The 119,095-nt window shown below is 42.1% G+C and overlaps 3 protein-coding genes across 8 annotated transcripts in view; 2 read left to right on the top strand and 1 right to left on the bottom strand.

The window, feature by feature from the left end:
- The first annotated feature begins 393 nt into the window (after positions 1 to 393).
- LOC115138237 (ena/VASP-like protein) lies at positions 394 to 69,832 on the top strand. Of its 5 annotated transcripts, none has more exons than XM_029674892.2 (14): positions 394 to 805; positions 30,787 to 30,955; positions 31,301 to 31,478; positions 40,175 to 40,232; positions 46,536 to 46,612; positions 47,227 to 48,135; positions 48,473 to 48,735; positions 49,005 to 49,123; positions 49,370 to 49,397; positions 55,695 to 55,725; positions 55,848 to 55,908; positions 68,039 to 68,096; positions 68,223 to 68,280; positions 68,614 to 69,832. In XM_029674892.2, the coding sequence occupies exons 1-14, from the start codon at positions 801 to 803 to the stop codon at positions 68,649 to 68,651; spliced, it is 2,052 nt and encodes a 683-aa protein (XP_029530752.2). In that variant the 5' UTR covers positions 394 to 800; the 3' UTR covers positions 68,652 to 69,832. The 5 variants fall into 5 exon arrangements, with proteins under 5 accessions (XP_029530752.2, XP_029530751.2, XP_064881672.1 ...); XM_029674891.2 differs by lacking the exon at positions 394 to 805 and adding an exon at positions 6,053 to 6,393; XM_029674893.2 differs by lacking the exon at positions 394 to 805 and adding an exon at positions 30,587 to 30,697.
- Positions 69,833 to 90,048: 20,216 nt separating this feature from the next.
- LOC115138236 (transcriptional repressor protein YY1-like) lies at positions 90,049 to 96,180 on the top strand. The gene is made up of 5 exons (XM_029674890.2): positions 90,049 to 90,647; positions 91,659 to 91,821; positions 92,240 to 92,300; positions 94,250 to 94,408; positions 95,271 to 96,180. The coding sequence occupies exons 1-5, from the start codon at positions 90,146 to 90,148 to the stop codon at positions 95,451 to 95,453; spliced, it is 1,068 nt and encodes a 355-aa protein (XP_029530750.1). The 5' UTR covers positions 90,049 to 90,145; the 3' UTR covers positions 95,454 to 96,180.
- A 20,367-nt stretch (positions 96,181 to 116,547) lies between these two features.
- tpp1 (tripeptidyl peptidase I) overlaps positions 116,548 to 119,095 on the bottom strand; it is a 9,437-nt gene continuing 6,889 nt past the window's right edge. For both annotated transcript variants that reach the window (XM_029674887.2, XM_029674888.2), the window contains 3 exons: positions 118,858 to 119,016; positions 118,382 to 118,507; positions 116,548 to 117,521 (listed from right to left, as the gene is read on the bottom strand). In XM_029674887.2, coding sequence (XP_029530747.1) covers positions 117,378 to 117,521; positions 118,382 to 118,507; positions 118,858 to 119,016 — 429 coding nt within the window. In that variant the 3' untranslated portion in view covers positions 116,548 to 117,377. The remainder of the gene's footprint in view (positions 117,522 to 118,381; positions 118,508 to 118,857; positions 119,017 to 119,095) is intronic.

Here is a 119,095-nt window from a genome sequence, read left to right as displayed (position 1 = left end):
TCGTTGTTTGGGTGTATGGAAACGGATGCAGAACACTCCCATTCAGAGTGAATGTAAAATGGTTTATGAATACACGTATGAATACAGTAAACACAGTGTTTGACAGTAAACACAATTTTTTTGGGACTGATTTTTGGTCCTCTTCTTGATTTACATTTTGAAATTCCAAAGTTTATTTTAGGTGTGTTGAAATGATGAAATGATTGGGAAAGGAAAGGTCTGATATTTACAATTGATGCAGGGTATAATATTTAGAATGAGTGATTATATTATAATCGAATTATGTTGTTCTGAGAGAGAGCGTGTGTGAGAGAGAGAGAAAGATGAGGGGGAGGAGGAGGAAGATGAATAGGATGCTTTTCTCGGTGGTCGTCGCAAGTGGGCAGCAATGGACCGGTCGCATGCTGATGTCGGCTATTTTATGAAATCTCCACTTTCCAAAATACCAGAAATACGGGGAAAATATGGCAACTCAGAGGCGCAGTCAACCACAATCCCCCCGTCTTCTAATTGAGACAACAGCGACCATCTTTTGAAAATGGAATTAAGGATACAAGAGAATAAGCGGAGTGCAAAGCTTTTGAGAGAGAAAGAGAACGTTCGTATCTTCATATTGCATTTCTCGCAACAGACTGACATTGCATTGCCAACAGGCATACATAATTGGTGTAGCCTACATTGGTGAAGGATCTTTTAGTTATAGTGAATTAGAACGTTCTGCTTTACAAACGGTCTGACAGGTAAACATCCACATACGTCCATTTTTTTCATGTCATCGTCTCATTGAATAGGAGAGAAAAATGAGGTAAGCAATTGCGCATGTTTTGGGTTTGCATTGTGGCATCATTTGTCAGAACGCGACATGTTCCTTTATAGTAATGTTTATGTGAACGTTTCCACTATATATTGTATATCAGTCATCACAACATGGTAGGCTACATTTTCAAAGTAGCCAATTCATACATTAGATAATTTAAACAATAGACAAATCCATTATTTGTGAAGGATCACTGGTAAAATGAACTACAAAAACCCCTTTCTGCGTTTGCAAACATTGCTGCACGAGGGCGATGCGCGCAAATTGGTGGCAGAACAAGGGTGCTGTTCTTCTAGAACTATATTTACATGTTGCTTAGGTGTGCATTTCACATTACTTTTGAGGCTCGTAAGAATGTCCTGCTTAATATGTTTGTTTTTTAAGTATAATGGCTCTTTGGCCATTTTACTGGTCTAGCTAACAATTGATGCATCCAAAATAGTCATTTTGTAAAGATCCCAAACAAATAGTCTTAGCAATTGTTCAAGCAAGAAGCAAAACATCACTGTAAGCATAACCCCAAAACGTTTTTGTTTCGAAGTAATAACTTAAATCTAGCCTATGGCCACAGATGGTGATGGCTTTCTTACTGCCGCCAATAGTCGCGCGTGAAGTCAGTGTGTCCTGTACAGGAAAGGGGTTTATAGAGTAGCCTACAGAACTATGGAATCAACCTTTTTTCCTTCTCTAGTCCATAGCATACTATTCCATTCATCTTTCTTCTGTACACACCTATCCATTTCCTTTATTGGATTGTCTGCATGAAATAGCAATGTTGTCATTGAAAGGAGACCACACAAACTATTTTATTGACTGGTTTAGCTGCATTTATTTATTTTTCTTTGGGGGGTAGATCAGCTTTAATAATGCAGATAGACTGGCTTCCATCAATGTAACTGTCTGCATCATTTCCAATCCCCCATATTTTTTGTAAATGTATAAAATGCAGTGCCTACGGAAAGTATTCAAACCCCTTGACGTTCCACATTTCGATACATTACAGCTTTGTTCTAAAATGAATTAAATAGTTTGTCCCTCATTCTACACACAATACCCCATTAATGGAAAGCAATAACAGGTTTTTAGAAATGATTGCAAATTTATTTTAAAAAAGTACAAAAAACAGATCACATTTACATATGTATTCAGACCCTTAACTCAGTATTTTGTTAACACCTTTGGTAGGGATTACAACCTCGAGTCTTCTTGGGTATGGCGCTACAAGCTTGGCACATCTGTATTTGGGGAGTTTCTCCCATTCTTCTCTGCAGATCCTCTCAAGCTCTGTCAGGTTAGATTGGGAGTGTCGCTGCACAGCGATTTTCAAGTCTCTCCAGAGATGTTAGATCGGATTCAATTCCGGGCTCTGGCGAGGCCACTTGGCTGTGTGCTTAGGGTTGTTTTCCAGTTGGAAGGTGTACATTCTCCCCAGTCTGAGGTCCTGATTGCTATGGAGCATGTTTTCATGAAGGATCTCTCTGTACTTTGCTCCGTTCATCTTTCTCTCGATCCTGACTAGTCTCCCAATCCCTGCCGCTGAAAAACATCCCCACAGCATGATGCTACCACCACCATGCTTCACCATAGAGATGGTGTCAGGTTTCCTCCAGACGTGACATTTGGCATTCAGTTCAATCTTGGTTTCATCAGACCAGATAATCTTGTTTCTCATGGTCTGGGTCCTTTAGGGGCCTTTTGGCAAATTTCAAGTGGGTAGTCATGTGCCTTTTACCGAGAAGTGGCTTCCGTCTGGCCACTCTACCATAAAGGCCTGATTAGTGGTGTACTGAGATGGTTGCCCTTCTGGAAGGTTCTCCCATCTCCACAGAAGAGCTCTGGAGCGCTGTCAGAGTGACAATCGGGTTCTTGGTCACCTCCCTGAGGCCCTTCTCCCCTTATTGCTCAGTTTTGCCGGGCGGCAAGCGTCTTGGTGGTTCCAAACATCTTCCATTTAAGAATGACGGAGGTCACTGTGTTCTTGGGGACCTTCAATGTTGCATAAATGTTTTTGTACCCTTTCCCTTTCTCAGAGCTCTACGGACAATTCATTCGACCTCATGGCTTGGTTTTTTCTCTGACATGCACTGTCAACTGTGGGACCTTATATAGACAGTTGTGTGCCTTTCCAAATCATGTCTAATCAATTGAATTTACCACAGGTGGACTCCAATCAAGTTGTAGAAATGATCAATGGAAACATGATGCACCTGAGCTCAATTTTGAGTCTCATAGCAAAAGGTCTGAATACTTATGGAAATAAGGTATTTCAATTTTTAATAAGTTTGCAAAAAATTCTAAAACCTGTTTTTGTTTTGTCATTATAGGTTGTGAGTAGATTGATGAGGAAAACATGTAATTTAATCAATTTTAGAATAAGGCTGTAACTTAAACTTAAAAATGTGGAAGATCTAGCAAGATCGTATCTATTTTTGCCAACTGTCTATTAAAATGTATTGTAGTAAGATCATTTATTTATTTTGGGATATAAATATCGAGTATGTCCACTTCACCGTCACACTATTTATTGGTAAACTACACAGTAAATGTAAAAGTTGTATTTTTTAGTGATCCAATATCTAGCTGCATCATTATGGTAGATCAGCTCAGTCAACAAACAACAACACACCTAAAGATTAGTAGAGACAATAGAATGATTGAGAGCTTTGACACAAATTACAGTTCTCAGCTCTCTGGGTGGAGAAAGAATATTGAAAGGCTACTGCCTTAAAGTGTCAAATAAATCCTGTGCCCTGTGGGTCAATTGTATTTTGGGACCTTCGGTTATGTTGGTATGCAGCAGCCTATACAGTCACCAAGACCTGAATAGCCTACCTGAATACTCTACGGAAAAATACAGTAGGGAGTCTGTAAATCTATCTGTGCAATCTCTATCTGCTTGTGAAAACCAAAGCAATAATTCAAGAATTTTTGAAAAATGTAACTAGGCATGTCAGTTAAGAACACATTCTTATTTACAATGATGCCTTACCAGGCAACAGTGGGTTAACTGCCTTGTTCAGGGGTAGAACAAAATATTTTTACCTTGTCAGCTCTGGGAATCGATCCACCAATGCTCTAACCACTAGGCTACCTGCTGCTCCAGATTTGAAGCTTTGGATATTCTCTGACAGATGGACACAGGTGTAGTTCCTTGTCCTATACTCTTTGTTTTTAGATGTTTGCTCATCAGCATGTGCAGGGCACTCTTTTGTGTGTGAACTATTTGTGGTTGCACATGTGATTGTCTTCATGGTGACAGTGATGGCATGTATGGCTGTATATGCGCTCATGGAGCTGTATAGAGCGAAGAGTTATGGCTTTATATTAACACAGTCGAATGCGCTACAGCGGTCAAATGTTATATTCCCACGAAGTACATCAGACTAATATTAAACACGGGTAGCTATCAGACTAACCCTAGTGTACACACACACACACACATACCACGTGTGGTCATGCTTTCTTTGTAGCCATTTGGCACCACTGTGACGTTGTTATAGACCTAAGGCACAGCTTTCCATTTACCCCAAATGATGAAAGATAGATAAGGTACATCCTGATAAACACTGCACAGAAAAATGTCACATTGTTCTAAGGATACATCCCCATGCCTCCAAATCTGCTGGAGTGTAACATCACTGAAACGCAGTTGATACATGTTTGACAAGTTGATGCATCTCATTTAACACCATAGCATACATGTATTATATGATTCATATATTGTCTCATTGTATAGAGGGATGAATGTGTGTAAGTGTCTTATATCATGCTTTTTGAAGCTCTCCATGTGTCCTGTAACCTATGTCTCACCAGAAGCTGTTCTTTCAGTCAGGAAGCCAAAGGGAAGTCTTACATCTTCAGAAGGACACAAGGTGACTGGAAAGATTTAATTAAATGATTTATTCAACCTCAGTGCTTCCATTGCAGCCACTGCACTCCACTGCTGTCCTATGCACGACTATTTATAGCTTTAGCATTAGTGTTTTATCATGCTATGATGACTTTGTATTCTCCCTGCCAGCCATACTCAGTCATTGCATATGGAGAAAATCTCCTGGGAAACGTTAATGCAGAATGATTTTTGAGCGCGGTTACCACGGTGACTCATCTGCCGGAAAAAAAGGTAGCTGGCGATGTGAAAACGCTGAGTTATAGGTTTTCCTGTAGGCTTTTCAGATTAGTGGCTTCTCGTGTGATCCAGCTCGACGAGCCCTAACCTTATCATATGCATCGTATTCTACTAAAGATGATGTCCTCTGCAGTTTATTGATGAAGATCCAGATTCCGCTTCTTGTATTCCCACTCCATGTAGAAACCAACCATACATGTAGAAGAGTCCTTATTTTGCATGTTGTTTTCAGTTTGTGTGTGTGTGTGTCAGGATCATCATCAGAACACCCAAAACACCCTGGTTCGACTGTCTGTTGGACTATAGATTCCCACTAGCATATTGTTTCATTGTAGTAGCAATTAACCCTATATATGGCTCCTTGAAGGCTCCTTGAAGCAATGAACCTAAACCCTCCTTTGCAGGGCTGAGAGAATGCTTTTTGTTTTCCACACTTTGCTTTGTTGCATAGCAGTTTATTGATCTATGCTTGCATCAGACTGATGGAATCTCATTGAGGAAGAATCCCCCTAATTAACGATGCCATAAATAACTGCAGTAACACTAAGTGTAGAAGCTGTGCAGTGGCAAATAGGTCAAGTGAAAGTCATGAAAAACCTGCTTATCCATATTAGGCATATTAGGATCTGTCAGAAATTAGGCTAAATGACCAGAGTTTTAATTTATTTGGCAACAGAATGAAATTAATCAAATGTTAATGTGAAATTGTGTAGGTATTTCAGCAAAAATACTAAATCTAAGATAGGTGCATGTGTGACAGTGTTGCCAGGAGACATTTTTACAAGTTCCTATCATGCCGTTGGACTGGTCCCTGATCTGCTGTTTGGCATTGACAAAGACTATAGTCGTTGGCTATAGAGCACAAACAGATCTGGGACCAGGCCAGCATGCCGTGCTTATACACTGGTTACAGGGATCATGTGGCTCTTTCAGTGCTTTCAATGGGCGAGACTCCTCAGAAGCAGATAGGCTATACAGACCTCCAATCCTTTGAGTGGACGTGGGTATAGGCAAGGTGACTGGGCTGGCGTGATCACATGTTCTCTGTTCTCTCTCTCATTCTCTCTCTCTGACTCTCTCTTACTGACTTTCTCGCACGCACTTGCTATCGCCTTCTCTCTCTCTCTTTCCCTTCCTCTCTCACTCTCAGACAAACACACTGTCACGCTCACTCCTTCCATTTCTCTTCACTCACTCTCTAAGCCAGCTGCTCTCTTTTTCCTTCACATCAGTTTAATGAGGATCCTTGTGCTTCTAGAATGATTATTTATTTTTACCTGTCTGAAGAAGATAGAAGATGAGGTGTGCGTTCCACATACTCTCCAGTCTCACTAATGCTTTCCTTTCCATGTAATCTCCGCCACTTTTCATTTTATGCAAAAGGATTTCACTTCTACCTCCTCCATTGACACCACCTGCCAACCATGTATTCCTTTGATGACTTCGGGTAAGGATAATTGCCTTTCTCACTGTGTTGCTTTTGCCTTGTCCATCTGCCTCAGAATTTTCTGTTTATAGTATATGTTCAGGAATAGGCTTGACTTTCTCATCCAAGATGAGAAATGGTTTTGGTAGCTAGTTATTAAAAATAAAACTGAAGTTGCTCTCTGCCACAGGGTGGCAGGTAGCCTAGTGGTTAGAGTGTTGGGCCAATAACCAAAAGGTTGCTAGATCAAATCCCTGAGCTGACAAGGTAAAAATTCTCCTTCTGCCCCTGAAGTAGTCAGTTAACCCACTGTCATTGTACATTTGTTCTTAACTGACTTGCCTAGTTAAATAATAAATAAATAGTTCAATATTTTACTATTCAGGTGTGAAGTGTATTGATCAGAGATGTGATTGGACAACAATGTAAATACAATAATATCAAATGCTTATGGCCTAGAAGAAAATGGTTTTGGTAGGTAGTTCCTATACAACACGGAATCTCTGTTTTCAGCTCGGTAAGAAACCATTGGCTGTTTGTGTCAGTAAAAACACTGAACAGTTCCAAGGAGTGTTTCCTTCAATCCACTGAGCTGAGACTGCAGCCAGCTGTTCAGAGGAATGAGTTTGATAAATCTCTCCATTCTTCCCAGAGGAAAAGGAGATGAGTTTCAATCAGTGTGTCAGCTTTGCCTCAGAGAGGATTGATCCCATCTTACGCTTGTATACAGACTGTCCATGCTCAGGAATGCTAAGCTAATGCTAATTTGTGTAGTATGGTGGGATTCCCACCACAAGCTAGCTGGGTCTCAAAAACAAAGGAGATTAGAAAGACTGGCACCAGGGTTGGGGTCAATTCCATTTCAATTCAGTCAATTCAGGAAGTAAACTGAAATATAGGGGAATAGGAATACTTCTTGAATTGAAATGGAATTGGCCCTGACTAGGACATGGTGATTTGTGAGGATTGGATTTTTAGGGTTGTGTTCATTAAGTGCCAAACGGAAGGGAAAAAAACAGAGTTAAACAGGGAAGGACATCCTGCTACAGTGCCCTATTGAACACAACCCAGGTGATGTCGTCAGTATGCGGGAAGAATAACCTAGGGATGCTTTATATGACATCACTGGGATTTTACAACCTTGTTGTGTTTGTGCATTGTTTGTTGATTTGGAGTAGGGGAATGTAGCTGTTTTATGACTTTCTTGATAAGGTCCAATGCCATGTTTCACACATTTAATTTAATTTTTTTATTTTACTAGGCAAGTCAGTTAAGAACATATTCTTATTTTCAATGACGGCCTAGGAACAGTGGGTTAACTGCCTGTTCGGGGCAGAACGACAGATTTGTACCTTGTCAGCTCGGGGATTCGAACTTGTAACCTTTCGGTTACTAGTCCAACGCTCTAACCACTAGGCTACCCTGCCGCCCCTTAGGACTGTGGACAAATCTTACAACTGACTGTAAGCACAATGATGCCAGGAGTAACAGTTTTAGGAACCTTGTCACTTGACAAACTGAATGCATTTACTGCCAAAGTGAACTCAGTTGGAGACCGCTTAACATTTTAATGGTATAATAACAAGCTTATAATATATATTATCCTTATGAGCTTGTGAAAATTGCATTTGGTCGAAAATAACAGTTCATATAGAATGACAAGCATATTGATTTCACTCTGGTCAGGGATCTGCATTCAGGAGGCACAACAGGGCCTGACAACCCTGGGGAGCTTTGCTGTTGCTGAACCTACAGTTATTGGCTTTTAAACTACCTCAGCCTCTCTCTCCCCCCTCTCTAACCCTAACTACCCCTGCTCTCGTTCTCTCTCTCTGGCATTCTCTCCCCCTCTGCTATCTTCCTTACCTTTCAGTTGACAACAGACCCATAACATCAAACAGATAAGTTGTGTTAGCTGCTAGCCTAACTCCCTAGTGGTAGTGCTTCCTCAGGCCCTTAACTAGCTAGTCACTACAGTACCAAATTAGCTGAATTTCCCTTTAAGGATAATGATTAGTGACAGATAGGGACCTGCAGTTACAGAGGGCTTGGGGTGGGGGAAGGGCTGGATCCAGTAGCCATGTGTCTACTACTTACTTACCCCTTTCTTATCCTTGGTGATCACACACCATGTCATTACTGCAATTCCTTAAAGTTTGGAAGACTTGAGATGACCTACCCATCTCTGATGTGTCTCTATCCAATGTTTGATACCAACAATATCTTTGCCACAGGCTATATGTTAGCATCACTGATCACTGAGTTTTTTTTTTATTCTTGGAGCGACAGAGTCACTTATAGTAATTCAGCTTGACAATGGCCTATGTTCAGCCTAGTTCGTCCCAATACTCTGCCCACCAATCCTAACTGAGGAGGACTAATTTAACCAATCCAAAACAGTGGTTCAACCCATAGTGGTGCTCTCACCCTCAGCGACTCCATGTCAACTAGTCAGAGTATAGCGTAGCTATCATAATAACATTTGAGATTGTTCCGCTTTTTTTCTGACACAACAAGAAATTGTGTTATTGAGGGTGTAGAGGGTTGGAGGACGAAGCATGGGACGGCTCATCCACACAGTGCAGTTTAGAGACGGCCCCCTGGCTCATATGTCAACCACCCACCATTACTCAAATCACAACATTCCATTTCCAATTAAGTTGTATGTGTCATGGTACTTTATGTCTACTGAGATGTGTGTATGTGTGTGTGCTTGCGTGTACAGTGCATTCAAAACGTTTTCAGACCCCTTGACTTTTTCCACATTTTGTTACGTTAAAATGGATTAAACCGTGTTTTTTACTCATCAATCTACACACAATACCCAATAATGACAAAGCAAAAACAGGTTTTTAGAAATGTTTGCAAATGTATTAAACATAAAAAGCTTAAAGATCACATTTACATAAGTATTCAGACCCTTTACTCAGTACTTTGTTGAAGCACCTTTGGCAGCGATTACAGCCTTGAGTCTTCTTGGGTATGACGCTACATGCTTGGCAAACCTGTATTTGGGGAGTTTCTCCCATTCTTTCTGCAGTTCCTCTCAAGCTCTGTCAGGTTGGATGGAGCATGTCGCTGCACAGCTATTTTCAGGTCTCTCTAGAGATGTTAGATCGGGCTCAAGTCTGGGCTCTGTCTGGGCCCCTGAAGGACATTCAGACTTGTCCTGAAGCCACTCCTGCGTTGTTTTGGCTATATGCTTAGGATCGTTTTCCTGTTGGAAGAACCCCCCAGTCTCAGGTTCTGAGCGCTCTTGAGGAGGTTTTCATCAATGATTTCTCTATACTTTGCTTTGTTCATTTTCCCCTCAATCCTGACTAGTCTCCCAATCCCTGCCGCTGAAAAACATCCCCACAGCATGATGCTACCACCACCATGCTTCACCGTAGGGATGGTGCCAGGTTTCCTCCAGACGTGACACTTGGCAGTCAGGACAAAGAGTTTCATCTTGGTTTCATCAGACCAGAGAATTTTGTTTTGCATGGTCTGAGTTCTTCAGGTACCTTTTTGCAAACTCCAAGCGGGCTGTCAAGTGGCTTTCGTTTGGCCACTTGACCATAAAGACCTGATTGGTGGAGTGATGCCGTGATGTCCTTCTGGAAGGTTGTTCTGTCAGAATGGCCATCGGGTTCTTGGTCACCCGATGGCCCTTCTCCTCCGATTGCTCAGTTTTGGCTGGGTGGTCAGCTCTAGGAAGAGTCTTGGTAGTTCCAAACTCCTTCCATTTAAGAATGATGGTCCAATGTGTTCTTGGGGACCTTCAATGCTGCAGAAATGTTTTTGTACCCTTCCCCAGATCTGTGCCTCAACACAATCCTGTCTCAGAGCTTCGACGTCATGGCTTGCTCAGACATGCGCTGTCAACTGTGGGACCTGTATATAGACAGGTGTGGGCCTTTCCAAATCAAGTCCAATCAATTGAATTTACCACAGGTGGACCCCAATAAGGTTGTAGAGACATCTCAAGGATGATCAAAGGATACATGATGCACCTGAGCTCAATTTTGAGTCTCATAGCAAAAGGTCTGAATACTTGTAAATACGTTTTTTTCTTTCTTTTTTTTTGTAAGAAAATGTGCTAACGTTTCTCAAAACCTTTTTTTGTTTTGGCATTATGGGGTATTGTGTGTAGATTGATGAGGATGTGTATTTATTTCATCGATTTTTGATGAAGGCTGATACATAACAAAAATGTGGAAAAAGTCAAGGGGTCCGAATACTTTCCGAATGCAATGTATATGATTGTCTGTATGTAGACTAATTGACTTGCGTGCCAGACAGATCAACTATATGTATTTGACCTTATTCAGAGTGCAAACACTCATCACTCCATCATTGTCCTATTGTCTTCATTGTAAATCCAGTGCTGGATGGCACAGCAAGGGGCATCCCAATTAAAACAGACTACGAACAGGCCCTGCATGCTGGGTGGCCATGGCGACATGCGCGCACACACACACACAATCTGTAAATTCTCAGTGTGTGTATGTTTGGTCTACACCCTGTCACAGCTGGGTGGGGGGTTGGGGTAGGATATAGGCTAATATCCCAGAGGCAAACAGAAGAACAACAGGAGGACAACAGCACTCAGGGGGTGATGCCTACAGGAGCAGCACCACTAGGAGCATCAGCCATCTGTAATATGATCACAAGCCGTCTGCAGCAGGCCCTACAACAGGCCTTTCAGTGACCTCATCGTCGCTAATCTCTTTGTTGCTGGATTTGTGTTTACTCTGCACTCAGACTAGAAAAAAAGGGGCATATTTGGGGGGGTTTGTGAGAGTCCCCTCTTAATGAAAAAAAAAACAGTTTTATGACTACTGTCAAGTTGTTCCCTGATGGGTTTGAATAATCTTTTGAGGATAATAAAACAACTGATCTGTAGAGTTACATTTTAAAGTGTGGTATGGCATTCTGGAAGCAAGCCCAGTAATGTGACAGTTTTGCAACAAATACAAAGAAGGTGTTTTTCAAAAAGAAGTGTTTTTTTTTGTAATCAATATGGATAGCCACCAGCTCCAAGCACTACGGTTCTACATGCCTCAGAGTGTCAGTGATTCTGGACTCTTCTACAGCAACTACTCAGCCAGGTTGGTTGTGCATTCATTTGGCAACACTTCATGATCATTAAGGAATAAGCATTAATACATGTTTTTTTTAACAGTTTGCAAGTTGTTAAAAAGTATTAATAAGCATTTATACATACCGGTATGTAATTAATGTTTTTAAGAAGAATAACCAACACATTTTACTATGGCCAATTGGCAACTGTTAGGGAGTTAATGAGAGTGACTTAGTTATTCTAAACAAAAAACTAAAACATTGTAAACTTCTAATGCTAATGTCACTATAGATTATAATTCATACAGCAGCAAATCCCCTGGTGTTAAAATGTTAAATGGACCTTAAATATGCTGAATTCATCTCTGAGTATTCTACCATTTAAAAACAGTATTTTATTATTGATTGAAAGGCATTTATTTCACTGGAATTGTAATGCAAACACAAATGTTTTGCAGATGTAAGTGATTGACAGAACTTTTGAACATTTCTATTTTGACCTACTGAGTACTAACAAAGGTAGCTTCTTCATCCAGGGAATGACAGATGGACTTGACTGAAATGACATGGAAAATTACTGAAATGACCTTGTGACTGAAATGACTGCCTGACTAAAATGACCATGTGGCTGAAATGACACATCCAAAGGAATCTAATATAGTCTCTAATCATTCTAATGTATTAACCCCCTGGTGTTAACATTATATGTTAAAGCAACCAACATCCACCCACTGATCATGATGAGAATAGAACAGCATGTGAATGCTACACTGAACAATCTTTTTTCAGGGTGCACTATATTCTCTGAATCTCTGAAAAGACACTGTATAAGGAACCATTTTTAATTTACACTCGTATTGAAGCACGGCTTCAGGCTAAACTCAACTCCAATGCCCTTCTTATGTTCCTCCTGAAAAGATGGATGGAATGTTTTGTTGCTGTTCCAGATGGAGATGGCTGTATACAGTGAAGACTACTGTTCACCTGGTTTCAGATCTGTTTGTGCTGTCTATAATAGGAGTTGGCTATACAGCACAACTGATCATGAATACAGTACAACTGATTTGGGACCAGGCTTACAGTAGCCTTCACTTTCCTTTAAGCATGCATTGTGCATATGACATCATGCTGGTTGCTTAGTGAGTACTGCTTCCTCCTGATTTGGCTCGCACCAAGGCTCAAACCCAGGACTGCCTTGCTAGCACACATAACCACCCTCCCAAAGCATCTTACCAGTCAGCAACACTTGAAAAGCTAGCTATTTGCTGGTGCAAGTTGGGACTCTTCAAGCTGAGGAGTAAGTTTCACACATCCCCATGTGCTACACATACATTAGAGACTGGTAATTAAACCTGATTAAGTCGAGAATATGTTTTTGTAGTGTCAAATGGAAATTTGCTCACCTAACTGTTACCTCGACTTTTGTCTAGTTTGCGTGACACTAGTTTGGACTAGAGGTCGACCGATTAATCGGAATGGCCGATTAATTAGGGCCGATTTCAAGTTTTCGTAACAATCAGAAATCGGTATTTTTGGACACCGATTTGGCAATTTTTTAAATTATTTTTTTTACACCTTTATTCAACAAGGCAAGTCAGTTAAGAACACTTTCTTATTTTCAATGACGGCCTAGGAACGGTGGGTTAACTGCCTTGTTCAGGGGCAGAACGACAGATTTTTACCTTGTCAGCTATGGGATTCAATCTTGCAACCTTACGGTTACTAGTCCAATGCTCTAACCACCTGATTACATTGCACTCCATGAGGAACCTGCCTGTTACGCGAATGCAGTAGCTCTAACCACCTGATTACATTGCACTCCATGAGGAGCCTGCCTGTTACGCGAATGCAGTAAGAAGCCATGGTAAGTTGCTAGCTAGCATTTAACTTATCTTATAAAAAACAATCAATCAATCATAATCACTCGTTAACTACACATGGTTGATGATATTACTAGTTTATCTAGCGTGTCCTGCGTTGCATATAATGGATATAATGGTGCACATTTGCAAAAAAGGACTGTCGTTGCTCCAACGTGTACCTAACCATAAACATCAATGCCTTTCTTAAAATCAATACACAGAAGTATATATTTTTTAACCTGCATATTTAGCTAAAAGAAATCCAGGTTAGCAGGCAATATTAACCAGTTGAAATTGTGTTACTTCTCTTGCGTTCATTGCACGCAGAGTCAGGGTATATGCAACAGTTTGGGCCGCCTGGCTCGTTGCGAACTAATTTGCCAGAATGTTACGTAATTATGACATAACATTGAAGGTTGTGCAATGTAACAGGAATATTTAGACTTATGGATGCCACCCGTTAGATAAAATACGTAACAATTCCGTATTTCACTGAAAGAATAAACGTTTTGTTTTCGAGATGATAGTTTCCGGATTCGACCATATTAATGACCTACGGCTCGTATTTCCGTGTGTTATTATGTTATAATTAAGTCTATGATTTGATAGAGCAGTCTGACTGAGCGGTGGTAGTGTCACGCCCTGGTTGAAGTATATTGTGTTTGTCTTTATTTATTTGGTCAGGCCGGGGTGTGACATGGGTTTATTGTGGTGTGTTTTGTCTTGAGGTTTTGTTAGGTATTGGGTGTGTGGCTTAGTGGGGGTATCTAGCCAAGTCTATGGCTGTCTGGAGTGGTTCTCAATCAGAGGCAGGTGTTTATCGTTGTCTCTGATTGGGAACCATATTTAGGCAGCCATATTCTTTGAGTGTTTTGTGGGTGATTGTTCCTGTCTTTGTGTTTGCACCAGATAGGGCTGTTTCGGTTTTTCACATTTCATTATATTTGAGTTATTTCATGTATAGTTTATTTTTCATTAAAGAACATGAGTAACCACCACGCTGCATTTTGGTCTGCTTCTCCTTCACCACAAGAGAGCCGTTACAGAATCACCCACCACAACTGGACCAAGCGGCGTGTCAACAGGCAGGAGCAGCAGGTGAAAATACAGCGGCAGCAGGAGATACGTAATAAGGAATTCTGGACATGGGAGGAAATCCTCGACGGGAGAGGACCCTGGGCTAAACCAAGGGAGTGTAGCCGCCCCAAGGTGCAGCAGGAGAAGAGGCAACAGGAGCAGCCCAAAGAGAGTACGGTTTGGACTACAAGAGTATGGACTATACTTCTTGGGAGGAGATAGACAGGTGGGCGGTCGACCCAGGGAGAGTGCCGGAGCCCGCCTGGGATTCGATGGAGCAGTGCGCGGAAGGTTATCGGAAAATGGAGTTGGCGAAGCAAGCACGGCGGCGCGGACGGAAGCCTGAGAGTCAGCCCCAAACATTTCTTGGGGGGTGGCTCACAGGGAGTAGGGCTACGCCAGGTAGGAGACCTGCGCAAACTCCCTGTGCTTACCGGGGGGCTAGTGAGACCGGGCAGGCACCGTGTTATGCTTTGGAGCGCACGGTGTCCCCAGTGTGGGTGCATAGCCCGGGGCGGTACATTCCAGCTCCTCGTATCGGCCGGGCTAGAGTGGGCATCGAGCCAGGTAAGGTTGGGCAGGCTCGGTGCTCAAGAGCTCCAGTGCGCCTTCACGGTCCGGTCTATCCAGTACCACCTTCACGCACCAGCCCTCCGGTGGCAGCTCCCCGCACCAGGCTTCCTGTGCGTGTTCTCGGCCCAGTCCCACCAGTGCCAGCACCACGCATCAGGCCTACAGTGCGCCTCGCCTCTCCAGCGCTGCCGGTGTCTCCCACCTGTTCAGCGCAGCCAGAGCCTTCCTCCTCTACAGCGCTGCCGGAGTCTCCCGCCTATCTAGCGCTGCCAGAGCCTTCCTCATCTCCAGCGCTGCCGGAGTCTCCTGCCTGTTCAGCGCAGCCAGAGCTGCCAGCCTGCATGGAGCAGCCAGAGCTGCCAGTCTGCATGGAGCAGCCAGAGCTGCCAGTCTGCATGAAGCAGCCAGAGCTGCCAGTCTGCATGGAGCAGCCAGAGCTGCCAGTCTGCATGGAGCAGCCAGAGCTGCCAGTCTGCATGGAGCAGCCAGAGCTGCCAGTCTGCATGGAGCAGCCAGAGCTGCCAGTCTGCATGGAGCAGCCAGAGCTGCCAGTCTGCATGGAGCTGCCAGTCTGCAAGGAGCTGCCAGTCTGCAAGGAGCTGCCAGTCTGCACGGAGCCGCCAGAGCTGCCAGTCTGTAAGAAGCCGCCAGAGCTGTCAGCCTACATGGAGCAGCCAGAGCCGCCAGTCAGCGTGGAGCAGCCAGAGCCGCCAGTCAGCATGGAGCAGCCAGATCCGTCAGTCTGCCAGGATCCGCCAGTCAGCCAGACTCTTCCAGATCCGCCAGTCATCCAGACTCTTCCAGATCCGCCAGTCATCCAGACTCTTCCAGATCCGCCAGTCAGCCAGACTCTTCCAGATCCGCCAGTCAGCCAGACTCTTCCAGATCCGCCAGTTAGCCAGGATCTGCCAGAACCGCCAGCCAGCCAGGATCTGCCAGATCCAACTACCTGCCTGAGCTTCTTCTCAGTCCCGAGCTTCCCCTCAGTCCCGAGCTTCCCGTCAGTCCCGAGCTTCCCCTCAGTGCCGAGCTTCCCCTCAGTCCCGAGCTGCTTCAGTCCCGAGCTGCCCCTCAGTCCCGAGCTGCCCCTCAGTCCAGTGGGGTTCTGGGTGAGGACTACTAGGCCATGGTCGGCGGCGAGGGTGGACTATCCTAGGACGCGAGGAGGAGGGACTAAGAAATTGATTGAGTGGAGTCCCCGTCCCGCGCCGGAGCCGCCACCATGGACAGACGCCCACCCGGACCCTCCCTATTGTTTTGATGTGCGTCCGGGAGTCCGCACCTTAGGGGGGGGGGGGGTTCTGTCACGCCCTGGTCGAAGTATATTGTGTTTGTCTTTATTTATTTGGTCAGGCCGGGGTGTGACATGGGTTTATTGTGGTGTGTTTTGTCTTGGGGTTTTGTTAGGTATTGGGTGTGTGGCTTAGTGGGGTTATCTAGCAAAGTCTATGGCTGTCTGGAGTGGTTCTCAATCAGAGGCAGGTGTTTATCGTTGTCTCTGATTGGGAACCATATTTAGGCAGCCATATTCTTTGAGTGTTTTGTGGGTGATTGTTCCTGTCTTTGTGTTTGCACCAGATAGGGCTGTTTCGGTTTTTTCACATTTCATTATATTTGAGTTATTTCATGTATAGTTCATTTTTCATTAAAGAACATGAGTAACCACCACACTGCATTTTGGTCCGCTTCTCCTTCACCACAAGAGAGCCGTTACAGGTAGGCACCAGGAGGCTCGTAAGCATTCATTCAAACAGCACCTTCGTGTGTTTGCCAGCAGCTCTTCACAAAGCTTCAAGCATTGAGCTGTTTATGACTTCAAGCCTATCAACTCCCGAGATTAGGCTGGTGTAACCGATGTGAAATGGCTAGCTAGTTAGCGGGGTGCACGCTAATAGCGTTTCAAACGGCACTCGCTCTGAGACTTGGAATGGTTGTTCCCCTTGCTCTGCGTCTTTTGTGGAGAGATGGGCAACGCTGCTTCGAGGGTGGCTGTTGTCAATGTGTTTCTGGTTCGAGCCCAGGTAGGGGCGAGGAGAGGGACGGAAGCTATACCGTTACACTGGCAATACTAAAGTGCCTATAAGAACTAGAGGTCAACCGATTATGATTTTTCAACGCCGATACCGATTATTGGAGGACAAAAAAAGCCGATACCGATGAATCGACCAAATTTTTTTTTTATTATTATTTTTTTTTACATGTATTTGTAATAATGACAATTACAACAATACTGAATGAACTCTTATTTTAACTTCATATAATACATGAATTTAGCCTCAAATAAATAATGAAACATGTTCAATTTGGTTTAAATAATGCAAAAAAAAGTGTTGGAAAAGAAGGTAAAAGTGCAATATGTGCCATGTAAGAAAGCTAATGTTGAAGTCCCTTGCTCAGAACATGAGAACATATGAAAGCTGGTGGTCCCTTTTAACATGAGTCTTCAATATTCCCAGGTAAGAAGTTTTAGGTTGTAGTTATTATAGGAATTATAGGACTATTTCACTCTATACCATTTGTATTTCATATTCCTATACTATTGGATGTTCTTATAGGCACTTTAGTATTGCCAGTGTAACAGTATAGCCTCCGTACCTCTCCTCGCTCCTACTTGGGATCGAACCAGGAACACAATGACAACAGCCACCCTCGAAGTAGCGTTACCCATGCAGAGCAAGGGGAACAACTACTCCAAGTCTCAGAGCGAGTGACGTTTGAAACGCTGTTAGCGCGCACCCCGCTAACTAGCTAGCCATTTCACATCACATCAGTTACACCAGCCTAATCTCGGGAGTTGATAGGCTTGAAGTTATAAACAGCAGAGCTGCTGGCAAAACGCAAAATTTCCGATTTCTGATCGTTATGAAAACTTGAAATGGCCCTAATTAATCGGCCATTTCGATTAATCTGTCAACCTCTAATAAGAACATCCAATAGTCAAAGGTATATGAAATACAAATCGTATAGTGAGAAAAAGTCCTATAATTCCTATAATAACTACAACCTAAAACGTATTACCTGGGAATATTGAAGCTCATGTTAAAAGGAACCACCAGCTTTCAAGGAACTTAAATGTTAGCTTTCTTACATGGCACATACTGTATTGCACTTTTACTTTCTTCTACAACACTTTGTTTTTGCATTATTTAAACCAAATTGAACATGTTTCATTATTTATTAGAGGCAAAATTGATTTTATTGATGTATTATATTAAGTTGAAATAAGTGTTTATTCAGTATTGTTGTAATTGTCATTATTACAAATACATTTAAAAGATCTGCCGATTTAATCGGTATCTGCTTTTTTTGGTCCTCCAATAATCGGTATTGTTATCGGCATTGAAAAATCATAATCGGTCGACCTATAGTTTGGACACCATTACAATGTTAATTTAAAGTTCTTTCTGAATAGCATGCATGTATACCTTCATCATTTGTTTCCGAAAATCATCCCAGCAATATGGTGACTCTGTTTCACTTCAGCTGAAGTCAGTGTCACTCATGCCAAACACGAATGTGCCAGCCATTGACCTACATACAAAGTGGTCCAAGTCAGCTTTAGCTGTTTCTGTTCGTTTGAGTGGGAGTTATAGTTGACAAAACATGATATCACAGTATCTGATTGTTATTGAACATCATTGGCTTTAGACACTGCAATTTGGGTGGTACATTGGCTGGTGGGTTGTGGTGGAGGAGGCTTAGAACTGTGTGTGTGTGTGTGTGTGCCGTTTTTTCACAAGCAGGGACATTTAGCTAAGAAGATAAGCACATTAATGGAGCAGGAGGAAAAGACCATTAAGGACCACATCCCTCTCTCCTATATATGGCTTATTTCTCATCCATTCAACGTGCTATACTTTCATATGTTAGAGTGGTGGGGGCAGGGTAAAACATTGAGCTTGTCTATCATGTGGTGTCCATCAAAGTGATTCCTAGGGATTGAAGTTGGAGTTTGGTGACAGAGTATTCTGTATTGTTTGCTGAAAAAAATGCAGTGCATTAATGAGCACAAAGGTTTATTTTTTATTTATCTTTTATTTCAATGCTCAGTTTACAGCTATGTAAATCCTCATACTTTATGGCATTATTGTGCAATATTTGAAAAAGTCTCAAAGAAGTTTACCATTGTCCGAAAATGGTCTTGGCAGTCTGTTCTGTCCCTTATATAACCACACTTGCCACCAGGTCTTCCAACAGAGTAGAGTTCAATAGGTTACATTGTAACAAAACATTTTGTAATGGAAAACAAGTGTTTATTTTTGGACAAAATCATGTAGTCCCTCCCTGTTTCTGTCCATTTTCTACTGTTTGGTGCCTAATGAATACCACCCAGGCCTTCTGGGAAGTTGCCCTCCCTTCCAGTGGGACTTTCTCTGTGCTGAGATTACAGCCTGGTGCCTAAATGAGAGATAAACCCTAGTTAATTTAGCCTTATCACAGGAGTGAGGTAACGATCTCCTCGGAAGTCGCCTGTAATCCCGCCACTGAGTTGCTCTCTGTCAGCTGGTGCGTGTGTGTGTGTTGGAGCTGCCCAAAAATAATTATACTGCACTCTGGGAAAAACACTAGTGTATAATCCACTCGGAAGTCGCCTGTAATCCCGCCACTGAGTTGCTCTCTGTCAGCTGGTGCGTGTGTGTGTGTTGGAGCTGCCCAAAAATAATTATACTGCACTGCACTCTGGGAAAAACACTAGTGTATAATCCACTCGGAAGTCGCCTGTAATCCCGCCACTGAGTTGCTCTCTGTCAGCTGGTGCGTGTGTGTGTGGTGGAGCTGCCCAAAAATTATTATACTGCACTGCACTCTGGGAAAAACACTAGTGTATAATCCACTCTATCCCCTCCCTGCTGGCCTCTTTTTAATAACAGGGAAGGAACTCCACTTCTCCTTTTTTAACTCATTCACCAAAATGTGCATGCTGCTGTTTTCCTTCATCGTCGGTGTGTGGAGCAAGGAGTCAGGGAGGGTACAGAATACAGACTGAATGGGAGAGGAAACTTTAATTAAGTCTGCTGTTCTAATGGGAGTCCCCCTCTACTGCTGATGGGACTGGCAGCTCTGGTTTCATTCTCACTGGTCTCTCTACTACACCTGAGGATGAGTACCTGTCTGTGTAAGACAAGAGACAGTGCTGTACTCCACAGCATGCATGTGTGGGACCTGTATTGAGAGACTCTTATTTTGACAGCGTAGACTCTGGCTCTGAAGTATAGAGCAGGGGTTGCTGGGAGATCTCCATCTTAGATTTTGGTGCCACTGCAGGTGCACGATCTCTGCTTTTATTCTTTGTATTTTATTAGTCCCCTTTAGGCTCGATAGTCTCTAATTAATCCTTGAAGTCTAATAATGAAGTCATTGTCCCTGGATCTTCATTTTTTATCATCAGCATTACATTTGGAGGCAGCTGTGGAATTTCTTAATCTGCCTTACACATTTTTCATTACAGGTCTCATACTTTATTTTTGGCTTTGCACTTGATGTGACTGAAATGTGAACTACAATTAGCAGAATAGCAGACATATCATTGTTACCCAGTAAACGGAGTGAGCGAGAAAGGCCTTACAAATCAATCACATGATGCAGCAGACAGAGAGAGTGATGCTGTGTTGTGTTCTATTATTTGGGTCTGTTCGGGTACGTTCCACTGAACCAGCAGCATTAAACAAATACCCTGCCTGTCAACAAAGGGTTTGCCCCCTGGCTGGCTGGTCATCACCTAGGGTTGTTGTCCTCTCACCGCTTGATGCCCGCTCTGCCTCCAGGGTTCCCATGGAAACCCTGAATTGGTCCCAGGCAAAATGTTATTTATTTGTCATGATGGGGAAATTAGGCCAACAACTTCTGTGCCAAACCGGCATCCTGCTTTTAGAAAAAACGCTGCTCAAATTTAACGCTGCTTACTATTAATTTAACCCATCCCCAATTTGAGTGTCCAACTAAAAACATTTTGCAACAAAAAATAGCGTATCTTATTGGACAAGTTCAGGTTAGTACATCCCTGTATCTGCCGTTTGCTTCCGTTTGGTTCCTAGTGAATACACCACAGAACTGTACTACCAGAAAGTACTCAGCTAACGGATGGGGTACATACAGTACATTACACCGAAACCCAACATCCATGTTACATGAAAGACCCTGTGTATGTGGGTGTGCGTATGTACAGCAGAGGCTTTGTTTGTGTGTGTGTGTGTGTGTGTAGGGGCAGAGCTTGCTTAATTCAAAAGGCTAGAAACATGGTGACCTCCTTTATCCAGTTCACCCATGAGGCTTATTTGACATGGTTAAGCACTCAATGTAGCAGAAGCCTCCATCCAGCATCTCACTCCCACTCTTCTAGCTAGAACATGTCTGGAGGCTAGCATTATCACAACTTCTGCCTCAAGATCCTTATAAGCCATCATAATGGATGTTGTACTACCTCTGTGTAATAGCTATTTCAAGGTATCCCCAAAGAAAACGCAAATACCGTATTATAATAGTGATGTGTCTGAGCACTCCTGTCCAATCCCAGTAAGCAAAGCTGGTTGTAAAGATGTCATTTCAACTTCAAAACTGGTTGAAAGTACATATTTTCAACTGGTTTTGCTCAGTGGGATAGGCCTATACACTTACACAGGTAATTTTAATTGTATTTAACTACATTGTTATTGACTGGCTATATTGTTTTGAGTGTTTATATTGAATGGATGTTCCTTAAAATGAAATAAGTCACACAAAAGACTCCAATAGATATTACACACACATAGCCTGTCAATGGTCATTTAATTATTCAGGGATGTTTAGAAACAAAGACCCCATATTATTGTCTGTTTTGTTCCTGTCACGTTCTGACCTTAGTTCCTTTGTTTTAGTATGGTCAGGGCGTGAGTTGGGGTGGGCAGTCTATGTTCCTTTTTCTATAATTTGGGATTTCTGTGTTTGGCCTGGTATGGTTCTCAATCAGAGGCAGCTGTCAATCGTTGTCCCTGATTGAGAACCATACTTAGGTAGCCTGGTTTCACTTTTAGGTTGTGGGTGATTATTTTCTGTTTAGTGTGTGTTGCACCTGACGGAGATGTTTCGTTTGATCTCTTTTGTTACTTTGTATTTCAGTTCAGTTTATTAAAAGGATGAACACTTACCACGCTGCGCATTGGTCCGATCCTTGCTACTCCTCAGAAGAGGAAGAGGAAAGCCGTTACAGTTCCCCTGATAATTCTGTTCATTTGTGTTTTTTATCAATATTTTGACTAGTATTCATGACTTGGACATGAAAAGTGCTTATCTATTTTTTAAAGGTCTTGAGTATAAGGAAGACTGACAGGGTTTAAGCCCATAGTGACTGACAAGGAGAGCCACAGTCGCCACTTACGTCCTCACTTAACTTCTACATTAATGTGGATGCAACCATGATATTTGTGCGTCAGTAACTTTCTCACTCATCATTATTCACGATTCATTCAGGATTATCCGTAATCATGGTAGCATCCACATTAATGAAGAAGTGTTTAGAAACATATTTTATTTTCTATTTACAATAAAAGTGACTCCAAAATGACACAATACATTATTTGTTATTCATTTCTATTGGGCACAAAATAATCTGAAACACAACCAAAACAAACAGCAAATGCATCCAACACACAAGCTTGATGTCGTCGGTGTGTGCCATGAATGTGGGACCAAATACTTCACTTTTTACTTCTTTAATACACAAGTGAATTTGTCCCAATACTTTTGGTCCCCTAGAATGGGAGAACTATATACAAAAAGTGCTGTAAATTCTAAACGGTTCACCCGATATGGAAGAAACTACCCTCAGCTGACAGTCTGCACCTTAACCTCATAGCCATTGTATCATTTCAAATCCGAAGTGCTGGAGTACAGAGCCAAAACAAAACAAAAAACATTTGTCACTGTCCCAATACTTTGAGCTCATTGTATACTGTTTATGATTTGTAGGTGCAGTGCAGTATGCGACCTACGAGAATCGGTCTTGGATCAGGAAGATGTTGGTGGTAGTGGGTGTGTGTATACAAACATCAAGTGCTAATATTAGCATTCTCTAACCACAAACCAGTCAGTGGAGGCTAACCCAATATAGAATGTGTTAAAAATGTGCTGCAGTTGTATGACTAGGCCTTTGTATTAGTTCCAGTGCAAATACCGTTACCATCGTGCTAAAGTGTGATGCTCATAGTTCGTCAGGGGCAGTGCAGGAGTTTGCAGTCTGTATGATTTGACCATTCCCATTGTGTCATGTAGACATTGCCCACTCTGTCACCCTAACTTGCAGTGCTGTAGCTCCCTTTAGCTTAGTTGTATTTGTCAGGCTGCCCTTTTCTCTAAGTTATTTTTACGTCCCCAGCGACTGCAAAGTATTTGAGTTCTTTAAAAATGGCTTTGGAGACAGCCGCTAGTGTCAGATGACTATTAATAAGAGATCTGTGTCTCTTTTAAAGCTTTTTATCAGGAAGCAAGGTAAGACCCAAGTGCAGATTGTGTGAAGTAACAATGTTTATTGTAACAAGGGCAGACAAACGACAGGTCAAGGCAGGCAGGGGTCAATAATCCAGAATAGGAGCAAAGGTACAGGACGGCAGGCAGGCTCAGGGTCAGGCAGAGTGGTCGGGCGGGCGGGTACAGGGTCAGGACAGGAAAGGGTCAAAAACCAAGAGGACGAGAAAAGGTGAGGCTGGCGAAAGACATGAGCTGACAGGAACAAGCATTGGTAAGCTTGAAAAACAAGACGAACTTGCACAGACAGACAGAAAACAGGCATAAATAACCAGAGGATAAGTGGGGGAAGATGGGCGACACCTGGAGGGGGTGGAAACGGGCACAAGTACAGGTGAAACAGATCAGGGCGTGACACATGTGGTTGTTTTACAGCAAGTATCCTCATTAAGAGTGGTCATAACCCAAATGATATTCATAGCTCGAATGTGGTTACAATAGCACTATCTTCTGTAGTGGTGGAAGTCTGGTAGAAGACAGGAATCTGAATTGAGAGTGACAAGCCTACATCAAATAAAACATTTAAAAAGTATGAAAAATTGTGAACATTTGCACCCCAAAAACATTTTTTTTTTAAATGCAATAACAATAACGAGGCTATACAAGGAGTACCGGTTTAATGTGCTGGGGTTACGAGGTAGTCGAGGTGATTGAGGTAATATCTACATGTAGGTAGGGGTAAAAGTCACTAGGCATCAGGATAGATAATAAACAGAGTAGCAGCAGCGTGTGTGAAAGTGTGTATGTATGTATGTGTGTGTGTGTGGCGTCAATATGTGTGTGTGTGTGTTGGAGTGTCAATGTAGCAGCAGTGTGTGTGCGCATAGAGTCAGTGCAAAAAAAAAGTCTGGGTAGGTATTTGATTACCTGTTCAGCAGTCTTATGGCTTGTGGGTAGAAGCTGTTCAGGAGCCTTTTGGTCCCAGACTAGGACGATCCGGTACCGCTGGTCGTGCGGTAGCAGAGAGAACAGTCTATGACTTGGGTGGCTGGAGTCTGACAATTGTTGGGGCCTTCCTCTGACACCGCCTGGTAAGAGATCCTGGATGGCAGCGAGCTCAGACTCCGCGACATTCGAGGAGCCTACAGTCGTTAAGCTTTAAGTTGCATCACATGCGATGATTGAGCAATGTCAGTCAGACAAATTGACGGCGCTATGCTTTATTTCTGACTTAGCCTGGTGGGGTACTGAAACCAATGCTTCACAGAGAAGGCATATAAACCCTCGACTCCAAATGACTCCAGAAATAGGGCTTGTTTTTGTAAGGGGATCTGTCAGACACTAAAGAACTGAGTATCTCCTCAGGGACATGGGTGGTCTCTGTACTGTGTAGAAGCACCTGTTATGTGATTAGATTGAGCCCAACTCAATTTAGAACCAGATAGAGCATAAAGATATATTCTAAGTCCCAGTAATGTCTTTGAAAGCTTTGAGTAAGGAAATCAGTCTTGTGTAGACTCGGGATATCCTCCATTGCTAAGTCCTACTTGACTGAGTAAGATGACTGGTGAACTATGCCCACAGTTGAGTCTAAAACATGTTGGGGTCTACCTGTGGTTGCCAGGATACCAGAGAGGCATAAGCTTGTTTTCTGTAAGGCTTTATTTTGGATTTATTTGAATGGCTTTTATTGATTTAGTTAATGACTCAATTGAGCCCAAGACTTCCCTATTTTGAATGTGGTAAATGAAGATGCTCTCAAACCTTCTCCTCCATTTATTGCTGTTAGCCTTTGCTTCCGTTGCTGAGATATTATTTCACCTACTGTGTCAAACTAAACCTCACTCAAAAGCTCAAATGAAGCATAGCACTGTTGCCTGCTGCGCTAACTGGCTGAGATGTCACATAAAGGGTAAACCAAACTTGATATATCCGACTGCATGCTCAATGTCTCCTCAAGGACTCACTGGGCAATGATTGGATTTTTAGATTATCTGTAATTGATTACCACACTGCGCGTCAATTTAATTTGAAAAGCACTTGCAAGGATAGTGATGGTGACTGATTGTGTGATGACTGTCTGATGGTTGATACTGAAGTGTAGTGAGAATGTGTCAGTGCCAGGCTAACAGTAGGTTAGTATTCAAGGAGGGACAGCTGTCTGTCCCTGTCCTACGGCATTCTTTCAGAGCCTGACCCTCTAATATTGTTGTAGTGTACTGCGCTGGCCTGATTACACATCTGCCATAGTTGCTGGAACTGTACTGGAAAGGACAGTGTGAAAATAAACGATCTGAGCTGTTCGGTTCAGATGGCACAATAGTGTGAAAAAGGTAGTAGATGTTGGTGCAAGAGGTTCTGAATCCTGCACTCATACTGCCTCACCCATTCGCTGTGCTGAGGCATGGCTGAAGTGTCAGTCTCCATGTCCTCCACCTCCTAGGGAGGAAGGAGATCACAGAGGAAGGCCACATGCTGGCATTTGAATGCTAGTGATGTCCTAGGGGCCTTAGAGTCTAGATGACCCATTGTCTGTCTGTGGTGGAATCTTGATTTAGCTGCGATATTTTAAATACTTATTTTGGATATTGAAAAGGCTTTCTATGTTGAGGCACCCACTTTGCAAAATAGATCCTTTAAGTATTGGTGTCTTGAAATGACAGCTGTGAATGCTGTGCTAATTTGCCAGTCTGCACAATAAAGACTAAGAATGTTGGGTCGCCTGAAGTAGCTGAGTAAGATAATTATTTAAAGCAGTTAGCTCAAATGGCAGAGCTTCGCTGTCCCTTTGGTAATCAAGGTGAACATTTTAAAACTTTGTCACTTCACAGTCCCCTGAGGGCATAAGCAAATCTCGCCTTTTAGAGCTCCATGTGTGAAACATCAATACCCTGTCATGCTGTCAGGAATATCACACCATATTGTTATTCATACTCTTAAATCACCCTCCGGGTGCACGGCTGAGTCACAAACTTATTAGCAAGATTGGATTATTTGAATCAGCTGTATAGTGCTAGGGCACAAACCAAAATGTGCACCCTGGGTGCCCCAGGAAAGACTTTGTAAAGCCCTGCTGTCCAGGCTGTTGGTGTACTGGAAACATTTTCCCGATGAGCAAAAGATGTTGAAAATACATATTTTGGGTTGAAAAGACTTTGAAAATGTGTATTTAGTTCTCTCTGGTTTGTTTATTTTATTTTATTTTACCTTTATTTAACCAGGTAGGCAAGTTGAGAACGTTCTCATTTACAATTGCGACCTGGCCAAGATAAAGCAAAGCAGTTCGACAGATACAACGACACAGAGTTACACATGGAGTAAAACAAACATACAGTCAATAATACAGTATAAACAAGTCTATATAAAATGTGAGCAAATGAGGTGAGAATGGAGGTAAAGGCAAAAAAGGCCATGGTGGCAAAGTAAATACAATATAGCAAGTAAAACACTGGAATGGTAGTTTTGCAATGGAAGAATGTGCAAAGTAGAAATAAAAATAATGGGGTGCAAAGGAGCAAAATAAATATATAAATTAAATACAGTTGGGAAAGAGGTAGTTGTTTGGGCTAAATTATAGGTGGGCTATGTACAGGTGCAGTAATCTGTGAGCTGCTCTGACAGTTGGTGCTTAAAGCTAGTGAGGGAGATAAGTGTTTCCAGTTTCAGAGATTTTTGTAGTTCGTTCCAGTCATTGGCAGCAGAGAACTGGAAGGAGAGGCGGCCAAAGAAAGAATTGGTTTTAGGGGTGACTAGAGAGATATACCTGCTGGAGCGTGTGCTAGAGGTGGGAGATGCTATGGTGACCAGCGAGCTGAGATAAGGGGGGACTTTACCTAGCAGGGTCTTGTAGATGACATGGAGCCAGTGGGTTTGGCGACGAGTATGAAGCGAGGGCCAGCCAACGAGAGCGTACAGGTCGCAATGGTGGGTAGTATATGGGGCTTTGGTGACAAAACGGATTGCACTGTGATAGACTGCATCCAATTTGTTGAGTAGGGTATTGGAGGCTATTTTGTAAATGACATCGCCAAAGTCGAGGATTAAATAGGATGGTCAGTTTTACAAGGGTATGTTTGGCAGCATGAGTGAAGGATGCTTTGTTGCGAAATAGGAAGCCAATTCTAGATTTAACTTTGGATTGGAGATGTTTGATATGGGTCTGGAAGGAGAGTTTACAGTCTAACCAGACACCTAAGTATTTGTAGTTGTCCACGTATTCTAAGTCAGAGCCGTCCAGAGTAGTGATGTTGGACAGGCGGGTAGGTGCAGGTAGCGATCGGTTGAAGAGCATGCATTTAGTTTTACTTGTATTTAAGAGCAATAGGAGGCCACGGAAGGAGAGTTGTATGGCATTGAAGCTTGCCTGGAGGGTTGTTAACACAGTGTCCAAAGAAGGGCCAGAAGTATACAGAATGGTGTCGTCTGCGTAGAGGTGGATCAGAGACTCACCAGCAGCAAGAGCGACCTCATTGATGTATACAGAGAAGAGAGTCGGTCCAAGAATTGAACCCTGTGGCACCCCCATAGAGACTGCCAGAGGTCCGGACAGCAGACCCTCCGATTTGACACACTGAACTCTATCAGAGAAGTAGTTGGTGAACCAGGCGAGGCAATCATTTGAGAAACCAAGGCTGTCGAGTCTGCCAATAAGAATGTTGTGATTGACAGAGTCGAAAGCCTTGGCCAGGTCGATGAATACGGCTGCACAGTAATGTCTCTTATCGATGGCAGTTATGATGTCGTTTAGAACCTTGAGCGTGGCTGAGGTGCACCCATGACCAGCTCTGAAACCAGATTGCATAGCGGAGAAGGTATGGTGGTATTCGAAATGGTCGGTAATCTGTTTGTTGACTTGGCTTTCGAAGACCTTAGAGAGGCATGGTAGGATAGATATAGGTCTGTAGCAGTTTGGGTCAAGAGTGTCCCCCCCTTTGAAGAGGGGGATGACCGCGGCAGCTTTCCAATCTTTGGGAATCTCAGACGATACAAAAGAGAGGTTGAACAGGCTAGTAATAGGGGTTGCAACAATTTCGGCAGATATGTTTAGAAAGAGAGGGTCCAGATTGTCGAGCCCGGCTGATTTGTAGGGGTCCAGATTTTGCAGCTCTTTCAGAACATCAGCTATCTGGATTTGGGTAAAGGAGAAATGGTGGGGGCTTTGGCGGGTTGCTGTGGAGGGTGCTGGGCAGTTGACCAGGGTAGGGGTAGCCAGGTGGAAAGCATGTCCAGCCGTAGAGAAATGCTTGTTGAAATTGTCAATTATAGTGGATTTATCAGTGGTGACTGTGTTCCCTAGCCTCAGAGCAGTGGGCAGCTGGGATGGGGTGCTCTTATTCTCCATGGACTTTACAGTGTCCCAGAACTTTTTTGAGTTAGTACTACAGGATGCAAATTTCTGTTTGAAAAAGCTTGCCTTAGCTTTTCTAACTGCCTGTGTATATTTGTTCCTAACTTCCCTGAAAAGTTGCATATCACGGGGGCTATTCGATGCAAATGCAGAATGCCACAGGACGTTTTTGTGCTGGTCAAGGGCAGACAGGTCTGGAGTGAACCAAGGACTATATCTATTCCTAGTTCTAAATTTTTTGAGAGGGGCATTCATATTTAAGATGGTGAGGAAGGCACTTTTAAAGAATAGCCAGGCATCATCTACTGACGGGATGAGGTCAATGTCATTCCAGGATACCCCGGCCAGGTCGATTAGAAAGGCCTGCTCGCAGAAATGTTTCAGGGAGCGTTTGACAGTGATGAGGGGTGGTTGTTTGGTTGCAGACCCATTACGGATGCAGGCAATGAGGCAGTGATCGCTGAGATCTTGATTGAAAACAGCAGAGGTGTATTTGGAAGGCGAGTTAGTTAGGATGACATCTATGAGGGTGCCCGTGTTTACTGATTTGGGGTTGAACCTGGCAGGTTCATTGGTGCATAATCTGGGTGAGATTGAGGCCATCAAGCTTAGTTTGTAGGATGGCCGGCATGTCCCAGTTTAGGTCACCTAGTAGCATGAGCTCAGAAGATAGATGGGGGGCAATCAATTCACATATGGTTTTGAGGGCACAGCTGGGGGCAGAGGGAGGTCTATAGCAAGCAGCAACAGTGAGAGACTTGTTTCTGGAAAGGTGAATTTTTAGAAGTAGAAGCTCAAATTGTTTGGGTACAGACTAAGTTCTGTTTTACTATCTCTGCAGTAGATTGCAAAACCGCCCCTTTTGGCAGTTCTATCTTGGCGGAAAACGTTATAGTTAGGAATGGAAATGTCAAGGTTTTTGATGGTTTTCCTAAGCCAGGATTCAGACACGGCTAAGACATCTGGGTTGGCAGAGTGTGCTAAAGCAGTGAGTAAAACAAACTTAGGGAGTAGGCTTCTAATGTTAACATGCATGAAACCAAGGCTTTTACGTTTACAGAAGTCAACAAATGAGAGCACCTGTGTGGGTGGGAGTGGAGCTAGGCACTGCAGGACCTGGATTAACCTCCACATCACCAGAGGAACAGAGGAGAAGTAGGATAAGGGTACGGCTAAAGACTATACGAACTGGCCGTCTAGCACGTTCAGAACAGAGAGTAAAAGGAGCAGGTTTCTGGGCACAATAGCATCGATTCAAGGCATAGTGTACAGACAAAGGTAAGGTAGGATGTGAGTACATTGTAGGTAAACCTAGGCATTGAGTAAATGAAGAGAGAGATATAGTCTCTAGAGATGTTTAAACCAGGTGATGTCATGTAGGAGGTGGAACAACATGGTTAGTTAAGGCATATTGAGCAGGGCTAGAGGCTCTACAGTGAAATAAGACAGTAATCACTAACCAGGATAGTAATGGACAAGGCATATTGATATTAGAGAGAGGCATGCGTAGCCAAGTGAATATATGGGTCCAGTGAGTGGTTGGGCTGGCTGGGGACACAGCGATTCAGACAGTTAGCAGGCCGATGCTAACAAGCTAACAGTTAGTAGGCCGGGGCTGAACAAGCTAGCAGCTAGTAGACCGGGGCAAGCTAGCAGTTAGCAGGCTGGGTTAGCAAGCAAGCAGTTAGCATGGGCTAGCAGTTACAGACCGGGCAGGTAAGCTAGCAGTTAGCAGGCCGGGGCCGGACACTAGCAGTTAGTAGACTGGGGCAATTATTATTATTATTATTGAAACATTCAGTGAAAGATTTAAGAGTTATACAAGTTATACAAAAACCTTCAAATAACCCATAATTTCTGTTCCCATAGCGTTAATAAAACCTCCCAGGGAAACTTTCAAGGAAGCAGAGTAAAACGTTCTCAGAACCTTCCTGCAACCTAAAAATAAACATTGCCAGAACAGGTGAAATTTAGGATTTTTTTTTTTTTTTTTTACATTAACCCTATGTCTTTGTTGTTGACCTCTAACCCTTGTGTCTTCCTCCTTCACAGTGAACAGAGTATCTGCCAAGCCCGCGCCTCGGTCATGGTGTACGATGACGCCAGTAAGAAGTGGGTGCCAATCAAGCCGGGACAGCAGGGCTTCAGCCGCATCAACATCTACCACAACACGGCCAACAACACCTTCCGCGTGGTTGGGGTCAAACTACAGGACCAGCAGGTACACACACACACACTAAGGTGAATTTGTCTGTTCTAGTCATTTCTATGGACCTACATGTGTGACGTAGATATGGGGGAAGACATGTTTCACTGCAAGCCTATTCATCACACATACTGGCTTAAGGATAACAATAGAGATAGAGTCCATCTCTTATGCAAGACAATCTCTTTCAAATTCAGCACTGTGATAAAAATAAAAATGCAAACAATGTTTTTGAAATGTACCAGTAATTTCTATGGCACTATTGATGGAATTCCATCTTGTACACTGATCTAAGCTGACAATAGTATTTGGCAAATAATGAATGATTGATGAGTACTTGGCTGTCTGTCTGTCTCTCAGGTTGTGATCAACTACTCCATAGTAAAGGGGCTGAAGTATAATCAGGCCACACCCACCTTCCACCAGTGGCGTGATGCCAGGCAGGTGTACGGTCTCAACTTCGCCAGCAAGGAGGAGGCCACCACCTTCTCCACCGCCATGATGTTTGCCCTCAATGTGCTCAGCTCGCAAGACGGAGGTGGGACCCTTTCCAGTGTGGCAATTACCTGTATGTCAGTCTGTTTATGTCACAGTCAAAGGGTTTAGCTGGGCTGTAGCTGAAACTGATGAATGTTAATTATCAGTTGTACTCGACACGCTAGCTACTAATTGTCAGTCAAAATGCAAATCTTTTTAGCCAGTCATTTGTGGCCAGTTTAACTCCACTATCATTCCAGGATTGTTGGAACAACAAAATATTTTGTTGAACATGTTTAGGTTGTTGTAAGATATAATATCTCTTATAGATATAATCAATTTTCAGAAAGGATTTCAACCTTTTCAGTTTACACTTGGTTCAGCCAATTACATTAGTGCTGTAGGTGCTAGTCAGTCTGGTTGCTGGGTTGATCTCATCTCAGTTCTTTTTCTTTTCTTTTTTTAACTAGGCAAGTCAGGTAAGAACAAATTCTTAATTACAATGACAGCCTAGGAACAGTGGGTTAACTGCCTTGTTCAGGGGCAGAACAACATACAATCCCAGCTTGGGATTTGATCTAGCAACCTTTTGGTTACTGGCCCAACACTAACCACCTGCCACCGTTCTACCTCCCTCTGCTGGATATCAAGCTCTAAGGTGAAAACAGAACCATAACTAGTGTTTCTCTATGGCTCAGGGTGAAATCTTTCAGCAAAGTGTGGGAAATGGGTAATACAAAAGAACCCTGCTTGACTATAAACTCAGTGACCTATGTCGTGTTCAGTAGGGCACGTTTAAAAATGTTATGCAACGGAAAATTATTTAAAAGGTCTTATTGGACAAGATCAAATAGTACATCCCCATTTCACTTAGTTTCAAAATGTTTTTTCCCTATTGAACACAACCCAGGCTAGGGCCCAGGCTGCCAGACTTAGATATGTTCAGTAGCCTGGTCATTGGTCATTTAAGCATAAAGTATGAGGGCTGATTGCAGACAGTTGTGACAATACTGCATGCCTAATGCAACACTATCCAAACTAACCATTACAACTATTAACACTATCACACCAGGAAAGACACTTGCACACATCAATGTAAAGACCTGTAGTTAGAGGAGATGTATGGTCCTGCTAGTTTATGACAACAGAAATGTAGTGAGGTCTTTATATGAAGCCTTCCAGACTCTACCCATACTTAACAAATAGCACATGTGCCTCTCCTATTACAGGCTGCTACTTATACGCTGTTGGGAGGGGGAGTTCGGTGACGGCTCCATTCCGTCCTCTAGCCTTCCTATTGGTGCACAGCCTGGCTAAAATACCCTTGGAGCCAAACTGTCTTAGACTGCCAAATCTCACATGGCATTCTCCTTTTTTGGGGAACCTTTGAGGTGACCGGAGTGGGCCGTGTTGGAGGTGAGCTGAGCTATGGGGCTCCTCAAGCAAACCCAAGGTGCTTCTTTGGTCCAGGGAACGCAGTCGCAGGCATTCTCCTGCTTTATACATGCTACGGTCCCATGTTGGATCACCAGACTCGTGGCTAATGCTATTCCAGTAGTCTAGCCAGCTGCCTGACTAGAAGCCATAGTTAGTACGTATACTGCATGCAGTAATAGCTTGCTAAAGACACTGTAAGAACAGCAGAGAGTGTCTCACGATTATTCTTACTCCAGAGATGTCACCAGCCACTATCAGAAGGTGCACTTCTGCGAAGATCACCCTCAGTAAGTAGAGTAGGTGATAGAGGGAGGGGGGTAATCAGGGTGATCTATTGCATGAGGGTGCTGCTGGCAATGTGAGGCTGATGGAATTGGCAACACCTCTCTGGGTGGCATTGTAGGGCTAAAATAGGGAGGTGATGTTCTGGAAATCATTATGCAGATGTGTAAGCTGTTAATCATCACTAATCATGTAAAGCTTAAGCTGTATGCATTTCTGTTAACTGCCAATGAAAGTTTTCCATTTAAACACCATGGTGGCACTAAGGGGCAAAGTAGCATTTATATTTGATCATGTTTTGGGGCTACAGCACCACAGGGTGCTTAGATGTGGGGGTCCTGAGGTTTGAATACTGTTTTTTAGCATCATATTTCACTCAACTTACATTTAGGCAATTAGGTAAACACCATCTGAGTTAGAGAGTGTGAGAAAAAGCAGGCCTTGTATAGCGTTCATAATAACCCTCGATTGTGTTAATGGTGTTGGCTATTGTGTACTAATCTAAAAGCCTTTAATTGTGCAGTCGCTGTGAGGCTGCAGTTGCCAAGTGATATTGACAAGTGGTCCACATTGTTGTATTTGAAATATTAGGCAACTCTTTACCAGCCTAATACCAACGTATCTTATGTTTAGTTACTTTGTTGTGTCTGGAGCTGAAAGTAAGTGGCTAATAGTGATGTACCGATATTACATTTTTGTCCGATACCCAATATTTTCCTTGCCAAAAAAACAGATACCGATAACCGATATTTAAAATGTTAGGGGCCTTAAGCATTCTAGTACAGTTAAATAGTTAACACACACACGGACGCAGCTGTCTAAGGCACTGCATGAGGCGTCACCACAGTCCCTGGTTCAAATCCAGGCTGTATCACATCCGGCCGTGATTGGGAGTACCCATAGGGCAGTGCACAATTGGCCCAGCTTTGTCCGGGTTTGGCCATCATTGTAAATAAATAAGAATTTGTTATTAACTGACTAGCCTAGTTAAATAAAGGTTACACACACACAGACCAACAAGTTATTTTGTTGGCATCTACATATGTCCCATAACCACTAAAACATCATCAAAACCTATTTCTTTCACTTACTTGCTGTGCTGTTTCGTTGTTTATTTGTTCTGTTTCATTCTCAACGCCGTTTTGGGTCTTTGCGTGTCAAAAAAGATATGTCAAATAACACTATTTGACCTGTCAAATAAGCTTGTTGACCAATCAGGACCTGACTATGACTACACGTCACATAATGTAACGTGTTCATACATTTTTTACTTAGTTATTACATGATAACTCTGAGGAGGATGTTGGAAAAAAATATATTGGGTATTGAGTAGACTGATACCCCATTTCATTGATCCCCAATCCTTAAGTAAAGCTGTACAGTGCAATATGAATGTCAATACACACAATAGGCTGACTGGGGAGGTGATTTCACACATTCACAGTCCCGCGATAAGAGCTACAACGTTAATATTTGCGTAAACTCTTCACAGTTGGGTTCTGTGGGTGTCAGTGAGTAGACTGATACCCCATTTCATTGCTTCACATTCCAGTATCTAGTCTAAATATGGCATGATTCCACCAATTGTAACTTTCTGCATCACTTTCAAAGATGTACTTTTATTTTTAAGGCAAACCGCAAATTCCACTATTGTGACCAATCCTTAATGTGGCTAGCTTCACAACACAACCCGGTCTGGTCGAGCGTCACTAGCCAGATGAAGCTAGCTGGTTGCTTATAATGTTAGACTTCGGGCCACAGGGTTAAGTAGCTGGCTAGCTATTTATTTTCATGAACTGAAGTTCAATTTCATTAGGCAAACAACAAGTGGCTACCTAGCTAATACTTACTCACAAGAATTCCTAAATCATTGCTAAGATTAATGAAATTGACTGCAGTTTCTACTGGTCATTGTTTTCAGGCTGGTTGTATTGGTGCTAGCTAGGTACCAAGCTAAAACTAGCTAGCTACCCCAGAAGTTGCGGTCAAACAAATAATGCTTTATTACCAATGCGGTATTGTAAACACATTGTTCGTGGCCGGTGTTTGCAGACTTTTTTTGTACCGTTTTTACAGTGCTACTGATAGTAGTGGTGGTGCTTGGCTTGCATGTGCAAATTCAGAACACACAACATTCTATAATATAACTGTTATTTTATATGTCAAATTAAAAACGTATTTAACGCGTTATGGTGTTATTTCACGTGTACCTTTTTGACACGCAAAGACCCAAACGGCGTTCGATAGTGTGCCGTGAAGCTAATAGCAGCGACGCTATTACTGTGTAACTCCGGTAGGGCAACATCTGAAAAATAGCGCACTTGGTAATGTGTACCGGTGCTCGACCAGTGGCGAAAGCCAACATCACCCACGACAGAGAACGGTTGATTGTCAAGGGCAGTGAATTACATCATCTTGGCGTTAATGGATTTTGCCTTTGAGTTGTCTCTCTGAAATGTTCTTACTCTTTCAAATGACTGCTCGATTTGTTGAATGCTGGATCCATACAGCAGACATTGTGGACTAGGTTAGGAATGCTGTGTTGCACGTGTAGGGGAACATTTTATGTTATTTAGGTATGCACGGCAGCTTTGACATCGGTTTTGCACATCGGCGTTAACCTCTTGATTCTAGCCATCCCGGATCCGGGATCGTGAATACAGCCTCAAGCTCATTACCATATTGCAACGTTAACTATTCATGAAAATCGCAAATGAAATTAAATAAATATGCTAGTTCTCAAGCTTAGCCTTTTGTTAACAACACTGTCATCTCAGATTTACAAAATATGCTTTTCAACCATAGCAAAACAAGCATTTGTGTAAGATTATTGATAGCTAGCGTAGCATTTAGAGTAGCATTTAGTGTAGCATTCAGCATGCAACGTTTTCACAAAAACAAGAAAAGCATTCAAATAAAATCATTTACCTTTGAAGAACTTCAGATGTTTTCAATGAGGAGACTCTCAGTTAGATAGCAAATGTTCAGTTTTTACAAAAATATTATTTGTGTAGGACAAATTGCTCCGTTTTGTTCATCACGTTTGGCTACAAAAAAAAACTATCCAGGAGTGTAAATTCTCTAGGCAAGCTCATTAGCATAACGCAACGTTAACTATTCATGAAAATCGCAAATGAAATGAAATAAATATATTTGCTCTCAAGCTTAGCCTTTTGTTAACAACACTCATCTCAGATTTTCTAAATATGATTTTGAACCATAGCTAAACAAGCATTTGTGTAACAGTATTGATAGCCTAGCATAGGATTAAGCCTGCCATTCAGCATGCAACATTTTCACAAAAACAAGAAAAGCATTCAAATAAAATCATTTACCTTTGAAGAACTTCAGATGTTTTCAATGAGGAGACTCTGTTAGATAGCAAATGTTCAGTTTTTACAAAAATATTATTTGTGTAGACAAATCGCTCTGTTTTCTTCATCACGTTTGGGTAAGAAAAAACCCGAAAATTAAGTCATTAAAACGCAAAGTTTTTTCCAAATTAACTCCATAATATCGACAGAAACATGGCAAACGTTGTTTAGAATCAATCCTCAAAGTGTTTTTCACATATCTATCGATGATAAATACTTTGTGGCAGTTGACTTTCTCCTCTGAAGAAATGGAACGCGCATGGACCTGGGGATTACGCAATAATTTCGACGCAGGACACCGGGCGGACACCTGGTAAATGTAGTCTCTTATGGTCAATCTTCCAATGATATGCCTACAAATACGTCACAATGCTGCAGACACCTTGGGGAAACGACAGAAAGGGCAGGCTCATTCCTGGCGCATTCACAGCCATATAAGGAGACATTGGAACACAGCGCCTTCAGAATCTGGGGCATTTCCTGTATGAAACTTCATCTTGGTTTCGCCTGTAGCATTAGTTCTGGGGCACTCACAGATATCTTTGCAGTTTTGGAAACGTCAGAGTTCTTTCTTTCCAAAGCTGTCAATTAGATGCATAGTCGAGCATCTTTTCGTGACAAAATATCTTGTTTAAAACGGGAACGTTTTTTATCCCAAAATTAAGAGCGCCCCCTATCTCGAAGAAGTTAAACTAGACATCAGGCCAATACCGATGTTGGCGTTTTTAGCTAATATCGGCCGATTCCGATATGGTCACCGATATATCGTGCATCCCTAGTGGCTACAAAAAGATATTATATTAGCTTTGCAATGGTTTCCTTTGATCGCAAATACTATACAGTATATAGTTCAAATTCTTGGTTTCATGTATTCCAAACAAAACCGTGAAAAGATCAGGTTGGAGGTGGGCTCAGGTTGGATCATAGACACCATGATAGATTACTGCCCTCAATGGCGATTATGAGTATTTTGGCTGTTTTATGACATAAGCGCTAGCTGGATATGTGCTAACATTAGGTGCCAAAGCATTACAGATCATTATCAGCTGCTAACAAGGGGAATTCAGAGTAGTGTCAAGAAGAATGTAAACAAGACATCCCAAGACATCACCTATCAGAGAGCTGAAGGCTGAGAGAACAAAGAAGAGCAGCACACACAGACAGGGACACACACAACTAAACTCCCCATAGGCAGTGTAGTGATGAAACAATGTACAGTAGGGAATTATTTATATTTATGCGCTATTTTTTGAAAAAGGTGGCAGAAATGTGAAGCCTATGATTGGGTCTGTTTGATGATGATAGAATATTAAAATATTTCCCCTTCATGAGACGATGACTGTGGGAGATGAAACATGAAAGACTGTTTGGGATTGGGAATTAATCTAGTTTTAGAAAGTGTTACAGTACCTTATTAAAAAACAGCCATCAGCACAAATGAAGGCAACATCCCTGCCTTAGTTGCTCATTAAGAATTGGATTCATGTATTATAAAGACAACTGGAATACATCAGTAATGTCAAGCGAATTCTGAAAACAAACCAAGATTCCAAACCTACAGATGGTTGGATATGGTAAGGACTCCTTGAAAATATGTATTTTTGGTTGAAAATAAGTATTTTTCGGCAGGGTAGCCTAGTGGTTAGAGCATTGGACTAGTAACCGAAAGGTTGCAAGTTCAAATCCCCGAGCTGACAAGGTACAAAATCTGTCGTTCTGCCCTTGAACAGACAGTTAACCCACTATTCCTAGGCTGTCATTGAAAATAAGAATTAGTTCTTAACTGACTTGCCTAGTAAAATAAAAGGTCAAATAAAAAAAATAAAAACTGGGTAAGCAGTATCCATATAAAGATGTCCCTCATGCCAAACACACCCAGCGGAAATGACACCCAAGGGCACACAAGTGTTGCAAAGGGGCGTCTAGAGTTTATTGTTTGGTATTTCTGAAATGAAATACGTGATCTCCCGGATAGCCCTTTTTAACTGCTCGGTCTCAGAATATCGTCTCATCCTCAGTTGGGGAAGTAGGGTATGACTCAGTAACCACTTAGTTCACACTATGCAGTACCCCAGTCAGTATACACTACCAGTGATGTCAAGGCACGTCATAACGATTTCAAGCAAAGACGGCCTATTTTGGTCTGGTCACTAAAAAGATGTCTAAAAATGTCTAGTATACATCACCATGATGTAATAATGACAGTTTTGTCCACTGTTTTTTTTTTTTGCACTGGGCCATTGTCCATCTATGTCCGTCATTGTTGATCCTGCTGTTGAATATTTTGACAAAGACTTGTGAAGTTAGACGTTTTTCCCAATGGAAATTAAGAATATTACATTCAATCCAATACAATCATGTTTGCCCTTGAATCTGGTTCAGGATTGGCAATAAAGGAAGGTTGGGATTCATGCATTTGTTATGTTGAATGCAGAATGCACTGTAGAAATTGTACCCAGGTGTGTATGGGAAGGAGGGAAGGGAAGGTCAGGTCTATTCTGGTCCACGGTGCTGCTGGCCCTGTTTAGTTGAGGTTTCCTGTGGAAATGCCGGTGATTTACATCAATCATGCTATGGGGAAAAACAGTCTGTCTCTTCAGGGCAGAGGCATAGCTCATACCTCATGTAATGTGGTGTGTTTCACAACTGACTATTCCTACCCGCATAGCCTGGTCCCAGATCTGCTTGTACTGGATAGCCAACTCCTATGGTCATTGTCATGCCAATGACCACATAGGAGTTGACAAGACAGCACAAACAAATCTCAGACCAGGTTATCCTGCATCCACCCCACTCCAGACATTAACTCCTTGTACTTATTAAGACCGTCTCAAAAAGTCTCAGTATCATCATGAGGACAACTATTTATGCCCGGGCAGGTTCCAAACCTGGCATATGTTTGTAAAATAATTCCTAATGTCAAAATAAGCTGACAGACAACAATACACCACTTCCAATGTAAACAAGCAAGACATACTAATAATGTCTAGTGCTAAATGTATTGAACCCCATGGTAATGCTAATATGCTAATGTCAACAACCAAGACATGCCATGGCTAATCATGTGTCTTTCTCGGGAGAATTTAGAGGAGAGGAGTGCGTGAGGATACACAGTAGCAGCAAGAGAGAGGACGGGGGAGGGACACACTTCCCTTGTGAGATGACACATGCCATTTGACCCAGCATGCAATTTATGGAATTAACTGGCTGTCTGTCAAAGCCCTGTCTGCATTTGAGGCGGTTATTTTGGCTGTTAGGTTGTATTGTCATTATTTTTTACATTGAACAAGATAAGGCAGCGCCATGAGCAATAGTGTGGTTGTCACGACTTCTTGTTAAACTAAATTGACACATCTCACCAGATCAGCACCTGTATACTGTACAAAACAGTTTAATATGTGCTCAGTGTTGTAAAAAGACAGACCCACAGGCAAAATAGACACTGCTGCCGGACCCTTACATTATTTATCTGTTGGTTATTGTTATACTGTATGTAACCTCAGGCCTACATTCAATATGCTAAATATATATCTCTTACTGCTGGGGACGGTGTGGCATGTGAAGAAACTATTCACAAACACCAACGATACACAAGAATATATGTCCTTCCGTACAGATTGTCTTTTTCTAAAAGCTAAAAATCTGTTTCTGTTTCTCACCTCAGGCCCTGCTGTCCAACGTAAAAATGGGCCCTCCTCAGAAGACCCCGATGCACATAGGAGGTAAGGCCCCTCTGACCTTCATAAAAACACCAAATAGTGATGACAAAGCGTGGTGCACAGTAGAACTCACAAAACAAAAGACATTGATAAAGAAACTGGTTTGAAAACTTGCTTGTATCCATCACTGAAAGTGTTCTTCATTTAATTTGTCTGAAGGTAGTTTGTTTAAGGATACAAAACACATCAGGCCTACCACATACCCAGTGGCTCGTGTTGTGTTCTTAGTCCACTCTAGTAGTGGAAAGAGGTGCTAAACTCACATTAGGGTTGAATATTTTCCCTGTATTTTACAAATGTTCCATCCCGAGAATAAGTCACTTTTCTCCCGCGTAACCTAGTATTTTTTGCTAAAACCGGAAGTGTCATTCAAAAGAAAAGAAATATGTCTGGATTTGATTAGAGCTTTGATCAGCATGAAAATTAAAACCTGATGCTACCTGAGCCTGATGAGCCATATATTAAATACATTTTATGAGCCGAGCCCGACATTAACAACATTTAATGAGCCCAAGCCCAAAAGATTGTGCCACTATCCAATACATACACTATATAAACAAAAGTATGTGGACACCACTTGAGTGGATTCAGCTATTTCAGCCACACCCGTTGCTGACAGGTGTATAAAAGCGAGCACACAGCCATGCAATCTCCATAGACAAACATTGAAGTAGAAAGTCCTTACTGAAGAGCTGTGACTCAACTTGGAAGCTTCATGAAACGGGTTTCCATAGCTGAGCAGCCTAAGATAAATTCTGCACAATTCCAATTGTCGGCTGGGGTGGTATAAAGCTCGCCACCATTGGACTCTGGAGGGATGAGTCACGCTTCACCATCTGACAGTCCGACTGACGAATCTGGGTTTGACGGATGCCAGGAGAACGCTACCTGCTCGAATGCATAGTGCAAACTGTAAAGTTTGGTGGAGGAGGAATAATGGTCAGGGGTTGTATTTCATGGTTTGGGCTAGGCCCCTTTAGTTCCAGTGACGGGAACTCTTAAAACTACAGCATACAATGACATACCAGACGATTCTGTGCTTCAAACTTTGTGGCAACAGTCTGGGGATAAACCATACCCGAAATGGTTTGTCGAGATCTGTGTGGAAGAACTTGACTGAACTTGACATCTGCCAAACCCAGATTTGTCCGTCACACTGCCAGATGGTGAAGCGTGATTCATCACTCCAGAGAACACATTTCAACTGCTCCAATGGCGGCGAGCATTACACCACTCCAGCCGACGCTTGGCATTGCGCATGCTGATCTTAGGCTTGTGTGTGGCTATCGTCCATGGAAAACAATTTCATGAAGCTCCCGACAAACAGTTATTGTGCTGACGTTGCTTTCAGTGGCAGTTTGGATTTCGGTAGTGAGTGTTGCAACCGAGGACAGGCGATTTTTAAGTGCCACGTGTTTCAGCACTCAGCACTCAGCGATCCCGTTCTGTGAACTTGTGTGGCGTACCACTTCACGGCTTAGCCGTTGTTGCTCCTAAACGTTTCCACATCACAATAATATCACAGACCGGGGTAGCTCTAGCAGGGCAGGATTTTGCTGAACTGACTTGTTTAAAAGGTGGCATCCTATGACGGTACCATGCTGAAAGTCACTGAGCTCTTCAATAAGGCCATTCTAATGTTTGTCTATGGAGATTGTATGGCTGTGTGCTCAATTTTATACACCGGTCAGCCATGAGTGTGGCTGAAATAGCCAAATCCAGTAATATAAAAAAGGATTGTCCACGTACTTTTGTATAGTATATAGTGTATAAATCTAAAACAGGATTATATATTTTGGCCGCAAATGTTATGAAACTCTGGTGATGGCCCTGCAGTACAGGCTGGCAATGTGGTGCAAGGACAACAACCTCTCCCTCAATGTGAGCAAGACAAAGGAGCTGATCGTGGACTACAGGAAAAGCCCATTAACATCGACAGGGCTGTAGTGGAGCAGGTCGAGAGTTTCAAGTTCCTTGGTGTCAACATCAACAATGAACTATCATGGTCCAAATACACCAAAACAGTCTTGAAGAGGGCACGACCAAACCTTTTCCCCCTCAGGATTAAAAATGTAAAAACACATCACGACAAGAGACAACACAACACTACTTAAAGAGAGACCTAAGACGACAACATAGCATGGCAGCAACACATGAAAACACAGCATGGTAGCAACCCAACGTGACAACAGCCCAACATGGTTGCTGCACAAAACATGGTACAAACATTAATTGGGCAAAGACAACAGCGCAAAGGGCAAAAAGGTAGAGACAACAATCACATGAAGCAGCCACAACTGTCAGTAAGAGACTGTCCATGATTGAGTCTTTGAATTAAGAGATGGAGATAAAATGTTCCAGTTTGAGAGTTTTTGGCAGCTCGTTCCAGTCGCCAGGTGCAGCGAATTAAAAAGAGGAGCGACCCTGCTTTGGGGACCTTTAACAGAATGTGACTGGCAAAACGGGTGTTGTATGTGGAGGATGAGGGCTGCAGTAGGTATCTCAGATAGGGGGGAGTGAGGCCAAGAGGGTTTTATAAATAAGCATCAACTAGTGGGGTCTTGTGACGGGTATACAAAGATTACCTGTTTACAGAGGCGTATAGAGTGCAGTGATGTGTCCTATAAGGAGCTTTGGTGGCAAATCTTGTATTTCTCTCTCCAATTTTGTGGTTTCCAATTGGTTGTTACAGTCTTGTCCCGCCGCTGAAACTCCCGTACGGACTCGGTTGAGGCGAATGTCGAAAGCCGTGTGTCCCCCAAAACACAACCAAGCCAAGCCGCACCAATGTGTCAGAGGAAACACTGTGCTCCTGGCGACGATGGGACAAGAACATCCCTGCCGGCCAAACCCTCCCCTAACCCGGACGATGCTGGGCCAAATTGTGTGCCGCCCCATGGGTCTCCCGGTCACAGCCGGCTGCAACAGAGCCTGGGCTCGACCAGGATCTCTAGTGGCACAGCTAGCACTGCAATGCAATGCCTTAGACCACTGCGCCACTCGGGGGGGTCATTGGTGGCAAATCTGATGGTCGAATGGTAAAGAACATCTAGCCATTCGAGAGCACCCTTACCTGCCGATCTATAGATTATGTCTCCGTAATCTAGCATGGGTAGGATGGTCATCTGAATCAGGGTTAGTTTGGCAGCTGTGGTGAAGGAGGAGCGATTACGATAGAGGAAACACAAGTCTAGATGTAAGCTTAACCTGCAGCGTTGATGTGCTGAGTACCGTCTAGCCATACTCACAAGTACTTGTATGAGGTGACTACCTCAAGCTCTAAACCCTCAGATTTAGTAATCACACCGGTGGGGAAAGGGGCATTCTTCTTACCAAACCACGTGACATTTTGTTTAAGAGGTGTTCAGAACAAGGTTAAGGGCAGAGAAAGCTTGTTGGATACTAAGAAAGCTTTGTTGTAAAGCTTTTAACACAAAATCCAGGGAGGGGCCAGCTGAGTATAAGACTGTATCATCTGCATATGAATGAGAGAGCTTCCTACTGCTTGAGCTATGTTGTTGATGTAAATTGAGAAGAGTGTGGGGCCTAGGATCAAGCCTTGGGGTACTCCCTTGGTGACAGGCAGTGGTTGAAACGGCAGATGTTCTGACTTTATACACTGCACTCTTTGAGAGAGGTAGTTAGCAAACCAAATACCCCTCAGAGACACCAATACTCATTAGCCGTGTGCTCATCATTGTCAACATTAAGGGATATGAGCAGCCGTGAGGAGGAGGGTATATTCTCCAGGTATTTAATCATTTTCCATAATTTCTTGGGGTTAGACCCACAGAGAGAGAACTGCTCCTTAAAGTAACTAACTTTTAACCTTCCGGATAGCCTGAGTGCACTTATTTCTAATTTGCCTGGACGATAGCTAGTCAGCCTGAGTATGCATTGTCATGACTCTCCTGGCTGAGGAGCCATGGCCTCAGATCAGCTTGGCAAATGGCTGATGACCACCCCTCTCACCCACAGAAGAGGAAAGGGGGGACTGGGCCGGTTTTGACTGTCATAAATTAGGGAGGAGGGGAATCTCACTCCTGCTCTTCAGTATCAACCAAAGGAATGCCTTTGTCCCCCAGAAGACTTTTGCAGCCAAAACTATAACACCCAGAAAGTGAATACTCAAACAATATTTCTAAGATAGGAATGGTCAGTGCAGATCTAAAGAATAATGATGTCATATTTACTTGTCATTCTGTGATGTTATTAAAAACTGTATGAACTAAATACTGTAACCCCCCTTGTCTGTCAAGTTTCCATCTAATACATTGTGAATACAATATGAAGAATGATTAAACTTTTGTTGCTAAGATAGGAATGTGATTTTGGTTTTCTAATGAGATAATGTTTTTTTATGTCCTTTGCACATTAAGTAGCCACTTCCCGAATGAGGTCAGAAGAGAGTGTCAGTGTGATGGACCAGAGTGCTTAAAAGGACTCACTAAGAATTAACATACCATACCAGAAGATGTGAAGATAACACTAGAGGAGCTGATGGTAGCCGATAACACCCAGCAACAGTCAACAAAGATTTATTTGAAATCTTAATGCGTAAAACCAGCAAATCAAATTGTTTGGGGAATGACTTGGTGGAGACAACCAAGCACTGAAAGTGTTCCTTGGTAAAGATTGCCACTCCACCACCTTTGGAAGATCTTTCTTGCCCAAAAAGGTTAAAACCAGAAAGGTTAACGGTGTTCAAAACACTCTTTCTTAACCACGTCTCAGTAATGACCAACACATCAGGATTGGAGCTGTGAATCCACACTTTCAATTGATACATTTCAGGTAATAAGCGTCTAGTGTTAACTTGCAGAAAACCCAGGCTTTTACGAGAGCAGAAATCAGTGAAGCAGATATCAGAGCACAAATCAGAATTGGGGCTAGCAACACTAGATGGGCCAGGGTGTACGTGCACATTTCCATATATAATCAACTGTAATACAATCAGGGCATGGCAGAGGACTGCTCTGCAGTGTTGATTTATAACATTTAAATGTGCATTAGATGGCAACAAGATCATATTGTACAGCAATTTCATCAGGTAACATGATCACAAAGCCGACAAGAGGTGGTTAGAATAGGATGGGAGTCCAAGAATCTGTGTAAACAATAGAGAGTCAGAGTCCCGAGTGTGGGAATAAACAGACTGTCCCCCGGTTGGGTAAACAAGCAAGTTCATAGTCAACAAAGAACACAGGAGTCAAAAGGCAAATAGCATAGAGTACAAGTGAAAAATATAACAACTTGGGGCTAGCCATTGCAAGTTCAGAGTCACTCAACTCAACAGTGCATGTGTGCTGGAGGCGATCGAAAGCTCGGGAGAGAGGGGGGGAGTGTGGCGAGGGTACCTATACCAGACAGGGGGAGACAGGCCAGGGAGATGGTGAACAGATCGCCAGGTGGAATCCAAGCAGCAGTGCAGCAGGCACCCGGGAGTAGGTGTCACACCCACTTAGGAGAAGCTTTTTTGGGAGGCAGATTCCTTGTAGAAAATCCCAGCTAGCTAGCTAATGTAGCTCGCAAGTCCCTGTCCGTCTTTTCCACGTGGAAAAGGAGATCGTTAGCAAGCTATATCTTTCCAGTATCTACGAATGATCCTTTACAACGTCCAAACAAAGTTGTCCTGTGGCTGTTGTATTTTGGGGATTCTGAGGAGGATATCTTCTCTGCAAAGATGGAGGGGACTTCAAAGGCCTCTGCATTTAGGTCGGGAGGGGCTCTTAAGGCTAACAACGGCAGGAGAGTTTAAGAGTTCACACCTCTCTCTTCACACTTATGTGCTAATTTCAGTCAGATTCTTTCCTAGCAGCTTGGTAGCCTTATTTAAGCTTTATATAACAAAATTACCGAGAGGTAATTGTCTTTTACTTTTTGGCTTCAGAAAGTAGGTTCAGACTGAATATTACTCACTCAATTTTGTGTTGGATGGTATTTCCAGGTTCCGCTGTGTTTCTTCTGTAGGTTTTGGCTTGTTAGAATTTTTTTTTCTTGATAGGCCTTGGTAGTAATAGTCCATTCAGGTCATTTTGTCCAAAGTCAAGGTTTTAGGTATGGAATTGTGAATTGGAACTAAGGTTTTGATGTTGAGGTTAGTATGCTGTTTATGTCCTAGCAAAAAAATGCAAGTGTATCTACATTTATCCAACTCTAATTTTATATTTTTGCAGAAGAACTCAGGAGCCCATGCTCTGTGTCTATTCACTCTCTCTCTGAAACAATATATTTGTGGGCCCAGATTGAAAGGCTGGAAATAGGGAGAGGCTAAAACTTGTGTCTGTGTCCTCTGTGTATCTGCAGGCAAATGATGGAGCAGCATCAGATGCAGATGCAGGGAGTGGCCCACAAAGAGAGGGAACGACAAACATCTGGCTCAGGTAAGGCCTGCAGACAAACATACTTACTGTGGACAAACACTACCATGTTAGACAAGGATCTGTCAACACACAAGTCACAATACGTTTTATCCATGTCAGATAACATCTTAAGATGCTATTCTCTCCATGGGAATAGCATGACAATCATGGTAACCAAACACAGCCTAGTGTAGCAGCGCATATGGGTCGTATTCATTTGGCACCAATGGTGAGAAAACAGACTGAAACAGGGAGGAACTACTTGAATATGTCCAATAAGATATGCTCACTATGGTTTTCCATTGTAAAATGTTGTGCTACAGTGTACCCTAATGAATACGACCATGAGAGAGCTACCTCGGACACATCTGTGCTTGTGTTGAACCCCCCCCCCTCTTTATTTACTCATGCTTATCCATGCACAAACAGGAGCCACACTCATTCTGTCAGCGTGCTATCGGCAGCTGAATGGCAATGCGACTTCCTGCTTTCCTGAGAGTTCGCATTCTGCTTCTTTTTCTTATGTAATTGTTTGTCTTTGTTTCTTTTTTATTTCTTTATCTTTGCTTAGTTTCTCATTATTCTCTCTTTCCCATCCTTTGTTTTCTACCCCACCCTCCATCTGTGTGTTATAGTGGTTTCCACCCTCCAATATAAGGTGTCCTCCCCTCCCTCTCACCCGTCAAACACCCCTCCTGAGTACAGACACTACCGGGCCGCCACACTGCCGCCTTCTTACGCCCGAGTGGCCTCCAACTCCTCCCCCTCCTCCTCCTCTTCCTCCTCCTCCCAGGAAAGAGAGGTGCTGGGCGGACGGGCTGGCGACAACTCCGCCCAGCTCTCCCAGCTTTCCACCTCCCTGGCCTCGGCCTTCTCACCCGTGCATCCAGGGGTGCCCATGGCCCCGACCCGGCAGGTGCGCCAGATCCCCCTCTCTCCCCCCACTGCTCGGACCCTCCACCACACCCAGTCCCTCCACCAGGGTCATGCCCTGCAAGACCCTGTGCTGCCCCCCAAACATGGCACCTGGTCAGCCTCCCATGCCCACATGTATGGCCCCGTGCCCTCCACGCCCCCCTTGGTGGGCATGATGCCTGTGCACATGCCCCCCGTGCCCCAGCACCAGCATGTCGTCCCCGTGGCCCACCCTCTGCCGCCCCTCCACAGCCGCGTCAAGACCCATCCCCTGGACCAGCCTGACCAACCCCACATCCCGTCCCACCTCCCCCACGCCAACGGCCAATCAGAGGACTATTATAACCTTGCTCAGCAGCAACAGCAGCAACAGCTGCAGCTAGGTTACGGCGAGGCTTCTTCCTTACCCCCTCTGATTGGTCTGTCTGCCCAGGGCCCTGTCCCTGTCTCTGCCCACCAGCCCCAGTACCCGTCCTCTTTTCACCCCCAGCAGCAGATGTACCAGGCCACGCCCCCACCACCACCAGCACCCCAATTCTCTCTCCCCTCATACTTCACAGCCCAATCAGAGGGGGGCTCGCCCAAGCAGACACCCTCTCCTGTCGCTCAGGCTGCCACGGCCAGCTGCAGTAAGTATAAGCAGAGCTCAATGAGCAAGGCACTTGAACAACTAGTGTGTGTTCTGTGTGTGTGTCGGGGTGGGGACTCCACACACCTCCACACACCTCACACAACATTGATCTGGCTTATATGGATGGAAGCATATACCTATTATGAATACAATAACAGTTCCCATAGAAAATTCAGCCATCTGTTACTGTACTTTTGCATTTTGATTAACTTTAAATTAAATTATTCTTATCTGAGACCATTAATCTAATCAGTTCCAATCAGTGCTCGCCAACAGTGTTAGCCAATGAGGAATCTGATGTCACCTGATGTGAACCTATGCTGTTTCTCTCCCAGGTCCGGTTTCTCTTCCCTCATTGCTGGCTTTGGCCCCACCAGTGGCCCCACCTATGCCTATGCCCCCCCCTGCCCCTATGGCATCCATGGCCCCACCTCCTCCACCAGGCCCCCCACCTCCGGCCACGGTGCCACCGCCCATGCCCCCTCCACTGCCGATTGATGGAGGACCACCGGTAGGGGAGGCAGGGAATGAGCTGGCGCAGCCACTCTCAGGACTGGCGGCTGCCCTCGCTGGAGCCAAACTCCGTAAAGTTGCAAGGGTTAGTATCTCAGCTTAGACTTGGATCATGGTCAGTAAGAAGAAAACGTTTTGAAACAAGGAGGTACTACCTAAATGTCCAATAAGAAACTTAATTTTTTTGTTTCTTTGCAATACGTTTGAAAATGTTTTGCCACGGTGTGACCCACTGAACAAGACCATTCATATCTATGTGAAAATTGCTTGGACATTCTAACCATACACACATTACCTGTTGGTTGGCTTCTATAAAATGGAACTCGTATGGTGACCAATGTTGTGTCTCCTCAGGATGAGAACAGTCCACCAGGAACAGGTGGAGCCAAGAACGATGCCAACCGCTTGAGTGGAGGTAGTGGTGCTGGAGGGGAGGGGCTGATGCAGGAAATGAACGCCCTTCTAGCACGCAGGTGAGAGAAAAACAACAGTGTGAAAGAAATATTTATTTAATCGAATTGAAATACATGTTATTGAAAATCCCTACCCCAGCTATAGCACATCAAAATACCACATTTTTTTAAATGAACATTCTGGAGTTCAAAAAGGTATTCCTTGATGTTATTGTAAGTAATTAGGCTACTAGCCTGTGAAATAACACAAAATGACTGGAGTTGTCTTTTTCATTATCTAAATGCCTGAATTTGCTTTTCCTGCAGACGGAAAGCCTCAGAGAGACCTGAAGAGGTAATACAGTTTATCTTCTTTTAAAATATCAAGTATTAGTTTCCCAGGGTGGGTCTATCCAGCAACAATAATTGCATTCAAGCACTCTAAAGAGACTTGTGCACACACTTACTCGTACACTGAGTGTACAAAACAATAGGAACACCTTCCGAATATTGATTTGCACACCCTTTTGCCCTCAGAACAACCTCAATTCGTCGGGGCATGGACTCTACAAGGTGTCGAAAGCATTCTGCAGGGATGCTGGCCCATGTTGACTCCAATGCCTCCCACAGTTGTGTCAAGTTGGCTGGATGTCCTTTGGATGGTGGACCAATCTTGGCGCACATGGGAAACTGAAAAATCTAGCAGTGTTACAGTTCTTTACACACTAAAACCGGTGCGCCTGGCACCTACTACCATACACCGCTCAAAGGCACTTAAATATTTTGTCTTGCCCATTCACCCTCTGAAAAGCACACATACACAATCCATGTCTCAATTGTCTCAAGGCTTAAAAATCCTTCTTTAACCTGTCGCCTCCCCTTCACCTAAACTGATTAGGTTAGTGGATTTAACAGGTGACATCAATAAGGGATCATAGCTTTCACCTGGATTAACCTGGTCCCTCTGTCAGGAAAAAGAGCTGGTGTTCCTAATGTCTTGTACACTCAGTATAATTTTTTACAAATATATATACACACAGTACCAGTCAAAAGTTTGGACACATGAACTCATTCAACCATTTTTCTTTATTTTTACTATTTTCTACATTGTATAATAATAGTGAAGACATCCAAATGATGAAATAGCACATATGGAATCATGTAGTAACCAAAAAACATTTAGATTCTTCAAAGTAGCCACCCTTCGCCTTGATGCCAGCTTTGCACACTCTTGGCATTCTCTCAACCAACCTGGAATGCATTTCAATTAACAGGTGTGCCTTGTTAAAAGTGAATTTGTGGAATTTCTTTCCTTAATGCGTTTGAGCCAATCAGTTGAGTTGTGGCAAGTTAGGGGTGGTATACAGAAAATAGCCCTATTTGGTAAAGTACCAAGTCCATATTATGTCAGGAACAGCTCAAATAAGCAAAGCGATGACAGTCCCATCTTTACTTTAAGACATAAAGGTCAGTCAATCTGGAACATTTCAAGAACTTTCAAGTGCAGTCGCGAAAACCATCAAGCACTATGATAAAACTGGCTCTCATGAGGACCGCAACAGGAAAGGAAGACCCAGAGTCACCTCTGCTCCAGAGGATAAGTTAATTAGAGTTAACTGCACCTCAGATTACAGCCCAAATAAATGCTTCACGGAGTTCAAGTAATAACATCAACTGTTCAGATGAGAATGTGTGAATCAGGCCTTCATGATCGAATTGCTGCAAATAAATCACTACTAAAGGACAACAATAAGAAGAAGAGACATGCTTGGGCCAAGAAACAGGAGCAAATAGCACATATTTGGACTCACCTTTGGACAGGTGAGTCCAAATGTAAAAATGTTGTGAGCCAGAGTAGATGAAAGGATGATCTCTGCATATGTAGTTCCCACCGTGAAGCATTGGGGAGGAGGTGTGATTTTGTGGGGGTGGATGGAGAGGATGGCTGTGGTTTCATTGGCTCTTAACCAATCGTGCTATTTTGTTTGTTTTTCCACATTGTTTGTAACTTATTTTTTACTGTTGAATTCGGAAGTTTACATACACTTTAGCCAAATACGTTAAAACTCAGTTTTTCAGAATTCCTGACATTTAATCCAAGTAAAAATTCCCTGTCTTTGGTCAGTTAGGATCACCACTTTATTTTAAGAATGTAAAATGTCAGAATAATAGTAGAGATAATTATTTATTTCAGCTTTTATTTCTTTCATCACATTCCCAGTGGGTCAGAAGTTTACATACACTCAATTAGTATTTGGTAGCATTACGTTTAAATGGTTTAACTTGGGTCAAACGTTTCAGGGAGCCTTCCACAACCTTCCCACAATAAGTTGGGTGAATTTTGTCCATTCCTCCTGACAGAGTCAGATTTGTAGGCCTCCTTTGCTCGCACACACTTTTTCAGTTCTGCCCACAAATGTTCTATGGGATTGAGGTCAGGGCTTTGTGATGGCCACTCCAATACCTTGACTTTGTTGTCCTTAAGCCATTTTGGCACAACTTTGGAAGTATGCTTGGGGTCATTGTCCATTTGGAAGACCCATTTGCGACCAAGCTTCAACTTCTTGACTGATGTCTTGAGATGTTTCTTCAATATATCCACATCATTTTCCGTCCTCCTGATGCCATCTATTTTGTGAAGTGCACCAGTCCCTTCTGGAGCAAAGCACCCCCACAACATGATTCTGCCACCCCCGTGATTCACGGTTGGGATGGTGTTCTTCAGCTTGCAAGCATCCCCCTTTTTCCTCCAAAGATAACAATGGTCATTATGGCCAAACAGTTATATTTTTGTTTCATCAGACCAGAGGACATTTCTCTAAAAAGTACGATCTTTGTCCCCATGTGCTGTTGCAAACCGTAGTCTGGCTTTTTTAGGTCGGTTTTGGAGCAGTGAATTCTTCCTTGCTGAGCGGCCATTCAGGTTATGTGGATATAGAACTAATTTTACTGTGGATATAGATACTTTGGTACCTGTTGCCTCCAGCATCTTCACAAGGTCCTTTGCTGTAGTTCTGGGATTGATTTGCACCAAAGTACGTTCATCTCTAGGAGACAGAACGCATCTCCTTCCTGAGCGGTATGACAGCTGCGTGGTCCCATGGTGTTTATAATTGCGTACTATTGTTTGTACAGATGAACGTGGTACCTTCAGGCGTTTGGAAATTGCTCCCAAGGATGAACAAGATTTGTGGAGGTCTACAATTTTCTTCTGGGGTCTTGGCTGATTTCTTTTGATTTTCCCAAAGAGGCACTGAGTTTGAAGGTAGGCCTTGAAATACATCCACAGGTACACCTCCAATTTACTCAAATGATGTCAAATGATTATTAGCCTATCAGAAGCTTCTAAAGCCATGGCATCATTTTGTGGAATTTTCCAAGCTGTTTAAAGGCACAGTCAACTTAGTGTATGTCAACTTCTGACCTACTGGAATTGTGATACAGTGAATTATAAGTTAAATAATCTGTCTGTAAACAATTGTTGGAAAAGTTACTTGTGTCATATACAAAGTAGATGTCCTAACCGACTTCCCAAAACTATAGTTTGTTAACTTGGAACTCCCTCTCCCGGATCCGGGAGAATTGTCATCAACTGACACTAATTAGCATAACGCAACGGACAAAAAATATTACTAGAAAATATTCATGTTCATGAAATCACAAGTGAAATATATTGAAACACAGCTTAGCCTTTTGTTAATCACCCTGTCATCTCAGATTTTGAAATTATGCTTTACAGCCAAAGCAAGACAAGCATTTGTGTAAGTTTGTCGATAGCCTAGCATTATGCCTAGCTAGCAGCAGGCAACCTGGTCACGAAAATCAGAAAATAATCAAATTAATTTGTTTACCTTTGATGAGCTTCGGATGTTTTCACTCACGAGACTCCCAGTTAGATAGCAAGTGTTCCTTTTTTCGAAAAATATTATTTTTGTAGCCGAAATAACTCTGTTAGTTCTTCACGTTTGGCTGAGAATTCGACCGGAAATTGTGGTCATGACAACGCTGAAAAATATTCCAAATTACCTCCATAATATCGACAGAAACATGGCAAGCGTTGTTTATAATCAATCCTCAATGTGTTTTTCAAATATCTATTCGATAATATTTCAACAGGAACAGCTGTATTTTCAGTAAGACCGGGAGGAAAAATAGCTACCTCTGTCTATTACGCAATAATTACTCTGTAGTCGTTTACGCTCATTCTTCAACATAAAAGCCTGAAATGCTGTAGACACCTTGGGGAATACGTAGAAAAAGGAATCTGGTTGATAGCCCATTCACTGCTCAATAGGGACGCATCGGAACACAGAGCTTTCAAAACATGAGTCACTTCCTGATTGGATTTTTCTCAGGCTTTCGCCTGCAAAATCAGTTCTGTTATACTCACAGACAATATTTGTACCGTTTTGGAAACTTTAGAGTGTTTTCTATCCTAAGCTGTCAATTATATGCATATTCTAGCATCTTGTCCTGACAAAATAGCCCGTTTACTTTGGGAACGTTATTTTTCCAAAAATGAAAATAGAGCCCCCTAGTTTCAAGATTAACAAGAAATGGTTGAAAGTGGTTGAAAAACGAGTTTTAATGACTCCAACCTAAGTGTATGTTAACTTCCGACTTCAACTGTACATAATGTTGTTGCTACCGTCTTTTATGACCTCAAAGATCTTCTGGACATCAGAATAGCGATTACTCACCTTGAATTGGATGAAGATTTTTTCTTTAATGAGTCAGACGAGAGGGATTTACTCTTGACACCCAAACAGGCCCTCATCCTCATAATTTGCAGGAGAAAGAGATGGAATAGTTATCGCCATCGGTCCCATTGGCCAACGTACTATCGCTGCATAATAAATTGGAAGAACTTAAAGCACATATCCTACCAACGGGACATTAAAAACTGTAATATCTTATGTTTCACAGAGTCGTGGCTGATCGACGACATTAACAACATACAGCTGGCGGGTTATACACTCTATCAGCAGGATAGAACAGCAGCCTCTGGTAAGACAAGGGGTGTGGTCTATGTATATTTTTAAACAAGTGGACGATATATTCGGAAATCTCAAGGTTTTGCTCGCCTGAGGTAGAGTATCTCATGATAAGCTGTAGACCACACCTAGAGAGTTTTCATCTGTATTTGTCGCAGCTGTCTACATACCACCACAGAGCGATGCTGGCACTAAGACCGCACTCAATGAGCTGTATACCGCCATAAGCAAACAGGAAAATGCTCCTCCAGAGGCGGCGCTCCTAGTAGCCAGGGGCTTTTAATGCAGGGGAACTTAATTCCGTTTGACCTCATTTCTACCAACATGTTAAATGTGCAACCAGAGGGAAAAAAACTATAGACCACCTTTACTCCACACACAGAGACGCGTACAAAGCTCTCTGTCGCCCTCCATTTGGCAAATCTAACAATAATTCTATCCTCCTGAAAGCTACTTACAAGCAAAAATTAAAGCAGGAAGCACCAGTGACTCGGTCAATAAAAAAAGTGGTCAGATGAAACAGATGTTAAGCTACAGGACTGTTTTGCTAGCACAGACTGGAATATGTTCCTGGATTCTTCTGATGGCATTGAGGAGTACACCACATCAGTCACTGGCTTCATCAATTAGTGCATCGATGACGTTGTCCCCACAGTGACTGTATGTACATACCCCAACCAGAAACCATGGATTACAGGACACATCCGCACTGAGCTAAAAGGAGCGGGACTCTAACCCGGAAGCTTATAAGAAAACTATGCCCTCCGATGAACCATCAAACAGGCAAGCGTCAATACAGGACTAAGATCAAATTGTACTACACCGGCTCCGACGCTCGTCGGATGTGGCAGGGCTTGCAACTATTACAGACTACAAAGGGAAGCACAGCCGAGAGCTGCCCAGTGACACACATCCAGGCTGTGTAAGAACTATTTGACCAAGAAGGAGGAGTGATGGAGTGCTGCATCAGATGACCTGGCCTCCACAATCATCTGACCTCAACCAAAATGAGATGGTTTGGGGATGAGTTGGACTGCAGAGTGAAGGAAATGCAGCCAACAAGTGCTCAGTATATGTGGGAACTCCTTCGAGACTGTTTGAAAATCATTCCTCATGAAGCTGGTTGAGAGAATTTAACTAGGCAGGTCAGCTAAGAACAAATTCTAATTTTCAATGACAGCCTAGGAACAGTGGGTTAACTGCCTTGTTCAGGGGCAGAACAACATATTCTTTACCTAGTCATCTCAGGGATTGGATCTTGTAACCTTTCAGTTACTAGTCCAACACTCTAACCACTAGGCTACCTGTCGCTCCAGTTGATGATACTAACGATACTAGAATGCCAAGAATTTCCGAAGCTGTCATCAAGGCAAAGCTTGGCTACTTTGAAGCCTCTAAAATCTAAAATATATTTTGATTTGTTTAACACCTTTTAAATAACTACATGATGCCATATATGTTATTTAATAGTTTTGATGTCTTTGCTATTATTCTACAATGTAGAAAATGGTAAAAAAATAAAGAACACACATACATATACACACACACACACATACATATATATATATATATGTGTGTGTGTGTGTGTGTGTGTGTGTATATTTATATATATTTACACACACACACACACAATCATCCATTTTAATTTTCCATTATAGGAGGATCCCAAGCCAGGACAGAACTCTACAGGTATACACACTCTTGCCTCCACAATTTTTCTGAGTCTGACCATTATATTTTTTATTGCCTGTATAGAGCGATATTGCTTTTTAAAATGTGTCTCTTCTAATTGTGATCGTCTCTCCTTCTAGGTGCTGGGAAGAATCCATGGGACCGAGTAAACTCTGTAGACAACTCTTCACTGGTATTAAGGTTAGTATCGTCATCTGTTTGATAGGGGCTCCCAAACCTTTTAAAATATCTTGTGACACAATGAGAAGGGATACAGTGCCTAGTGAAAGTCTACACACCCCTTGCACCCACCCCTTCACATTTTGCTGCCTTAACATGTTCACTAAAAATGTATACAGATCTACACAACCTACTTCACATTTTCAAAATGAAAAAAAGTTATAGAAAATGTAAAAAAAATAAAAAGATGTCTTGATTGCAGATGTCTTCACAACCCAGAGCTGATACTTGATGGAATAACCTTTGTCAGACATTACAGCTGAGAATAATTTGGAATAAGATTCTAGAAGCATTGCACAACATACAGTGCTTTCAGAAAGTATTCATACCCCTTGACTTATTCCACATTTTGTTGTTACAGCCTGAATTCAAAATAGATTTTAAAAAACACAATACCCCATAATAACTAAGTAAAAATATGTTAGTAATACATGGAAATGTTTAGAAAATTAAATAGAAAAATGCATAATTTACATAAGTATTCACACCCCTGAGTCAATACATGTTAGAATCACCTTTTGAGAGGCGCATACGTGTACCGATAGAACAGTAGCTCTGTTTTGTACTGTCAAAACTGTGATTATATGAAGAAGCCAGACAATATAGTTTAAATTAAGCCTCTAAAGTCGTTAGATCAAGCAACAGGGAGAGAGTGAGCGGTCAGTTATATACAACAGCGAACCAATCTGTGGGTAAAGCAACGCTGTGACTCGAACCCAACAAGCCATGGCTTCCCTTAGAGGAAAAGACAAAGAACAACTCGGAGATGAAAATAACGACCAGCTAATGGATATCCAGGATAACACCAAAACAAAATAACTGTTACAATCTGTTGTAAAAAAAAAGTTGATTTTCTCGAAAGGAAAGTAGAGTCTATCGTGTCAGATATGCATATACAGGGCGGGTGCATGGACGAACAGGACAACAAAATTTGCCTTCTGGAAACAAAGGAGCACATTTTAGAAGAGAAACTGGACCAGCAAGAAAACAGAATGAGTGACATAACTCGCCAACTGATTGCAGCAATACTACAACAATGGAAGAGGCAAGTGGAAGGGGAGAAGGTAAGGAGCGTGTCTGTTGACCCTACATTAAAGACCAAATTGGTTAAAGAAAATTGTGCTAAATAAAATAAGTATACCAGTTTCATTTAAGGAGCAAAAAATTGACAGCTGCGCCATACAGGTTGAAAAATAGTTGGGAAGATATTTTTGATGTGCCGAGTCCATGGCACATGGTTTATGTATGAACTGATACACAAAACAACGCAGGATTAAAAACTTAGAGTTTTTCAATTTAATTTATTATACAAAATTATTGCAGCCAATATAGAATGTTATGAATATGAGGGATACAACCATCCCAGCTCAGCAGATTTTGCTGTGAAGAGACAGACTCATTAGATGATTTGTTTTGGTACATACAGTATGTAGCTTGTTTTTGGTCGCAGGTTCAGGAATGGCTAAAGAAGAATTGTAACATTTACCTGGAGCTAACTCTGCAAATGGCACTACTGGGCGACTTGAAAGGCCATAGTCAATCGATCAATAATATAATAATACTCTAAGTAAAAATGTTAATCTTTAATTTACAATCTGTAGAAACTATGAGAATAGAAAGATTCTGAACTTTTGTGACACAGTACAGCAGAGTTGAAAAATATATGGCAATTAGAAATCAACACTGGATGGTTTTCAGAGATATATGGGACGGCTTGAGGGGAGCTGAAGCATAGGACTAAAAACAAATTAAAACAAATTTAAAAAGTTAACTAATGGAAAATGCATTGGATTTGTATAAGCTGTAAGTAGAAGCGTAAGTATTGTTGTACATTAGTTTACTCCAATTAGTGGAGGAGTGGTAGGGTTAGGGGAAAATAACACAATAAGATTTGTAAAAATAAAACACAATAATGGAAATGATATTGGGTGGTTTGAGCCCTGTTCGAGCCCTGAATGCTGATTGGCTGACAGCCGTGGTATGTCAGACCAGGTATGACAAAACATTTATTTTTACTGTTCTTATAATTTTGGTAACCAGTTTATAATAGGATTAAGGCACCTCTGCAATTTTAACGCTGATCTATGCCCCGAGGAGAGTAAGAAACATGAAAAAAGTGATAAGCATACTAGGCTACATACAGTGATGCCTAAGACCAGCTTATTGTAAATTGAGACAATATTCTTTCCCCCTCCCCCAGTAAAATCTAGACTCTATTGTCCACAAGTAACTGTTCTTCTCGAGGAAGTAACTTTAGAATTAGCAGATGCCAATAGGATACATGGACACTGAAAATACCGATATAAAAGAGGAAGTATAGCATGGATTCGGAAAGTATTCACCATCCCTTGACGTTTTCCACATACAGTGGGGGGAACAGGTATTTGATACACTGCCGATTTTGCAGGTTTTCCAACTTACAAAGCATGTAGAGGTCTGTAATTTTATCATAGGTACACTTCAGCTGTGAGAGACAGAATCACAAAAAAATCCAGAAAATCACATTGATTTTTAAGTAATTAATTTGCATTTTATTGCATGACATAAGTATTTGATCTCCTACCAACCAGTAAGAATTCCGGCTCTCACAGACCTGTTAGTTTTTCTTTAAGAAGCCCTCCTGTTCTCCACTCATTACCTGTATTAACTGCACCTATTTGAACTCGTTACCTGTAGAAAAGACACCTGTCCACACACTCAATCAAACAGACTCCAACCTCTCCACAATGGCCAAGACCAGAGAGAGCTGTGTAAGGACATCAGGGCTAAAATTGTAGACCTGCACAAGGCTGGGATGGGCTACAGGACAATAGGCAAGCAGCTTGGTGAGAAGGCAACAACTGTTGGCGCAATTATTAGAAAATGGAAGAAGTTCAAGATTACGGTCAATCACCCTCAGTCTGGGGCTCCCTGTAAGATCTCACCTCGTGGGGCATCAATGATCACGAGGAAGGTGAGGGATCAGCCCAGAACTACATGGCAGGACCTGGTCAATGACCTGAAGAGAGCTGGGACCACAGTCTCAAAGAAAACCATTAGTAACACACTATGCCGTCATGGATTAAAATCCTGCAGCGCACGCAACGTCCCCCTGCTCAAGCCAGCGCATGTCCAGGCCCGTCTGAAGTTTGCCAATGGCCATCTGGATGATCCAGAGGAGGAATGGGAGAAGGTCATGTGGTCTGATGAGACAAAAATATAGCTTTTTGGTCTAAACTCCACTCGCTGTGTTTGGAGGAAGAAGAAAGATGAGTACAACCCCAAGAACACCATCCCAACTGTGAAGCATGGAGGTGGAAACATCATTCTTTGGGGATGCTTTTCTGCAAAGGGGACAGGACGACTGCACCGTATTGAGGGGAGGATGGATGGGGCCATGTATCGCGAGATCTTTTAACCTCCTTCCCTCAGTAAGAGCATTGAAGATGGGTCGTGGCTAGGTCTTCCAGCATGACAATGACCCGAAACACACATCCAGGGCAACTAAGGTGTGGCTCCGTAAGAAGCATCTCAAGGTCCTGGAGTGGCCTAGCCAGTCTCCAGACCTGAACCCAATAGAAAATCTTGGAGGGATCTGAAAGTCCATATTGCCCAGCGACAGCCCCGAAACCTGAAGGATCTGGAGAAGGTCTGTATGGAGGAGTGAGCCAAAATCCCTGCTGCAGTGTGTGCAAACCTGGTCAAGAACTACAGGAAACGTATGATCTCTGTAAGGTTTCTGTACCAAATATTAAGTTATGCTTTTCTGATGTATCAAATACTTATGTCATGCAATAAAATGCAAATGAATTACTTAAAAATCATACAATGTGATTTTCTGGATTTTTGTTTTAGATTCCGTCTCTCACAGTTGAAGTGTACCTATGATAAAGAATTACAAACCTCTACATGCTTTGTAAGTAGGAAAACCTGCAAAAACGGCAGTGTATCAAATACTTGTTCTCCCCACTGTAGATTAAATGTAAAAAAATCCTCAGCAATTTCAATGTCAACAATGAAGAGGCGCCTCCTGAGTGGCATGGTAGTCTAAGGCACTGCGTCGCAGTGCTAGCTGTGCCACTAGAGATTTTGGGTTCGAGTCCAGGCTCTGTCGCAGGCGGCCGCGGCCGGGAGACACATGGGGTGGCGCACAATTGGCCCAGCGTAATCTGGGTTAGGGGAGGGTTTGGCATGCAGGGATGTCCTTGTCCCATCGCGCACCAGCAACTCCTGTGGCGGGCTGGGCGCAGTGCACGCTGACACGGTCGCCAGGTGTACAGTATTTCCTCTGACACATTGGTGCAGCTGGCTTCCGGGTTAGGTGGGCATTGTGTCAAGACGCAGTGCAGCTTGGTTGGGTTGTGTTTCGGAGGACGCCCAGCTCTCGCCTCTCCGTACAGGAGTTGCAGCGATGAGACAAGACTGTAACTACCAATTGGATACCATGAAATTGGCGAGGAAAAAGGGGTAACCATTTTTTATAATAACAATCATAATACAAATAAAAAAACAATTATAAACTCTGAAGAGGTGACTCCAGGATGCTAGCCTTCTAGGCATAGTTCCTCTGTCCAGTGTCTGTGTTCTTTTGCCCATCTTAATCTTTTCTTTTATTGGCCAGTCTGAGATATGGATTTTTCTTTGCAACTCAGCCTAGAAGGCCAGCATCCCAGAGTCACCTCTTCACTTATTCATTATGAGGTATTGTGTGGAGATTGATGGGGGAAAAAACAATTTAATTAATTTTAGAAAAAGGGTTACATTTTTTTTTTAAAAGGAGAAATGGAATATTTAAAGAGGAGTTGGAGAAGCCTATGCTGCCACCTACTGTAGTAACAGCAGAGGTGTAGGAATCCTGATAAATAAGAATACATTGTTATACCCTTATATCCAAGCACATGGATCAAGAATGTTTTCTAATGTTGAATTTTACTTTACATGGTTAAAAATACACATTGATTTCAATGTCTGTCCAACCAGTGGCAAATATGGTGTTTTTAGATAGAATTCAACTATTAGATCAAATCCAGACAGGAACTGTTATTTTAGCAGGTGACCTAAATCATATATTGGATAAGATTGACAGGCGTAGTAATAAAAAAAAAGGCAAAGTCAAACTTAAATGAATAATTCTTTATTGTCAGTTAACTGGAGAGGTTCCAACAAACTTGATACACCATAGCACACGTTTGTCAGGAGCAGGGGCAGTTCCGTTAGTTCTCTTATATAGTGGGGCAAAAAAGTATTTAGTCAGCCACCAATTGTGCAAGTTCTCCCACTTAAAAAGATGAGAGAGGCCTGTAATTTTCATCATAGGTACCTTCAACTATGACAGACAAAATGAGAAAAAAAATCCAGAAAATCACATTGTAGGATTTTTAATGAATTTATTTGCAAATTATGGTGGAAAATAAGTATTTGGTCACCTACAAACAAGCAAGATGTCTGGCTCTCACAGACCTGTAACTTCTTCTTTAAGAGCCTCCTCTGTCCTCCACTCGTTACCTGTATTAATGGCACCTGTTTGAACTTGTTATCAGTATAAAAGACACCTGTCCACAAACCTCAAACAGTCACACTCCAAACTCTACTATGGCCAAGACCAAAGAGCTGTCAAAGGACACCAGAAACAAAATTGTAGACCTGCACCAGGCTGGGAAGACTGAATCTGCAATAGGTAAGCAGCTTGGTTTGAAGAAATCAACTGTGGGAGCAATTATTAAATAATAATAATTAAATTACAATTGGTGGCTGACTAAATACTTTTTTGCCCCACTGTATACTGCTTACACTGAAGTTATATTTGCATGATTCAGCTTATTAATTATTCATAATTAATTAATCATTAACATTTGGTTCATGCATGTGACCGGCCAATACTGGTTCATGCATGTGACAGACCAATACCTCACAAGGCTTCATCTCTCCAAGCTGAGACCTTGAAACTGAGATATCCTTTCGTTCTCAAAACAAAGTTCTGGGCGTGCTGCCAAATTGCAGATACTGATAGTGACGATTTTTTCAATCAGTCACTTGCATTAACACAGAAATTGGTTATTATAAAAAGCACAAACATAACATTTTCCATCACACTATCTTGGAAAACAATAATCCATGCTTTCTGGGAGTCTAAAAGTTATGAACTGAGCTAGAAAGTTGGCTGTCCGAACTATTACAATGTAAACTTACTTTCAATCTGTCTGTCTGCATATTTCAAGACATGGCATATGGGGGTGTACTTAGATACCCAATGGGCTGGACAATTATCTTCTCATCTTGAATTTCTTTAAATAAAAAACGTGGAAATCAATCAAGCCGCCCATTATTAACACAATGGAAAAATCGAATATTGTATTATTGAAATGTGACAAACCTATTCAGTTGTACAACTGAAATGTGTCTTCTGCTATTAACCCAGGGTTTCGATCCAGCAACCTTTGGGTTACTGACCCAACGCTCTAACCACTAGGCTACCTGCATTCTGTAACACAACTAAATGTGGAAAAAGTCAATGGGTGTGAATACTTTCCTAAGGCATATTGTTCTTATAAAAATTGTTCAAGATCAGTAAATTTGGTTGGGAATCATTTATGGACAGCAATATTCAAACCTTGTCTCTGATTTTCACGCTAGGACTGAGACTAGACCAATCAGGAACACTCAACACTTCTTGGAAAGCCATTCTGGTGTGTCTTTGGCATAATTTGTCATTGTCTTAATGAAAAATAAAACTATACCAGGGTTAGGTTTTCAAAAGACTGAGTCAGATTTTTCTTAAACTTTTTACCTGGGCTTTGCTCCTTTCATATTTATTTTGATCCTGAGCAACTCCCCAGTCCCTGCCGATGACAAGAATATCTTTAACATGATGCTGCCACCACAATACTTGAAAATACAAAGGGGTTCACTCTGTGTTGTATTGGATTGGATTTGACCCAAACCTGTAGTTTTTAATTTAGGCCAAAAAGTGAATTTATTTGGTGTGTTTTCTTGCAGTGATACTTAACAGCCTTGTTACAAACAGAATGGATGATTTGAAGAGGAATTTTTAACACAGGCTTATTTGTCATACAGACCAGTAATATGGACCGAATGCAATGTTGTTGATCCCTTTATATAGTTGGGGCAATGTTATGGGTATGTTGTCACCACAGGGACTGGGGAGTTTGTTAGGATCAAAATAAATATGAAAAGAGCAAAGCCGAGGTAAAAAAACAACAACAACTCAGTCTTCTGAAAACCTAACCCTGGGATAGGGTTTTGTTTTTCTGCGGGACAATTACACAAATTGTAATGCAAAAAAAACACAACAGAATGGCTTTGCAAGAGAGGTAGAGTGTTCCTGAATGGTCCAGTATAAATCCTGACTTAAAACTGCTTAAAAAATCAAAGACAAGGTTTAAATATTGCTGTCCATCAATGATTTCCTTCCAAATATACTGAGCTTGAGCAATTCTGACCAAAAAAATTAGTTGGGGCATGGACTCTACAAGGTGTCGATAGCGTTCCACAGGGATGCTGGCCCATGTTGACTGCAATGCTTCCCATAGTTGTGTCAAGTTGGCTGGATGTCCTTTGGGTGGTGGACCGTTCTTGATACTGTTGTGTTTTTGGCATCATTAAAAGTGAAGACTGTTATTTTATTGAATCAATTCTCTATAATTATTATTACGTGATTAAACTAATCTTGTAAATGTAATTAACTAGGAATTCGGGGCACCACGGAAAATCTTCGGAAAATTCTAATTTAGTAATCTGATTATAACTCTTCAGATATTTTCATATCTGATCAATTAGTCTTCTATTAATGAATTATTCTTTACCTCACGTCAGTCTCACTCCAAACGTCGTAAATTGTTGGTTATCTGCACGAACCCAGCCTTTATTATAAATCATCTTTATTATTACCTTTATTATAAATCACCAATTGGCTTAATCATTTATTTACTAACTAACTAAATAATCACAGAAATGCATAAACAAACAAACAGTAGATATTTGTTACTAACAAAGATAGGGAAGATTCTCTAGTGGGCTAAGCCGTTATGACGGCTTGGTGGACAAAGAGAAGTGGGTGTGTACTGAGAAAGAGCGGGAAAGACAAAAGTTGACACAGTTGATAATTATATTAATTGAAATGCTAATTCTTTGCACATGAACGCTCACTCATTTGGGAATAATTGCTATAAATATATATTTACGCCCATGTGTCGTTGTGATCTTCTCTGTTGGAATCGTCAGTCCGTCTGCTGGAGAGTCAGTTCATCCGAGTCTCTCTCTTTCTTTTGTTGTTAGAATGGATACTTCAGAGTACCACTCAAAAATGTTCTCATAGATAGATGTTTCGGCAGTTGTCGGTATTCTCATCCCAGGTTTACATCATTTCTTGCTTCAGACTATTAATTAGTATCTAAGATTTGCTCTTATTCTGTAGGGATTGATAGTCTCAGAGTTGAACCATTTCCAGCTGTGTAGCCAATGCTCCACATGGACTAGTTTTTTAGTTTTGGTAATCAAACCTGTGCCCCCTCAGCTTACACCGAGGTATGCGTGGTCTAAACTATTTGCAATCACAGCTCACGCTGTGGGTTTTCTCAGTCTGAAGAGGATTTTCTTAGGAGGGGCTTTTATTCGTAACAATAGGAAAGGCGGTTCTATGATGCCAGATCATGTCGGTGCTCACAGGGGCGGGCAATTGACTTAGTTAAACTTTAAAGGGAATACTATTATCTCACATTAAAGGTTTAACATCACATTACATCATTTCACAAATAGTTGAATCTTTACTCATTCATTATATACAATAATTAGATGCAAACCATATAACTTAGGAACCTGTGTAAACAGAGTTAGGGTAATGTGGCTGTATTATCTTTCATGAGGTCACACACATGAAACAAAATGGACCGGGTCGTAGCTGGCTTCTCCACCGACCGTTTACACATTCTCCAAAATATGGATATTATTCAATTCTCAAATTCTGGAATGTACTAGAATTTGGCTGGAGTTCCTTTGTTCTACTGTGAAACTCTCTCTCCATACTGCATGGCCAGGGGGAGAGAGTCTCCCCCGGGAATTTACGACCTGAGATAACAGAACCTGGATGTAGGAGAGAGTGAGAGAGGGGGAAGCCACGATCTATGGGAAACTGTTGAGCGTGAAAAACTCAGCAGCGTTGCAGTTCTTGACACAAACCAGTGCGCCTGGCACCTTCTACCATTCACCATTCAAATATTTTTTCTAGCCCATTCACCCTCTTAATGACACACATACACAATCCATGTCTCAATTGTATCTCAACCTGTCTCCTCCCCTTCATCTACACTGATTGAAGTGGATATAAAAAGTGACATCAATAAGGGATCATAGCTTTCACCTGGATTCACCTGGTCATTGGTCATGGAAAGAGCAGATTTTCATAATACTTTGTACACCAAGTGTATTTTGCCCTAAGAGTTGTGCAAAGTTGGTAGAATCTTATTGAAAATGATTCACAGCTACAATGGCTGCCAGAGATGTTTCCACCAAGTATTAACTCTGGAGTGTGAAGACATACGCAATCAAGACATCTTATATTTTTAATTTGTTAATTAATTTGGTAAATGTTCTATAACTTTCTTTTACTTTGAAAATGTGGAGTAGGTTGTGTAGATCTGTAAGGGGGAAAAAAATATATTGAATTCCTTTTTGATTTAATTTTAAGGCAGCAAAAAGTGGAAGACTTGCGTAGACTATTATATTGTTACATTATTATTTTGCCTATTTAGTGTTGTAGATTACACTGTAATGAAAAGCTCTATATACGAATGAAATGTATAATTATTATTTTTTATATGTGGGATTTTACTGATGTGTGGATTTGCTCATCTGAGGCATAATAACTGTTTAGCCTGGTTCTGGATCTGTGATATCTGTATAGCCAACTCCTATGGCAGTTGTTGGCTATACAGCAAAACAGATCTGGGACCAGACTATAACTTTTTAGGTAAATAAGGCGATTTATTGAGAGGTTCATATTACGTAGCATTATGTTCTCTTAGATTAGGAAATATGCACTTTGTAGCCAGTTTATTTGGTACACACACTAGTACTGGGTCAGACCCCCCTTTGCCTCCAGAACAGCCTGAATTATTTGGGACATGGAAATGTTGCTCAATTAGTATCAAGGGACCTTACATGTGCCAGGAAAATATTCCCCAAGCCATTACACCACCGCCACCAACCTGTACCGTTGACACCAGGCAGGATGGGGCCATGGACTCCACCAGCCTGTACCGTTGACACCAGGCAGGATGGGGCCATGGACGCCAAATCCATCAGCATGATGCAACAGGAACCAGGATTCGTCGTACCAGGCTATGTTTTTCCACTCCTCCATTGTCAAGTGTTGATGACTGCATGCCCACAAGAGCAGCAACTTCTTATTTTTAGCTGAAAGGAGTGGAACCCGGTGTGGTCGTCTGCTGCAATAGCCCCACCATGACAAGGACTGACGAGTTGTGCTTTCCGAGATGCTGTTCTGCACACCACTGTCGCACTGTGCCGTTATTTGCCATTTGTTGCCCGCCTATTAGCTTGCACGATTTTTGCCTTTCTCCTTCGACCTCCCATCAACAAGCTGTTTTCGCCCACATGACTGCCACTGACTGGATATTTTTGTTTGTCGCACCATTCTCGGGAAAACCTAGACACTGAAATATATTCTCAGTATTTTCAATGGGAAACAAGAACCATGGGAGTGTTTGCTTAATGCATTGAGGAAGCTTGTGATGATAATATATATTACTAGTCAAAAGTTTTATTATAGTCCCACTAAATTATAGTCCCACTAAGCGCAAACCAGATGGGATGGCGTATGGCTGCAGAATGCTATGGTAGCCATGCTGGTTAAGTGTGCCTAAATAAATCACTGAAAGTGTCACCGGTAAATCACCCCCACACCCTCACACCTCCTCCTCCATGCTTCACGGTGGGAACCACACATGCGGACATCATCTGTTCAGCGTCTCACAAAGACACGGCGGACTGATTTTCACCAGTCTAATATCCATTGCTCGTGTTTCTTGGCCAAAGCAAGTCTCTTCTTCTTATAGGTCTCCTTTAGTGGTGGTTTCTTTGCATCAATTTGACCATGAAGGCCTGATTCACGCAGTCTCCTCTGAACAATTGATGTTTAGATGTGTCTGTTACTTGAACTCTGTGAAGCATTTTTTGGGGGCTGCAATTGCTGAGGCTGGTAACTCTAATGAACTTATACCCTGCAGCAGAGCTAACTCTGGGTCTTCCTTTCCTGTGGTGGTCCTCATGAGAGCCAGTTTCATCATAGCGCTTGATGGTTTTTGTGACTGCACTTGAAGAAACTTTTAAAGTTCTTGAAATGTTCCCGATTGACTGACCTTCGTGTTTTAAAGTAATGATGGACTGTCGTTTCTCTTTGCTTATTTGAGATGTTCTTGCCATAATAAGGACTTGGTATTTTACCAAATTACCAAATCTTCTGTATAGCACCCCTACCTTGTCACAACACAATTGATTGTCTCAAACGCATTAAGAAGTATAGAAATTCCACTACTTAACTTTTAACAAGGCACACCTGTTAATTGAAATGCATTGCATGTGACAACCTCATGAAGCTGGCTGAGAGAATGCCAAGAGTGTGCAAAGCTGTCATCAAGGCAAAGGGTGGCTACTTTGAAGAATCTGAAATATAAAATATATTTTGATTTGTTTAACACTTATTTGGTTACCATATAATTCCATATGTGTTATTACATAGTTTTGATGTCTTCACTATTATTCTACAATGTAGAAAATAGTAAAAAATAAATTAAAGCCCTTGAATGAGTAGGTGTGTCCAAACTTTTGACTGGTACATGGCCGGCCAATTTGGAATTATCGCCTTAATAAACAGTGAATGGATTGTTGCCTTACATTGCTAACACCACCATGCTATATCAATATAAGATACTGTACCTTCATCTAATAATCAAGGATGAATGTTGCTTGTCACTTGTCATTAGCTGTAGAACAGTTCTGTATAGGTCTTATTGACTATGAAATTAATATTTATCGATCATTTCCAATCATCCCTATGGTTGTTGTTGTTTTGCAGGGTGCGACCAGTGGGCAGCACTAGTGAAGGAGACATAAACTTTGACAGGATGAAGCAGGTAGAAATCTCATTTCAAAACTGTAAAACATATTGGACGGATCAGTGTGGCATTCTTCAATCGTTAATGGAATAAAAGTATTGTGAAAGAAGCAGAAAATGTCAACTGTATTCTTTATCCCCACAGGAAATCTTGGAGGAAGTTGTACGTGAATTGCAGAAGGTGAAAGATGAGATCATTAATGGTAGGTGATACAAAATGTTTATGCATGTTGTTATTGAAAAGGCTTGCCAGCATCAGTGAGCAATTTACCTGCAAACTGACTAAGGTCCTTCCTATTCATGTTCTATACACTTTCTGTAGTTCGATTCAGTTTTTACGTTACGGCGAACAAAGGTATCCTAATTAATTATGTCCTAAGATGATGCTAGGCATACAGTTAATCTATTTACTTCATAGAAAATTCAATTTTTCTTTTAAATAGATGAAGGTTCAGTGATAATGCCGTCCTCCAGTACCCATTCTCTACAGAACACACACGCACACGTGATTTTCTCAGTTTTGTGTTCTCTTTCAGCCATTAGACAAGAAATTGGTCGAATCCATACATCATAATATCTGGACAGTGGGACATGCAGGAAGTATGAAGGATAAGATCTGCTCGGAAGAAATGTTCTCAACGTTTCTGTGATGATATGAAACATTGCTGTGACGCTGCAGAAAAGTTGAGCCAACATTGAGTCTGCTGTGCAGAACAGAGGGATGAAAAAAAGTGAGAATGAGAGAGATAAAATAATGGTTAAATGAAGAAAGGATGTACGGACGGAAGGATGGACGGACGCTTGCACCGTTTTCCGTTTTTTCCTTTCCGTGCATTTGCAGACTCAGTTCAGTTTGCAGGTTTCTGCTCTGTCTGTTCTAAGTCTTACAAAAGGAAATATTTTTGTTTTCTACGTTTGTGCTGTTTTATTATTTTAAAAAACGGTGATTATTTTATTATTTGTAATATTATATATAGAGACAGACAAAACTGTTGTTCTACATTGGCGGGTCCTGGAGGAAACTTGCACACTATTTACATCAGCCTTTTATATTTTATATGATTTACTTTATCCTTGGGTGTTTGACCAGCACATATGGCACATACTGTGCTTTAGTCACCTGACCTCAGCAGTTTTTAAAAAGCTTTTATCTATTTACCAGTAACAGGGCAGTGTTCATTAGGCACCAAACAGAAGACAACTGACTGAACCAGGGAGGGACTACCTGGACATGTCCAATAAGAAACACTAATTTTTGTTGTACGTTGCTAAAAGTTTTCATTTGTGGATCGTTCACAAAAAAAGTATCCAAAACTGTAAATTCACCATCTAAGCTTTCCCAATATAGATCAAATTATCCATAGGCTATCCCTACGAAACCCAAAGTGACTATACAGTATGTGTATATGATTTGTTCCTGTGTTTTACCATGCATGAATCTGATCTTTATTAATTTTTTAATTGGTTTTTTTTTTTAAAGTGGTATGTTTACAATGGTGGTTTGTTTTTGTGAATGTCCTCCCTTGCTATTTAAGGTTGAACTTGAATTTGATATGTGAAAATAGAGCCAGTTGCTATTGCAAAATGAAAAGAATACATACATCAGTGCAACAATTATTTGTGATGATAGGAAAATGCTTATTTGAGGAAAATATTTGATTGAATACCGGTTGTGACATTATCTTAACTTTGACTAAGTTCTGAATAAAATTTCAAAATTGAAAGTAAATTAATTTAAACAAAACAATAGACCTGTCTACAGTATAGAGTGGTGTGTTTTATTTATACATCGTTATGAAATAGAAAAAGACACTGAGGCCTAGATTCAATCAAATCAAGTGAGAACCGACACACGCATAGCTGATGTTTTGGCAGTGTCGGAGGTGGAACTGCATTGGAGCTGACAAAATCGGTAAGCAGCTGCTGTTGATCATTGTCACAAAGCCACACTCATGCTAGAAGTTCAGAACGAGAAAGTGTAGGCTATATAGAAATAATGATGCAAAATTAAATGAAATAATAAGAAATTCTATAAACCTAATCGAGGTGTAGATTACATCTCACATTCCAGTGTTCGAAATTCTAAACAAGGCTGCATGGGATTTCTTAATGCAACTCCATGTAGCCAATGGCAATGTCTGCTTTAGGAATAATGCTCGGAGCCGCTTGTGGATTTGACAGCTCTAACGCAGTTCCACCTTGAACACCGCCAAAGCAATTGCTATGCGAATGACGGCTAAAGCGGATCTGATTGAATAGAGCCCTGAATCTACAACTAGTACTTACAGTGTAGACAATACAAAACCTGACTGATATAGAAGTTATGTGATTTTATTATGAAAAAAGTTAGTTCTCGTAAAGAAATATCAGTTACATAGTTCTGGCATTACACATGTATATGCACACACAGAATCATCTCACCTTAAATAAAAAATAATCAAATTTAAATAGCTAAATTCAACTCTGTTGAACATTGTTGTTACGGTTTTCTTCCGTTGAAGGAGAGTCGGACCAAAATGCAGCGTGGTTAGTTCGATACATCTTTAATGAAGAAAAAAACCATGAACAATACAAAAACAACAAATGGAATGTGAAAACCTATACAGCCTATCTGGTGACTACAAACACAGAGACAGGAACAATCACCCACGAAACACTCAAAGAATATGGCTGCCTAAATATGGTTCCCAATCAGAGGCAAAGAAAATCACCTGCCTCTGATTAAGAACCGCCTCAGGCAACCATAGACTTTCCTAGACAACCCTACTCAGCCACAATCCCAATACCTACTAAAACCTCAATACAAAAACACACCACAAAATAAACCCATGTCACACCCTGGCCTGACCAAATAAATAAAGAAAACACAAAATACTAAGACCAAGGCGTGACAATTGTTAGCAATATTTAATATTTCTCTTCTTGAATGAAAAATATATTCTGTGGGGTGCGTCAAACAGTTTCACTGAAGAAAGCTCCTCTCACTGCAAGGTAAGTTTCAATGCTCATTTCATCTCTGCACTGTACTGCACCCTCATGGTGAATAAACATAAATACAATAGATTGAAATAGCTTGTTATCCTTTGTATTGAATGTATATAGCTAGGGTCTTATTTTATATTCCTATCTAACTGGTAGAGGCAGTTGATTAGCTATTGCTTGTCCCTTTATTCTAAAATTATTGGTCACTCATTTGAACAAGTCATCAGCCAATCAGAGTTGAATGGTTCTGACTCTTCTCTTGTTCTTGTGCCCATGGATTTTAGTGGTGGACAGTCTATCACTCGATTTGTGCTTCTCAAACCAGAGTTGAGCTCCTTTGATCTGTCAGAAACAAATATTTCAGTATTACAATCAGTAGCACTGGATGTTGAGGTGTTTTTGTGGCACCTACTCACTCCTGTTTGACAAGCTCATATTCCCGCTTGATCCTGGCGTATGGACTTAAGCTACCATCAAGGACAAAGTCTGACAACACCCGGGTCCTGGAAGTGTGCTGTGGTAGGGAGTCATAGAACTCTGCTGCTATCTTCTTCACCTACCACAGATAACAATTAGTTAGAGGGTGCTCTGTCCGCATGAGGAGCCAACATAAGACTTTCTGACTCACTGCAACATGTTAGTTCATAATTTGATGTTGATAATGACATATTCCTAGTAACATAACATGAAATATCACTAGGGCGTGTCATTTACAAGGAGAATACTGTGCACAAAATCATCTTTCCAAAAACTGACAAAACTACCTGAGGGGCACACATTTTATGAAGACAAATAAAAACACCCGCGACAGTCGACTTTGGAGTTCATATTTGTAGAGGTTAAGTGTCAAATGATTATAATTGTCATTCTCGGGCAGATACACCTATAGATAATGAGTTACAAATTCAGGCCAATCTTTCAATCAATATTTGCATTTCAAATGGCTTTTGTCTGACATTTAGAGTTATCTTTCAGACAGACATCTGCAACCAGCAATTGTTTCCCTGAGCCACAACTAATCAAGTAGGCCACATATACAGTGCCTAAAGAAAGTACCCCTTGACTTCTTTTGTTGTTTGAATTGAAAATGGATCAAATGAATTTTACACACAATACTCCATAATGAAAAAGCGAGAATTTTTTTTTGAAATGTTTGCAAATATATTGAAATTTATACAGAAATATCTAATTTACCTAAGTATTCACACCCCTGAGACAATACTTTGTAGAAGCACATTTGGCAATGATTACAGCTGTGAGTCTTTCTAGGTAAGTCTCTTAAGAGCTGTCCACACCTAGATTGTACAACATTTTATCCATTATTCTTTTCAAAATTCTTCAAGCTCCATCAAATTGGTTGTTGATCATTGCTAGACAACTATTTTAAGGTCTTTCCATTGATTTTCAAATATATTTAAGTCAAAACTGTAACTCGGCCCTCAAGAACGTTCACAGTCTTCTTGGTAAGCAGCGCCAGTGTAGATTTGACCTTGTGTTTAAGGATATTGTCATGCTCCCAGTGTGTAGTGTTTTTCCTCTATGATTTTGCCTGTGCTTAGCTTCATTCGGTTTCTTTTTTATCTTGACAAACTCCACAGTACTTAACGATTACAAGCATACCTATAACATGATGCAGAAACCACTATGCTTGAAAATATGGAGCGTGGTACTCAGTAATTTGTTGTATTGGATTTGCCCCAAACATAACACTTTGTATTCAGGACAAAAAGTGAATTGCTTTCCCACAGTATTTCCTTTTCACTCTGTGAAATGTGACAGGCGGATACCTAGTGAATGCATTCAACTGAAATGTGTCTTCCACATTTAACCCAACCCCTCTGAATCAGAGAGTTGCAAGGGGCTGCCATAATCGACATCCACATCTTCAGCGCCCACGGAAGAACAGAGTTTTACCTTGTCAGCTTGGGGATTCGATTCATTTCGGTTACTGGCCCAACAGTCTAACCACTATGCTACCCGCTGGTTAGGTTAGTATTGTAGAGTAAGTACAATGTTGTTGAGCCATCCTCTGTTTTCTCCTATTACAACCATTAAACTCTAACTGTATTAAAATCACCATTGACCTCATGGTGAAATCCCTGAGCGATTTCCTTCCTCTCCTGCAACTGAGTTAGGAAGGACGCCTGTAAATTTGTAGTGGCGGGGTGTATTGATACACCATTCAAAGTGTCATTTATTTCTACGCATCTACCAACACGTGCCCTTCTTTGGGAGACTTTGGAAAACCTCCTTGGTGTTTGTGGTTGTATCTTTTTTTGAAATTCACTGCTTGACTGAAGGACCTTATAGATAATTGTATGTGTGGGGGTACAGAGATGAGGTTGTCATTCAAAAATCATTATTATTGCACACAGAGTGAGTCTACACAACTCATGTGACTTGTTAAGCAAATATTTACTGCTGAACTTATTTAGGCTTGCCATAACAAAGGGGTTGAATAGTTATTGACTCAATACATTTTAAAACCGTAGACAGATGGCAGCATTCGCCAAAACTGAAAGCGCGAACCACTGCAAGGTGACTGGGAATATGGTTGAATACAAACAGTGCAGTTTTGCCCTCTGTAAGGCAATCAAACAGGAAAAATGTCAGTACAGAGACAAAGTGGAGTTGCAATTTAACGGCTCAGACATGAGACATATGTGGCAGAGACTTCAGACAATCACAGATTACAAAGGTAAAACCAGCCACGTCACAGACACCGACGTCTTGCTCCCGGACAAGCTCAACACCGCCAGCTTTGAGGATAACAGTGCCACCGACGCGGCCCACTCCCGAGGACTGTGGGCTCTCGTGCTCCATGGCCGACTTGAGTAAGACATTTAAGTGCATTAACCCTTGCAATGCTGCCGGCCCAGATGGCATCCATAGCCACGTCCTCAAAGCATGCACAGACCAGCTGGCTGGATTGTTTACGGACATATTCAATCTCTCCCTATACCAGTCTGCTGTCCCCTCTTGCTTCAAAATGTCCACCATTGTTCCTGTCCCCAAGAAAGAAAAGGTAACTGAACTAAATGACTAGTAACCACAAAATTGTTAAACAAATCAACATAGATTTTAGATTCAACCCTTTGCCTTGATGGCAGCTTTGTACACTCTTGGCATTCTCTCAACCAACTTTATGAGGTAGTCACCTGGAATGCTTTTCCAACAGAAGGAGCTCCCACATATGTTGAGCACTTAGTTGGCTGCTTTTCCTTCACTCTGTGGTCCAACTCATCCCAAACCATCTCAATTGGGTTGAGGTCGGGTGATTGTGAAGGCCAGGTCATCTGATGCAGCACTCCATCACTCTCCTTCTTGGTCAAATAGCCCTTACACAGCCTGGAGGTGTGGTGGGTCATTGTCCTGTTGAAAAACAAATGATAGTCCCATTAAGCGCAAACCAGATTGGATGGCATATCGCTGCAGAATGCTGTGGTTGCCATGCTGGTTAATTGTTAAATTGGTTAAACTGGTTCAATTCTAAATAAATCACAGACAGTGTCACCAGCAAAGCACCCACACATCATCACACGTCCATGCTTCACGGTAGAAACCACACATCCATTCACCTACTCTGTGCCTCACAAAGACACCTTGGTTGGAACAAAAAATCTCAAATTTGGACTCATCTGACCTGACCTATGGACAGATTTCCACCAGTCTAATGTCCATTGCTCGTGTTTCTTGGCCCAAGCAAGTGTCTTCTTATTATTGGTGTCCTTTAGTCGTGGTTTCTTTGCAGCAATTCAACCAAGGCCTGATTCACACAGTCTCCTCTGAACAGTTGATGTTGAGATGTGTCTGTTACTTGAACCCTGTGAAGAATTTATTTGGGCTGCAATCTGAGTTGCAGTTAATTGATTTCTGAGGCTGGTTACTCTAATGAACTTATCCTCTGCAGCAGAGGTAACTCTGGGTCTTCCTGTGGCGGTCCTCGTGAGAGCCAGTTCCATCATAGCGCTTGATGGTTTTTGCAACTGCACTTGAAGAAACTTTATCCTCCTTCAATTCTAGATATGATAGAATATTGTTGCATTAACACAGGCCTATTTAGGCCTATGTAAATGAATCTCAACCAGATGCATTGTTGAATGAACCATGAGTTGATTATTATAGTTTGATTTAAGTTTCATTGAATACCTTTTCACAAATTCTTTATACAACAAACACAAAACTAGGCTACACAATACATTGACATTATCGATATTGTTACAATAAATGAAACCATTGATTCTCAACTGGTGGGGCGCTAATTAGAGCAGTGGTTCCCAAACTGTTTTTAGTCCTGTACCCCTTCAAACATTCAACCTCAACCATGGTCAACGCACTCTCAAAGGTTGTTTTTTGCCATCATTGTAAGCCTGCCACACACACACTATACAATGCATTTATTAAACATAAGAATGAGAATGAGTTTTTGTCACAACACAGCTCGTGGGAAGTGACAAAGAGCTCTTACAGGACCAGGGCACAAATAATAATATAATAGTAATCAATAATGATGCTCTTTATTTAACCATCTTACATATAAAACGAAAATTGTGAATAACTCATCACAGGTTAATGAAAAGGGTGTGCTTGAAAGGATGCACATACCTCTGCAATGTTGGGTTGTATTGGAGAGAGTCTCAGTCTTAAATCATTTGCCACACACAGTCTGTGCCTGTATTTGGTTTCCATGCTAGTGAGGGCTGAGAATCCACTCTCACATAGGTACGTGGTTTTAAAGGGCATCAGTGTCTTAACAGCTCGATTTGCCAAGGCAGGATACTCTGAGCGCAGCCCAGAAATATGGCAGTGAATTCTGATTAAATTAAATTTCACAGAACCACTTGTTGCAAATTCGATGAAGCTCTCTTGTTCTAATATCGGTATGTGGACTGGAGGCAGTTCATGAAACTAATCCAGTTGTTTGTGTCATCCGTTTCGGGATAGTACCTACGTAACTGCGCACCCAACTCACTCAGTGTCACGTTCTGACCTTTATTTCTTTTGTTTTGTCATTATTTAGTATGGTCAGGGCGTGAGTTGGGGTGGGCAGTCTATGTTTGTTTTTCTATGATTTGGGTATTTCTATGTTTCGGCCTAGTATGGTTCTCAATCAGAGGCAGGTGTCATTAGTTGTCTCTGATTGAGAATCATACTTAGGTAGCCTGGGTTTCACTGTGTGTTTTTTGGGCGATTGTTCCTGTCTCTGTGTTTGCACCAGATAGGACGGTTTTGGGTTTTCATGTTTCTTGTTTTTGTATTCAGTTGTTCATGTGTACATTTACGTATTAAAAGGAACCATGGACACTTACCACGCCGCATATTGGTCCTCTGATCCATTTTGCCTCTCCTCTTCGGAAGAAGAGGAGGAAATCCCTTACACTCAGATGCTTCGCTATATCACATTTGACATTGTCCGTAAGCTTGAGTTCATTTGCACACAAATCATATAATGATGGAAAGACCTGTGTTGTCCTTGTTAATGCTGACAGAGAAGAGCTCCAACTTCTTAATCATAGCCACAATTTTGTCCCACACATTGAATATAGTTGCGGAGAATCCCTGTAATCCTAGATTCAGACCATTCATGCGAGAAAAAACATCACCCAGATAGGCCAGTCGTGTGAGAAATTCGTCAACATGCAAGTGGTCAGACAAGTGAAAATTATGGTCAGTAAAAGCTTTAAGCTAGTCTCTCAATTTTATTTATTCTTTCAAAGCTTTCCCTTTGATAACCAGCACACAGTATGTTGTAAAAGAATTACATGGTCACTGCCCATATCATTGCATAGTGCAGAAAATACACAAGAGTTCTGGTGTTTGCTTTAACAATGTTAACCATGTTCACTGGAGTGTCCAAAACATCTTTCAAGCTGTCAGGTATTCCCTTGGCAGCAAGAGCCTCTCGGTGGATGCTGCAGTGTACCCAAGTGGCGTCGGGATCAACTGCTTGCACGCGCGTTACCACTCCACTATGTCTCCCTGTCATGGATTTTGCACCATCAGTATCTGTACAACACATCCTGACCACCAAAGTCCATTTGTTGTCACAAAGCTGTCCAGTACTTTAAAAATATCCTCTCCTGTTGTCCTGGTTTCCAGAAGAGGATGTCTTCCTTAATTGACCCCCCCCCCCCCATAAACATAACGGACATATACCATATACCGTCACATCTGTTGACTCATCCAGCTGTAATGCATAGAATTCACTGCCTTGTATGCAAAGCAGTAATCGGGAAACAGTGTTGTTTGATGGAGGCAAACCTTTTCCCCCAGCATTGTCCTAGCCATATCTGCAGCAGCAGGAAGAATTAAGTCCTCCACAATAGTATGGGGCTTGCCTGTCCTAGCCACTCGGTAGCTCACCATATAAGACTCTTCTAGCCCCTTCATATTAATGGTACCTGTTGCTTTTATACATGTCTGACTACTCAAAAGACATCTTAATTCTAGCTCAAAAAACACCTGTGGCTTGTTTTTCAAATTGCCATGTTTTGTTTCTAAATGTCTGTGCAAGAGTGAAGGTTTAATCGAGTTGTGAGATAGTACTTTTGCACATATAACACACCATGGCTGAGGAAAGGCACTACTCCCAATGTAAGTGAAGCCCAAATCAATATAGTTCTCATCGCATTTGCCTCTCTTTAAATGGTCCAACATCTATGTCCGTTGTTCGGTGCTTTCCCGGGCAAGGGGGCAGTTGCTCTTCGGCTGCATCAGATTCACAACTGCCAGTGTCCATGCTAGCTGGGCTAACAACTAATGTAGAATTACTGATGCCAGCATTGAACGTGCTCGTGGAAGCAGAACAACTTGTATCGACGACAGATGCAGATGTAGAACTGCTGGTAGTAGCAGTACTACCAGTTGAGCTGGTAAGTGTCTCTATGGACGCTGGCCTTACTTTTTTAACCATTTCTCAATTTTCGAGCAAATGGAATGAGCAGCAGCAGCTATGTTTGGCTACATATGGACCGTTAGTGGAATTCCCGCGAGAGAGCAACAGTTAATATGATTGGATGTTAATTATTTGACTAGCCTACCTGTATTTGACATTGTGTTGTTATTTCGCTGAACATTAGATGGTTTAATTTTTATCTTTGGCAGTGAGACGGGGCTACTAAGGCGAGAAAAAACCTCACCCAAATGTATAGCCCCGTTGGAAAATATAAATGGACTGTTTGAAAATGTGAAGCAAAAAAGAAAATATATATATTTATATATTTTGAATCACATTTTTTTTTGGCGTACCCCCGACGGCATTGTGCGTACCCCAGTTTGGGAATACCTGATTTAGAGGATCTGGGCTGGGTTTCCGAAAAGCCTCATAGCACTAAAATCATCTTTCGTCCATTTAGTTTCAATGGAATTAAGATGATTTCAGTGCTAATGAAGCTTTTGGGAAACCCAGCCCTTGTTGATTTCGTGGTCCAGCCCAGCCAGCATCTCAAATCAGAGCGTATTAACTTTATTCATCTAGAATATGGTCAGATTTGTCATGTAATTGCTATCAAAATATACAGTTGATGTTGGAAGTTTAAATACACTTGGAGTCATTAAAACTTGTTTTTCAACCACTCCACAAATTTCTTGCTAACAAACTATAGGACATCTAGTTTATGCATGACACAAGTAATTTTTCCAACAATTGTTTACAGACAGATTATTTCACTTATAATTCACTGTATGTCAATTCCAGTGGATAAGAAGTTTTTATTTTATTTATTTATTTATTTTTATTTCACCTTTATTTAACCAGGTAAGCAAGTTGAGAACAAGTTCTCATTTACAATTGCGACCTGGCCAAGATAAAGCAAAGCAGTTCGACACATACAACGACACAGAGTTACACATGGAGTAAAACAAACATACAGTCAATAATACAGTAAAAAAAAAATTTAAAAAAAAAAAAAGTCTATATACAATGTGAGCAAATTAGGTGAGAAGGGAGGTAAAGGCAAAAAAGGCCATGGTGGCAAAGTAAATACAATATAGCAAGTAAAACACTGGAATGGTAGTTTTGCAATGGAAGAATGTGCAAAGTAGAAATAAAAATAATGGGGTGCAAAGGAGCAAAATAAATAAATAAATTAAATACAGTTGGGAAAGAGGTAGTTGTTTGGGCTAAATTATAGGTGGGCTATGTACAGGTGCAGTAATCTGTAAGATGTTCTGACAGTTGGTGCTTAAAGCTAGTGAGGGAGATAAGTGTTTCCAATTTAAGAGATTTTTGTAGTTCGTTCCAGTCATTGGCAGCAGAGAACTGGAAGGAGAGGCGGCCAAAGAAAGAATTGGTTTTGGGGGTGACTAGAGAGATATACCTGCTGGAGCGTGTGCTACAGGTGGGAGATGCTATGGTGACCAGCGAGCTGAGATAAGGGGGGACTTTACCTAGCAGGGTAAAGTTTACATACACTAAGTTGACTGTGCCTTTAAACAGCTTGGAAAATTCCAGAAAATTATGTCATGGCTTTAGAAGCTTCTGATAGGCTAATTGACATCATTTGAGTCAATTGGATGTGTACCTGTGGATGTATTTCAATGCCTACCTTCAAACTCAGTGCCTCTTTGCTGGACATCATGGGAAAATCAAAATAAATCAGCCAAGACCTCAGAAAAAAAATTGTAGACCTCCACAAGTCTGGTTCATCCTTGGGAGCAATTTCCAAACACCTGAAGGTACCACGTTCATCTGTACAAACAATAGTACGCAATTATAAACACCATGGGACTACGCTGCTGCTCAGAAAGGAGACGCGTTCTGTCTCCTAGAGATAAACGTACTTTGGTGCGAAAAGAGCAAATCAATCCCAGAACAGCAAATTACCTTGTGAAGATGCTGGAGGAAAGTATCTATCGTAAAAAAAATTCTACAGTAAAAACGAGTCCTATATTGACATAACCTGAAAGGCCGCTCAACAAGGAAGAAGTCACTGCTCCAAAATCGCCATAAAAAAAGCCAGACTACGGTTTGCAACAGCACATGTGGACAAAGATTGTACTTTTTGGAGAAATGTCCTCTGGTCTCATAAAACAAAGAACCGTTTGGCCATAATGACCATCGTTATGTTTGGAGCATGGGAGTGGCAGCATCATGTTGTGGGGGTGCTTTGCTGCAGGAGGGACTGGTGCACTTCACAAAATAGATGGCATCACGAGGACGGAAAATTATGTGGATACATTGAAGCAACATCTCAAGACATCAGTCAGGAAGTTAAAGTTTGGTTGTAAATGGATCTTCCAAATGGACAATGACCCCAAGCATACTTCCAAAGTTGTGGCAAAATGACTTAAGGACAACAAAGTCAAGGTATTGGAGTGGCCATCACAAAGCCCTGACCTCAAACCTATAGAAAATTTGTGGGCAGAACTGAAAAAGCGTGTGCGAGCAAGCAGGCATACAAACCTGACTCAGTTACACCAGCTCTCAGGATGAATGGGACAAAATTCACCCAACTTATTGTGGGAATTTTGTGGAAGGCTACCAGAAACGTTTGACCCAAGTTAAACAATTTAAAGGCAATGCTACCAAATACTAATTGAGTGTATGTATTCTTCTGACCGACTGGGAATGTGATGAAAGAAATACAAGCTGAAATAAATCATTCTCTCTCTACTATTTTTCTGACATTTCACATTCTTAAAATAAAGTGGTGACTAACTGACCTAAGACAGGGAATTTACTATGATTAAATGTCAGGAATTGTGAAAAACTGAGTTGAAATGTATTTGGCTAAAGTGTATGTAAACTTCTGACTTCAACTGCATATTGCATTAAAACATACTTTTCCAGATATTTTTGTGTTTTTTTTGCAATGCGAATATTGGGCCACGAGTAGCGACTGAGCCAACCGGTTTAATTTGGGTCGCAAGGCAAAACCAGTTGAGAACGACTGAATTAATAGCTATAATATAACCTAGTGCAAGGGCCACTCACCAAAAATGTATTGTTCCGTGCCCCAGAAAACGGAACTGCAAAAATTCAGCAACATGTTATTTATAGCCTACCAAAGCTTGTAAAAGTTGCACATACATTTTCGTTATCTTATTTGTGCATTCTGTGTTCGTCCTTGTATCAGCTCAACGGGTTACTGATCCATATGAACCTCGAAACGAGGAAATATGTTTCAACCATTATACAATGGTTTTCTCACTTAATATAAGACCATTGGATTAAAACTAAAGACAGGACAACAAACAGCTCTCAAAACAAGCAAGGTCCTTCTGTTATGTCATCTGAGAAAAATCTGCAGTGCTATCAGAAAGTATTCAGACCCCTGGACTTTTTCCACATTTTGTTACGTTACAGCCTTATTCTAAAATTGATTCAATAAAAAAAATCCTCAGCAATCTACACACACAGGTTGACATTTTTGCAAATGTATTAAAAATATGTATTTATTTATTTACATAAATATTCAGACCCTCTGCTATGAGACTCGAAATTGAGCTCAGGTGCATCCTGTTTCCATTGAATGTCCTTGAGATGTTTCTACAACTGTACTGGAGTCCACCTGTGGTAAATTCAATTGATTGAACATGATTTGGATATACAGTCCCACAGTTGACAATGCATGTCAGAGCAAAAACCAACCCACTCCTCAGTAAAAGGCACCTAAAGACTCTTAGACCATGAGAAACAAGATTCTCTGGTCTGATGAAACCAATATTGAACTCTTTGGCCTGAATGCCAAGTGTCACATCTGGAGGAAACTTGGCACCATCCCTACGGTGAAGCATGGTGGTGGCAGTATCATGCTGTGGGGATGTTTTTCAGCGGCAGGATCGAGGGAAAGATGAACGGAGTAAACTACAGAAAGATCCTTGATGAAAACCTGCTTGAGCGCTCAGGACCTCAGACTGGGGAGAAGGTTCACCTTCCAACACAACAACAACCCTAAGCACACTGTAATGAATACTCAGGGAGAAAAAGGTGTAGATTCCCGCGCAAAGAACAGCAGGTGTTTATTTCTCCTTCACAGCATGAATCATGGTCACAGGCAGGCAATGGTCATACACAGGCAGGCAAACAGGCAGGTGAAAAAAAACTAGGACTGAAGGCTATAACTGGTTCTCACAAATTAGTTAGGAAAAGGCTGAGTAGAGTCAAAATGAACAATACCTCACAAAGGCACAAGCAGAATGAACTGAACTAAATAAGGAGCTGATGAGACCAGGTGAGTAACTAACACAGGTTAAATCAATGAACAAAAATGAAAGACAGGGCTACGTTCAAGAACACAATGAAACAGAACACAAGGTTGACTAAGAAAATAAATACAGAACCTTACACACACAGCCAAGACAACGCAGGAGTGACTTTGGGACAAGTCTCTGAATGTCCTTTTTTTTTATAAACCTTTATTTAACCTTTATCCAACCTGACAAAGTTTGAGAGGATCTGCAGACAAGAATGGGAGAAACTACCCAAATACAGGTGTGCCAAGCTTGTAGCGTCATACCCAAGAAGACTCGAGGCTGTAATCGCTGCCAAAGGTGCTTCAACAAAGTACTGAGTAAAGGATCTGAATACTTGTGTAAATGTAATATTTCCAGAGGCTTTTTTAAAAATACATTTGCTAACATTTCTAAAAACCTGTTTTTGCTTTGTTATTATTGGGTATTGTGTGTAAATTGCTGGGGGGGGGGGGGGGGCAATTTAATCCATTTTAGAATAAGGCTGTAAAATGTAGAAAAAGTAAAGCTGTCTGATACTTTCTGAATGCACTGTATTTAGCATGTTCCAACAGCTCTGATCTTGTATTGTTTCAGGATTCCTTCAGTCCGGTAGCCTGTAGGGATGCTATAACTCTGAAATCCCTTCTGTTTTTACTGAGTTAGGTAAATCAGTTTGTTTTATTGAACCGTAATTATGGAACAATCGAATAAATATTCTCATATTGGATGTTTTGGTGCCTCTAGGGCAATTCAGAGAGCTGATCGGGGACCTTATAATGAATGTGTCTGTTTGTGTTTCCTTCTGCTTGCATTTAGTAGGCCTATTTGTATTTTGATGTTTCTATTTCTGTAATTCAGAGCTCATCTGGAAAAGAGACCTTGGTCTTAGTATGACTCCTTAAAAATATGTAACATGGCAGGCAACCTGTAACGGCTCTCGTTGGTGCTAGGAAGAGTGGACCAACGCGCATCGTGGTAAGTGTTCATGATTCCTTTTATTCAAAATAACAAACGCGAACAGTTCTGTCAGACACTAAACAGAAAACAAGATCCCACAAAACCCAAAAGGAAAGTGACAATGTATATATGATTCCCAATCAGAGACAATGATAGACAGCTGCCTCTGATTGGGAACCCCCCCCCACACACACACACGGCCAAATCCAAAGAAATAGAAAACATAGACTTTCCCACCTGAGTCACACCCTGACCTAACCAAACATAGAAATTAATAAGGAACTCTAAGGTCAGGGTGTGACACAACCTCAATGTTGCTAAGGGAAATTACCCAAAATACCCCAAAAATGTGCAAAATTAACTTGTAAATTTTACACGTTTTTTACCTATACAGTATTCATATTCATAAATCATCTACATAATGATGTTGGAATGTTGCCTGTTTTGGTGGGTGGCCTGTGTGTCTAGGTCACGGCTGCAATAAGAGGTGTGCGTGTAAAACACAAGTCTCGCGAGACTACGTAGCCAAAGCGAAATCAGCGACATTAACTGGGTCATGGCTAGAAGGGTTCCAGGGCTTCAAAATTGCTCAAAAAGCTTCAAATTAAAAGTCCTACGTTTACTTGAACAAGATCACAAATCATAGTATATTTTTCCTGTTTCAAGATACATTCTATTTCTCTGATCCTATCCACTCTCCTTGATGCCATGTTAGGAGGCATTGAGGCATATTGTTGAGTTCTAGTGGTTATTTGTAGTCTGCTCCCAATAAGGGGTCTGAGGATTCAGAAACCAAGTAGTTTATGCTCTTGAAACATCTGTGCATTGTTAGATGTGCTGTACATTGTTATAAACAGTTATGGTACACTGTTATTGACTGTTATAGATGCGTATAACATTATACAGCACATGTACAGTGCCTTCAGAAAGTATTCACACTCCTTGACTTTTTCCACATTTTGTTGTGCCTGAATTTAAAATTAATAAAATTGAGATTTTTACAAATGAATTAAAAATGAAAAGTTGGAAAGCTGAAATGTCTTGAGTCAATAAGTATTCAACCCCTTTGTTATGGATAGCCAAAATAAGTTCAGAGGTAAACGTGTTTAATAAGTCACATACTAAGTTGTATGGACTCACTCTCTGTGCAATAATAGTGTGTAACATGATTTTATCTGTAAGGTCCCTCAGCCGAGCAGTGAATTTCAATCACACATTCAACAACAAAAAGATCAGAGGGGTTTTCCAATGCCTCGCAAAGAAGGGCACCTATTGGTAGATGGGTAAAAAATGTAAAAAGCAGACATTGAATATCCCTTTGAGCATGGTGAAGTTATTAATTACACTTTGGAGGGTGTATCAATACACCCAGTCACTACAAAGACTAACTCAGTTGCCGGAGAGGAAGGAAATCGCTCATGGATTTCACCATAAGGCCAATGGTCTCTTTGTGACCTGCACTTTTGGAGCTCAGAGCTTAAGAATTTTACTGTACCTTGCAATTACATCTGCGACCCATTGCATGTGACTAATAAACAAATCAAATCTAACTTTAAAACAGTTATTTAATGGCTGTGATAGGAGAAAACAGAGGATGGTCAACAACATTGTAGTTATGCCACAATTCTAACCTAATTGATAGAGTGAAATGAAGGCAGCCTGTACATAATAAAACATATCACAAAACATACATCCTGTTTGCAAAAAGGCATTAAAGTAATACTGCAAAAAATGTGGCAAAGCAATTAACATTTTGTCCTGATGTCACGATCGTCGTATGGAGGGGACCAAAGCGCAGTGTGGTGTGAATACATTCTTCTTTATTGAAGGAAGAACACAAAGAACACTTAAACAAAAACAACAAAATGATAAGACGAATGTGACTGCTATTTAAACACTGTGCTAACATGCAACATAACATAGACAGTACAAAAACGCATACATCACCCATGTCACACCCTGATCTAAACAAAATAATAAAGAAAACAAAGAATACTAAGGTCAGGGCGTGACACCTGAATACAAAGTGTTTGGGGCAAATCCAATACAACACATTACTGAGTACTCCTCTCCATTCCACGCCCTGGTCGAGGTATTTTGTGTTTATCTTCATTTATTTGGTCAGGCCAGGGTGTGGCATGGGGTTTTTGTATGTGGTGTGTTGGTATTGGGATTGTAGCTTAGTGGGGTGTTCTAGTTAAGTCTATGGCTGTCTGAAGTGGTTCTCAATCAGAGGCAGGTGTTTATCGTTGTCTCTGATTGGGAACCATATTTAGGCAGCCATATTCGTTGTGTTTCGTGGGTGATTGTCCTTAGTGTCCTTGTTCCTGTCGCTGTGTTAGTTTACACAAGTATAGGCTGTTTTGGTTTTCGTTACGGTCTTTGTTTTGTAGCGTTTGTAATTGATTCGTGGTTTACGTTTGTTTATTAAACATGGATCGCAATCTACACGCTGCATTTTGGTCCGACTCTCCTTCACCACAAGAGAACCGTTACACATATTTTCAAGCATAGTGGTGGCTGCATCATGTAATGGGTATAATCATTAAGAAATCATTAAGGACTGGGGAGTATTTCAGGATAAAAACAAACGTAATGGAACTAAGAACCGTCTAAGTCATAGTGGAAAACCTGGTTCAGTCTGCTTTCCACCAGACACCGGGAGATTAATTCACCCTTCAGCAGGACAATAACCTTAAACACAAGGCCAAATCTACACTGGAGTTGCTTACCAAGAAGACAGTGAATGTTCCTGAGTACAGTTTTGACTTAAATTTGCTTGAAAATCTATGGCAAGACCTAAAAATGTTTTTCTAGCAGCAATCAACAAGCAAAGCTCTGACTTTCTGCACATTATCACACATCCCTGTGGCTACCAGACCTATATTATACTGCTCAGTTTATACACTTGCCCTCCATCCCTCCTTCCCAATACACGTGTAAATATTGTACTATAAATTGTGCCTTCCTGTATTATACTTTTGCTAAAATATTATTATATTCTACTGTCATTTACTTTATATTTGTATTATATTTTACAATTTCTTATTGTTCTTGTATTGTCGAGAAGGAACCTCCAAGTAACCATTTTGTTGGACAATGTATACCATGCATATCCTATACATACAACTAATAAAACTTGAAACTTGTGATGAGGATCTGTGGTAAGAATGTCAACTTTCGTCAGCGGAGATACTGAAATTGTATGGTGACAACTTCTATAGTTTTAACAGTACAGTAGAAAACAGCTGTATAGGGCTGTAAATGAGGAACTACATGTATTTTCAGAATATCCATTTTTGTCACCGGTGACAGATTTTGGCTGAAAAAAGTATCTTATGCAGTCAATCTCTATAGTATGACACTGGTGTTCTGGGACACTGATTCTGCCTCCTCAACCCTCCTCTCCTCCCTTTCTGCATCCCTTGATTCTCTATGTCCCCTATCCTCCAGGCCGGCTCGGTCCTCCCCTCCTGCTCCGTGGCTCGACGACTCATTGCGAGCTCACAGAACAGGGCTCCGGGCAGCCGAGCGGAAATGGAGGAAAACTCGCCTCCCTGCGGACCTGGCATCCTTTCACTCCCTCCTCTCTACATTTTCCTCTTCTGTCTCTGCTGCTAAAGCCACTTTCTACCACTCTAAAGTCCAAGCATCTGCCTCTAACCCTAGGAAGCTCTTTGCCACCTTCTCCTCCCTCCTGAATCCTCCTCCCCCTCCCCCTCCTCCCCTCTCTGCAGATGACTTCGTCAACCATTTTGAAAAGAAGGTCGACGACATCCGATCCTCGTTGCTAAGTCAAATGACACCGCTGGTTCTGCTCACACTGCCCTACCCTGTGCTCTGACCTCTTTCTCCCTCTCTCTCCAGATGAAATCTCGCGTCTTGTGACGGCCGGCCGCCCAACAACCTGCCCGCTTGACCCTATTCCCTCCTCTCTTCTCCAGACCATTTCCGGAGACCTTCTCCCTTACCTCACATCGCTCATCAACTCATCCCTGACCGCTGGCTACGTCCCTTCTGTCTTCAAGAGAGCGAGTGTTGCACCCCTTCTGAAAAAACCTACACTCGATCCCTCCGATGTCAACAACTACAGACCAGTATCCCTTCTTTCTTTTCTCTCCAAAACTCTTGAACGTGCCGTCCTTGGCCAGCTCTCCCGCTATCTCTCTCAGAATGACCTTCTTGATCCAAATCAGTCAGGTTTCAAGACTAGTCATTCAACTGAGACTGCTCTTCTCTGTATCACGGAGGCCCTCCGCACTGCTAAAGCTAACTCTCTCTCCTCTGCTCTCATCCTTCTAGACCTATCGGCTGCCTTCGATACTGTGAACCATCAGATCCTCCTCTCCACCCTCTCCGAGTTGGGCATCTCCGGCGCGGCCCACGCTTGGATTGCGTCCTACCTGACAGGTCGCTCCTACCAGGTGGCGTGGCGAGAATCTGTCTCCTCACCACGCGCTCTCACCACTGGCGTCCCCCAGGGCTCTGTTCTAGGCCCTCTCCTATTCTCGCTATACACCAAGTCACTTGGCTCTGTCATAACCTCACATGGTCTCTCCTATCATTGCTATGCAGACGACACAAAATTAATCTTCTCCTTTCCCCCTTCTGATGACCAGGTGGCGAATCGCATCTCTGCATGTCTGGCAGACATATCAGTGTGGATGACGGATCACCACCTCAAGCTGAACCTCGGCAAGACGGAGCTGCTCTTCCTCCCGGGGAAGGACTGCCCGTTCCATGATCTCGCCATCACGGTTAACAACTCCATTGTGTCCTCCTCCCAGAGCGCTAAGAACCTTGGCGTGATCCTGGACAACACCCTGTCGTTCTCAACTAACATCAAGGCGGTGGCCCGTTCTTGTAGGTTCATGCTCTACAACATCCGCAGAGTACGACCCTGCCTCACACAGGAAGCAGCGCAGGTCCTAATCCAGGCACTTGTCATCTCCCGTCTGGATTACTGCAACTCGCTGTTGGCTGGGCTCCCTGCCTGTGCCATTAAACCCCTACAACTCATCCAGAACGCCGCAGCCCATCTGGTGTTCAACCTTCCCAAGTTCTCTCACGTCACCCCGCTCCTCCGCTCTCTCCACTGGCTTCCAGTTGAAGCTCGCATCCGCTACAAGACCATGGTGCTTGCCTACGGAGCTGTGAGGGGAACGGCACCTCAGTACCTCCAGGCTCTGATCAGGCCCTACATCCAAACAAGGGCACTGCGTTCATCCACCTCTGGCCTGCTCGCCTCCCTACCACTGAGGAAGTACAGTTCCCGCGCAGCCCAGTCAAAACTGTTCGCTGCTCTGGCCCCCCAATGGTGGAACAAACTCCCTCACGACGCCAGGACAGCGGAGTCAATCACCACCTTCCGGAGACACCTGAATCCCCACCTCTTTCAGGAATACCTAGGATAGGATAAAGTAATCCTTCTCTTAAAAGATTTAGATGCACTATTGTAAAGTGGCTGTTCCACTGGATGTCTTAAGGTGAACGCACCAATTTGTAAGTCGCTCTGGATAAGAGCGTCTGCTAAATGACTTAAATGTAAATGTAAATGACACGGTAGCACACCCATTGAATCAGGTCAGGGTTACATAGCTGCAGAACTGGGTGGACTGGGGAACAGGGACAGTCAGGAGTCGTCAGGCGAGGTAGAGGCATGTTCCTATGGCTCAGGTCCTCTGGGAGGGGAGACAAAGAGAGAAAGGGAGAGAGAGTGAAATTAGAAAGAGCATGCCTAAGATCACACGGTACACCAGATAAGACAGACTGACCATAGCCTCCCGGCACACAGGCTATTGCAGCATAGGGGCTGTCGGGGGACACTGTGCCCCATCCAAAGTTACTCTTGGAATGGACCAATTTGAAAATGTTATCTTCAAAGTATGATTAAATCCTGTTCTGTTACGAGTTGACACCTCTGGGCAACAGTGTTGGTATTGTGTGGTTATTGTTGTTGTTTTTTACAGGGGACTATAACGATCAACATCATCATTATATACTGATCAAAAATATAAATGCAACATGCAACAAATTCTCTTCATGGTATTTTTGTGCATTGAAATTGCCATCAATAAAATGCAATTGTTTTTCGTTGTCCGTAGCTTATGCCTACCTATACCATAACCCCACCGCCACCATGTGGCACTCATGACATCAACAAACCGCTCGCCCACACGACATTGACATCAACATCAACAAACCGCTTGCCCACACGAGACCATACACGTTGTTTGCGGTTGTGAGGCTAGTTGTACATACTGCCAAATTCTCTAAAACGGCATTGGCGGCGGCTTATGGTAAAGAAAATAACCTAAAATTCTCTGGCAACAGCTCTGTTGGACATTCCGGCAGTCAGCATGTCAATTGCACCCTCCCTCAAAACTTGAGACATCTATGGCATTGTATTGTGTGGCAAACTACACATTTTAGAGTGGCCTTTTATCATCACCAGCACAAGGTGCACTTGTGTAATGATCTTGCTGTTTAATGAGATTCTTGAAATGCCACACCTGTCAGGTGGATGGATTATCTTGGCAATGGAGAAATGCTTATTAACAGGGATGTAAACAAATGTGTGTACAACATTTTAAAGAAATAACATTTGTAAAACCTATGTAAAATGTATGGGATCTTTTATTTCAGCTCATGAAACATGGGGCCAAGACTTTAACATATATTAGTTTTGCATATATTTTCAGTGTAGTTAAATTGATTTCAAAAATATATTGTTCGTTTTTTCAATAAATGTATGTCTAAGGAACTAAACTATATTTGTTGTGATTTTAATTTAGTACAATTATTTCAGGGGGACTTTTATTTTGAAAAGTAGCCGTATAATCACGTGATTTTTTCACAATGCTGTGGAGACGGGAGTAGAACAGAGTTGAGTAGGTTGAAGGCAGTAAAAAAAAAAAAAACATAACAGGTGTGAGGAATTCAGGGGTTTCCAACATGGCATCATGCGATACCCTGTACATCGAAACGGACGGCTCAGAGATGCCAGCTGAGATAGTGGAACTCCATGAAATCGAAGTGGAGACCATAGAGACAACAGTTGTTGGAGAGGACGACGATGAACAGCCCATGATCGCTTTACAGCCCCTTGACTCCGATGATCCACACTCAATGCATCACCATCATCAGGAGGTAATATTGGTGCAAACACGAGAAGAGGTGGTTGGTGAAGATGATTCGGACATGCACGGAGACGATGATTACGAGGACCAAATTCTTATACCTGTCCCAGTCCCTGCCGCCGAAGAGGAATATATCGAACAAACTCTAGTGACTGTCGCCGGGAAGAGTTCGGGGCGAATGAAGAAGGGGGGAAGCGTGAGGAGAAATAAAAAGAGTTACTTGGGTGCACCGGAGGCCAGTGGTAGAAAATGGGAACAGAAACAAGTACAGATAAAGACTTTGGAAGGAGAGTTTTCGGTGACCATGTGGGCATCGGGTAAGTTTAACGTTAGAGTTCTATTGAAAGTGTGTTCTTGCAAATTTGCCAGCGGTGTTGTTCTTGCGTTGTGTGCCCTGTAAACTGGGCCTCGTACGGGCGTTGTTCTCTGGCTAATTTTAGCAGAATTCTTAACTGTTTTTCATGTCCGAATTGCATGCTGTGTATTTGAAATGTTTTTGTTTTTATGGGAAGCCATGTTTTATGTGTTGATGGGCGCCGCCATGTTCCCCTGGAACAGTATGGCGGACCGGAAAATGGCGTTGATTTGGCCGGGGAAAGATGGCGGCGGTTGGGAGCGAGCGCGCTGTTGCTGGCTCCGGGAGTAGGCCGCTGTGGCGCAGTTCAACACAGGGGCCTCTGTTCGAAACTCGTGAAAAGCGGGGGAGGGTAGATGTCAGACTGGATATGCTACAGCTAGCCACCGTTCTAACCGCGGCGAAGAGTCGACAAGAATGGAATCTCAATTATTTATATGCGTCTTTAAAACTAAAACAAAAAAACGAAATTGTGCAAAGTCTGCCTTGTTGGCTTTATGAGACCGACTGACCTGAGTGAGAAGATGTCGTTCGATTATTTGACTTTCGTCAGACAGTTCGCTATGGCTAGCTAACTTTAATTCTAGTAACAAACTAATGTGTGTTCACAAACTTGAAACGGCAGCCAGTTAGCTAGCTACGTTGATTAGAGTTTTTCCAAATCCCGATGTTAAGTCTGTCTGCATTGTTGCAAGTACAGCTATGGCTATTCACTAAGTCGTACCATTGGAAAAACTAAGGCCATTTAAATGGAACTAAAATGTGCACTTGCTGTTCAACTGTGCAGACTAAATACTGCTTTCAACTGTAAAATGTGAGATTTTATACCATTTACACAACTATGCTCCCCAGTTTTAAGGCTATACATTTTCCAGGTGCTGGGAATGGTGATTGGCATTTTAATTGGCCATTTGGGTCAGACATCAAATGCAAATAATATCCGTTTTAACTCTGCTCTTTTGCTCGGACTCAGATGACAAGAAGGAAATTGACCATGACACTATGGTGGAGGAGCATGTCATCGGGGAGAGTTCCCCTCCCGATTACTCCGAGTACATGACAGGGAAGAAGCTCCCGCCTGGAGGCATCCCAGGGATTGACCTGTCAGACCCCAAACAGCTGGCAGAGTTCGCCAGGTGAGCTGGTGACACAAGCACATGTTCATTAGGCACATAACGGAGGGAAACTGGGAGGGACTTGTCCATTTAGAAACCCTTGTTTTTGTTTTCTGTTGCAAAACATTACCTGTTTTTATTTAACTAGGCAAGTCAGTTAAAGAACAAATTCTTATTTTCAATGACGCCTAGGAACAGTGGGTTAACTGCCTTGTTCAGGGGCAGTACGACAGATTTTTACCTTGTCAGTTCGGGGATTCGATCTTGCATCCTTACAGTTAACTAGTCCAACGCTCTAACCACTAGGCTACCTGACGCCCCTGTTGCGTGATATAATAAATAAAACCATATGTAGGCTTATGTACTGTTACAACGTTCCCCTCTTGAACTCTCCTCAAGTGTAGTGAATACAAGTTTTGACCTATCATGTCTTTTACAGGATGAAGCCACGGAAAATAAAGGAGGACGACTCTCCCAGGACGATAGCCTGCCCCCACAAAGTAAGCATGCTCTACTAGTCTTAAGGACTAGATTCCATCGTTAGCGTTGTCAAATCCACAAGTGGTACCTTTGCGTTACCTTATCGCAGACACTGCCATTGGATGCAACAAAACCACACCCTACTTTATGTCTGACAAAATCCCTTGCAGCCATGTACGTTTATGCCACCGCGCTACAAGTTCAAACATTCGAATGCGTGATGTTCTATTGTCTACAGCTTGATTACACTGATAAGATATAGCCCCCCCATCCAGATTTACATCAAAACATGTATATAAGCATATCATTATTTCTATCATTGATAGAGCTTAGACTTTCTAGCGCCGGTTTTGAACTTCTAACTTGGTAGGTATAATAGGAAGTGGCTTTTGACACGAGCAGACGCTCACCGATTTGTCGGTTTGTGTTTACATGTTGTGTAGCCATTAGCGATGATGCCAATGATAACTTTCTTCTGGTAGAGATGGAAAGGCGTTCCCAAAAACCTTCTCAGTTAACTAAAAAGTAGCCCATGGCTACCTGTCAGAATGATATGATTATTGGTATCTGTCCAGTGGCCATTTGTTTAGCAAACTGCAATCATATGAGTGCTACAGCAACACTGCTTAACCTCTGTGGGATACGTGGGGACGCTAGCGTCCCACCTGGGATTCAAATAAATTACTATAAAAATGAAACCTTAATGAAATCACACACGTAAGATAACAAATTAAAGCTACACTTGTTGTGAATCCAGCCAACATGTCAGATTTCAAAAAGGCTTTTCGGCAAAAGCAAACGATGCAATTATCTGAGGATAGCACCATAGTAAACAAAGAGAGAAGCATATTTTTAACCTTGCAGGCGCTACACAACGCAGAAATAAAAATATAATTCATGCCTTACCTTTGACGAGCTTCTTTTGTTGGCACTCCAATATGTCCCAGAAACATCACAAATGGTCCTTTTGTTCGATTAATTCTGTCGATATATATATCCAAATGTCCATTTATTTGGCGCGTTTGATCCAGAAAAACACCGGTTCCAACTTGCGCGCACCGTGACTACAAAATATCTCAAAAGTTACCTGTAAACTTTGCCAAAACATTTCAGACTACTTTTGTAATACAACTTTAGGTATTTTTTAACGTAAATAATCAATGAAATTGAAGACTGGATGATCTGTGTTCAATACAGGAGGAAAACAAACTGTAGCTAGCTTTCTGATCACGCGCCTCTATCTAACAGTACACTACAAGTGACCCTCGTTTTGAACAGGGCTAATTCATTACACAGAGGAAAAACCTCAACCAATTTCTAAAAACTGGTGACATCCAGTGGAAACGGTAGGAACTACAAGAAGATCCCTTAGAACTCTGGATTCCCAAAGAAAACCCATTGAAAAGAGTGACCTAAAAAAAAACTGAATGGTTTGTCCTCGGAGTTTCGCCTGCTAAATAAGTTATGTTATACTCGCAGACATGATTCAAACAGTTTTAGAAACTTCAGTGTTTTTTATCAAAATCCTATCCAAATGGGATTTCTACCCAAATTCCATGTAAGTCGCTCTGGATAAGAGCGTCTGCTAAATGACTTAAATGTAATGTAATGTAAATACTAATAATATTAGTACCTTCTGGGGATGAGTAGCAGGCAGTTCAATTTGGGCATGCTTTTCATCCAGATGTGAAAATACTGCCCCCTGTCACCAAGAAGTTAACCAAACAGTCTCTTCCTGGTGAGCACTTGCGTTAAAAGGGTAACACCCATAAATACAATTCTTACATTTTTCCCAGACCTCGAGTAGTCTCCTAATGTGGTTTAAACATTGTTGAGGACATCTTTTTAAAATGGTGTGCTTTTGGGAAAACAGAAACCTGGAGAAAGGTTTAAGTGCTCTGATGTGGACCTTTTGATCTTGTCATTTCTGAAATTACACAATGATTAATTGCTACCTTTGCCTCTGCAGGGGTGCACTAAAATGTTCAGGGATAACTCGGCGATGAGGAAGCATTTGCACACCCACGGACCGCGTGTTCATGTCTGCGCCGAATGTGGAAAGGCCTTTGTTGAAAGCTCTAAACTGAAGAGGCATCAACTTGTTCATACCGGAGAGAAGCCTTTCCAGGTATGTTTCCCCCAGCCCCTTCAAAATGGCTTCTAATTGAGAGATCTACTTCTTGTCTAACAATTACAATTTCACAGGGATGCCATCTGCACTTTTCGGCGATATTTGCCATTTTGATCTCAATAGGTAATCCACATGAGTAGTGTAGAGCCATAAAAATCGGGCGGTTGGCGCTATAAAAGAGGGGCATGAACAGATCTCCCTGGGAGAATCTCAATTGCATACTCCTCGTGTCCTCTCTCCCCTCGCCTCCTCAAAACTCAGCCAGAGGATGCGAGGGGTATGCAATTGAGTCTCACCCTGTGTGATCACATTTGGAATGCAACTCCAGGTAAGCAACCTGTGTTTGAAATAATAATGTGACTATAGTTGCATGTATGTTTTGAAAGCACAAATTATTACACACAAAGTTATTAATGTTAGCAAGCTGCTTTGCTGTCACACTGCCATAGAGGAAAAATGGAGCACAGTGACAGTCATGCTTGTGCCTTTACATCACTGAAAATTGTCAGTTTCTAGCCCAAACCACTCAAAAGTTATATTACCGGAGCTACCTTCTCCGCTTTCTACTGCAATACTACTCGGTATCGTGATACCTGTCCTGGTATCACATTGTTAGTAAAATGTTGGTGTTCCAAAAAACCCATTCTAGCAGTTTATACTGTTCTTCTTGTTTCTGTGTGCTTTTGTCACTTTTTTGTGCCCTCACCAGTTTGCATCCCTATGTATACATTTTGTTTGATTTGCAACACTTTCAACTTAACTTAAAACATGGCATGTATAGCCATACACCCATAGGTGCCCAGATTGTCAACCAGCATTGTAGCCTCATAATAAAATCTACTCTCTCCTTCTCTTTAAGTGCACGTTTGAGGGCTGCGGTAAGCGGTTCTCTTTGGACTTTAACTTACGCACGCACGTGCGGATTCACACTGGAGACCGACCCTACGTCTGTCCGTTCGACGGCTGCAACAAGAAGTTTGCCCAATCTACCAACCTCAAGTCTCACATCCTCACACATGCTAAAGCTAAAAACAATCAGTGAACCAACTAACCACTGTGAGGGGTACGCCCCCATATCTTCGCCTAATGTACAGAGAAGAAAACAACAAACTCTAATGATGCTTAACACCAACCCTGCCACCTTGGCACGATCTTGAAAGAAAAGCATAACGTTTCTTCTTGTGAAGATAGGAAGTTCTTGGACCTGCAACCGATAAGACAAGTTATTTATAATGCAGCACCCAAAGAGAAGGAATTGACATTTTAAAGTTATGTTCTCCATCAGCATAGCAAAATAATTGCTTTTAAATTTTGTACCCTTTTTTTAAGTGTGCATATTGTACACTTTCTCTGGCTTAGTGGTATTATGCATGTTTGTTTTCCCTAGGGATTGAAATCTATGATGGCTCTTGGGAGGAGAATTTTCAGTTTATTGTACTTCCTTGCTTTTCCCCCCTGTAAAACGTTTATTTGGATGGGTAGGGGTGTTCTTTACAGATTTTCATTTTGTATAATTGTAACGTACACATATATTGGAATCATGTAAATAATGGCAATGTGATTTTAAGTAGTGGTTTTCTTTTATCCCTGCACTGCCAGAGAGCAAAAACATGTCGTATCCATCAAATCCTTTCTGTTTAGTTGAACACACAATACAACCAGAACTGGTGAAACAATTGCGTTATTTAAATATTTTTTACAGGCACAATTAACTTTCGCTAATATTGACCTCCCCAATAAGCGGCCAATAAAAACCTGTCCATAAGCAAGCAATTATTTGTTTTTTTCAGACAATTCCTATTGTATTTTTTTAATTTAACCAGGTAAGACCCATTGAGGTTAAACTTCTTTTGCGAGGGTGACCTGGCAGGAAATGGCAGCGTGTACATGAGACATTCTAAATACAAACAAGACTGTGTTTATTTTTTATTTTATTTATTTTTTTCACCTTTATTTAACCAGGTAGGCTAGTTGAGAACAAGTTCTCATTTGCAACTGCGACCTGGCCAAGATAAAGCATAGCAGTGTGAACAGACAACACAGAGTTACACATGGAGTAAACAATTAACAAGTCAATAACACAGTAGAAAGAAAAAAAGGGGGGAGTCTATATACAATGTGTGCAAAAGGCATGAGGTAGGCGAATAATTACAATTTTGCAGATTTTGCAGTGTCACAGGTTGGGGATACAATTTAAAGATTAGAAACAACTGAAGCTATTGCAAACAGTGTTGTCGATCAGTCTTAAAGATAGGCAAGGACACTAAAGTCCCTTAAGCATGTTCCAGGTTGAAGGGGCATAATGGGATAAAAAAAAATCCACATCTCAGTTCTAGCCTTAGGAACAGACAAGGACAGCAGCGACTGTGAGCAAAGACTTCGAGTGACTGATCTGGTCAGTAAGGAACATGGATACAAAGGGAGTTGTCCTATCAATGTTTGTTTGTAAACAAGTGTACCAGTGGTTAATTAAGAGAGAGGTCCATTGCACCATAGCATACAGATCACAGTGATGGGTGAGTGATCTAGCATTTGTAATAAATCTTAAAACACCATAATATACGCTGTGTCCAGAGTTTAAGGTACTTGCTGAGGCCTGCATATAGACTATCGCCATAATCCGGCACTGATAAAGTGCTTTGAACAAGATCCTTGACTAACATTGAAACGCAAGATTTGTTCCTAAAATAGAAACCCAATTTCAGTTTCTCAATCAAGTTATGTGCTGTTTAAAATTCAGCTTTTTATCTAACCACTTCCCAAGATACTTATAGGAGGTGACTGGATCAATTTGCTTGCCTTAGTTAAAATCTGCAAGTGACTCCGTCTGTTTACTTTCAGGGAAGAGAATCATAAGTTTCAATTTGAAAAGCTACCTTTGAATAACATCAAAGCCAACTAAGTCCTGAAAAGCCTCAATATTAGATGCGCTAGAATAAATTATTTTGTAATCAGCATGGAGATTTGCAGAGTCAACCGTCTTCCCTATATCATTTATATACAGTGTAAAAAGGATCGGACCTAAAATTGAGGCCTGGGGAACTCCTTTTGTAAGCCTTTGAAACTCTGATTCCATACCCTTCTGTGCTACACACTGTTTTGTCAGAAAGGTAGTTTTGGAACCAATCCATTGCATCAGCGCTTTTAAACCAACCTTTTTTAGTCTATACAACAGCAAGGCATAGTCCAGTGTCGAAGGCCTTTGATAAGTCAATAAAATGTGAAAAACAGTGATTTTTCTCATCATGGGTATCTAGAATATCACCTACAATGTTACTTACTGCAGTAATTGTACAATGCTTGGCTCTAAAAACCTGACTGGAATTGAGGACTGAGTTATTATGAAGAAAGTGAGTTTACCAGGTTTTACATATCTTTTGCCAGTGCAGACAGTTTAGATGTGGGATTTATTTATTTTATTTCACCTTTATTTAACCAGGTAGGCCAGTTGAGAACAAGTTCTCATTTACAACTGCGACCTGGCCAAGATAAAGCAAAGCAGTGTGACACAAACAACACAGAGTTACACATAAACAAAGACAGTCAATAACACAATAGAAAAATCTGTGTACAGTGTGTGCAAATGTAGAAGAGTAGGGAGGTAGGCAATAAATAGGCCCTAGAGGTGAAAATAATGACAATTTAGCATAAATACTGGAGTAATAGATGTACAGATGATAATGTGCAAGTAGAGATACTGGGGTGCAAGAGGGTATGTAATAATATGGGGTTGAGGTTGTCGGGTGTGCTATTTACAGTTTGGCTGTGTACAGGTACAGTGATCAATTCAAACATTTTCAAATAAAATTTTATTTGTCACTTACACATGGTTAGCAGATGTAAATGCGAGCGTAGCGAAATGCGTGTGCTTCTAGTTCCGACAATGCAGTAATAACCAACGAGTAATCTAACCTAACAATTTCACAACCGCTACCTTATACACACAAGTGTAAAGCGATGAAGAATATGTACATAACGATATATGAATGAGTGATGGTACAGAACGGCATAGGGAAGATGCAGTAGATGGTATTGAGTACAGTATATACAGTGGGGAGAACAAGTATTTGATACACTGCCGATTTTGCAGGTTCTCCTACTTACAAAGCGTGTAGAGGTCTGTCATTTTTATCATAGGTACACTTCAACTGTGAGAGATGGAATCTAAAACAAAAATACAGAAAATCACATTGTATGATTTTTAAGTAATTAATTTGCATTTTATTGCATGACATAAGTATTTGATCACCTACCAACCAGTAAGAATTCCGGCTCTCACGGACCTGTTCGTTTTTCTTTAAGAAGCACTCCTGTTCTCCACTCATTACCTGTATTAACTGCACCTATTTAAACTCGTTACCTGTATAAAAGACACCTGTCCACACACTCAATCAAACAGACTCCAACCTCTCCACAATGGCCAAGACCAGAGAGCTGTGTAAGGACATCAGGGCTAAAATTGTAGACCTGCACAAGGCTGGGATGGGCTACAGGACAATAGGCAAGCAGCTTGGTGAGAAGGCAACAACTGTCGGCACAATTATTAGAAAATGGAAGAAGTTCAAGATGACGGTCAATCACCCTCAGTCTGGGGCTCCATGCAAGATCTCACCTCGTGGGGCATCAATGATCATGAGGAAGGTGAGGGATCAGCCCAGAACTACACGGCAGGACCTGGTCAATGACCTGAAGAGAGCTGAGACCATAGTCTCAAAGAAAACCATTAGTAACACACTACACCGTCATGGATTAAAATCCTGCAGCGCACGCAAGGTCCCCCTGCTCAAGCCAGCGCATGTCCAGGCCCATCTGAAGTTTGCCAATGTCCATCTGGATGATCCAGAGGAGGAATGGGGGAAGGTCATGTGGTCTGATGAGACACAAATAGAGCTTTTTGGTCTAAACTCCACTCGCCATGTTTGGAGGCAGAAGAAGGATGAGTACAACCCCAAGCACCCCATCCCAACCGTGAAGCATGGAGGTGGAAACATTCTTTGGGGATGCTTTTCTGCAAAGGGGACAGGACAACTGCACCATATTGAGGGGAGGATGGATGGGCACATGTATCGCGAGATCTTGGCCAACAACCTCCTTCCCTCAGTAAGAGCATTGAAGATGGGTCGTGGCTGGGTCTTCCAGCATGACAACGACCCGAAACACACAGCTAGGGCAACTAAGGAGTGGCTCCATAAGAAGCATCTCAAGGTCCTGGAGTGGCCTAGCCAGTCTCCAGACCTGAACCCAATAGAAAACCTTGGAGGGAGCTGAAAGTCCGTATAGCCCAGCGACAGTTCCAAAACCTGACAGTTCCAAAACCTGAAGGATCTGGTGAAGGTCTGTATGGAGGAGTGGACCAAAATCCCTGCTGCAGTGTGTGCAAACCTGGTCAAGAACTACAGGAAACGTATGATCTCTGTAATTGCAAACAAAGGTTGTTGTACCAAATATTAGGTTCTGCATTTCTGATGTTTCAAATACTTATTTCATGCAATAAAATGCAAATTAATTACTTAAAAATCATACAATGTGATTTTCTGGATTTTTGTTTTAGATTCCGTCTCTCAAGTGTACCTATGATAAAAATTACAGACCTCTACATGTGTTGTAAGTAGGAAAACCTGCAAAATCGGCAGTGTATCAAATACTTGTTCTCCCCACTGTACATATGAGATGAGTAATGTAGGGTATGCAAACATTATATTAAGTGGCGTTGTTTAAAGTGGCTAGTGATAAATTTTTTTTTTACATGTATGGCAGCAGCCGCTCAATGTTAGTGGTGGCTGTTTAACAGTCTGATTGCCTTGAGATAGAAGCAGTTTTTCAGTCTCTCTGTCCCTGCTTTGATGCACCTGCACTGACCTCGCCTTCTGGATGTTAGCGGGGTGAACAGGCAGTGGCTCGGTTGGTTGTTGTCCTTGATGATCTTTACGGCCTTCCTGTGATATCGGGTGGTGTAGGTGTCCTGGAGGGCAGGTAGTTTGCACCCGGTGATGCGCTGTGCAGACCTCACTACCCTCTGGAGAGCCTTAACGGTTGTGGTCGGAGCAGTTGCTGTACCAGGTGGTGCTTGAGTGCTTTTTGTGACAAGCCAAATGTCTTAATTCAAATCAAATCAAATTGTATTTGTCACATACACATGGTTAGCAGATGTTAATGCAAGTGTAGCGAAATGCTTGTGCTTCTAGTTCCGACAATGCAGTAATAACCAACAAGTAATCTAACTAACAATTCCAAAACTACTGTCTTATACACAGTGTAAGGGGATAAAGAATATGTACATAAAGATATATGAATGAGTGATGGTACAGAGCAGCATAGGCAAGATACAGTAGATGGTATCGAGTACAGTATATACATATGAGATGAGTATGTAAATAAAGTGGCATAGTTAAAGTGGCTAGTGATACATGTATTACATAAGGATGCAGTAGATGATATAGAGTACAGTATATACGTATGCATATGAGATGAATAATGTAGGGGTATGTAACATTATATAAGGTAGCATTGTTTAAAGTGGCTAGTGATATATTTTACATAATTTCCCATCAATTCCCATTATTAAAGTGGCTGGAGTTGAGTCAGTGTCAGTGTGTTGGCAGCAGCCACTCAATGTTAGTGGTGGCTGTTTAACAGTCTGATGGCCTCCCCTGAGGTTGAAGAGGCACTGCTGCGTCTTCTTCACCACGCTGTCTGTGTGGGTGGACCAATTCAGTTTGTCTGCGATGTGTACGCCGAGGAACTTAAAACTTCTCCCCTCTCCACTACTGTCCCGTCGATGTGGATAGGTGGGTGCTCCCTCTGCTGTTTCCTGAAGTCCACGATCATCTCCTTTGTTTTGTTGACATTGAGTGTGAGGTTATTTTCCTGACACCACACTCCGAGGGCCCTCACCTCCTCCCTGTAGGCCGTCTCGTCGTTGTTGGTAATCAAGCCTACCACTGTAGTGTCATCTGAAAACTTGATGATTGAGTTGGATGCGTGCATAGCCACACAGTCGTGGGTGAACAGGGAGTACAGGAGAAGGCTCAGAACGCACCCTTGTGTGGCCCCAGTGTTGAGGATCAGCGGGGTGGAGATGTTGTTACCTACCCTCACCACCTGGGGGTGGCCCGTCAGGAAGTCCAGTACCCAGTTGCACAGGGCGGGGTCGAGACCCAGGGTCTCGAGTTTGATGACGAGTTTGGAGGGCACTATGGTGTTAAATGCTGAGCTGTAGTCGATGAACAGCATTCTCACATAGGTATTCCTCTTGTCCAGATGGGTTAGGGCAGTGTGCAGTGTGGTTGCGATTGCGTCGTCTGTGGACCTATTGGGGCGGTAAGCAAATTGGAGTGGGTCTAGGGTGTCAGGTAGGGTGGAGGTGATATGCACTTCAATGCACTTCATGATGATGGAAGTGCTACGGGGCAGTAGTTGTTTAGCTCAGTTACCTTCGCTTTCGTGGGAACAGGAACAATGGTGGTCCTCTTGAAGCATGTGGGAACAGCAGACTGGGATAAGGTTTGATTGAATATGTACGTAAACACACCAGCAAGCTGGTCTGCGCATGCTCTGAGGACGCGGCTTGGGATGCCGTCTGGGCCTGCAGCCTTGCGAGGGTTAACGCTTTTAAATGTTTTACTCACGTCGGCTGCAGTGAAGGAGAGTCCGCAGGTTTTGGTAGCAGGTCATGTCAATTTCACTGTATTGTCCTCAAAGCGAGCAAAGAAGTTGTTTAGTCTGTCTGGGAGCAAGACATCCTGGTCCGCGACAGGGCTGGTTTTCTTTTTGTAATCCGTGATTGACAGTCGACCCTGCCACATACCTCTTGTGAGCCGTTGAATTGCGACTCTACTTTGTCTCTATACTGACGCTGAGCTTGTTTGATTGCCTTGCGGAGAGGAATAGCTACACTGTTTGTATTCGGTCATGTTTCCGGTCACCTTGCCCTGGTTAAAAGCAGGAGTTCGCGCTTTCAGTTTCACGCGAATGTTGCCATCAATCCACAGTTTTTGGTTGGGGAATGTTTTAATAGTTGCTGTGGGTACGACATCGCCAATGCACTTGCTAATGATCTCGCTCAGCGAATCAGCGTATTCGTCAATGTTGTTGTTTGCTTCGATTACGTGGATTGGGATATGTTCCGCATTACGTCGATCTTGAAGCATGGAATCAGATTGGTCGGACCAGCGTTGAACAGACCTGAGAGCGGGTGCTTCCTGTTTTAGTTTCTGTCTATAGGCTGGAAGCAACAAAATGGAGTCGTGGTCAGCTTTTCCGAAAGGAGGGCGGGAGAGGGCCTTATATGCGTCGCGGAAGTTAGCATAACAATGATCCAGGGTTTTACCAGCCCTGGTAGCACAATCGATATAGTCTTGTTTTCAGATTAGCCTTGTTAAAATCCCCAGCTGCAATGAATGCAGCCTCAGGATATGTGGTTTCCATAGACTCGCGCTTCAGAGATTTTTGCAATTTGTTCCAGTCATTGGCAGCAGAGAACTGTAAGGAAAGGCGGCCAGAGGAAGTGTTGGCTTTGGGGATGACAAGTGCAATATACCTGCTGGAGCGTGTGCTTCGGGTGAGTGTTGCTATGGTGACCAGTGAGCTGAGAAAAGGCGGGGCTTTACCTAGCAATGACTTACAGATGACCTGGAGCCAGTGGGTTTGGCGACGACTATGAAGTGAGGGCCAGCCAATGAGAGCATACAGGTCGTGGTGGTGGGTAGTATATGTGGCTTTGGTGATAACGGATGGCACTGTGATAGACTACATCCAGTTTGAGTGTTGGGGGGTATTTTGTAAATTACATTGCCGAAGTCAAGGATCAGTATGATAGTCAGTTTTACGAGGGTATGTTTGGCGGCATGAGTGAAGGAGGCTTTGTTGCAAAATAGGAAGCCGGTTTTAGATTTAATTTTGGATTGGAGATTTACAGTCTAACCAGACTAACCAGACAGTCTAACCAGACACCTAGGTACTTGTAGTTGTCCGCATATTCTAGGTCAGAAGCGTCCAGAGTAGTGATGCTAGTCAGGCAGGTGGGTGCGGGCAGCAATTGGTTGAAGAGCATGCACTTAGTTTTACTAGCATTTAAGAGCAGTTGGAGGCCATGGAAGGAGTGTTGTATGGCGTTGAAGCTCGTTTGGAGGGTTTTTAGCACAGTCTCCAAGGAAGGGCTATCATTGATATATACACAGAAAAGAGTCGGCCTGAGAATTGAACCCTGTGGCACCCCCATAGAGACTGCCAGAGGTCCGGACAACAGGCCCTCCGATTTGACACACTGAACTCTATCGGAGAAGTAGTTGGTGAACCAGGCGAGGCAGTCATTTGATAAGCCAAGGCTATCAAGTCTGCCGATAAGAATGTGGTGATTGACAGTGTCAAAAGCCTTGGCCAGGTCAATGAAGACGGCTGCACAGTACTGTATTTTATCGATGGCGGTTATGATATCATTTAGAACCTTGAGCGTGGCTGAGGTGCACCCATGACCAGCTCGGAAACCAGATTGCATAGTGGAGAAGGTACGGTGGGATTCGATATGGTCGGTGATCTGTTTATTAACTTGGCTTTCGAAGATTTTAGAAAGGCAGGGCAGGATGGATATTGGTCTATAACAGTTTGGGTCTAAAGTGTCTCCCCCTTTGAAGAGGGGGATGACCGCAGCAGCTTTCCAATCTTTGGCGATCTCAGATGATACGAAAGAGAGGTTGAATAGGCTAGTAATAGGAGTTGCAACAATTTTGGCTGATAATTTTAGAAGTAAGAGTATTGATTGCTAGCATAGCATTAAGCCTAGCATTCAGCATGCAACATTTTCACAAAAACAAGAAAAGCATTCAAATAAAATAATTTACCTTTGAAGAACTTCAGATGTTTTCAATGAGGAGACTCTCAGTTAGATAGCAAATGTTCAGTTTTTCCAAAAAGATTACTTGTGTAGGACAAATCGCTCCGTTTTGTTCATCAAGTTTGGGTAAGAAAAACCCCGAAAATTAAGTCATTACAACGCAAACTTTTTTCCAAATTAACTCCATAATATCGACAGAAACATGGCAAACGTTGTTTAGAATCAATCCTCAAGGTGTTTTTCACATATCTATCGATGATAAATCATTCGTGGCAGTTGACTTCCTCCTCTGAAGAAAATGGGACGCGCATGGAGCTACAGATTACGCAATAATTTTGGAGGACACCGGGCGGACACCTGGTAAATGTAGTCTCTTATGGTCAATCTTCCAATGATATGCCTACAAATACGTCACAATGTTGCAGACACCTTGGGGAAACGACAGAAAGTGTAGGCTCGTTCCTGGCGCATTCACAGCCATATAAGGAAACATTGGAACACAGCGCCTCAAAAATCTGTCTCACTTCCTGTTTGAAGTTTCATCTTGGTTTCGCCTGTAGCATTAGTTCTGTGGCACTCACAGACAATATCTTTGCAGTTTTGGAAACGTCAGAGTGTTTTCTTTCCAAAGCTGTCAATTATATGCATAGTCGAGCATCTTTTCGTGACAAAATATCTTGTTTAAAACGGGAATGTTTTTCATCCAAAAATGAAATACTGCTCCCAGAGGTTCAAGAGGTTAACCACCTTTACTCCACACACAGAGACGCGTACAAAGCTCTCCCTCGCCCCTCCAGTTGGCAAATCTGACCATAATTCTATCCTCCTGATTCCTGCTTACAAGCAAAAATTAAAGCAGGAAGCACCAGTGACTCGGTCTATAAAAAAAGTGGTCAGATGAAGCAGATGCTAAACTACAGGACTGTTTTGTGAGCACAAACGGGAATATGTTCCGGGATTCTTCAAATGGCATTGAGGAGTACACCACATCAGTCACTGGCTTTATCAATAAGTGCATCGGGGACGTCGTCCCCACAGTGACTGTACGTACATACCCCAACCAGAAGCCATGTATTACAGGCAACATTCACACTGAGCTAAAGGGTAGAGCTGCCGCTTTCAAGGAGCAGGACTCTAACCCGGAAGCTGATAAGATATCCCGCTGTGCCCTCCGACGAACCATCAAACAGGCAAAGCGTCAATACAGGACTAAGATAGAATCGTACCACACCGGCTCCGATTCTCGTCGGATGTGACAGGGCTCGCAAACTATTACAGACTACATCATCGGGGTCAAGCTTCCTGTGATCCATGACCTCTATACCAGGCGGTGTCAGAGGAAGGCCCTAAAAATTGTCAAAGACTCCAGCCACCCTAGTCATAGACTGTTCTCTCTGCTACCGCATGGCAAGTGGTACCGTAGCACCAAGTCTAGGTCCCAGAGGATTCTAAACCCCCAAGCCATAAGACTCCTGAACAGCTTATCAAATGGCTACCCAGACTATTTGCATTGCCCCCACCCTCTTCTATGCTACTTACTACTCTCTGTTATTATCTATGCATTGTCACTTTAATAACTCTACCAACAAGTACACTAGCGTTCAAAGGTTTGGGGTCACTTAGAAATGTCCTTGTTTTTGAAAGAAGAGCACATTTTTTGTACATTAAAATAACATCAAATTGATCAGAAATACAGTGTAGACATTATTAATGTTGAGAATTACTATTATAGCTGGAAACGGCAGATTTCTTATAGAAAATCTACATAGGCGTACAGAGGCCCATTATCAGCAACCATCACTTCTGTGTTCCAATGTCACATTGTGTTTGCTAATCCAAGTTTATCATTTTAAAAGGCTAATTCATCATTAGAAAACCCTTTTGCAATTATGTTAGCACAGCTGAAAACTGTTGTCCTGATGATTAAAGAAGCAATAAACTGCCCTTCTTTAGACTAGTTGAGTATCTGGAGCATCAGCATTTGTGGGTTTGATTACAGGCTCAAAATGGCCAGAAACAAAGACCTTTCTTCTGAAACTCGTCAGTCTATTCTTGTTCTGAGAAATGAAGGCTATTCCATGCGAGAAATTGCCAAGAAACTGAAGATCTCGTATAACGCTATGTACTACTCCCGTCACAGAACAGCGTAAACAGGCTCTAACCAGAATAGAAAGAGGAGTGGGAGGCCCCAGTGCATAACTGAGTAAGAGGACAAGTACATTAGTGTCTAGTTTGAGAAACAGATGCCTCAAGTCCTCAACTGGCAGCTTCATTAAATAGTACCTGCAAAATACCAGTCTCAACGTCAACAGTGAAGAGGCGACTCTGGAATGCTGTCCTTCTAGGCAGAGTTCCTCTGTCCAGTGTCTGTGTTCTTTTGCCCATCTTAATCTTTTCTTTTTATTGGCCAGTCTATGATATGGATTTTTCTGTGCAACTCTGCTTAGAAGGCCAGCATCCCAGAGTCGCCTCACCAGAATTGTACTGTCAGAGAGAGTGGTGGAGGTGAGGGTCATTATAATGTTCTGTTTTATATTCTGTGAACATAAGAAATGGTTTTGTCTTTTTGTAATATCTCTGTGGGTTCTGGGCAAAAAAATTGGCTTAGGACTTCTTCCTTTGGCCTCACCTTTTAAATAAGACATTAATTGAAAGAATCCTAACCTTCTACTTCCTTGGGTGGTATGGTTCGGCAGTGCCAAGTCTCAAAGCATCCCATCACTCTACAAATCAAGAACCATCCATAAATCCAGACAATTTTACTAAGACTATATGACCAGTACCAACTGCTGCTGTCAGGTCTTACCCCTGCCCCATGGCTAGCTATCAGAGGGTTATGACTGAAAAAAGAACATTAAAATCCTGGATCCTATCCTCTGCTGTTGTGATAATAATAGTAATTCCTAAGTTATTTAAACTTTTCCCATAGCGATTTGTGTTTTGCCTCTAGTTTATATCAGGGCTCCTTTTTCAATCATCTGCTAGATAAAAAGCTGAGTTGGTGGAGCAATATTTTTGTCTACTCTTAATAAAGTACCATGTGCAATTGCTCTGATTTGAAAATGTGATTCAGTATTATTTACTATTGTGTTATCTTCCTATTGTTTCCTCTAGAATTGGTTTGGGAATGAAAGAAGAAAATTGGCCCAGAGTCAAGCTGTCCCTCAAATAAAACTAAGCTCTACAAATGTAACATGTCAGCTTACAACCTGTTTATGAGGGATCACCGTAAAGCAAAAGGTGTACCCACTAAAATTCTCAGGTAGAGGGCTGACATTTGATTTATAAAAACATCTGTGGTAGCTGTGCCTTGTTGGTTTACATTGTTGATATTCAAGTAACCAGATTTCTGGATCACTGGTAGAAGCGTGGAATAATGTGTACACTTGATTTTCCTTCACTAAAGCCTTATTTCTGTTTCTGTTTAGATGAAGCAAGTGGACATGGCAGAGTTCCATATGGCTGTGGCTGCCAAGAAGGTGGTCATTGAAATAGAGGGCATGCCAGGTGGAATAGAGTTTTTTTTAAAAGCCTTCCCACTATGGCATGGACCAACTATCTACCATTTTGGAGGCAGGCCATGGCATCAAGTTCACAATAAGTAAGATGCAACACTCTACAATGTTTAAATTCAGAATTGTAATGTCTTGGTCATTGAGATGAACAACATTGACATGTACAGTACAGGCAGTGGCTTGACCCATTACTTTAGACAATCATGACATTCCCTTTGAACAGATACCCATTGTGGCCACTGCTCTCGCTAAAGGGCAACGGTGGGCTTTGCTATATATGGCCATCTACCACTTGTTTTTTTCTGGGCCAATATGTCTGCTGATTATGAAAATATGGAGCAAATGTTAGATTTTTGACATATCTGTTTTCAGCTGGGGATGGTGCTGGGCCTAGAGCTGGCGGTAAGGAGTTGAGATGGGAGTGGAGCTGGGCCTGGAACAGGGAAAATTACATCCGGCCAACTTGACACAACTGTGGGAAGCATTGGAGTCGAAATAGGCCAGCATCCCTGGTGAACACTTCCAACACATTGTAGAGTTAAATCAAATTGTATTTTTCACATGCGCCGAACACAATAGGTGTAGACCTTACCGTGAAATGCTTACTGACAAGCCCTTAACCAACAATGCTGTTAAGAAAATATTTACTAAGTAAAGTTTAAAAAAAGTAGCAATAAAATAACGAGGCTATATACAAGAGGTACTGGTATCGAGTCAATGTGCAGTGGTACAGGTCCATGCCCTGATGAATTGAGGCTGTTCTGAGGGCAGGTGTTCCTAATGTTTGGAATACTCAGTGTATAGTTTGTCTGTGTAGAACTCACACGCAAACACAGACAGACATTAATTCCTCAATCTTCTGAATCACTGTCCTCCTCTACATCTGTGCTGACCGAGCCATCACTAGTCAACATTGAAAATGCTTGCTGGAGCTTTAATATGTTCTGCATTTTATTTCGGAGCAGCACAGAGTCACCCAGGGGAAAGCGTGTTAGCTCAGCCTCACACTGCCGAAGAGAAGCAAGGGCCTCCTCAAAAAGCTCCAACTCTCTCTGGCAATAAAAAAAAGGCAATTTTGTATGTTATGCAGCATCACTGCACGCTGCTTTGCCCAGAGCAGACTGTCCCCCAAATTGTTGGACAACTAGGACCATACTATATGGTCTTTCTGGAGAACATCCACGTACTCCAGTCTTGGGTGGAATTGAGGTGACTTGTTCCTTCAATTGTAGGCGTTGATCTGCTGTTTTATTCGCTCTCGTGTCCGCTTGATTTTTCTGGAGAGCCGCACAGCAACGGTTTGTCCATCTGAAAAACAATTTTAAGAAATGTTAATAAAAAATCTTGAATTATGATAGAAATCTTTGATATAGTTCAAAGCACCTGGGTGAATGAGATTTAGCAGTGATATGCCAGGGTGTGATGCAGTGTTCAACAACACTGAATTGGCTGCAGTACTTGCATACTTTCTGAGCAGGCCACGATAGAAAGAGCGCTACAGGACCAGCCAATGGATTGTAGCCAGCAGACAGAGAGTCATCTTAGTCTGCAGACTTTCCATAATTGCTGCACAGTGTTGAAGAAACCAGCATACAATCCAGTTTCTCTTCTCCATGTCCTTCAACCTTTTCTCCAGGTTGAAAGTGAACATTTATGTTTAAAACCTCCATTGACTAACCCCAATACAGTGGGACAAATATGATGGAGACGCACTAAAAAAAGCGATTTACTATTCAAGGCGAGTAGTCAACTGAGCATTCCTATCATCAGTGATTGAAGGGGACATCATGTCAGACCTAGAAAATATTATACAAATATATAAGAGAAAATATAACCGCATCAACATAAAACTATCCAGTTTGAGTGGATTATGCAGTGTGAAGTGTTGGCACACAGGTCAGAAGATTTCATGTACAGTTGTGCCCCATATTTTTGAGAATGTTAGAAAACTGCTGCCTCAGTTTGTATGATGGAAATTTGCATATACTCCAGAATGTTATGAAGAGTGAGAAGATGAATTGCAATTAATTGCAAAGTCTCTTTTTTTGACTGACAGAAGAGAGAAGTCTTCAGTCTAGACTTTAAGGTTGAGAGTCTGATTCTCTCACGTCAACAAACCATTCCATAAAGAGGAGCTCTGTAGGAGAAAGCCTTGCCTCCAGCTACTGAAGCCCTACATCCAATTCATCAGATTTAATTAGCAGAAAAGGATCATTAAATATTAGCAAAAATTAACGTATAGAATCTAATCTGTAATGCTGTTTAGCAGCACCATCAACTCCCTTTGCCTCAGTTTCCTCCTTCAGGCCAACGGAGTTGTATTGCTGGAAGAAATATACACAGGCAGTTAGAAAAGCTAAGGCTAGCTTTTTCAAACAGAAATTTGCATCCTGTAGTACTAACTCCAAAAAGGTTCTGGGACACTCTAAAGTCCATGGAGAATAAGAGCACCTCCTCCCAGCTGCCCACTGCTCTGAGGCTAGGAAACACTGTTACCACTGATAAATGCACTATAATTGAGAATTTCAATAAACATTTCTCTACGGCTGGACATGCTTTTCACCTGGCTACCCCTACCCTGGTCAACTGCCCGGCACCCTCCACAGCAACCCGCCAAAGCCCCCACCATTTCTCCTCCACCCAAATCCAGATAGCTGATGTTCTGAAAGAGCTGCATAATCTGGACCCATACTAATCAGCCGGGCTAGACAATCTGGACCCTCTTTTTCTTAAATTATCTGCTGAAATTGTTGCAACCCCTATTACTAGCCTGTTCAAACCTCTCTTTCATATCGACTGAGATCCCTAAAGATTGGAAAGCTGCCGCGGTCATCCCCCTCTTCAAAGGGGTACACTGCTACAGACCTATATCTATCCTACCCTGTCTTTCTAAGGTCTTCGAAAGCCAAGTTAACAAACAGATTACCCACCATTTCGAATCCCACCGTACCTTCTCCCCTATGCAATCTGGTTTCAGAGCTGGTCACGGGTGCACCTGTGCCACGCTCAAGGTCCTAACCAACATCATAACCGCCATCGATAAGAGACATTACTGTGCAGCTGTATTCATCGACCTGGCCAAGGCTTTCGACTCTGTCAATCACAACATTCTTATTGGCAGATTCGACAGCCTTGGTTTCTCAAATGATTGCCTCGCCTGGTTTACCAACTACTTCTCTGATAGAGTTCAGTGTGTCAAATCGGAGGGCCTGTTGTCCGGACCTCTGGCAGTCTCTATGGGTGTGCCACAGGGTTCAATTCTCGGGCCGACTCTCTTTTCTGTATACATTAATGATGTTGCTCTTGCTGCTGGTGATTCTCTGATCCACCTCTACGCAGACGACACCATTCTGTATACTTCTGGCCCCTCTTTGGACACTGTTAACTAACCTCCAGACGAGCTTCAATGCCATACAACTCTCCTTCCGTGGTCTCCAACTGCTCTTAAACGCAAGTAAAACTAACTGCATGCTTTTCAATCGATCACTGCCCGCACCTGCTCGCCCGTCCAGCATCACTACTCTGGACGGCTCTGACTTAGAATACGTGGACAACTACAAATACCTGGGTGTCTGGTTAGACTGTAAACTCTCCTTCCAGACTCACATTAAGCATCTCCAATCCATAATTAAATCTAGAATCGGCTTCCCATATCACAACAAAGCATTCTTCACTTATGCTGCAAAACATACCCTCGTAAAACTGACCATCCTACCGATCCTCGACTTCGGTGATGTCATCTATAAAATAGCCTCCAACACTCTACACAACAAATTGGATGCAATCTATCACAGTGCCATCCGTTTTGTCACCCAAGCCCCATACACTGCCCACCATTGCGACCTGTACGCTCTCGTTGGTTGGCCCTCGCTTCATACTCGTCGCCAAACCCACTGGCTACAGGTTATCTACAAGTCTCTGCTAGGTAAAGCCCCGCCTTATCTCAGCTCACTGATCACCAAAGCAGCACCCACTCGTAGCACGCGCTCCAGCAGGTATATCTCACTGGTCACCCCCAAAGCCAATTACTCCTTTGGTCGTCTTTCCTTCCAGTTCTCTGCTGCCCATGACTGGAACGAACTGCAAAAATATCTGAAGCTGGAGAATCACATCTCCCTCACTAGTTTTAAGCACCAGCTGTCAGAGCAGCTCACTGCACTTGTACATGGCCCATCTGTAAACAGCCCATCTACCTACCTCATCCCCATACTTTATTTATTTATCTTGCTCCTTTGCACCCCAGTATCTCTACTTACACATTCATCTTCTGCCGATCTACCATTCCAGTGTTTAATTGCTATATTGTAATTACTTCGCCACCATGGCCTATTTATTTCCTTAACTTACCTCATTTGGACTCACTGTATATAGACTTTTTGTTTTCTTTTGTTCTACTGTATTATTGACTGTATGTTTTGTTTATTCCATGTGGAACACTGTGTTGTTGTATGTATCGAATTGCTTTGCTTTATCTTGGCCAGGTCGCAGTTGCAAATGAGAACTCAACTAGCCTACCTGGTTAAATAAAGGTGAAATACAGTGGGGCAAAAAAGTATTTAGTCAGCCACCAATTGTGCAAGTTCTCCCACTTAAAAAGATGAGAGAGGCCTGTAATTTTCATCATAGGTACACTTCAACTATGACAGACAAAATGTGGGAAAAAAATCCAGAAAATCACATTGTAGGATTTTTAATGAATTTATTAGCAAATTATGGTGGAAAATAAGTATTTGGTCAATAACAAAAGTTTGTCTCAATACTTTGTTATATACCCTTTGTTGGCTGTGACAGAGGTCAAACGTTTTCTGTAAGTCTTCACAAGGTTTTCACACACTGTTGCTGGTATTTTGGCCCATTCCTCCATGCAAATCTCCTCTAGAGCAGTGATGTTTTGGGGCTGTTGCTGGGCAACACGGACTTCCAACTCCCTCCACAGATTTTCTATGGGGTTGAGATCTGGAGACTGGCTAGGCCACTCCAGGACCTTGAAATGCTTCTTACGAAGCCACTCCTTCGTTGCCCGGGCGGTGTGTTTGGGATCATTGTCATGCTGAAAGACCCAGCCACGTTTCATCTTCAATGCCCTTGCTGATGGAAGGAGGTTTTCACTCAAAATCTCATGATACATGGCCCCATTCATTCTTTCCTTTACACGGATCAGTCGTCCTGCTCTCTTTGCAGAAAAACAACCCCAAAGCATGATGTTTCCACCCCTGCTTCACAGTAGGTATGGTGTTCTTTGGATGCAACTCAGCATTCTTCGTCCTCCAAACACAACGAGTTGAGTTTTTACCAAAAAGTTATATTTTGGTTTCATCTGACCATATGACATTCTCCCAATCTTCTTCTGGATCATCCAAATGCTGACGGGCCTGGGCATGTACTGGCTTAAGCAGGGGGACACGTCTGGCACTGCAGGATTTGAGTCCCTGGCGGCATATTGTGTTACTGATGGTAGGCTTTGTTACTTTGGTCCCAGCTCTCTGCAGGTCATTCACTAGGTCCCCCCGTGTGGTTCTGGGATTTTTGCTCACCGTTCTTGTGATCATTTTGACCCCATGGGGTGAAATCTTGCGTGGAGCCCCAGATCGAGGGAGATTATCAGTGGTCTTGTATGTCTTCCATTTCCTAATAATTGCTCCCACGGTTGATTTCTTCAAACCAAGCTGCTTACCTATTGCAGATTCAGTCTTCCCAGCCTGGTGCAGGTCTACAATTTTGTTTCTGGTGTCCTTTGAAAGCTCTTTGGTCTTGGCCATAGTGGAGTTTGCAGTGTTTGAGGTTGTGGACAGGTGTCTTTCATACTGATAACAAGTTCAAACAGGTGCCATTAATACAGGTAACGAGTGGAGGACAGAGGAGCCTCTTAAAGAAGTTACAGGTCTGTGAGAGCCAGAAATCTTGCTTGTTTGTAGGTTACCAAATACTTATTTTCCACCATAATTTGCAAATAAATTCATTAAAAATCCTACAATGTGATTTTCTGGATTTTTTTCTCCTAATTTTGTCTGTCATAGGTACACTTCAACTATGATGAAAATTACAGGCCTCTCTCATCTTTTTAAGTGGGAGAACTTGCACAATTGGTGGCTGACTAAATACTTTTGCCCCACTGTATATACACTGCTCAAAAAAATAAAGGGAAATAAAATAACACATCCTAGATCTGAATGAATGAAATATTCTTATGAAATACTCTTTTCTTTACATAGTTGAATGTGCGGACAACAAAATCACACAAAAATCATCAATGGAAATCTAATTTATCAACCCATGAAGGTCTGGATTTGGAGTCACACTCAAAATTAAAGTGGAAAACCACACTACAGGCTGATCCAACTTTGATGTAATGTCCTTAAAACGAGTCAAAATGAGGCTCAGTAGTGTGTGTGGCCTCCACGTGCCTGTATGACCTCCCTACAACGCCTGGGCATGCTCCTGATGAGGTGGCGGATGGTTTCCTGAGGGGTCTCCTCCCAGACCTGGACAAAAGCATCCGCCAACTTCTGGACAGTCTGTAGTGCAACGTGGCGTTGGTGGATGGAGCGAGACATGATGTCCCAGATGTGCTCAATTGGATTCAGGTCTGGGGAACGGGCGGGCCAGTCCATAGCATCAATGCCTTCCTCTTGCAGGAACTGCTGACACACTCCAGCCACATGAGGTCTAGCATTGTCTTGCATTAGGAGGAACCCAGGGCAAACCGCACCAGCATATGGTCTGACAAGGGGTCTGAGGATCTCATCTCGGTACCTAATGGCAGTCAGGCTACCTCTGGCGAGCACATGGAGGGCTGCCACACCGGTCATGCTGGAGGATGTTGCAGGCAGCAGAACGTTCTCCACGGCGTCTCCAGACTCTGTCATGTCTGTCACGTGCTCAGTGTGAACCTGCTTTCATCTGTGAAGAGCACAGGGCGCCAGTGGCGAATTTGCCAATTTTGGTGTTCTCTGGCAAATGCCAAACGTCCTACACGGTGTTGGGCTATAAGAACAACCCCCACCTGTGGACGTCGGGCCCTCATACCACCCTCATGGAGTCTGTTTCTGACCGTTTGAGCAGACACATGCACATTTGTGGCCTGCTGGAGGTCATTTTGCAGGGCTCTGGCAGTGCTCCTCCTGCTCCTCCTTGCACAAAGGCGGAGGTAGCGGTCCTCCCGCTGGGTTGTTGCCCTCCTACGGCCTCCTCCACGTCTCCTGATGTACTGGCCTGTCTCCTGGTAGTGCCTCCATGCTCTGGACACTACGCTGACAGACACAGCAAACCTTCTTGCCACAGCTCGCATTGATGTTCCATCCTGGATGAGCTGCACTACCTGAGCCACTTGTGTGGGTTGTAGATTCAGTCTCATGCTACCACTAGAGTGAAAGCACCACCAGCATTCAAAAGTGACCAAAACATTAGCCAGGAAGCATAGGAACTGAGAAGTGGTCTGTGGTCGCCACCTGCAGAACCACTTTTTTATTGGGGTGTCTTCCTAATTGCCTATAATTTCCACCTGTTTTCTATTCCATTTGCACAACAGCATGTGACATTTATTGTCAATCAGTGTTGCTTCCTAAGTGGACAGTTTGATTTCACAGAGGTGTGATTGAATTGGAGTTACATTGTGTTGTGTTCCCTTTATTTTTTTGAGCAGTGTATTTATTTACCCCAAAAATATGTGGGGGATTGGAAATGATGCAGACAATTACATTGATGGAAGTAATATTCTTTCCGCAATATTAAGCTGATCCACCCCTTAAAAAAAAAGGGAAAAAAATAATAGGGGTGTTAACCCTGGTGTCCTGGCTAAATTTTTTGACTAGCCACATGCACGCGCAGTTACGAGCCTGCTAGAGTCAGCAGTAGGCGGACGAGCGAGATCTACCATCGTAGTACAGATGAAGCCTGAGCTAGAATGTGAGGCTGGATAGCTTTAGAAAACTCTGAGTAGATCTAGCTTCAAATCATAGTATACCCCTCTGAGAGTAAGACAGATGAACTAAGCACATTTAAGTTACATTGAGTACACCAAACATTACGAATACCTTTTGCCCGCAGAACAGCATCAATTCGTTGGGGCATGGACTCTACAAGCTGTCAAAAGCATTCCAGAGATGCTGATGTCCTTTGGATGGTGGACAATTCTTGAAACACATGAGAAACTTGAGCATGAGAAACCCAGCAGCGTTGCAGTTCTTGAAACAAACTGTTGCACCTACCACCATAGCCTGCTCAAAGGCACTTAGCCTTTCCCAATCCCCCTCTGAATGGCCCACATACACAATACATGTCTCAAGGCTTAAAAATCCTTTAACTTGTCTCCTCCCCTTCATCTACACTGATTGAAGTAGATTTAACAAATGACATCAATTAAGGATCATAGCGTGCACCTGGCCAGCCTGTCATGTAAAGAGGTGTCCTTAATGTTTTGTACACAGTGAATATTCAAGAATCAAAATGGATGAATATCATTAATATGTCAAAAAAATTGATGTAGCACCTGCAAGAGCACCCCTATGGTTGTACAGATAAAATATAAAACATATTTAATCTGTTGTGACATTTCCTATTGGTAAGGACTGTTCCCAATAGGTACCAACATGGTGTACTAACATGGTGTACAATGTCTTTTCAATAAATGGTCAGAATGCCACATTTTCTATTTTTTTTTCCTTTCTCTGCCACACATCTGATTTTGCTCTGCAGTTTGATACTCAGACAGTGACCCATGGATAGTCATCCTGTTCTTATATCCATTTGTGGTTGGTTATTCAGTCTAATTACAGATACACAGAATGAAATATAATTTCACATACACAGTTTAATTCCTAAAGGCAAAGACTTAAGTTAACAAGCATGTTTACAATCAATGTGACACATGCAGTCTTTAATACATTGCATGGACCATTTCCCCCAAAATCTATTAAAAAAGTAAAAACAAGTGCAACAATTCTGGTGGATAGAGATTAGCAGAATTAATTTGCTCAATGAGCACATCAAGAGTAAAATCGGTAAGTATTTGGTATAGGCCTCTGTGTGCAACCACAGCAGAACATATTTTAAATCAGTAACGCGATGGTAAATGTTGCTTCTCTCCTCATACAAAACTCTGTCCAAGATTCAGATAAATGTAAAGCATGGGCCTAACTTTAACCTCCTTTGAGCAGAAATATTTATCAGAACACGCATGCAAAAACATGATACACAGGTTTTTTTTTTTGTCGACCTACGTTGTCATTGATTACCCCACCTAATCTGGTTACAATCATATGGCTGACTGATGAACTTGTGAAAATGAATGTACATTTTACATCACTGACCACATTAAATGAGTCCATCCTTCAAAAAGTATCAAACAACCTGAGACGAAAGAAACGCCAAAATGGCATTTTCCATTTAAAAATAATCTGTCCAGTGTAATTTACAATGGAAAGGGACATTGCTAGACACCATATAAGCAGGCAGCTGAAATACTTCATATGTGTCAGGGGTGTATTCTGAGGTGAAACGTTCAGAATGTTGCAGCTAGAAATGTAACAAATATAGAGCTGACACAATCCTTACTCTACAAAGGTTTCTTCCACACACTAGCTTCGTTACATTTCCACTTTCGGAACAGAGCCCCAGGAGTTCATTTCTCCAACACCAGGGCAGCCAGCAGAGCAGGGTAGTTGGGCGTTCCCCATCCGGTGACTGGGTCCCATGACGGTGCCGCGCAGAATCCCTGCCCCTGGACCTGCTCGTCCAGACAGCTCAGGTGACAACCATCAGTCACCTGGGGGTAGGAACAGAAAACAGTCAGTAAATGCAATGACTCTTCTCTACTGCCATCTTTTGGTGGTGTTCAGAATAGAAAACTGGGAAACACTAAATCAGGAGTTCTCAAACTTTTAGTTTAATCTGTTTTTAGTAACATTAAAAAATGATATACATTAATCTGGCTGCAGATCCCCTGCAGTACTCTAGGACCCCGACACAAGATGCTCCATTGCTGCGAATCAGATGGTGTAAAGTACTTAAGTAAAAATACTTTAAAGTACTACTTAAGTAGTTTTTGGGGGCATCTGTACTTTACCATTTATGTTTGACAACTTTTCCTTTACTTACATTCCTCAAGAAAATAATGTACTTTTTACTCTATACATTTTCCCTGACACCCAAAAGTACTCGTTACATTTTGAATGCTTAGTTAGTAGGACAGGAAAATGGTTAAATTCAACCACGTATCAAAACATCCTAGGTCATCCCTACTGCTTCTGAGCTGGTGACTCACTAAACACAATTGCTTCATTTGTAAATATGTCTAAGTGTTACAGTGTGCCCCTAGCTATCAATAAGTAAATGCTGTGTGGTTGGAGTTTGAAGTGATTAATACGTAAAGATATTTTAGAAATTACATTTATTTTTTGATACTTAAGTATATTTTAAACCAAATACTTTTACTCTAGTATTTTACCAGGTGACTTTCACTTGAGTCATTTTTGATTAGAGTATATTTACTTTAACTCAAGTATGACTATTGGATCGTTTTTTTCCACCACTGCTGTGAATATACACAAAAGATAAATACATGACACTACCATACACAACAAGAAACTAGTCTTATTTTTCCATATCTAATGATCAGTGACTTACATCGAAGAGTCCCTGGCCCTGCAGCTGATACAGGCGGGGATTGAGGAAGCCCAGAGAAGGCAGGCCTTTCAGAAAGCGCTGGTCATTGATCAGAGAGAGGATTCCTCCAACCACAGGGGTGGAGGCCTAAAGAACAACACGAGTAAATATTAATTGTTAATGCATTATATGATCCAAGAGTCGACAGGTAGCTTAATGGTTAAGAGCATTGGGCCAGTAACCGAAAGGTCGCTGGTTCGAATCCCCGAGCCGACTAGGTGAAACATATGTCGATGTGCCCTTGAGCAAGGCACAACCCTAATTGCTCCTGTACGTCGCTCTGGATAAGAGCGTCTAAAATAACTAAAATGTAAATATAATATTTCTCTCAGATAATTGAAAACGTTTTATATATTTGGGAGATAAGCAGGTGAGAGAAGAAATGAGGAATCAACAAAATATACTTTGAGATTCACTATGAGATACTATTTTCTTACCGAAGTACCAGACACCCAGGGGATGGGTACCCTGTCGGTGACCACCCAGTAGTTGTCTGAGAGAGCAGCCATGTCTGGGTAGGCCCTTCCACTGGTGTTGAAGTACGTCTTTGGAGGGAGACCCGGCACTGCTTTCAGATAACCCTCCACAGCACCGACCTGTGGCAAAAAGTGACAGGCTATCAGATGATTGAATAAGTCTATCCAAATAAACCATACGGAAATAAATACTTCACAC

Source organism: Oncorhynchus nerka, linkage group LG12, assembly GCF_034236695.1.
Source record: "Oncorhynchus nerka isolate Pitt River linkage group LG12, Oner_Uvic_2.0, whole genome shotgun sequence".
Classification (NCBI taxonomy): Eukaryota; Metazoa; Chordata; class Actinopteri; order Salmoniformes; family Salmonidae; genus Oncorhynchus; species Oncorhynchus nerka.
Note: the sequence above shows the minus strand (reverse complement) of the source record. Positions and strands in the feature narration are given on the sequence as shown.

Excerpts from the sequence above, each read along its gene's own strand:
- LOC115138237 (XM_029674891.2), top strand. The coding sequence starts at position 6,371 with ATGTATTCCTTTGATGACTTCGG. Across the intron at positions 48,736-49,004 it reads AACTCCGTAAAGTTGCAAGG|GATGAGAACAGTCCACCAGG; the intron begins GTTAGTATCTCA and ends GTGTCTCCTCAG. Across the intron at positions 55,726-55,847 it reads GCCAGGACAGAACTCTACAG|GTGCTGGGAAGAATCCATGG; the intron begins GTATACACACTC and ends CTCTCCTTCTAG.
- LOC115138236 (XM_029674890.2), top strand. The coding sequence starts at position 90,146 with ATGGCATCATGCGATACCCTGTACATCGAAACGGACGGCTCAGAGATG. Across the intron at positions 92,301-94,249 it reads CGATAGCCTGCCCCCACAAA|GGGTGCACTAAAATGTTCAG; the intron begins GTAAGCATGCTC and ends TTGCCTCTGCAG. Across the intron at positions 94,409-95,270 it reads CCGGAGAGAAGCCTTTCCAG|TGCACGTTTGAGGGCTGCGG; the intron begins GTATGTTTCCCC and ends CTTCTCTTTAAG.